Source organism: Amaranthus tricolor, chromosome 1, assembly GCF_026212465.1.
Source record: "Amaranthus tricolor cultivar Red isolate AtriRed21 chromosome 1, ASM2621246v1, whole genome shotgun sequence".
In the NCBI taxonomy this organism is placed as follows: Eukaryota; Viridiplantae; Streptophyta; class Magnoliopsida; order Caryophyllales; family Amaranthaceae; genus Amaranthus; species Amaranthus tricolor.
In genome coordinates this window covers 12,323,694-12,467,872 of record NC_080047.1, presented here as the reverse complement: position 1 = coordinate 12,467,872, position 144,179 = coordinate 12,323,694, and the positions used below count along the sequence as shown (strand labels likewise).

General features: G+C 33.5%; 12 protein-coding genes and 1 non-coding gene across 16 annotated transcripts; 8 read left to right on the top strand and 5 right to left on the bottom strand.

The window, feature by feature from the left end:
- Positions 1-8,543: 8,543 nt before the first annotated feature.
- On the top strand, positions 8,544-9,008 carry LOC130796957 (uncharacterized mitochondrial protein AtMg00810-like). The gene has a single exon (XM_057659448.1). It carries the CDS (start codon positions 8,544-8,546, stop codon positions 9,006-9,008), a length of 465 nt encoding a protein of 154 aa, XP_057515431.1.
- Positions 9,009-20,091: 11,083 nt separating this feature from the next.
- Positions 20,092-21,513, bottom strand: LOC130796877 (protein ALP1-like). The gene is made up of 3 exons (XM_057659336.1): positions 20,951-21,513; positions 20,643-20,868; positions 20,092-20,558 (listed from the first exon to the last, which is right to left on the bottom strand). Exons 1-3 carry the CDS (start codon positions 21,470-21,472, stop codon positions 20,092-20,094), a joined length of 1,215 nt encoding a protein of 404 aa, XP_057515319.1. The 5' UTR covers positions 21,473-21,513.
- A 2,667-nt stretch (positions 21,514-24,180) lies between these two features.
- LOC130820250 (UDP-D-apiose/UDP-D-xylose synthase 2) lies at positions 24,181-28,862 on the top strand. The gene is made up of 9 exons (XM_057685557.1): positions 24,181-24,729; positions 25,098-25,190; positions 25,324-25,431; positions 27,208-27,322; positions 27,430-27,563; positions 27,648-27,749; positions 27,868-27,960; positions 28,066-28,201; positions 28,296-28,862. Exons 1-9 carry the CDS (start codon positions 24,457-24,459, stop codon positions 28,409-28,411), a joined length of 1,170 nt encoding a protein of 389 aa, XP_057541540.1. The 5' UTR covers positions 24,181-24,456; the 3' UTR covers positions 28,412-28,862.
- A 3,219-nt stretch (positions 28,863-32,081) lies between these two features.
- On the bottom strand, positions 32,082-32,154 carry TRNAR-UCU (transfer RNA arginine (anticodon UCU)). The gene has a single exon. It is a non-coding gene; the product is annotated as a tRNA-Arg (tRNA).
- Positions 32,155-34,559: 2,405 nt separating this feature from the next.
- On the top strand, positions 34,560-36,004 carry LOC130827202 (uncharacterized). The gene is made up of 3 exons (XM_057692857.1): positions 34,560-34,734; positions 34,847-35,570; positions 35,645-36,004. The coding sequence occupies exons 1-2, from the start codon at positions 34,732-34,734 to the stop codon at positions 35,480-35,482; spliced, it is 639 nt and encodes a 212-aa protein (XP_057548840.1). The 5' UTR covers positions 34,560-34,731; the 3' UTR covers positions 35,483-35,570; positions 35,645-36,004.
- Positions 36,005-37,483: 1,479 nt separating this feature from the next.
- LOC130823834 (uncharacterized) lies at positions 37,484-38,183 on the bottom strand. The gene is made up of 2 exons (XM_057688633.1): positions 37,980-38,183; positions 37,484-37,887 (listed from the first exon to the last, which is right to left on the bottom strand). Exons 1-2 carry the CDS (start codon positions 38,115-38,117, stop codon positions 37,624-37,626), a joined length of 402 nt encoding a protein of 133 aa, XP_057544616.1. The 5' UTR covers positions 38,118-38,183; the 3' UTR covers positions 37,484-37,623.
- A 4,113-nt stretch (positions 38,184-42,296) lies between these two features.
- LOC130823326 (BTB/POZ domain-containing protein At3g44820-like) lies at positions 42,297-49,282 on the top strand. Of its 3 annotated transcripts, none has more exons than XM_057687948.1 (5): positions 42,297-42,782; positions 44,144-44,199; positions 46,216-47,421; positions 47,879-48,468; positions 48,555-49,282. In XM_057687948.1, the coding sequence occupies exons 1-4, from the start codon at positions 42,743-42,745 to the stop codon at positions 48,458-48,460; spliced, it is 1,884 nt and encodes a 627-aa protein (XP_057543931.1). In that variant the 5' UTR covers positions 42,297-42,742; the 3' UTR covers positions 48,461-48,468; positions 48,555-49,282. The 3 variants fall into 3 exon arrangements, with proteins under 3 accessions (XP_057543931.1, XP_057543928.1, XP_057543937.1); XM_057687945.1 differs by having other exon boundaries at positions 42,297-42,990; positions 44,130-44,199; XM_057687954.1 differs by having other exon boundaries at positions 42,299-42,990.
- Positions 49,283-50,240: 958 nt separating this feature from the next.
- On the top strand, positions 50,241-55,487 carry LOC130821800 (protein RETICULATA-RELATED 1, chloroplastic). Its single transcript, XM_057687582.1, has 7 exons — positions 50,241-50,958; positions 51,201-51,299; positions 52,164-52,384; positions 52,611-52,680; positions 53,502-53,581; positions 54,165-54,229; positions 54,645-55,487. The coding sequence occupies exons 1-7, from the start codon at positions 50,446-50,448 to the stop codon at positions 54,836-54,838; spliced, it is 1,242 nt and encodes a 413-aa protein (XP_057543565.1). The 5' UTR covers positions 50,241-50,445; the 3' UTR covers positions 54,839-55,487.
- Positions 55,488-56,907: 1,420 nt separating this feature from the next.
- On the top strand, positions 56,908-78,884 carry LOC130821722 (AP-2 complex subunit alpha-1-like). The gene is made up of 27 exons (XM_057687514.1): positions 56,908-57,347; positions 64,690-64,821; positions 66,769-66,894; positions 67,598-67,660; positions 67,741-67,838; positions 67,991-68,198; positions 68,491-68,562; positions 68,640-68,732; positions 69,031-69,132; positions 69,262-69,359; positions 69,633-69,714; positions 69,853-69,941; positions 71,735-71,840; positions 71,938-72,003; positions 72,756-72,862; positions 72,954-73,058; positions 73,135-73,255; positions 73,377-73,559; positions 73,678-73,920; positions 74,707-74,787; positions 74,967-75,131; positions 75,226-75,312; positions 75,413-75,538; positions 77,345-77,425; positions 77,507-77,578; positions 77,774-77,853; positions 77,925-78,884. Exons 1-27 carry the CDS (start codon positions 57,216-57,218, stop codon positions 78,052-78,054), a joined length of 3,048 nt encoding a protein of 1,015 aa, XP_057543497.1. The 5' UTR covers positions 56,908-57,215; the 3' UTR covers positions 78,055-78,884.
- Positions 78,885-83,352: 4,468 nt separating this feature from the next.
- LOC130821707 (DDT domain-containing protein PTM-like) lies at positions 83,353-93,083 on the bottom strand. Of its 2 annotated transcripts, none has more exons than XM_057687498.1 (10): positions 92,848-93,083; positions 91,599-92,691; positions 90,123-90,827; positions 88,475-89,633; positions 87,679-87,961; positions 87,462-87,586; positions 86,681-87,147; positions 86,553-86,581; positions 84,952-85,464; positions 83,353-84,863 (listed from the first exon to the last, which is right to left on the bottom strand). In XM_057687498.1, exons 2-10 carry the CDS (start codon positions 92,573-92,575, stop codon positions 83,914-83,916), a joined length of 5,208 nt encoding a protein of 1,735 aa, XP_057543481.1. In that variant the 5' UTR covers positions 92,576-92,691; positions 92,848-93,083; the 3' UTR covers positions 83,353-83,913. The 2 variants fall into 2 exon arrangements, with proteins under 2 accessions (XP_057543481.1, XP_057543487.1); XM_057687504.1 differs by having other exon boundaries at positions 91,599-92,615.
- Positions 93,084-103,106: 10,023 nt separating this feature from the next.
- Positions 103,107-114,675, top strand: LOC130821143 (DNA repair protein RAD5A-like). Its single transcript, XM_057686802.1, has 20 exons — positions 103,107-103,974; positions 104,093-104,226; positions 104,481-104,616; positions 104,746-104,799; positions 104,877-105,017; positions 105,089-105,240; positions 105,327-105,411; positions 105,497-105,760; positions 105,854-106,000; positions 106,080-106,235; positions 107,332-107,399; positions 108,189-108,311; positions 108,394-108,493; positions 108,577-108,689; positions 109,259-109,537; positions 109,705-109,905; positions 110,572-110,665; positions 110,766-110,837; positions 112,161-112,259; positions 113,305-114,675. Exons 1-20 carry the CDS (start codon positions 103,426-103,428, stop codon positions 113,425-113,427), a joined length of 3,090 nt encoding a protein of 1,029 aa, XP_057542785.1. The 5' UTR covers positions 103,107-103,425; the 3' UTR covers positions 113,428-114,675.
- Positions 114,676-116,499: 1,824 nt separating this feature from the next.
- Positions 116,500-121,207, top strand: LOC130813868 (GABA transporter 1-like). Its single transcript, XM_057679772.1, has 6 exons — positions 116,500-116,846; positions 117,228-117,458; positions 118,168-118,265; positions 118,388-118,574; positions 118,666-119,030; positions 119,519-121,207. Exons 1-6 carry the CDS (start codon positions 116,711-116,713, stop codon positions 119,990-119,992), a joined length of 1,491 nt encoding a protein of 496 aa, XP_057535755.1. The 5' UTR covers positions 116,500-116,710; the 3' UTR covers positions 119,993-121,207.
- Positions 121,208-121,713: 506 nt separating this feature from the next.
- Positions 121,714-131,693, bottom strand: LOC130813878 (GABA transporter 1-like). Its single transcript, XM_057679781.1, has 7 exons — positions 131,447-131,693; positions 127,721-127,951; positions 125,423-125,520; positions 123,707-123,893; positions 123,419-123,549; positions 122,994-123,227; positions 121,714-122,352 (listed from the first exon to the last, which is right to left on the bottom strand). The coding sequence occupies exons 1-7, from the start codon at positions 131,577-131,579 to the stop codon at positions 121,972-121,974; spliced, it is 1,395 nt and encodes a 464-aa protein (XP_057535764.1). The 5' UTR covers positions 131,580-131,693; the 3' UTR covers positions 121,714-121,971.
- Positions 131,694-144,179: the final 12,486 nt, after the last annotated feature.

The following is a 144,179-nucleotide window of genomic DNA, read 5'->3' as shown; positions in this document are numbered from 1 at the left end:
TTTTTTGATTGGTTTTTTGTTTGGATCGATTTTGGTCGATTATGATCAATGATAAAATACCGATAGAGTTTTTCCATCTAGGAAAACCTTACGACTCTAATACCATGTAGAAAATCATAATGCGGAAATTAGACTGATTTGGGTTTTGAATACTTGATTTGTATTAATTTATCAATGAGAGGAACACCTCTATTTATACATGAAATTAGGACTAAAAATAAGGAAATAAAATGTTAGCTTAAACCTAAATAATAGAAAACAAAATAACCTTAATATCCTAAATATTAAAAAAGATCTTAACATCTTAAAACATAATATTCTGACATAATATCTTTATTTTATTCTACTTCTTATTTTCCTACATTTTTTACTTGCTCTCATGTAAACCCTAATCCTAAGGAATGGGGGGTTTTATATAGTAACCCCATCTTACAAAGAAATTAGGTTAACAAAACACGTAAAACTGCTCAAGAAAAAAAGTAAGCATTAGACACACACATATAGCCGACTCGGCATTTCCCTTTGCCCAAGAAAGGCCAACTTAGCATTTACGATCACATATTATAATTTCGCCCTCTTATAAATCGAGGTCCTAAACAACACACTCAAAACGATCACATATTAGATCGTGTTTACACATTTAATCCACTCCATACCATTAAGATATCACTAAGACTTGATAATTTTAAATGTTTTCATCCAATTTCCAAAGATTCCAAATTACAAATTCTGACCAGAAACTTTAAGGGCCATTTCGGGCAGATTAGAAAATTCAAATGAAAAATCCGACTTCGCCATTGCGCTCGGAACGCGTCAATTTTTTTGGGTACCGAATTTCATAAATTCTAACATCCATTTACTATTTTTAATTATTTTAAACGTATAACGAGTTTTAAAAAAAAACATCGGATGCATAAACCAACAACGGAAACGACTAACGTTTTCCGAGCCGGCACCAATACCGAGACAGCAGCTACTGTCCGGAACTTTCATTACATTATTATTGTTGCTATTATTATTCATATATATTCATACACAAAAACACCATCATCAAAGCATACGAGTTATAAAAATAAAAAGAATAGGCCCATCCATAAGATCTTCAAGAGACTTAAGACTCCACAAATTATGATAATTAGATTAAATACTTAATTCTCTTAACAAATTAAAATTTTGTAGAGAATTATAAAACAAAAATCATCCTTCTTGAATCAAGACATATACATAAACACACAATCCCTCAAGCAAAAATCCAATTTTGCTAAAGGATTTATAACTTCATAGATTACTACACTACTTGATCCATACCATTAAAATTCCTACTAACAAATTGTAATTTAGTTAGAGAAATGTGAATCACAAAGGAAATTTATTTAAATATCAATATTAACTTAATTCTTTTAACAAATTACACTTTGTTAAAGAATATAAATCAAAAACATAACCCAATCCTTTTAACAAAATTGAAGTTTATTAAAGGATTATTAGAGAAAATTATATATATAAAAGAATGTATATTCAATCCGCCTAAAAATCATAGGATATCATCATACATAAAATATATTTCACCTTAGAAATCTTATGAATAAAATTTATAATAACAATTCAACTAAACTTACCCCTTGAACGAAAGATTAAATTGAACAAACCAAAAAAAAAAAAAAAATTTTTTTCCTTGAGAATGCCGAACACAAAGGAAGCAAGGAGAAATATTTTTTTCAGAAATTTAAGGCTGCTAAAACAAAAGGAATGGAGTGATTATGTGAGGCTTAAGAATTAATAATGGGCAATTTAAAAAACAAGGCATAATTGTGCTATAAATCCCACTTATGAGAGGAGTTACAAAAACTCCTCCCATTCCTCACAATGACCGGCTTCCCCCTTCCATTCCCTCCTTAAAAAATTTTGTTTTTGTTTAATTAATTAATTAATTAATTAATTGAGTAATTATTGTGTTATTGTCACAACCGAAAAAAAACGTCATGCGATAAAACTCGTTACCGTTAAAATTAAACCTACTTTATTACTTATAATTAACTAAATAAAGTAGCATAATTTAGTATCACTTATTTATTTTATTTTGTTATACTTTATTTTATTATATTATACTTATTTCTAGACCTGAAAATTACGGGGTGTTACAAAAACAGATATTTAACAACGAAAACAGTTGTAGCTAAAAAAGCAGAAAATTTGGCAACGAGCTTTTTTGTTGCTAAAAACGTTGGAAGGAATTGCAACGATACTTCTTTTGCAACAATAGTTTTCGTTTTAAAAAAACAGATACCTTTTGCAACCACCATAGTCGTTGCTAAAAGCTTTAGCTACGGCTGTACCCGCAACAATGGAATTCGTTGCAAAAAACATTTTTAGCAACGAAATCAGGTTTTTAGCAACGGCTTATTCTGTTGCTAAAAATAACTTTTCTTGTAGTATTAATATCACATTTTCCAATGACAATATATTGGAATGAGTTTTTGAAAAAAATGAGATTGTTGAAAGAGAATAAGATTGAATATTCTTATAAAAATTTCATTAACTTTTCTTATAATTCTCACCATTTAATATCGATTATCAAACGGATCATTATCGTCTTATCATGGTACTGAATCATCTTGCCACAATCGTAAGCAATTCCAACCAATATAGTCGCACTCATAAAATAAGTGCGTGCAACTATTAGGGTCCTCTCATAAATTTTAGAACTCATGTGCTAATTTTATCTTAATAACCTTTAAAATTTAAAAATAAAATAAAATAAAATACTAGTATATGATAAAATTTCTCTATTTATTAAAATATTCATATTTGAGTCTTTACTACTTGATTACTCTCGTATAAAATAGTATAAATATGTTCGAGGTAAGTGAAACAATAAATCGAATAAGTATAAAAACAGATTTTGGAGACCTATCTTATAACAGAACCCTATATTATAGACCACTTTACACATGCTAATCCACGTGATCATGGCAACTATAAATCTTAAAAATTTGTCAAACAATAATCGTGAAACCATATGGAAAACCTCCCTTATCCTCCATCGTGTGCGACATGGTTTAGAGTCATGGTTGGGAACTAATTCTTCCAAGTTCCAACTACTTACTTTGTGTGCAGAGGTTTTATGGTTTTTTATATACGATCATATTCTTCTCTATCAGGCTTTGAAAGCATGTTTTACTTTATTTTAACATTTTTTACTAAATTAAAATTAATTAGTAACTTCACTCTGTTAAAGTCTTTAGTATTAGTCACATTTCAGTTGTCCAACATAAAAAAAAATAATAAAAGAGAATATATTATTTTAAAAATTCGAGGAGTAATTTCTATTAGTACTAATTAGTTTTAGTAGTAAATCTACTTTAGGTTTGTATTTGAGTTTTTTTTTGTTGTTTAGATTGTTCAGGCTAGAAGTGTTCAACGCGCCAGGTCAAGTTAAAATTTAAATGGGTCGGGTCGGGGCGGGTCATAGCCCGACCCACTTTGACTCCTTTTTTATAAGTTAATATAATAGTGTTTTATTTCTACTTTACCATATGTTGGGTCGACCCAACTATGTTATAATGTTAGAATGAGTTATCCCACATCGACAAATTGAAAATGGTGTGCACACTTGATAAGTTATTGGAGTCCTTCTTCCCACTGCCATATGGTTTTGGGATGTTATATATCTCCATGGCTTATGAAAGGTGTGCACCTCGTATTTTCCACGATATTTGTTGGCATTCACAATAAATCCAACTAAATTTATCATGGTATCAGAGCCGATGATTCGATCAAAATTAAAAATGGTAGGTTCAAAAAGAATGGCCTCCCTACCCTAATTGATTACTCCCACATGCGAAATTGACGAGGGTTCGCATGTGAGAGAGGGTGTTGGGATGGATTATCCTACATCGACAAATTAAAAATGGTGTGCACACTTTATAAGTTATTGGAGTCTTTCCCATTGTCAAATAGTTTTGGAATCTTATATATCTCCTTGGCTTATGAAGTGTGTGCACCTCGTATCTCCCCATTAACATGCTAGCATTCATAATAAGTCCAACTTAATTTAACATATAATAATATCATATAAAATTATAAAAAAAAGTGAAAATATTTTTTCGCAATCAATTCCTATAATTATCCGAACCAGCCCAAACAAATCCTTTACATCAAGACCCGTTAATGACTCAACCCGCAAATAACCCATTAAAATGAGACTTAATCCTTGACTCATCTTATGTTCCAGACCCATTTTTTATATTCTAAGTCACTTAAAGTTTCTTGAGTGTTGACTGATGCTGGTTTTTGTTTGACTTTAGATGACAGGTATTGATTCGATAGTCATTGGACATCGCGAGGTACCCTAACTACTAGATTGATATCAACAATAAAATGTAATTTTATGTAAACTCGATTATTTGCTTAGATGGTTTGCGATTGTTGCAATGCCCCGTGCAAATTAGCATTGTACATTTGTACCCTTTTATGTTTGGTATGATCTTATATTCTAAATAAATGTCTCATTTAATAACGTATTAATAATATTTCATTTAATAATGTATTAATTTTGAGAAAAAGAGAAAGTGACCGCATGAGAAGATTACATGTAGAAAGAAAGTAAGAAAAAAATAATAATTTAATTGTAATTGTGTAAACAATAAGATCTCATGAGGAGACAAATAGGAGAACAAGTAACCAAATAAAAAATAAAATATTGTGTGTGAATTTAACAAAAGACTTTTGATTAGAATAAGAGGAGTATATATTAAAGATTTTTATGTATTTTGTATTGATATAGCTACATTATGGGATATTTAATTAATTTGAAATATAAGGATTCTGAATTTAGTTTTTACTTATTACATTGAAAATTGTAGACATAAACACTTACAAGTAGCTGCTATTTATTTATGCACCCTTGATTTAAATTTTTTAGAAAAAGAACCCATGAAAATGTTGTGGGGAAAATTCATTATCAGTTTGTACTGCATGTAAATATTCAAAGGATAAAGAAAAGTCATAATAGAAAAATAAAGTTAGTTAGATAGATAATTAAAGAAGGAATAAGATTGTTTAAGAGGTGGAATAATTTGTTAGTGTTAGAATAATATATTTTGATTGACAGATTGTATAATTAATATGATTATGTAGAATATTATGTGAATATTTAGTTTCCTAAATTATAGATTGTATCTTTGTATATAATATCATTCCAATCTAATGAGAAGGCAACCATTCAAAACCAAATCATTCCATTATGGTATCATTTGCCAAGGTTTCTTGCTCCCTACATCTTCCTCCTCCACCACCCTTGCCGCCACCTCTCCTCCTTCTTTTTATTGTTCTCTCAATGGCTTCTCCCACAAAAATTTATCCCGTAACTTTGGTTACTAACATTAAAACAAGCGTGTCTATCCAACTTGATGAAGATGGCTCCAATTTTCATACTTGGGTCACTTTATTTAAGCTTCATTGTAGAGCTCATCTTGTGGATTCTCACATTCTTCCCGATGACTCCTCTAAAGCATTAGTTTTAAAGATTCCAAATGGCAACGCCTTGATGATATTGTTCGCACTTGGATTTATGGCTCCATTAGTCCATCCCTCCTCCAATCCATCGTTCGTCCCGATGATTGTGCTTTTGATGCTTGGACTCGTGTTGAGAACAATTTTTAAAATAATAAAACCTCTCGGATTCTTCATCTTGAGTCTCATAATGACGTTTCTCTTTTAAATTTTCCCAATGTGAAATCTTATTGCAACGAACTTGAGACTATTGCTACCTCTCTTACTAATCTTGGCACTACTATGCTTGGCTCTACAAGTTCTTCATGGCTTGAATTCGGATTATAAAACTTTTCGGTCTTTGGTTCAACATATGAATCCCATTCCCTCCTTTGATACTCTTCGTTCTATGTTGGAATTAGAAGAGCGCTCCAACCATTAGGCCACTCCACTCGCTCAAGAATCGGCTCATGTTACCACAAATAAAGTTTCTTTTTCAGAGAATTCAGCCCATTATGACTCTCGCGGCCCTCCCTACCACCGTAGTAGCCATCGTCACCCTCGTCGTGGTGGCCGAACCAGCCGTGGCAGCCACCCTAGCTCCGCAAACAATTCTGGCCACTGGCAGCGCCATCATCTAAGACCCAACCTTCCTTTTGCTTCTCGGCCCAACAGAAACTCTCCTAGCCCAACTTTCTTTCCCTCTTACCCTTCACCTTGGCCTTACTGGGCTGGACAGCCTTGGGCCCTGCCTGCTGCCCCATTTCCTTCTACACCTTGGGCTCTTCCTTCTCAATGCAATGCATCTTCTTCTTCTGGTCTTCTTGGTTCGCGATCGGCACAAAGTTATCACACCGGGACTAGTGCTTCTATGAGTTATGTTCCTACGGACATTGATCATGCCATGAACACTTTCTCTTTCTCTACTCTGGATGAGCAATTTTACATGGATACCGGTGCCACATCCCACACGATTCGCTCTCAAGGTAATTTAATACCTTATTTTTCTTTAAAGCATCAATTCAATAATGCTATTGTTGTCGGTAATGGTAATTTGATTCTAGTTCTTGGTCACGGATATATTTCTTTTCCTTCCTCCCAAAAATCTCTTACCCTAAAAAATGTCTTATATGCACCTAAACTTATTAAAAACCTTATTTCTGTTCGTAAATTTACTCATGATAATATGGTTTATGTTGAATTTGATCCTTTTGGATTTTCTGTGAAGGATTTGGCCACGGGTCGCATCGTTCTGAGGTCTAATAGCACGGGTGATCTTTATCCTTTCCCATCTACTAGTCGGGGCATTACTCTTTGTTTTTCTTGTCCTTACACATCTTCCTAAAATGGCAATTTCGAACGCAAAATACGCTCCATCAACAACATCATTTGTGTCATGCTTCTCTTCCTTCGTCTTTTTGGCCTCATGCCTTAAATACAGCTACTTATCTCCTTAATATTCTCCTTTCTAAACTCCTTGGCAATGTCACTCCCACTCACTTTCTTTATCATAAGTCTCCTACCTATACTCATCTACGGGTTTTTGAGTGTTTATGTTTCCCTCTCTTTCCCTCTACTACTATCCACAAACTCCACCCTCGTTCCGCTCCATGTGTCTTTCTAGGATACCCGTCTTCTCATAAAGGTAACAAGTGCTATGATCTCTCATCCCGTAAAATCATTATATCTCGCCATGTTCTATTTGATGAGGTCACTTTTCCTTTTTCTCAATCTCCAAACTACCAATTCTTAGATGATACTTTTCCCATTCGTTTGCTCAAAACAGCTCAAACACATTCCCCCCACAGTGGGCCTGCTCCTATACCCAGCTCATCAGTCCATTCCTCCCCTGCCCAGCACCAGCAACCAACTGGGCCTGCTTCTACTCTAAGCCCATCAACAACCTTCCCTACCTCCAGCCCATCAGACACCTCCCCATGCTCACCCCAGTTCACTATTAGGCCTACTGCTCTCATAGGTCCATCAGCCTACTCCCCTTGCTCTCCCCAATTCACTTCTGGGCCTGCTCTATTTTCGGCCTAGCTACACTCCCAACCCATACTCTCCCCTCATCCTCTCCTACCCTTCCCCCTCCTACCTCTACTGGGCCTGCCTTACGCAGCCCAGTACATTGCCAGCCCAATTCCCCCTTCTTCTCCTCCCCTACTACACCTCTATCCTTACCACCAGGCATGGTTACACGCAGTAAACATGGTATTTTCAAACCCAACCCCAAATACTACTCCCAAGCCTTATCCGTTTCCTTTTCTCCATTATCCAAATCTCCTCTCCATGCCCTTCGTGACCCGAACTGGAAATTAGCTTTGTAAGAGGAATTTGATGCTTTAATTGAGAATCACACTTGGGATCTTGTCCCTCGTCCTCCTAATGCTAATATCATTCGCTCCTTATGGGTGTATCTTGTAAAGACTAAGTCCGATGGTTCTTTTGAGCGCTATAAAGCGCGTCTTGTCGGTGATGGTAAATCTCAAAGGTAAGGTATGGACTGTGATGACACTTTTAGTCTGGTGGTGAAACCTGATTCTATTCATATTGTTTTAAGCATTGCTCTTTCTCGCTATTGGTCTATTCATCAACTGGATGTTAAGAACGCTTTTCTTCATGGTCACTTGACTGAGACTGTATACATGCATCAGCCTATGGGGTTTCGTGATCCTGCTCGTCCGGATCATGTTTGTCTTCTTCGCAAATCTCTTTATGGTCTCAAACAGGCTCCCCGTGCTTGGTATCATCGGTTTGCTAATTTTGCAACTACTATTGGTTTTTCTAACAGCATCTCCGATAATTCTCTTTTTGTTTATCGTCATGGTTCTGATATTGCTTATCTTTTATTATATGTGGACGATATTATTCTTACAGGTTCTTCTGATATGCTTCGTAAGTCTCTTATGTCCAAACTTAGCTCTTAGCTTGCTATGAAGGATTTGGGTCCTCTTAATTATTTTTTGGGCATTGTTGTTAATCGTACTTTTACGGGTCTCTTTCACTCTCAATAGCGGTATGCCTTTGAGATTCTTGAAAAGGCAGACATGTCTCAACGTAAGCCCGTTTCTACTCCTGTTGCTACATCTGGTAAACTTTGTACTAATGTTGGTTCTCCTTGTGCTGATCCTACATTATATCGTAGTCTGGCTGGTGCTTTGCAGTATCTTACTTTCGCTCGACCCGATATTTCCTATGCTGTTCAGCAAGTTTGCCTATATATGCATGATCCTAGAGTTGAATATATGGCTACTATTCACCGCATTCTCCGCTATGTCAAGGGTACTCTTCACCATGATCTGCAATTGTATCGTTCTACAATTTCCACTCTTTTGTCCTATACCGATACTGATTGGGGTGGTTGCTCTGTCACCCGCCGTTCTACCTCTGGTTATTGTGTTTTTTTGGGTGATAATTTATTTTCCTGGTACGCTAAAAGGCAGCCTACTGTCTCTAAATCCAGTGCTGAGGCTGAATATCGTGGGGTTACTAATGTTGTTTCTGAAACTTGATGGATTCGTAACTTACTCCTTGAGCTTCACTTTCCTATTCCTACTGCCACTGTCGTCTATTGTGACAATGTTAGTGCCGTTTATTTGGCCGGTAACCCAATTCACCACCAGCGCACCAAACATATTGAGATCGACATTCACTTTGTTCGTGAAAAGGTTAAACGTGGTGATGTTCGGGTGCTTCATGTTCCAACTCGTTATTAGATTGTTGACATTTTCACCCAAGGGCTTCCTCAAGTCTTATTTGATGATTTTCGATCCAGTCTCAGCGTCTGTCAACCTCCCGATTTGACTGCGGGGGTGTGTTAGAATAATATATTTTGATTGATAGAATATCTTGTATAATTAATATGATTGTGTAGAATATTATGTGAATATTTAGTTTCCTAAATTGTAAATTATATCTTTGTATATAATATCATTCCAATCTAATGAGAAGGCAACTATTCAAAACCAAATCATTATATTAGTTAGAAAGTAAAAAAAAAATGGATTAAATAGAAATTAGTTCCCTTATTTTAGGGTATAAATTATCTTAGGGGAGCATGAAGGAATGTTTTTCCTCCAAATTAATAAGGTTAATTATCCTCTCTTATTATTCATCTTTTTTAGTTACTTTCATACTACTTTTTATACAATTATTTCAATTAATTCATTTGCATTATAATTACCTTTGTTTCATTAGTACTACAACCACTCTTGTGAGAGACCGTCTCTCAGAGAGACGACCTCAAAACATAAAGCCTACATTGCGTCTCTCGGAGAGACCGTCTCTCATAATAATTTGTGTTGGTACTAAGGTCTAAACTCTAAAGCGAAACATCTAGCTCAACAATTGGGCTGCTTCTTCTCAGACCAGCAAACAAGAAACGAAAATTTGAAAAAAGTAAGACAATTGAATATCTTTTTTCCCAAAATAAGCTCCGTGAAAACTTAATTTCAAAAATAAGCGTCCGTGCATCCAAACCTAGGTTTGGTAAAAGTCGCTGTTACTAACAGCGAAAGACAAAAAAAAATAAAAGAGATAAGTCGTTGTTACTAACAACGACTTAAGGAGTTGAAACAGCGACTTATGGCTGTTACAGTTTTCTAGTTTCCTTCTTCTTCATTTCACTTGACGCGTATTTGTTTTCCTCAATCACCTTCCAAAATCTCCCTCTTCTTTTCACCATTAAAATCAACTTCAATCCTTCATCTAAACTCATCAAATTTCAAGTTTGTACCACTAATTAGTTCTGTCATTTTCCTAATTCGACCAACGGTATTTTTTTTTTGTTTTTTTTCCATTTTCGGAATATTAGGGTTTGCTGAATTTTAATCATTTTTCACATTAATGTAGGTTCATAAACTTGCGATTTACTAATTCTTGTTGATCTACAGCTTATTGAGGTACGTTTTTATATAAATTTTTTATTTGGTGTTGATTTTAAAATGTATGTCATGTATAGTGGTCATTTACACTTAAACTCTACGAATATGTCGAATGTAGTTTTTATTTACCTTGATCTTCATAGTTAAAAGTTTATTCGTGAATTTGTTGTTGAATTTAAAATGTATAGTGGTCATATATTTATGAACATGATGGTGATGTTGATTTTGTATGTGTTGTTGTAGAAATGGATTCATTTCGTGTGACTGTTGTATGCTTTTGAAATGGTTCAATTCGATCAACTAGTAACAATGTTAAGTATGTTGGGGGAAGACGTAAACTGTTTGCATGCAACTCATACATGGATTTGAATGAATTTAAACATTTTATATGCTCTAAGATTGGCATTGACACTACAAGAAGTACTGTTAATTTAAGTTTTAAGTACAATCTGAGTGGAGATTTGTTAGCTTTTCTGGTTGAGGATGAGGAGGCTATAGATGTAATGTGAGAGTATTCAAGGTCTACCCCTACTCCTTCTTTAGAGTTATATGTAGAAGAGGTACCCCTAAGGAATGAAGATATCAATGTTGTGGAAACAAATGCATTCATGTGGTAGTGACGGTCACAACACTAGAACTTGCACATCAAGGTAAACAGTATCTGTATTTGTGTATATAAACATAAAGATTATCAAACAAATAAATAACATAAGTAAACAATTTGAGTACTTCTTAAGTATTTTTAGAATAAGTAACGCTTAGTTATTGTTGAATTGCAGCAGAGATGGATCCAGCAGCTCCAGGCCCTCTCGACCCTAGTGTGCTTACAATGCAAGCAGATCATAGGAGCAGTGTGCTATGGGATGTCCACGTAATTGAATTTACCCTTTTTGAATTTATATGCCTTAATACTTTAACTTTAAGCTAACACAATATTTGCGTTTAGGTGTCCGACACGGAGACCATGTACACCAGGCATCCCGATTCTGCTTCGTGGGCGATTGACGCACGGATCTTCCCGTACCTTCAACTTGCGAGGTTGTATGACTTCCACCTTATCGCGTACGGGAGAGTCGATCGGGCGCTAGTCACGGCTTTAGTCGAGCGGTGGCGCCAGGAGACCCATACTTTCCACCTACCTCTAGGTGAGGCTACCGTCACCTTACTTGACGTAGCTGTGCTTACACGGCTTCCCATCGAGGGACATGCCGTGTGCACCGATGGACGCCAACTCAAAAGTTGGCAAGACAAAGTCTATAGATTATTAGGAGTCCGACCTCCCGCAGAGGTAACCAAAGGGAGCATCTTGCGCGTTACATGGCTTGTGCAGAACTTCTCGCACCTCCCTAAAGGTGCTGATGAGGCTACCATTGAGAGATACGCTAGGGCCTATCTCTTATATCTGATTGGTGCTGTCATGTTCTCCGAAAAGACTGGCAACCGGGTACAACTAGTGTACTTGACGTTGCTTGATGCGCCATGGGAGGTCATCTCAAGGTACAGCTGGGGTTCGGCAGTCCTAGCGTATCTGTACAGGAGACTTTGTGAAGCTTCACGGAAGAACGTGAAGGAGATCGCTGGGCCCCTGATTATTCTTTAGGTAATGCTAACTTTACATGTTACCACTTTGTTTCTTTTATTAAATGTTTTTGTGTTTCTTTTACTTACTTATAATTGTAATTCATAGCTTTGGGCGTAGGAGCACATTCTCATTGGTCAACCGATGAGGAGTGTGGGACGTGGTGCATTTGCGCCACCAATTCTTCCACCCCCACATGTGCCGTATGGATCGCGGTGGTCCTTTGAAAGACGAACAAGGACTCACACAGGATCGAGCGTGGGTTTCTACCGCGATCAACTCGATTTACTACGAGCTGACCAGGTAAGAATTTCACTACAACTTGTTTTGTAACTATCACATTGCATAATTTATTAATCGAATTTTCACGTTTAGTTTCGATGGAACCCTTACCCCGCTGAGGCATACGCTGCATTGCCTCAGCACTCGGGCATATTGTCAAGGGCGTGGAGAGCATCTGTACCTCTGATCTGCTTCGACATAGTCAAAGTGCATCTCCCTGAGCGCGTACTGCGCCAATTTGGAATGGTATAGGGCATCCTGCTGCCATGTGACACAGAGGCGGAGCTCCATAACTCTCGCAAGGGTCGGGAGCCCAAGAACTGGCTGGAGATTAACGTGCGCCATGTCGCTCGTTAGGAGCACAGGCTAGAGCTGTTGGCTCAAGGTGCGCCGATCGAGGCTGTAGGCGCACCTACTTTGGCGGATTACATCCCGTGGTTCCTCTCCATCACTCGTCGATGGATGACACCACGAGGTATCATGGCGGCAGCCTAGTACGCTCCCGCAGCACCGACGATGACACACTTTGTAAGTATTCTTCAACGTTGATTATTATCCATAGAACTTACAATTTATACATTTCATTAACACTTACGTCTTACTGCAGGCACATGACATTGCATCTGTCATCAGCTCCTCCCAAGAAGAGCATGTACGGGAGATTGCCCAAGGCAGACTCCTAGGGATGCAGTATCAACACTTCATTCTGGAAGTGACTGCGCTCGACACCACTATGTACGAGTACGGGTCATCTCCTCATAATGCCGACATTCATCTTGAGGAGGTTGACTTAACGTGCCCGAACTACGGTGCCGGGTCCTCACAGGGTGCCACATCATCACAGTATCAATCACCTCCCCTACCCGAGCGTCATGCTACGGCCTCTTACTATCGTAGGAGGCGTCGTAAACCGTCACAATTAGACAGGGTACAGGAGGAGGATTAGCATTAGAATACTGTTTGTATATTTTGAACATTTGTACATACTCAATATTTGTATCATTTGGTCTTTTGTGTATAAATTGTAACATATATGTAGATGTATATATTTTTATCGTATTATCACACGTTTATTATGAATGAAATGATGTTAAGTACTCAGACTTTTCGGCGATGAATCATTCCGCCAAGAATGCAGTATGAATTAAATCAAAAATAAAAAGACAATCATATTCAAATATGGAAAATGCTCTCGAAAGTTCCTCTAAATTTCATTCATGTTCAACGAATACACATCAAATTAAATAGTTCATTTGTTAAGCTAAACCAACGTCGCTAACTAAGATTGCTTCTTAGACTTTCTCATAATCCTTTTAGTCTCTTCTTTCCTATGTGCCATATCATCGATTTGTCTCTCTAGATTAAAGACCTCATCTTTAAGCTCTTGTTTTTCCTTTTCAAGCCGTATTATTAAGTGTCTCTGCCATTTGGTACCCTCCGGTTCAATCCATCTAAAATATGTGCATCCTAATCCTTCAACCAAGTAGAAAGGGCAAGTAACAAAATCACGGCCTGGATCGAAGTCGCTCCAATCTGCATCAATCTCAACTTCGTAACCACAATCACAAAGCTCTTCAATACAATGCTCCTTTGACATCTACGGAACACATATAATATAGTAACGTAAGTAAACTTTCAAATATAATATTGACATTTATAAATTGAGAGTAAGACTATAACATAATACCTTATGTTACCTTTAAAAATTGATTCAATAGAACAAGATTGATGTAGATTGGATATAATAAAGTAGGGAAATGATGGAGTTATTTATAGAACATCATTACAATGGCTATTTTCAAGTTCGTAACGGCTATTTTTCTAATTAACAACGGCTAGTTTAATTCGTACAATAAAAAATAAAAAATTAAAAGAGATAAGTCGCTGTTATTAACAGCAACTTAAGGAGTTGGCCAGTCAACCCCTTAAGTCGCTGTTAGTAACAGCGACTTATGGCTTTTTTTTTTTTTTTTTTTTGGTTTTTCGCTGTTAATAACAGCGACTTATACCAAACCAGTGGTTTGGATGTACGGACGCTTATTCTGGGAATTAAGTTTTTAAGGAGCTTATTTTGGGAAAAAAGTTGTTTCAATTGTCTTATTTTATTCAAATCTTCTCAAGAAACAGGATTAGGCGGACTTCAGAGTTTATGTCAGCTTTAGCACACGGGTATCCGTATGCGTCGAGCCCAAATATGAAGCCAATCACGACACGTAGGCCCAAGAGTTAATTTTGGAAAAAAAAAAGAGTTTTTATAATAAAAATTTCTCTAATATTTTAGTAATTTTTTATTGAGATCGTTTTATTAGGTTGAACTAACTATTTAAAAATACTTCCTGTACCAGTGCGAATTCAGATTTCATTATTTTTTTTTTATTTTTTTACTAGTGGGTCTCTTTTGTATAGACTCGTCTCACGGTGAGATAGTCTAATACAAAAATTTGTAAAACTTATAAATTAAAGCTTCATCCAACATAATTCCAAAAATAAATGTCTTTATGCCTGAACTCGTGGAACAAAATTACGCTTTGCCACATAAGGGGCCATTTAAAAAGAGATTAAAAGGTCCACATGAGCGAGGAATTACCCGCTGTTTGTGAATTATTAATTTTTTATTCTAATGCCTCGCTGATACTAATAGCAAGTCATTTTTACCTGTTTTTAAATTTACAGTTCAAGAAGTCAGATCGGCAACTGTTAGTAATAGCAAATGGTAGTTTTGTAATATATAATATCAGAATGCTCATTTCATTCCATCAAAACGCATATTCTTTTTACACAATCACTCCTTAGCGAAACGTCTCTCAAGCTGAGATATACATCTTCAATTCCTAGTTTTGAATAATTTATATTAAATTCATATATTACATTTATTATTTGCTAAAACTAATTTTGTTAATTCAATTAAATAATTAGTTTTAATGAAAATCTTGGTGTTTAGATGTCAAACATTAATATCATTAAATATTGATAAATTAGTCATGTGTAAATACTCTAATAATACAAGTATTATTCTATTAGTCATTTGTAAATACAGCAAATTATTTAAAGTTGTAGGCAATTTGGTAGCATTTATCGATCATTTTGTGCACTCAATTTCTAGTTAAAGACAGTTAGCGCATCAAACAATTGTCTCTAAAACTGTTTTTATACTCGGATGGATCATCGATTGAATAGTCACGATAGTTACCCCCACGTATTAAGCTAAGTGTCCCCATTGGACAATGCACTGCCATTACATTAAATTATAGCTTGGTACACATGGTTAACGTGATAGGAGGCCCACATTATGATTTAAAAGATTCACCGGTTTGTTTTCTACCCTTCGGGCCGGACTGGGCCCACTTTAGGCACGTGTCGCCATGAACGGCCCAACACTATAAAATTTCCATAATAGCTAAAATTTCCTCATTTTTCTGACTTTTCTAATGCAAGATAATAATATTTTTTTCCTGATAATTGTCTTGATCTCCTCATTTTTTCACTTTGTAATTTTCTTAACCACAAAAGTACCGCATTGATGCTCATAATTTTCATGTATATTTAATATTTTAAAATGGAGATACAAAGAGATCGTTGGTGTCAGATTTTCTTGATGATAACCATAATCATCTTCTCTAATAGGTGTCTAATCTTTCATGAAGAAGAAGAGTTGTTGATGAACATATATAAAATGCCATTTAATATTTTGGGTACATTGTGATCCAAATATGAACAACCCACAATTCAAGACAAGCCATGAGGAGCATAATTGGATCAATACCAGTGATGCTACTGACCTAGACATGGCTGAACCTAGTGACTTGGTGGCTGAACCTACTGATTTGGGCGTGACAAATAAAGACCATCTTCAATCTAGACCGAACATGAGTATCAAAGCAGGGCAAAGTCAGAAGGAATCATTAAAGAACCTCACAACAACATTCAAGCAAGACAGAAGCTTGCAATATGATCAGCAGACAACAGAACGACCAACTGTCTGTCAGCATATCTTGCACAGTGTGGAGAGCCTAACCTGGTGCAAGAAGGAACGAGGAAACTTGGAAGAAGGTATCTCTATACATGGGCCAAGGAGTCTGGGTCCAAGAACAATGTTAATAGTCCTCACAGAATCCACAAATATAGTTGCAAGGTCCCATGTTCGTCAGTTTTATAATAAGGCTGATAATTAGTATAAATAGGCTGTTTTGCATTCTGTTTTAATTCTCATGTAATACACGCGCTCTAATAATTAAGCATGGAGGTAGTTATGTTTGTTAGACACCTAATAAAGCTGTTAGAGTCCTATATAAAGGGACACCCTCATTTGTATCAAACATTCAGATATATTGTTCAATAAAATTCCTTCAAGTAAATTGCATTGCAATTTCCTTTGCCTGAGTGGGTTCTTTTTGAGTCAAACAAAGGGTGCATTCGGTTTATTCCACGAGGATTAAGAGAGTGAATCTTAATCTCAGTGTGAGGAAGAGGCCAATTGGTTGTTAAAGACCAATTTGTTTCTATCCAAGGCGTAGAACCAATCAACAGAATTGCTCTTGCCACCTTTTGTTTACTCAAAACAGGAGGCGTTTTGTGTGACTTTCTGATCAAGATTGGTCTTGATCTCGATCTTGGAAGGTTTAAGTGCATTCTTGTATCAATCATCATTTGTATGCATCACATTGTCAAAAATAAACTAATTTTTAATCAATCTGCTGAAAATAAATCAATCTATTGATTTTTTTTAAAAAAAATAAACTCACTTATTGGCATAATTATTAAAATTAATTCAACTATTGTTTATCCCGAATTGTTTGATCGCAAAGAAGCTTTAAAGATGTTTATAAACAAGTTAGTATTTTATTTTTAACAAATATATCTTAATAGGTGGATTTATTTAAAAATAATCAATAAGTGAATTTATTTTTAGCGAATTAAATAAAGATTGATTTATTATTGATAATTTTCGGTAAGATTTTTCATATACTTTTGACATCAAATTCGGGCATAAAAACCCTTACAATATTTTACATCCAAGTTCAAGAGTGGTCATAAATCCGCAAACTTGTTAGTGAGTATTGACTACATATACAAGTAACTACCTTTGACATACTAAAAATTCTCTTTCTTAACCGTTTCTTTGTGGTATACTATTAATTGAACTACAATTACCGATGGTAATGAGTTCGGTACTCTATTAGACCCGCCCCTAATCCACTGCTTTTTTAAGGGTTTGGATTTTATTTTTTTTAGATCCATCAAATCCGGATTAAATCAAAATCCATAAAATAATTGACGGATATGCAGACCCGATGCGGACCCGAACCCACCCCTTATTTTCATTTATGTAATTTGTTATTTATCTAGATTGTCCGTGAGTTGATATGCCTTTGGCCCAATAAATTGGTATTTGATATTTATCTAGGTTGTTATAAAATAGACTGTGCTCCTGATGGCAATGAGAGAACCACTTAACCATATTGGTTATTAGAGGAGTGAAATGTTTATGATTGCAAAAATAATTTCATAGACTGAAACTAGTGTTTGAAATAAAATTCAAGCGTATATGGATGATGATATGGATGTTAAATTAGTATTAAATATTTGTAAAATACGCTAATAAGTCCCTTACAGAAATACGAACAATAAAATGACTTACAATAGGCTCAAATTTGACAAGTTAAAGAGACTCTTTTTAGACCCATTGAGGATCGACTTTGACCCATTAGATCCGACGGGTGTGAGTCTGGGTCTGAAAATTTTGGACCCTTAGAGCCTGGATCTGAGTCTGGATCCATTAAAAATAAATGGGTTCGAATTCGGGTCTGGTTGTACCCACTCTAGAGCAGCCCCATGACCATCCCTAACTACAAAGTAATTCTTATTTCCAATTCTCGTTATGGTATGTTACTGTTTTGAAAATCTTAAATCGACTCAAATTTATGTTTGGCAAATAAAGGAAATTCAATTTTAAATTTAAGTTAATTCCGTCATTAGTTAAAAGTAGGTAAAATTAAGAATTTGATAATGACTTCTTAGATTTTTTTCATTTTTAAATTATTCTTTCATAATATCATAATTAAAAGCCAAAATTAATTTTGAAGTAAATTATATATTTCCAAATACAATTTTATGGGGTGTTTGGTATGGGAAGAGAAAATGTAAGGGAAAGGGAATTAATAAAGAGGGGTAAGGGTAAAGGTAAGGGTTATGGTTATATGTTGTTTGGAATAACAATGTAAGGGAAACACTTGTTTACGTTTCCCTTACTTATTGTTTGGTTTGTCACATAAGTTGATATTTTTTGTAATAATCTACAAAGGAAATTTTGTCATTTTTGTACAAAAATTAACTTAAGCAAACATTAAAACAAGATTTCTTTGATAAAACTCAACATAGTTCAAGCCTAAATAAGATAAAACATAGCAATTTGCAATACTATTATGCAAGTATTCAACTAATAATCTGCAAGCACATACTACAAGTTCAACCACTAATAACAACATCTCAACTCATGTCTTTTTAGAAGACCGCTTTCATTTTTTCTTAAGAAGATCGAGCACATATTGTTTCTTGAGGTTCGAATGAGCTTGATAAAAGATGCGAAGCTTGTGTTCTTTAGCAATGAGAATTGTAGCTACTTCTAAAGCTTCAGAGGATGCCATCTAATTTCATAACCTCTTCCAAGACTTTTTTCACTTTTTCATCCATCTTCTGCTCTCTCTCCTCGGCTTTGGCCCACGCATTAGCCATTGTGCCAAGATTAACATTAATATTATCAAAAATTTTCCCGAAATTACTTGTAGCTTCATGAAGAGAAGAAACCAAATTATCAACATCACTTTGAAGATTTTTCTTTCGTTTCAATTCCTTGAGCTTGGGTTCTTTTGAAGATGTTGAATTATCATTCTCTTGTTTAATCGAGCGCTTCTTGAATTGTATAGAGTGAGTAGTTGACCGACTTCTTGAATCAGCATCATCCTCCTCATCACTAGCTATGAAAATTGACTTCTTTGTAACTTCAACATCTATGCAATTGATTGCTTCCACAAAAGACTCACTTTGATCACCCGTGGCCTTATCTTTAGCATAAATCTCCTCAAGGATGTCATAGTGAGGAAAAGGTACCCCATACAATCCTTTAGCCTTCTTATGAACCTATTCCAAAACAAAAAATAAAATATTGAAGCTATCATGTGGACTGCTACAGTCCCTGCTCACAATCCTAACAGATCTTACTCTCATGTACATTGAATAAAGTCAAATCAACAAGAAACAAAAACATACGAGTAGACCTTTTGCACAATATTCACAAAGTAATGTATAAAAGATCCCAGAACTTTACCTTTGCCCATTCATCGAACACTGCTCTCTCTACTTGCAACATCTTCTTATCAGCATCTCATCCAAATCCCGAAGTAGATAACATCTCAGCTAGTGCACTATATTTCTCTGACCAATGTTTGATTCTTGATTCAATGTGCGGAAAAGCCTTCAAACCACAACTAGGAAGCTCACCATTAATCAACTCTTCCAACCTACTCATGTAACCATTTTTAAAACCGCCCTCACCTTTCCACTTAGGATCAGTAGACAATTGGTGTAAATACTTTATAAGCATCGAATCTTCTTGACATGTCCAAAAGCGCTTATTCTTGCCCCTCCCTCTACTACTTCCCTCTTGGCTAATGGTATTCACCTCCATTTAAAGTACCTGCAATATACATATAAACTAAAGTGAAATTATTTATATTTTGTCAATGCACAATAATGAGAAAGTATCAGAAACTAGAAATGTATGAATTTTGTTCTTAAAGAATCTATTGGTACGATTGTGTGGCAGACGTAGCATTCAAACAATTAAACAATCGTTTAGTACAAACCTTGTCTAACACTTTCCCTCCAAGCATTAAACAAATCTTGAGCTAACGTATTTCTATAATTAGTCCATCGATCAGAAGTAGCTATTGTAGTAATGTATTCAACTTCATCATCAGAATCGTTATCGGAATTGTCATTACTCATATTCTCTTCTTCTACATCATCTGTGGGCATCACTTTCCTTATTAAATTATGAAGTAAACAACAAGCCATCACAATACGTCCTTGAGTTCGAATAGGGAAAAAGGAGGGGCTTCTAAGTATACTCCATCTCCCTTTAAGTAACCCAAAACATCTTTCAATTACATTTCTTGCTCGAGCATGCTTCATATTGTAATACTCTTCTGCAGTTTGTGGTTGTCTATCTGTCCATTCCTTAAGATGATATAGTTGCCCTCTATATGGAGCAAGAAAACCCTCACAGTTTGTATACCCCCCATCGACTAAATAATAGTTACCTTCAAAATTATTGAAATTAGATGATTAAAGTGAGATTTATTAACTATATAATTCTTCTTTTAATAACTACATGTTAAATTTACCTCTAGGAACCCTAAAGCCATTTGGCCTAGTGAGAGCATTGCGAAGAACACGAACATCGTGAGCAGAGCCTTCCCAACCCGGAAGAACATAGATAAATTGCATGTTGGGTGCACAAACACCCAACACATTCATAGCAATGTTACCTTTTCTTGTCCGATATTTACCACGACCTTGGGGATGTACAGTTACATTTACGTAGGTACCATCCAATGCTCCTAAACAATTCTATAAAATCAAATAAACAAAATCACTCTTATAAATACACGTAAGATTATGGGTAAAAATTTGATGATTAAGCAACTAGTACCTTAAAAGGTTTCCACCTTTCGTCTTCACATTCTTCTAATATTGGTGTGGGCTTGTAAAGCAAATGCTCATGCAACTTAAGTATAGCCCTCAGACATAAGTTGAATTGCCGACTCACGGTCTCTCCACTTCTTATGAAAAAGTGAGCAATAGATCTATTTTTTTTATGGTGAGCTAAAGTGTACAAAAACATGGCAACTATCTCATCAAGAGACATATTTTTTGTCCGAGTGAGGCCTCCAATCTCCTTAAGCATCTCACAAATAATATTAAAGGTTTGTCTATTAACGTGAAGTTCACTTTTGCAATGCACATCACTTTCTTGTATTAAGCGATGCATAATTTTTAAGCGCAATATTTTTCTATCTCTTTTACTTTGGATCAATTGAACACCCCTAACCGTAGCAATACTTGTCATATACCAAACCCAATACATCATAAGAACTACAACTACATTTGTTACTACCAATTGAAGTTGTTTTAGACGTCTTTTTCTCCGTAAGGATTGCATAATTCGATCCATTTATGAGAATTAATTAGAAGCTGTACAACAAAAATTAGACTCAAAAATCAAAATCAAACAAAAATTTTTATGGTCTAAAACAACATGTGTATTGGCTATTTCAATCATAAAATGCAGTTATAACATTTCGAAATCAAGCAATTTTATTATAAAAAAATCATTCACCAATTAAACTAAATTAGAACCAGAAAACCAATTGTACTCATTTTTCAACTATTTGCATTAGTTTGCATATAATAAAGAGTAGAGCATAGCGATCAAGTTTAAGAAAGGAAGAGGAGAAACCTGAATTGAAGAAACGAGAAAAAGCGGAAGGTAAGAAACTACGATTGGAAATAGCCTTTGTACTCCGTTGACCCAAACACTTATCGTTTTATCTCTGCATACAAAAGAATATACAGAATCAATGAAATCTGACGAAAGAGACATGATTGAAGTTGGAAGGAGTAGCAGATCCAAGTGAAAGAGACATTGCCTTTATCGATTAAATTCAGCCCTTTCAACTAAATTGAACAAAAATTAAAGAAAATCAAACACTTACATGACCTGTGAAGACTGAAGAAAGAGAAGTTACTCTGCCATAGAAGACGCAGAAATGAAAAAAAATGAAATTAGGGATTTAAATCTGAGAGTTCAGGAAGAGGAGAGGAAAAAGTGAAGGTTTTATGGTCTGGAATTAGGTATTTGAAGATACAAAATGGGCTGAAACAATGTTACCTCTCCATAATGAGCTGAAACATTTGAGGGGAATGGGTTACTTGTAGGAAATAGATTGGGTTTCTAATTTTTTATACCAAACAAATTGTAAGGGATTGGGTTAATCCATTCCATTACCAAACCCTTAAAACCCATACCAAACACTCCGTTAAAGTATTCAATAAAACGCCTTTATTCCAACACCAAATACTCGTTAAGATCAATTACAGTATATCATTCCAGGTTGTCTATTGTGGTGCTAAACAATCAATAAATTGGTATTGGTATATATACTTGTGCAAGAAATGTCCAACGGTAGCTTATTGCATACACAATGACAATGTTTATCACGACAAACCTTTGTAAACATTGAATATGGTGTATGATGATACCATTTGAGGGAGTCACACACGTCAATTAGCAGCATTTTCTTGCTATTTTGACCCCACAATATATGATTATTAGATCCATAGTATGTGTCAAAATGGTATCTCTAGTTGTTCATAACAAAAACGATGATTCTTTTTTTGTCCGATATATAATAGAATTTATTTTGACCCAATACGAAAAATAGACTAATAATTATTTAAAAATCAATATGAATACAATACTCGATTTTAAACTGACCCGAAACTAATCCGATAACTCGAATAAACACCTCTATTTTTGACAAATCAATACTGAAGATCTTTATGCAAGCTTTGGCAGAGGGTCCAATCCTCACGAATTTAGAAGAAGGAATCAAATGTTTTAATGGATAAGTTTAATTGTAGAAATTATAAATGCAATTGTCATTTTTTAGTAAGACATAATCAATCATATATTGCATATAAAATGTGATTTTATTGACTTTTTTTAAAAATCCTTAATTCATAAAATAAAGCATTCTTATTGGATATTTACTAACATATTGATTACTATCCGTGAACTAAAATAAAAATGGAAAAAATATATTCTAATTACTGAATTTTTTGCTCAAAAGCTTTATTTATTGTCCAAAAGCTTCAATATTCACAAAGCTTTAAATTCTTCACCGAATTAATAGCTTCAAATGAAAAACTGATTTTTGTCCAAAAGCTTTTGTAGATAGAAGAAGATGACAAAGAGCAAAAGTTCATCAATGGAGTTTCTATATAAAAGAGAGAGAATATATAAAGGGAGAATGAAATTGGATAGCAAAGAATAGATGTGTAAATGAAAAGATGCTCATCATAATAAAACCAAAAGGAGTCCAACTATCTAAGTGAGGATAATTTTGTAGTTTTTTAAAAGTAGTAACCTTTCGTTTGGTAATTAATATTAAATGGGGAAAATAGTAATGGAAAGTTAATGTACTTCTGATATGAATACCTCTCGACAAGATTAATGGTTATGCTTATTCTCCTTTAATAATTTTAATTTCTTTACAAAATTTATTATAATGCATTACTATTGAAAAATATGGTATTAGGTGTGGTAATGAAAAATCGTGAAAAAAAAATTTTCATGATCAAACTTTTATTATTTATGGAAATGACTTGATACATATCACAAAAACTTACATTACAAATCCTTTCTATTGCCACCAATTGATACCCTAAACTAAATGGACCGTAAATGTAATTAAGTAAAATTCATTATTTAACTTGACAAATGTTTCAATATGAATAAACAAATTGAAATTATAATGTGGCAAATTTTAGAAACAGAATGAATAGTATTTAATATTAATAGATCACGTGCCCATGTGACTGAACTAAAGTGTCTTTAAACTATTTCCTCCATTCCTAAATGATATTTATATTTGAATTTTCATATCGTTTCACTTGTTATTTTTCTAGAAGATATTTCTATTATATTTATGTTTTATATATTCTAAATTTAATATTTTATTAGTAACTAATATATTCTTAAAAATAATATTTAAAAATAAAGTTTTTAAAATTTTTTTTCTCACTAGTACGCGTAAACGAAATGGTTAGCACTACTTTAATTTTTTTCTACTTGGAGGCAAAAAACCTTGTTTAATCTCACTCATAGAAATCACTTAGAAAAACAGTGCTTATTCAACTGAAATATTACGATTGATTGGATTCTCGCTCCGACTCGCACACTGCCTTTAAATAAATCCCCACCGTCTTACTTTCCATATCCCATACTTCACTATCCCTCTAATCTCTCGAAAATCTTACCCCTTCCCTTTCCAACTTGCATAGAGGAGAGAGGACAAATCAACCTGCACCAATTATAAAACTAGAGAGAGAAACTAAGAAAATCTTGTGTTGTTTAGAGAGAGAAAGGAATCAACGATGGCGTCCTCAACGAGAGTAGATCTTGACGGAAATCAGATTAAACCTTTTACTATTTGCATGATCGGTGCTGGTGGTTTCATCGGCTCTCACCTTTGTGAGAAACTCATGTCTGAAACTCCTCACAAAGTTCTTGCTGTTGATGTTTACAATGACAAGATCAAGCATCTTCTTGAACCTTCATCTCTTCCTTGGGCTGATCGCATTCAGTTTCACCGTATCAACATCAAGCATGATTCTCGTCTCGAAGGTCTTATCAAAATGGCGGATCTGGTATTGCATTTGCTTTTTTATTTCTCAATTAGACATTATTTCGTTGATTTTTGTTCTTCAGTTTTTGGTTCTATTCTCAGATTTGTAATTTTTGTGCTGTCGGTGCTTGTTTTGTTGAAAAATTGTATGCGCTGAAGTGCTTGAATTCTCATTTCCTGTGAATTCTATTGTCGGTGTTGCTATTGTGCTTGATTTAACGTTTAAAAGTAGCGATGCATTCTTTATTTACTTCAAAATTTGATGTCGGAATTGATTAATGTTGATCATTTGACGCTTTGAAGTTGAGGTGTGCTTAATTATAAGTGAATTGTGGTGTCGGCAATAAGATTCGTGCTTGAAGAATGACGATTTGTTTTTTGCTGTATTAGACGATTAATTTGGCAGCGATCTGTACTCCTGCTGACTACAACACTCGTCCTCTTGACACAATCTACAGCAACTTCATTGATGCTTTGCCAGTGGTAAGAATTTCATTTTCCGCCACTTTTTTTTTATCAACAGCACAATGCCAAAGCCTTAATTTCAACTATTTTGATGATCATTGAACTCAAATGGAGGTGATCTATATGACGTTGATCTGTGTTGGTGATGTAGGTCAAGTACTGTTCAGAGAATAACAAGCGTCTCATTCACTTTTCCACTTGTGAAGTGTATGGAAAAACCATTGGAAGTTTCCTTCCCAAGGACAGCCCTTTGCGCCAGGTAGACCTTAGCTTTCTCATGACTCCTGTGTAGATCTGTGTTCTTACCTGTTTTATCAAACAATATGCGTTAAACTCGCTTTTTTAAGTTTTTTTTTGAAAAGTATTTTATTGTGAACACTTTTTGGTTGTAACCTTTGAGTGGTTTGACATGTTGACATATTAATATCTTTATTAGGAAGGACCTGTAGAATGAAATCAGATCTTTTACTTTTTGTGAAGAAATAGTTATCACTGAGTGCAACCATCAATCTAATGAATGTTTGCTTGGTTATAATTTGCTGTAAAAAGTATTAACTTCAGTTGATGGTTCAGATCAGTCTTGCTCTTGATGTGAATTTGAAATGGCTGTTTATAATTATGCTATTAATTAATGCTGAGAATATTTTTATATAGCTGGTAATAAAACTGATACAGGAATAGATTAGTTTTTTAACAATGCCTATGTAATTTTTTATTGTGATCTTTGATAATTTCATATGGACACAGGAAAATATTATTTTTTCTAACAATGATGATGATGTCATCTAGTTTACCATTCTTACGTAATAACAAAGAGGCAACTTTCTTGTTTCTATCAAGCACCGGCTATTGCTCTTTAACATAATCTGCTAGTTCATTTTCTAATGGGCCATTCTACTTTTGTTATGATCCAAATCGGAAGATCTATGAGGTTTAAAACAAATTAAAACAAATCGGAAGATCTATGAAACCTCTTTCCCCTTTGTTACTTTCTTTTATAGGCCTCTACTGTATTGTTGGTTATTGTAGCTCCAGGAACTGAGTTTCAGTTCAATTTTTTTCATGTAAATTGCTCTGTTTCTAGAGGCATTAAAAATCTGATTTCATTCCATTTTTATTGGGCCAGTTAATTTGTCGCATGATTGTGTTTTCAATTTGAGCACATGCGTAGTCACCTAAGGAAAATGTTTTACTTCATCCTTCTACATTGCGTTTGGAAATTATAAAGAGAGGGCGTGAATAGAAAGGGATAGAAATTAGAAGCAATTGAGTGTGTTTGGATTTGCCTTCCAAATCTAACATTATAAGTAATTGATTTATTAAATGGGAACAGAAAAGAAACCACTTCCATTCCTTTTCCACTTCTTGCTCATATACATTTAAATAAAAGTAATATTGTACCCTTAGTCTCCCTGTTTTCTCTTCCTTTCAAGTTTCTTCATCAAACATTTGAATGTGTACTTAAGGTACCTTGTCTATAACTAATGGCTGATTACTATATCTTAGGTACATTTTTTATGGGCTAAGTTATCATATTTAAGCACTTAATAGGTAGCTCATGGCATTACCTACATATATTTTGTCTTGTGGCGTCATGGGTTTAGGAATGGCCAGTAACAGCTGAACCTTTTTACCTAATAAATAAGCCTGAACACTGCATAAGCCTAAACACTGCAGTTTTTCGTTTATTGCTAATAGTGTTTGATTATGAAGAATGTGTGATGAGTGCCGAGATAATCTGTGTATTTGAATGTGTGTATGTGCATATATATATATATATATATATATATATATATATATATATAGAGGATAAGAAGACTCCCTAAAAATAAGAAGTGTTTTTTCTGGTCTATGTATAAAGAAAGAGTAATTAGCTTATAAATTAAGTACATTTTTCTGAAATTTTTTGAATAACATAGTGACAGTAACAATTTAAAGTTTTTTTTGTACCATATATTTACCTATGTTTATTTTATGTAATTTTTTTTTTTGATGGCCTGTTTTTATTTTAAATTTATCTTTGTTGATGTCTCAGGATCCTTCGTACTATGTTCTCAAAGAAGATGAGTCCCCCTGCATCTTTGGCTCCATTGAGAAGCAAAGGTGGTCCTATGCATGTGCAAAACAATTGATTGAAAGGCTCATCTATGGTACAAATCTTCTTATCCTATATTTTCCATTTGAAAGAAATCTCACAGCATGCATTCCTGATTAATCATCGCTGTTGGATATAATTTGGTTTCTATTTCTGTTACAGCGGAGGGTGCTGAAAATGGTCTTGAGTTCACAATTGTGAGACCTTTCAACTGGATAGGCCCCAGGATGGATTTCATCCCTGGTATTGATGGTCCTAGTGAAGGTGTCCCAAGAGTTTTAGCCTGCTTCAGCAATGTAAGTTCTATCAAATGTATCAATGTAACATCACTGAGCTATGGCTTTTTCATTGCTGATGTTGTGACTGTCGCTGGTTGACAGAACCTCCTGCGTCGTGAACCACTAAAGCTTGTGGATGGTGGTGAATCTCAGAGAACTTTCATTTATATCAAGGATGCCATTGAAGCTGTTCTCTTGATGATTGTATGTTCATACACGCTCTTGATCATTTGTTCTTTCTCCTTCAATTTTTTTAATTTGATGCCGTCTTTGCCCGGATTTTTTTATCACTAACATTAACATATACAATGTCTATATCCAGGAAAATCCAGCTAGGGCTAATGGTCATATCTTCAATGTCGGCAATCCCAACAATGAAGTTACTGTTCGACAGCTTGCTGAAATGATGACCAAGGTAAATTGGTTCTTCCATGTTTCTAATGATACATCTTTTGTGGCGGTCTTACTAGAGTTAAATGGCATGTATTTTAACTTCTAACTGCTTTTTGATCTTTTGTAGGTCTACTCAAAGGTGAGTGGAGAGTCGGAAATCGAAACACCCACTGTTGATGTAAGCTCTAAAGAGTTTTATGGTGAAGGATATGACGACAGTGACAAAAGAATACCAGACATGACCATTATCAACAAACAACTTGGTATGAACTCCTTGTTTCCTGGTTATGTGCTCTCAATTCTCCCATTCTCTTTTCTGAACGAATCATTAAAGATGGATGTTCCGTAAAATTCCAGGTTGGAACCCAAAGACATCTCTGTGGGACTTGCTGGAATCAACCCTCACATACCAGCATAGGACATATGCTGAAGCTGTGAAGCAATCAATCTCAAAGCCAGTTGCTTCCAGCTGAAGATAGGAGAGAATGATCGGTATTTTCCCGGGTACAAGGTTCTCATACTCAGGCTTCACTCTTTGTTTAGCTGTTGTCTTAAAATTCTTCTAGAAGAACGTTGAAGTTTGTCTAAAATGGTTTATTCGCATATACCTTAAATTTTTCCCTTATCTTTGTGTTGTTCCTACGTAAAATGTAGTCTTTGGAGGTACTCTTAATTAGTGCCATTAAAATCATGCTATAATGTACTTTCTAGTATTGGCATAAGCGGGGATCGTGATTAGAATTACTGGTTTTTTTAGTTTTATATGGGCAGGGGGTGTCTTTTGTTCCCGCTCTGAGAAAGAAATTTTAATGTAATGATATTTTGGATCTCAGTCTTCTTTGACGAATTGTAGATAGATTTTGCTTCTGGTAATTTTGCTGGATAGTTGGTATGGTTATGTTTTATATTGTCTTAATTCAAGTTTATCAAGGAGCTGCAGTGTAAGTGGTAGTTTGGAGCTGTATTAATCATTTTTTTCTCGGCCCGAGTCCTTGCGGCTTGATTCTGTTTTGCATTTGCAGCTCCATGTTGTGGATGGTTAATACTTGGTATCAAGCTTAGCTTGGTTTAGTGGTTTAATTTGCACTGTTTTACCTGGAGGTTGGGGGTTTAATTTCTATTAGGGCACTTTGGAATGGAGATTTCCCTTGCATCATTCTCAAACTTAGATTCGTACTGGGTTGTCTGATCAAATGGGCTCTCGGTGGATAAGGAGTTGTTTAGTTGACATTAGAATTTAATTATTAGATATTTTTCCTATTCATAAAATTACTAGATAAGTGTTTTTTTGTGTTTGGTTAGCACTTTGAAATTTTTAATGGACACATAAATGAACTTAGAAATTTTAATTTTCCATGTTGTAGGCTTTTTATCAAACGCAATTTATTTCAAACGTAATTAATATCATAACTCTTAAGGGCAAGTATAGAAAAGCAATTGAATACAAATTTTTTGTTAGTTTTATCATAACTTCCTAAGAGTAATGTATATATTTGATAAGGTGGGAACCATTTAAAGAAATCATGCTAAGAAATATTAATTCACAATATGAAATCCCGATGTTTAGTGCGTATTTCCACCCAAAAATATAGTGAAAAAAAGATTGTATTGACTATTGATCGTATCAAGTCTGTCAACTATCACTTTTACTATTGCAATGTATCGACCATATCACCCATTTATTCTAATCTGTCCGTTTTCGTATGTTCTTTCTAAACAGAATTTACAAATTTTAATATGTTAAATTTTGTCTATGATTTCTCATCGATCTATTTGAATAAACATATTCATGTGAAATCTTAATATATTCGTCTCAATATATATTTTTTAAATATTAATTTTCTAGAACTTTAAAAAACTCAATTAAAATATTTAACTTTTAAGTTTATATTGGAATCTAAGCAAAAATTAAGCGGGAAGAACAAATGAAAATAAAGTATATTTAGCATGTATTTTTTTAATGGGAGAAAATTTTGGGTTTCATCATCTTTTTAATATTATTTTTTCACTCTGTTTTTCACTTTTTCTTCGGTGGAATATCTCATATTTCATCCTTCTCTTTTCTCTGTTTTGGGAGAAAAAAAAGGTTGATTTCACCATCCCTTTCTCCTCTTGTGCAAGTGGTGATTAATTTGTTAACTTACATTCTCTCTCCTCCTTTCACCTTAATTTGAAATATTTTCTCTAGCGGATAATCTCTATTTTTAAGGTAATAATTAATTATCACCTTAATTTTTATCACCCCTAAAAATGCTCTTTTATTGCCATTTAAATTGCATTTTTCTCACTACATATACAAAAGTAAAAAACAAGTTGGACAGAAATGTAGAAAATCACCTTATTTGTTAATGTGATTAGGGTCTAGGGAGTATACACTAGGTGTTGAGACACTGAATATGCATTTAGTTGCTCCCTCAATTTTGCAAGGGATTATGCTCTATCAATGTGAATATTACTGAGTATGTTTTAACAGATTATCAGTAGTTCAAACTAAACAGGTACTAGCATTCTAGCTTAACACAGATAGATCAACTTTTTAAGATGTCTTATTTCGGGAATATTATCAGAAATTTTTCAAAAATTATCTACTAAATGTTCTGTTGAAGCAAGAGCCGATTCCCATTACATTGGTGATGACTTTGATCACTTGGTTGCCCATGCTCTGTTAAGAATGATGGCTCATGTGCATTGAAGTATATGCTTTAGATTACTGTATGAAGTGATCATTGCCATTGGGGATGGCATGGCATGCTTTGATGAGGGCAATGTGGTGCTTTAAGAAGGTTTGGCTTGTGCCTTGAACGAGGCAATGAACAAAGGTGGAAGTGCTCGAGCAAGGCGCAAGGCAGCGAGCAAACAAAAGCTCATTTTTGAGATGTTCATCCGAGCAAAATGCTTGCTCGTTCGAGTAGGTTGTAGCAGGGGCAGAGTTTGCGTTTCTAAAGTTGCAAGATCTTGGCTTGGGGAGCAAGGCTTCTGTCCTAGGGCTTCTAATATGTTGTAAGACTATATAAGGGGTCTTAGAACATCATTAGCGTATTGTAGAGAGCCTAATACTTAGAATCAAATAGGGTTTCAACTAGGAGAATTCATTCTACTTGTATTAGTGCATTAGAGGGAGATTGACATAAAAAGTTCAATCTTTACTTTGAGAGAGTGTTCTTAAAGGTTGTGTGATGCTTGTCATTAGTGTATGTTAATATATTAATGAAAGTAATTTTGTTTTGAAGGAGAGGTATCTTTAAATACCTCATTAATCTGTGTTATTGTGCATTGTTGTTGTACTCTATTTTTGTGCTTCTTTGTTAGTTTGTTCTTCACCTAAACCTCTCAAACCCATGCATTTCATTTTCTTTGTAAAAAAACCAAAGATGAAATGCTATGAAAATGAGGATTGAGTATGTCAGAAAAGATATTAACCGATGATCAATATATGAGACTTGCAAGTGCAACTCTCTCTCACAAGCAGAGATGTTCAAAATAGACCCGAAAATTCAATATTCACCCGATAAAACCGATGTGGACATAAAACATGATTTTAAACCGATCCAAAACATATAATCCATCTACTCGATGACCCGAATGAGCTCTACTCACAAGCATGCTCAAGCTCCTTATAGATAGAGTACTTCTGTACTCTTTTCATTATTCCTAAATAATCTGATTCTTACGAAGGTATAACTTATAAGATTATAGCTTATAGGAATAGGAGTAGGGTTCATAGGATTATTATTATGGAGTATTATTATTATCATACATAACCCCTAAATGTTGAGTCTGATTCAATAATCACAACGTCTAAGTTTCATGACAGTAACTAATGACAAGTAAAGCGTTAAAAAACACTGTTAGGTTACTTAAAGGAATATTACTTTCTCCTCCATTTTATTATACTGGTTATATTTTTTATTTTACACGATAATGAATAATAATTAAGAAATATTTAATTTATGTTTTATAATTAAAATTAAAAATCAAAGATTAAATTTGGTATGAAGTTTATTAATTTCTGAAAATTTTTTGGATAAGCAATGGCTGAAGCATTTTTTTATAATCCACCGTTAATAGATCAATAGTTACTTTATTTTGTCAACAAAACTCTAAAAGATTGGAGGTCAGCTATAAAAGCTAGCAAAATAAATGCACGCCCGGTGGGACTCGAACCCACAATCGTCTGATTAGAAGTCAGACGCCTTATCCATTAGGCCACGGGCGCTCGATGTTGATTTTGGCAGAAATAATTTATTTATTTCTTTCATTTTAAAAAAGAATATCTCTGCCTCTACGTTCGTAAAGACATTTTGATTGCAAGGTAACATTAGTTCATTATTACATATAAAATTAGATATGTCAAAAAAATTATTTATTTATTAGACTTTATATTATACTAACCTCTCAAATTAGATCTTTTAAAGTTTTTATATTACATATAAAATTAGACCTATCATAGCATTTATATATTACATATAAAAGTAGATCTGTCAAAATTGTTATATTACATTATTAAATTAAACATGTCAAATTCTAAATATTACATATCAAATATTAAGCAAAAGATGATAAAAATCATTTAAGATTGTTTTGACATGTGCAAAGACGGATATCAGCTAACTCTTAAAGCTCGAGAGACTTAAAAAAGGCGAATAACACTAAAGATAACTTGGTGGACAGGAATGGAAAATGATACGAAGGATCTAGAATTCTAGAATGGTTGAGAAATCAAAATAAATGGAGAAGAAAAATCCATATGAATGACCATTAAAATTGATATATTAGTTCATGTAGCCCACATCAATCTTTTAGAGTTAAGGCTCTGACATTTATTGTTATTGATTGAATACTTTGAATGCAAATTAGAGGTAACAAACATGGGCAAAAAATATATATAACTATAAATAATTGAAAGATTTAACGAGTATATCAACTAGGTTACGTCCTCCTTGGTGGCCTGCTTTCTTATATTGAGAGCTCAAAAACTATAAAAAAAAGAAAAAAAGAAGTACAATATAGAGGTTGAGATATAGATAGTAGTAATTAAGGAATAAGGATGCATTTGAGAATAGGGTTTCTTGTAAGCCTTTCAAACTTCCATCTTGAATTTCTGAAGATAATGATGATAATGAGAATAAATTTTAGTTAAAGTTATTTTTATAATATGTGTTATATAATTCCTATGGTAGTAGTGTTCCCACTCTAAATATGTGTTTTTTTTTTAATTTTTTATTACCACCAAATATTATATCTTCAAGTGGAATGAATAAAAATTCTCCATTATCATTCCAATCATTTGATAACAACCAAATGTACAATGGTAAATCCATAAGAAAAAGTGATATCACTAATTAAAAGAAATAATTACAATCTATAACGTTTGATTAAAACAACTTTCCACACCGAGCAACAACTTCATCATTCAAAACTTCATCAAATATCTTGTTACTTGCATAACTCGGTCTTGATAATCTTCATTATTGAGAACATCCTTTCAATTATATTGTTATTATAGACATCGACAAAATCAACACTACCAACACTTTTATTCTTTTCGACATAAAACTCCATGAAGATAAGAAAATTACCTTTTCTTATAGATGTTTCACTTTCATTAAAGCCTCAAATATGTGATCCAACATATAAAAGTAATCTAACAATATCCACGTATGCATTTAAACAAATCGTATATTCAACTTTAATTAGCTTAGATTATTATCATAAGATCTCTATATCTTTTTGCACATTAATTGTGATTCCCCAGATTTAGCTTGAAAAGGAATTGATTGGTTACTCATATCAACAAGGTGCATTTTCTTTTCATAGGAGCCCATTTGCTAAGAACTCCACAGTTAAGTGTGCTTGGTGGGGAGTAATCTTAGAATGGGTGAACTCTTGGGAAGTAATCTGTAAAAGGAATTGATAGACTACTCATATCTACGAAAAGAGTTATTGGTCTGTGGGGCCAGTCTATAGTTTCCATGAGTAGTCACCGGCGGTCTGAGGGGCTAGGATGTTACAAATAATATCAGAGCAACCTGCGACCGTGACTGATCATATGTTCAGTGCATCTAGCGGGGAAAAAGATCCTGAAAATCTAAGTGAGGGTAAGTATAATACCCCCGATTTAACTTGAAAACAGATTGATACACTACTCATATCAACAAGGTGCATCTTCTTTTCATGGAAGCCCATTTGCTAAGAACTCCACAGTTAAGCGTGCTTGGTTGGGAGTAATCTTAAGAAGGGTTAGACCATATTAACACCAAGGATTAGTACTAAATACTAATTACGAAAATAATAAGAAATAAGACCCTCCAAGATAGATAATGATGCTTCAAAGATAATTAATCCAAACTCCCAAAATAATGATGATCTCCTAAACTCCCAAAATAATTAAATCCAAACTCCAAAAATAATAAGGAAAATTTGCTCAGAATAATCCCAACTATCACCCGTTGGCCAAAAATAATCCCAACCATCCATTATTTTTTAATAATCCTAACTATCCATCGAATTTGCTCAAAACAGACACCCCCGGCACTGACCGACTACTGCAGGTTACTTGGACTAATTTTTTTTTTACTCAGCAAAACAAAATAAGAAATTACTCTTTCAATTTCACTAAACCCATTTACACTCTCATCCTTCCGCAATTGATGAGCTCTCAAATAACCTTCCCAAAACTTCATTTCAAACCCTAGAATTTTTGATTGAAGGCAAGGAATTCATCTGGAAGCTTCTGCCCAATTTCATACGCACATCGCACACTAGAAGCTACTGCCCAATTTCGCTTCAATTGATGGTAATATCGATTTTCCCTAATTATTTAGTTGCATTTAAATTTAAGTTTTTCTTGTAATTTGTTGGTTTTGGATGATATTAGTTGTTGATTTTGCCCATTTTTTTCGGTTTAGGCTGGTGTTTTTGATAAATTTACTGCAAAACTTTGGTTTGGGGGTAAATTTTTATGGAAAAACAATGGTTTAGATTATGTTGGTGGTGAAGGTTGTACCATAGAAATTGATGCTGACCTAATTTCGTGGTTTAATTTGGATGATCTAGTAGTGAGTAAGGTTGGGGTTGATTATGAACATTCTTTATTTTTTATGAACCCAAGTTGTATTCAATTTCAAGAAGGCTTGAAATGGGTTAATAGTGATGAAAATGTAATGGAAATGGCAAAGCTAGGTGTTAAATTTAGGGCAGTAACTGTTTATATACTCAAGGTAGGTGATGATGTAGAGTTGGAAAGGGACTTAACTACATGGGTACCAAAGTTAAGTATCAAAAGGTCAAGTAAAAGCAAGGTGGAATATAAAAGGCTCACCAAACACGGGGTCCAAATGATTTGTACCCTATGCAAAAGCACAACGCACAACAAGAGGAAATGCCCTTCTATAAGGTGCAAGACCAGCCTCCATAGCTCAAAAAACCAAGAGGAAGACCCAAGAAAACTGCTTCTACTCCCTTGGAAACACCAACAGAGCAGCCTTCACATCACTTGGTGTCTGCCCAACCTTCGACAATTGGTAGAGGTGGAAGAACAATAAGGACGGGTCAAAGAGTTAGAAGTGCTATAAGGGGTGCAGCTGTTCGTAGAGTGAAAGACGTGCAAGTTCATCTGCAACCACAAGCCAGGTAGTTCTTGAATATTTGCAATACTAGATAATCATTTTCTATGTTATTTTGACATGACTTTGTTTTCTTGTTAGGGTCCAAACACAAGGTCAAGGTCAACGTTGAAGATTTACACTACACAAGAATCAACCTCATCAGTATTGAAGGATAACTAATATGTTTGAACCCAAGCACTATAGTGATTGTAAAGCTAGCTAGTATGTATGAATCCATGAACTATGTAATTTTAATGATAGTAATGAAGTGTATGGGTAATGCTTATTTTGTTCATGACGATAGTGATTGTAATGAATCCATTAAGGGTAGTAATGAAATGTAAGGGTAATGCTTATTTTGTTCATGACGATAGTGATTGTAATTTTAATGTAATGACAGTTGATCTATGTAATTAATTCATGGTGAAATTGATGTTTTTGTGTACTGTACACTGATGAAATTGATGTTGTGTTGCTGTGATTCCCATAAGCACAAATCATTGCTGCTGGGCTGCTATTTATATGCACAAATCAGTGCTGCTGTTTCTTCACCAGTGCTACATTGATGAAACTGATTTGTTGGGCTGCTGTTTATGTGCACTTCCTTCACTGTATGTGCACTGATTTGTGCTTATGTGCACTGACCTCCTTCTGGGCTGCTGGGGTATTGTTTATATGCACAAATAGGGCTGAATAGAGTTTGGTCTAAACCGTAAACCAAACCGGACCAAAACGTAATTTAAATATTTGGTCTGGTCTACGATCTAAATGGTCTGGTCCGGTTTTTTTATTAAAAAAACAGTTTTCGGTCCAGTCCCGGTTTTAACATTTTCAGACTAGACCGGACCGGAAAACCGTGATAAATTCCGGACTAGTGAAAACCGTAAACCATAGACCGGAACCCGTAATTTCCATTTTATTTAAAATTTTAAATGTTACTATTATAACATTATTATTTTCTCTGCCTTAATTGAAAAAATCCCGAATAAACTTCTCTTCCTCATGGCTTACCTTCTAGATTGGTTTATGGCAATACAATTGCCTCTATACTAATTTTGCAGCAAGCCAATGTATGAAAAATCAAAAGTCTTTACTCCTTGATTTAGAAAACAACCTTAATTATGATGATCCATATGATTATCTAGACACAGTTTTCTTCACTAATCAACTTAGATACATTTGATTTGGGATACAATTCACTAGATGGAAGCATCCCTGTGGAATTGTTTTCACTACCATCAGTCAGGATCATACGCTTGGAGCAGAACAAGTTCAGTGGACAGCTGAGAGAGTTTGAAACAGTGGCTTCTTCTAATTGTGTAGAGTTATCGAAGATCAATTTGGCTCCTTCAGTTATTGACGTTCCTTGATGCAATGATGCTTATTCATGGATGAAGTCGCTATTGCTGAGTGCTGACTAGTGACTACTATGAATTTACTTTATGATCTATATTATAAAATTAGTGATGTACTTAACTATTGAAATTTGTAATGTTTCGGATTTGGTGATGTATTTTGTTTACAGATTATCGTTTATCTTAAATTCTCAATTGAAAAAATACAAAAAAATAAAAAAAACCGTAGACTAGACCAGACCAGACCGTTCTAGAACGGTCTGGTCTGGTCCGGTCTGGTGTCTTGACGGGTCTGGTCTGGTCTGGTCTGAAAAATTTCCAAACCGAAATTTCTAGTCTGGTCTGATTTTTCTGTCAAACCTTACCAGACCGGACCTTGTGCAGCCCTTTGCACAAACTGATTTGTGCTTTTTGTTGTGCTCATATATTGCTTCCCATTAGAAGCTGCTGAGAATTGTGCAAAAATATGTGCACTGATTTGTGCTTATGTGCACTGACCTCCTTCACTGTATATTCATTAGTAGTAAGAGCTGCAAATATTTGTTCATATTCATTAAATAGTAATTTGTTCAAAATAATTCAATACATTTTTGTTCATAATTACTTCCAATTACATTGCTTTCAATTACTCATTACTTCTTAATACTAGTTGCAAATTAGTACATTGCTTCCAATTTCATTGAACATACTACAACTTCTTCAACAATGAATTTTAAGAAATTTCTAAGTAAGAAGAAATACAATCACAAAACATATGAACCAAGAGAATAAAAGCATAATTTCTAAAGCCTTCACTGTGCCATTGAGCTTTGCATTTTCCACTTTAAGTGAGTTAACAACCTCTTCCATGGTCCTCTTCTTATGCTTTAATTTCTGAATTTTGTCAACTAATGCTCCAATTTCAACTTCTAATTTTTCATGCTTGTCGATCTGGTTAATTGATTTGTCAACATCATCTTCCCACATAAAAAACTTGCAATTGGTATCCTAGCACAGCCATACAAATACTAAATCAGATATGCTTTATTTTGAGTGAAAAAATGAAATTTCAAAAAATTTTCAGAATTTGGAGCACTTACAGGCCAATTAGCACTACCTCGTTTTGCAATCCTCAATTGCGCAGGAAGACCATGGTAGCATGTCAAGCTTCCACCACAAAGTGCACCCCTAGATTTGGGATTAGGGTTTGAAGACTTAGAAGAAGAAGATGAATTCATTGAGTCTTAAAGGGATGAAGCTTTTAGAGCTCCAGCATGAGTTAGGTTTTTTCATGAGAGTTTTAGGGTTTGATAATGGAGGAAGAATGAATGAAGAAGAAGAAGAAGTTTAATGAAGATGAGGGACATTTTATTATTTTGAATAGCTGACTTAAAAAAAAAAGGGTAAAAAAAAAAAATAACCAAACAATCTGCAGCAACCGGTCATTGTGGAGGGGGGTCTGTTTTGAACAAATTCGAAGGATAGTTGGGATTATTAAAAAATAATTGATAGTTGAGATTATTTTTGGCCAACGGGTGATAGTTGGGATTATTCTTAGCAAATTTTCCAAATAATAATACATTAAGTACCCAAAGTAATAACCCAATAATGCTCCATAATGATGATGATTTAGCTAAATAAAGAGTGTTCTAAGCTTCATCTTCTTGAATTTCTTGAACTAATAATAAAGGTATTAAGGTAGTAAGATTTAAATGAAGTGAAATTATAAGAAAGAATGTTAGAAAGATTTGATGATGGTGGTGTAAGTGATCTCATGGCTGGGGGGGAAGGTATTTATAATGGGTTTGGGCAACTTTGTAGTTCATTAGCTTATATGAAAAAGTATTTTAGGAGTATAGAAGAAGGTTAACTTGTGTATGTGATTTAGAGTGTGTAAGTGAATGTGTAAGAGTTAGAGTGTGTACGTGAATATGTATGAGTTTGGAGTGTAGAAGAAGGTTAGTTTGTGTAAGGAAATGGTGATAACTTGTGTAAGTGATGAACATCATGGGTTACTATAGAAAGGATTTTGGTTCATCAAAATTTTTTTTTCTAGTATGTACAAGTAAACACAATTTAAAATAATGGGTAAATTTGATAATGAAAATATGTAGTTTACTTAGAAAATTTTGCTTAAACTATACTTAAAGTTTATAATGAAAATACAACTCATTTTTATATATAAAACAATGAAATCAAAGTTATAAGGTTAAAATAATTAGTAATGTTAGTTTAAGGAAGAAAGTTAAAATGTAACGTTTTATAAAACCGGGAATATAATAATAAAATTTTACTTTTCGTACTATAAAACAATAAAATAATATTTGAGTGCTTATAAAAAGATTTTAAACAAAATAATATTTTTTTAAGTTTAACATTTGAAAGAAATTACAAAATCAAAAAAGGTTTAGGAATTAAAGATGGTTTGAAATGGATAACCAAAGGATTAGAGATTTGAATTGAAAATTCGGAATAATTAACTGGAAGATTATGATTAAGAATTTTGAGTTTGTTACAGATGTGAGTAGAATATAGGTATAATGTAAGTTGATATTAAATCTAAATTAAATTGGTATTAAGAATAATATAAGTTGGGATTAATTATAAGTCAAAATTAAATCGGCATTAATCATAATAATATTTTATGAAGTTAGATTTAATGTCTGATGAAAGTAGAAAATTATTAGTTGACAGTGAATATTATTATAAGTTTGCATTTAATCTGAGTAAGTTTCCATTAAATCTTATTTAAATTGGCATTAAGTTTTATAAAGTTTATATTATTATAAGAATGATGTATGATGGGATTAAGAATGATGTAAGTTGGGTTTAAGAAAGTATAAATTGGAATTATATATAACATAATTGCAAAAAAGTTATCAAATAGTCATAAATAAACCTCTAAACATACGTTATATAATGTGTTTGTTTGGTGTTATAGAACCAAACTCCTTGTTTTTAGTTGTTGACTGTGTTCTCTTCTCAAGATGACCTTTAATTCTCTTTCTTTTCCCCTTTGTTACTGACTTTTTAGGATCAAGCACAATATATCTGTCATTATCAACATTTGTTTGTGACTGACATTCTTGGCCTTCAAGTGTCACAAAAACATCTACATTTTTAAGGTCACTAATATGTCTTCTTACTTGTAGTGGATTAGCATAATCAATATTTAATGTAATATCATCACCATTGTTGTGGGGGATAACTTGTAGTTGATTATCATAACTATTTCCCGTGAACATAAGAATAGCACACAACCTTAATAACCATTTAAAGTACTTCAGCGAAGTTATTGCCTACATTTATAAAACTTTTGAAGTCAAGTTAAATAACATATAATGTCAATTTACAGCTAACCGATTTACAACAAACTTAATACCAACTTACATAAGACATAATGTCAACATAATATCAACGTAATGCCAATTTACAATGAACAACTTAAAGCCGATTTGGATAATATCTAATGCCAATTTGAAAACTATTTTATGCCAATTTAAATAACATCTAATGCCAACTTAAATATTATAATGACATCAACATCTAATGCCAATTTATATAGTATCTAATGCCATTTTAAATACGATATAATCCCAATTTGAAAACTACTTAATGCCAATATGAATACTATCTAATGCCAATTTGTAAACTATCTAATACCAATTTAAATAGCATCTAATAATGCTAATTTAAAACTATGTAATGTCAATTTGAAACTATCCTTAATTCCAATTTGAAACTATCCTCAATGCCAATTTAAATAGCATCTAATGCCAATTTAAAACTATTTAATACCAATTTAAAGCTATCTAATGCCAATTTAAATATCGTCTAATGCCAATTTAAAACTATCTAATGTCAAACTGAAAACTATTTAATGTCAATTTGAAAACTATCTAATGGCAAGTTGAAAACTATCTAATGCCAATTTATAACTATCTAATGACAAATTATAAACTATGTAATGCCAATTTGAAAACTATCTAATGCTAATTTACAGTGAGCAATTTCAAAACTATAATGAATAATATCTAATACCAACTTTTAAGTATTAAATATCACTATGAATATTATTTACAGTAACCAACTTGAATAATATGTTATCAAATGCAAAACTAAACTTCGTGTTTACTAGTTTTACTTCCATTGCCATGCTCGAACTGAATATGCTCATCATTTAATGGAACTATAGAAACAGATTGAGAACATCACATTTTTTTATTTTATTCTAATTTATTGAATTCGTGAAGGAAAAGAGAACCAAACATACTTATATTGTCTCTAAAAGAGGAATCCCGTTGAGACTGTGTGACCAAATCTTCGAATTCTTGCATGGACTCATTCATGTTGTTGAAGGTGAAGAAAAACGAAATGGAGGGAGAATACCCATTTGAATCTGATATTTTTACCTTTAATGTATGAGAAATTAGAAAAGTTTTGTCAATATTTACATTACCTCAGTTTCATGGCCTTGGAATATGTAAGGTTACCTTGGGGACTGATATTGATGCTGCTGTTGGCTGCCTTTTTTTATTTTTTTTATATTAATTCATAGAAGGTGATGGGCTTGAACTTGAGGGACCGTCTCGCACAGAGACGGTCTCTTAAGAGAGTTACTAAACACATAATATGTCAAGTTGAAAAGAAGGAGCATGGTATTTATTAGAAGGGACCATAGTCCATAAGCATGTTGATGTTCGAAATCCATACTTCCACACCACATTACACATTATACATTCTCATTTTACATCAATTATCATTTTAGCTCGTCTCACTCATTTTACATCATTTTTATTTTTCGATAATGACCCACCACTTGCTTTTAATCTCATCCAAAAATTTTAAGGCTATTTTAATTTTATCAACACAATTCGTTCTCTTTTTATATTTAATACTAATATCCACATTTTTCTTAAAAATCTTCCCTTTTCTCTTTGATGCAATTCTATTCGGACCCACTTTTTTCATAAAATCTTCTTTTTTCTCTTTGATGCAATTCTATACGGGCAGAGGAGTACACATTACTTCACCATCTCAGTTCTCATCTGTGTTCATTAAGGTGATCGGGTAGATTTCATATTAGTTCTATACGGGCAGAGGAGTACACATTACTTCACCATCTCAGTTTTCATATGTGTTTATTAAGGTGATCGGGTAGATTTCAGATTAGTTTTTCCGAGTTGATATAATTGGGTCTTGTGTCCGTATAGATTTTAAGGTGGAGTCAAATCAAGTTCAATTACAATGTTGGATAAATATCGGATCATCAGATCTATTTTGTACATCTGGGAATTGGAATCTAACATGGCTGGTTTATGCCGTCATAACGCTTAAAATTATCATTAGCATCATCCAATAAAGACTATGAGTAGATCTCCGGAGGGAAAAAAGACAAATTAATTTTGCTTTCAGTCTCGAAGATTGTCAAAATATGTATAATAAATAGAGTATGATAAGTTATTGTGTTTTTTGTCCGCTTTTAATCCAATATCCATGCATCATCCATTCATCCCTTTCTTTATATTCTTCTCTTATTATCGGTGTATCACCCACCATCATTTTTCTTGTCCTTAAATTTATGTGTTTTTTCTTTAAAACCTTTTCATCAATTTTCTTTCACTCCCTTAAAGACAAGAATCCATTAAAATACATCACTAAAGAAAAAGCTTCGTGGCTATGTTATGAATTTTCTATTAATTAAACCCACGTTACTTTTGCTTCTTTTAAAGTAGAAAACAGCGATTGTTCTTCCACTTTTCACTTCTGTCTTCCATTTTTTAAAATGTAAGCTTCACAATTCGCACAAAGAATTTATTTCTTCCTTGTTGTTGTTGTGGGGGGACCTCGAGTTGACTCAGTAATGGGATGTTTCATGTTTGGCGACTCAGGAATTAGTGGAGGTATAAATAGCATCAGAATTAAATAATTTGTCTGCTGTTGTTGTTGGGTTTTGGTAGCTTTTTGATTTTGAAATGTGGGCTGTTTTACCTGCTTGAATAGTAGCTGGGGTTTTACAGCTACTGAATGTTTGAAGCTTTGATTGATTTTTATGATTTTCATGGCTCCTGCTGGAAAAATTGCTGAATTTAGACTTGAAGGCACTGATTGGTACTCCCTTTCTCTTACTTTGTATTTATCTTTTGATGTGTATATGTGTTTTATTGCATTTCTGGGCTGTTCTTCATATTGATCTATATAGGTTTATGGTATTTGTTGTGAATTGAGAATTCAAGGCTAAGCAATCAAATGTAGAACAATGCAATCAATCAACATCAATCTTTACCCAGGTCGACCCAATGTGGGCTACGGCGTAGTTTGTTTATTATTGATGAAAAACTAAAGTTCTTGAAGAACTTAATAGAGGTCTACTATGGAGGTTCAAAGACTTGGAGAGGATAAGTATTTAGGGCTAGAAAATTAGGATTACAATTATGAGAGTAAAATGCCTAGAATAATAATTGAATAGGGTGTAAGTGCAATGGGAGTATTTATAGATTATACCCCAATCACACATACATAGCCTTAGGTTCAAAACAGAGTGAAGGGGGAAAAACTGATGGCCCTGACAGACGGTGTCTAACCCAGAAGCCAACTCGACTTTTCAATTGTAGAACACAAAAGCTGACTCAAGTTTGAGGCTCACTAAAAATCCAAAGCTTCAACTTTTCCTTCCTTTCCTCATTAGTCCCTTTTCGCTTTCCAAACCAAACCTTATACATAGCTAATGATTACCGGACACTTAGTTTCCATGCCCGCACATGAATTGACCATCGACTAAGGCATACTCCTTTGTCCCATTAGAAAGAATCAAAGAGAAAGTGGGAGTTTTTTTTAAAAAAAGTGGATAGGATGAAATTAAAAAAGGACTAGAACGTATGGATGAGATTATAAAAAAGTGGTGGGTCATTGTTCAAAAATAGAAATGATACAAATTAAGTGGGACGGACCAAAATGGCAAATGATGCAAATTGAGTGGGACGGAAGGAGTATACTCCTATAATAGTATTTTTGAGGTCATTATATTGGTTTGTGAAGTTTTGTGATTAAGAAAGTTAAATGTGGCTATGAGCCAAATTTCTTCTTGTGTCTTCTTGTTTGTTGAAGTTGTAGGAAAACTGTCAAAGGATTGACTATATAATGCATTTTATAGCCATATATGGTGTATGTAATGAGCTTATTGTTTAATGTTCTATGTTTTCATTATTATTCATTATTTTTTTGTGATGTAATTTTCGTGATCTTGACAGGTTTTGCAATGCAGGTTTGCCATGCGATATAACTGTTGTTGTGGAAGGAGTGAATTTTCATCTACACAAGGTAGTCACTTCTCTTATCAATGTGTCCAACTTTTGCATTAGTTTTTGGAATAATTACCTTGAATGATACAAACTTTCATTAGTTTTCCTTACAATAATACCAACTTTTGATCAACCATGAATAATATCAACTTAAGGGTGTTTGTTTAGAATAATACCAACTTTTGTTTATAGTAGGTTATTTGAAAAAAAAAAATAAAGGTAAATTAATGGTTCAATAAAAATTGGGTAGTACTATTTTAGGAAAAAACTCTTTAATAAGGTATTATTATAGGGAAATTGGGTAGTTTTTCCTTAGTTTTTTGTTGGAGTGAAGAATTTCCTTTGTGTGGGTCTGTATGTTTATAAATATAATTGTGGAGCGATGATCGATTTTTCATCATTGCGTAGTTGAATGTACATTGAGGCAAGGCGAGCCTTCTATTTGGAGGTCAGGTTGATATTTAGAAGATGTCATGAGCCTCATTGTAGTCCGTGTTACATAAACTTGGGTAATTAAATTCAGACGCCAGCATGTGTAACTAGTTTCAAGCTTGGCTATCTTTCAAGGTTTGAGTCTAAGAGAAAATTGAAAACGTCAGTCCCATGCTAGAGTGTGAGGATTCGACATGGATGCTTGAGTTGAAACAAGAGTTCGAGTAAGATAGATGATAGTTTGTATGGTGTTCCAAAGAGTTTGCATACATAAGCTTGTTATCCTAGAAGTCAAACTTAAAATAGAATTGGGCCATTATAATATGATATAAATTACAATTACTGGTGTTAATGCCTGATGCACTAGTGAACCAGTGTAGGACCTGATATAGGTCAGCATTAGTATTTAGGCTTTCTTGATGAGTGGTTTGCTTCAGTTCCTTTTTAAGTCTTGAGTTTGGTACCTACTAATCATTTTGTCTTAGTGTTTGCTAAACTTTTTGAGTTTGCTATCTTTTGGAATCATTACCCTTCATCTTATGAGACAAATGATGGAATACTATAGGGCTAGAAAAGAGACGTGCATATGGTTTTTATAAACTTGAAAAAAGCATACAACATACGACAGGGTACTAAGAGAAGTATTTGGGTGGGTAATAACAACGAAGGGTATCCTAAGAAATATATTAATAGAGTGCAAGATATGTATTTAGGAGCAAAGACGAATATTATGACATGTGAAAGGGCAACACAAGATTTCCTAATCATAATTAGCCTTCATCAAGGCTCGTCAATAAGCTCCTTTCTTTTTCGCAGCAGTCCTAGATAAGATCACTCGATCGATCCAAGGAGACATGCCTTGGTGCATGTTGTTTGCTAAAGATGTTGAGTTAGAATGATGGAGATAAAAGTTGGAGTCACAAGGGTTCAAATTAAATCAGAGTAAGTTAGAGTACATGAAATGTGACTTTAGCGCAAACAAGATAATGAAAGGCACTACAAGGCTAGAAGAGAAAGAAATCGCGCATAGTGGACGCTGCAAATATTTTGAGTCTATATTTTAGAGTTGTGGGAACGCCCAACAAGGTATGCCGAAGATGACATGAATAATAGGAATGAAAACAAACATTAAAAATTGGGATCTGTTGTACTATATGACAATAGATAGAATTGAATGAAGAAAGGTAATATGTGTAGGTAATTAGTGGAATTAATTGTAGATTAGTATTAGATATATTTATTAGTATCAAATTGGGTAGTATTCCTTGTTAACGAAAACTTCTCAAGACTTCTCATGCTAAATTGTTTTGGTTCATGTAGCCAACCTTATATTATTGGGAGTAAGGCTTTGACATTGTAGTACTAGGATAATTGATCAGATTACTTCACGTTGTATCTAACCATGTCCATGAAAGCTTTCTGTGCAACTTAATTGATCATAAAACAGTTCAGGATTGTGTGTTACTATCTGCACTTTACATGAATGCCATTGTGCATTTGTTATTTGCCTGTAAGTGCTTTATCAGTTTGTTAGACTAGTCTTTCACTTAATTTTCCGCGAGAGTTGCTGCTATAATGACGTGCATTTTAATTTTTACCTCAGTTTCCTCTTGTGTCGAGATGTGGGAAATTGGATAGAGAACTTGAAGCTTCTCAAGATATACGAAAGCAGTCTTCCACCATGTTTCTAAAAAGCTTCCCTGGGGGCCCAGACACTTTTCTCATAGCTGCCAAATTTTGCTATGGGCTTCGTATCGATTTGACTCCTAGGAACATAATCATTATATATTGTGCTGCCTACTATCTAGAGATGACAGATCAATATGGAGACGATAACTTGTTATCTAGGTGTGATGGCTTTCTTCACAAAAACATACTTCGTAGCTGGAAAGACTGTATTGTAGCCCTTCAGAATTCTAAACACATCATATCATTCGCAGAAAAACTTCAGATTATTGACAAATGCTTGAATGCGGTGTCCACTATGGTTTGTACAGATCCTAGTTTGTTTGGATGGCCCATGATGATGTATGGTAAATTACAAAGTCCCGGTGGAAGCATACTATGGAATGGAATAAACACTGGCGCAAGAATTAGAAGTGCTGAATCTGATTGGTGGTATGAAGACGTTTCATATCTTTGCATTGATCTATTTGTAAAGCTTGTAAAAACAATGCAAGCAAGAGGCATAAGACCTAAAAGTATAGCGGGTGCTATAATGCACTACACTAAGAAATTTCTACCGGGCCTTGAAAGATGGCAGGATGGACACAGTGGCAAAACTCGAACTGTTGCTAGTTTTAGCTTGACTCCTGTTACCGTTGATCAAAACGCCCTGTTGGAATCTATTGCTAAGTTACTTCCCGAAAAGAGGGGTAGATCATACTGTCGCTTCCTACTAGGAATTCTTCGTACTGCTTTAATTTTGGACGTTAGTGAAGCATGCAAGGACTCTTTGGAGAAAAGAGTCGGAATACAACTCGAATTGGCAAGTCTTGATGGCCTTTTGATTCCTACTTACAAAGATTGTGATACTTTGTATGACACGGATTGTGTTCTGAGGATTATCCAGCATTTTGTGTCGTCAGAACGAAGCGTACCAGCATTTTCTCCTTCTTCTGATATAGAAGCTTCACCATCATCTGAACCATTAAGAAAGGTGGCAAAATTGGTGGATGACTATATTGCGGAGGTTGCTTCGGATGTGAACTTGAAAGCAGACAAATTCCGCGCCCTTGCTGAGGCTCTTCCAGAAGATTCCAGATTTTTCCATGATGGTCTATATAGAGCTCTTGATGTATATTTCAAGGTTTGCTTTTGTATATTTTTGCATTTTTTTCTGGTTGGATGTAAAGGTGAGTCATATCGTAGTACAATACTCAACAGGGGAGGTTCTGAGCATGTTCAACATGTTCGACCGCACAGGCCTCAGAAAATCGGGGGTCTCAATATTAAAGTACTTAGTATATGTTAAGTGTTAAAAGATACAAAAATGTAATAAAAGTATCATAATTTTTTTAATTGCACCGGATATTCAAGAAATTTGTCAATTTTTTCTCCGCCTCTACAATACTGAAGAGTCTATAGAATATTCTTGACTCACGATCACGAGTACAAATAATTGAACCGAGCTCCACTTATAAAGAAGTGGTATACGTACTTCTGCCCTTTTGTGAATCTTCCGATTGATGCTAGGTTTGCGTACTACCTATTGTGTTGGTTTTACTTTCGCTTTGAAATCCATTAGTTATTGTTGGATAATGCAGGCGCTTTATTGGCTTTCAGACACCGAGAAAGAACAGCTGTGCAACATAATTGACTACCAAAAGCTCTCCATTGATGCATGTGCTCATGCATCCCAAAATGAAAGACTGCCCCTCAGGGTTGTTCTTCAAGTCCTGTTTTTTGAGCAGTTGCATCTGAGAACTGCTCTTGCTGGATGCCTTCATGTTGTGGAACAACCTGGTGATCGCCCAACTGATCCTAATGCGACACAGAACGCATTTGTGGGTCGAATTGTTCAGAGAGATGGATGGGTGTCGGTTGTGCGTGAAAATCGTGGACTTAAAGGAGATATGGAGAGAATGAAATCCAGGGTTCAGGAATTGGAAGAAGAATTCAGTAAAATAAAGCAGGAGATGAGAAAAGTAAGCAAATCATCTAGTTCCTTGAGCTCGCCTCGCTTGGTTTCTTGGAGAATTGGGTGCAACTTGCTTCCTCGATCCTCAAATGCTTGCAAAGATGTGGTAAAAGTTGTCCAATCCTCTTCAATATCAAGGGTATTAGTTGATCGACCTCAGTCTTCCCGAGAATTGAGGCATCGCAAGAATCTCTCGTTGTTCCAATGAAAAGGAAGGTAATACATGTTGCTTATATAGGTGAAATGAGCATTTATGCAACCTTAAAAATACTCTTTTAATGGAAGAAAATTGGTGTTTGCAGATTGGTGATACATAAAGTGAAATGGAGGATTTTTTTGTCTTCTAGAATCAGTTTTCTTGGAGTGGACAACCATTGAAACTGATGTATTGGTTCATATAGCCGATCAAAATCTTTTGGAATTAAGGCTTTAACATTGTTGTTGTTGTAGGTTTAGTTTTTGGGAGGGTTTGGTTATTAGATCAGACCGAGTCACAACTATTGGGTCTGAGTTGCATAACAAGAACGCCACATGAAGCGATAGGTCTAGAAGAAAGCGCTTTGTTCTTTTCCTTTCTTGGGTTGTGATTGGCTTCTGGACATGAATTTGCGCGGAATTATTGGCATTGATTAATGATAAGCCTTCGATTCCACGTAATTCCATTTCCAGCATTCAGCAGTAGTTCAAGACACCTTTAGCTATGAATTTTTTTCTTGCAGGGAGGTTTACGAACGAGTTCATGATAGGAGCAATGTAACTAAATCATATTTTCTTAAGTTTGGATCAAACTCGGAGAATCCCCTTACAAACAAGAGGGAAGGGAGAGTTTGTTTTTATGTATAGGTGGTGATAATCGAACTCTTATCATAAAGATGAAAGACTGGGCCAATATCTTATTAAGGGATATACATATTTTTTGACTGTGAATATATATTTGGATGTACAGTAAAGCTTTATCGGTTTATCCATGTAACTCTTTTTGATAATTGATGTTAGGCATTTCTTCCGCCCCTAGCGAGTAGGGGATTTTAGTTTGTTGCTTCATATAATATGATCTTTTTTCCTTCATGATTTCATCTTTGTCGACCATTGAAAATGATTATTAGTTCATATAATCGATTTCAATTTTTTTGAATTAAGGTTCTAATATTGTTATCGTTTGTTTCTTTCATGGATAATTATGCAAACCTTCAAATGTTGGTTGTTATCATTGATGACTGTCTTGATGCTGATGTGTTAATGTTGGAAGTATATTAGAAAATCAACTTATCAAAATAGAAAGATTTGCTATTTTTATCTCAAGGGTAAGGATATCAATCATTAGGTTAATTCATAACTGAATGGAATCAAGAATTTTGATTGTGAAAACAGTATATGTTTCAACTGAGATAAAATCTGATTCTAATCTTTGCTAATAATATTTGCGTTTTTTAAAAATAGAATAAATTATTATTAGCAATTTCAACACTAATTTCTATCATTTATATTGATTACCTGATATTTATTTTTTTTATCAATTACCAATCATACGTGGATGAAATGAAAAGTTGGATCTAATTGTATAAATAGTTAGATCTTATTATATATAAATGAGGAAAAAAATTACCAAATAAAAAGTATCAATTATAAATTTGTAATAAACTAAAATTATTTAATTAAAATACGAGGAGGTATTATAAAATACATGTAGCAGTACTACTTCGAGATGGAGTATTTTTTTTCTTTTTCAATTTTAGTTATTGCATTTTGTATAAATGATGAAATATACTTCCTTCCTTTTAAATTATTTACAACATTACAAATAAAATATTATTTATTTATCATTTTTAATTTGTGATAATAAAATTTTATTTAATTCATCTTAATAAAATTATTAATATTTAAATTTTATATATTTATTATACATAATTAAAAATATTAAAAATTAAATTAGGGTGATTACATTACTTGAAACCGATATACTATACAATATAAAGAGCAATTCCTCGCTAGTTGCTCGCCGCCTTTGGAACTTAGATTTCCTTCTCCATCTTACTTGTCAGTTGTCATTTCATGCAGAACACTTTCCCTTCTTGAAGAACATTTCAATCTTTCCCTCAAATTTCTCAGCTTTTTATCATTATCCCCCAATTCATATTCCATCTTAATTCCCTACTTCCGATTTCACCATTTTTACCAGATTTTCGGAAAGCCATGCCAGTTACTTCATTAAGTTCAAAACTTCCATCAATCTACACCTACGATACCAATTTCAATCGACAATGGAGTCTCAATTCTACAAATCTTGATTTTAAGGTTTTTTGTTGTCTTAAAACCAGAGCTACTTTTAGATTCTTTAATTGTAGGCGAAAGAATGTTAAGGTTGTTGTTAAATCATCCAAGTCGGAATCAACTGTAACGATTCCTGATGAAACTGGGGTTTTAGAAGATAGTTCTCCGGTACTCGATAATGGAGGTTCTAATAATGGTAACGGGGATTTTCCACCTGAAAATAATGGCGGAAATGGTGGAGATGGTGAAGGAGAAGGAGAAGGAGAAGGAGAAGGAGAAGATGAGGAAGAGGAGGAGTTTGGAGCTGTGATGAAATTTGAGGATGTTATCAGAGAGGCTAAGAAACATGGCGCGACACTTCCTTCGGATTTTCTTGAAGCTGCTAAAGCTTCTGGGATTAGAGAATTGATTTTGATGCGTTATTTAGAGTTGCAGGTGCTTTCTCTTTCAAATAAGTCCATACATACTCCCTCATTTTACTAACTAGTTCTCATTTGTTTGTTGATATTATTCATTTCTATATTTGATTTTAGCTCCATAATCCCTCTTGTTGTAGCAAAATCGAGAACAATAGGAAGTATACTTCTATTAATTTGCAAATGAATTGTTCTTGTGTCTGAGATTGATTTGTGTATTTTGTTATTAACTTTATTTATGATTTCTGAAATCAATGGTAGGGAGCAGCTGGGCCATTAGGATTTTTAATGAGACATTGTGCAATGCTCCGTAATCGAATGTTGGCTGATCCTGCATTCTTATTTAAAATTGGAACTGAGGTATTTTTTTTTTCCCTAGATTTTGCCATTTTGGTTGCTTGAAAATAAAGTGATACAATATTATTGATGAGGATGTTGAGGCTACAAAAATGTTGACATGTTGATAGAAGTGGGAAATTGCCAAATAATAGTTGGTAGAGACTACTGCCTCTGCTATCTAATTTTCTTTCAAAGTCATGGACACATTTTAACCTCGGGAATTTAGTTCAATTTAGTTAAAGTTTTGCCTATCATTTTCATCCTCACATGGTCACTAACCGTAGGTTGTAAACAGTTTTAATTCAAATTAAGTTCAGCTAAGTTATAAACAGTTTTGAATCAAGTTAAGTTCAGCTAAGTTGTAATTGGGAGAATCAATGTATGTTGTGGTATTCAAAACTGATGTGATTTTAAATTGGTAAATAGCACCGCATTGACATCTTAAAGGAAATATATAAGGTATTAGATATTTTAAGTTGAGTAGCCACTTAAATTGGCATATGGAATGTAATTTTGCTAAAGGAAGTCGGAAATGGAAACTTCTGTTATTCGAACTTTTATTTTAGGGTATTTACTCTTTACGTCAAAAGATCATGTTTGATCCTTGATGCTTAGATATGAATTGGGTACTTGGACACTAAATCTGATTCAAAATCATCGGTTTTTACTATGAAACAGCCAAGTCGACACTTGATCATGTATGCATGTCGGACATGGGTATACAAACCCGAGTAATATAAAATTGTTGTGTGGACGGGCTGGTCTTTTGACACATTGGTTACTTGCTAAGTAATATATCAAATACAGTGCTAGCTATTTTTGGTTTGTATTTCATTTTCTTTTTAGTTGCATTTATATGAGTTTCTTTGATTTGAAACTATGCAGATTGTAATTGATTCCTGTTGTGCTACATTCGCGGAAGTTCAGAAAAGAGGAAAGGATTTTTGGACAGAATTTGAACTTTATCTTGCTGATCTTCTTGTTGGTGTGGTTGTTAATGTGGCCTTAGTTGGCATGTTAGCACCGTATGTTCGGATTGGGAAACGATCTGCATCTGCTGGTTTTCTGGGAGGCTTCAGCCGTGCTTGTCGTGACCTTCCCAGTAGGTAAATGGAGCTTGCCTTGATACTCGGATATATAGCACTACATCCTTTTTTAGTTTTTACAACTTTCTCAAAATTAAAGTTCAAAAAAATTCACTGAGTGACTCTTTCCATTTCTGAAAATCCAAGAGATAGAGCAAATATGCATCCTGATGATGCTGAAGTTTGGATTGGAACTGTAGATGCTTATGAGTTAATACTGATATTTTACTTCATATTGGCTTTGTAGCGTCTTTGAAGCTGAAAGGCCTGGATCTAGATTTTCAGTGAAGCAGCGAATGGCATCATATCTTTACACGGTATTGGGACTGTTTGTGTTACACAATTAATTGAAGCTTTCTGGTTTCATGAATGATTGTATTTACGTGCATAAATGGAAACTATATATAATCTTGCTTTTTGGAAAGGAGATTGGGCTTGTTTGTGTCAAGTGGTTCTGGCTGAAGTTGCTGGCTAGTTTCCTGTCTAGAAGATGTTTGGTAAAAATTATTTGCTGATTGGCTGTTGTTTATTAGATCAAAAGCAGGCCAAAGGTCAAAAATCAATGAAATTGACTTAAAAGCTAGCTTTCCAGCTGACTTAATAGTTATTTAGCAAACGCTTTTTTGGCTGATTGACCAGCCAAAAAGCCAAAAGCTGAAACCAACCTAAAAACCAATAAAAGTTCTAATTTTTAAACACCCCCATTGTGTTCATTGTAGTGCCTTTGCTCATCTTCACAAGAAATCTCAGTTCATTTTGCATGACTGAAACAGTGCTACTGCAACGTCTCATTTGTTAGATTTATTGGCTGAGCCTTTTCTTCCCATTCTATGTCCAGCCGTGAATGTGTCTCTAGTGACCCTCCAGGCTGTGCTTAATTATAAGTCTTCTCCCGAGGTTCTGCGGAGATGACATTGTGCTGTCCCTGCTAGTTCTTTATGTGACCAGGGATATCAGATGTTAGTGTGTTGTGACTTCATTTTTTTTCTCAAGTATATGTTACTATCAACTTTGTTCCATATTAAAAATGTTTGGTAGCTCTACAATAGTAAATTTCACTCATAAATGCTATATTTAACTTTGTTATTGTTTGTGATAGTCTTTGCAGCTTCTATAACAGAACTTAATTGAATTACAGGGAGTACTGCAAGGGGGAGTTGGATTTGGATGTGGAATTTTGGGTCAAGGCATTGTAAATCTGATTATGACTGCCAAAAGGTGGGTTTCAAACAAAATTATTAAATTTGGGTTTCCGTATTCGTCTTATATTGCATATGGGGAAAGCTGCCTATATATATTTTATCTGATAATAATTTATAAATGTTAAGAGCGTTGAATCTTCTCCAGTTAGTGTTATTTTGGCATTTACTGCCACCCAAGCCTGTAAAGGAGGAAGATTGCGATGCTTCACTTGACAACCAGTACAAAACTTCCTTGTGTACCGCATCTTGGGATGATGACTAAGATGAAGAAAGAATTTGGAAACTCGCATCTACTTCACTCTCTCTGAATCACTGAGTTCAGGGCTTCAACTTCGCCATTTCTGAACTACAAAGTTCAAGAATCAAGACTATCTAAATGAGACTAATAGTAACTTCTCTTCATGATTTTTAGAGCTGAGATTGAGAGTTTGGCCGAGAAGTTTACCATCCATACTAATGAAGCTGTTAAATTGCTAAATTCACCTATATGACTATATACTTTGTTATCCGTCCTGTATTTAGTTCTATGTAGCACCTGTTATGTTCTGCTTTTTTCTCTTGAGATTATAATTTAACTACATTCTGTTTGTTTCTATTAGGAGCATAAGGAAGTCGGATGAGGATATACCAGTCCCACCTCTAATAAAAAGTGCTGTACTCTGGGGTATGTATGATCGGATTGTGCCATCAAACTTCTATATTGGATTTGATATCATATGGTAGCTTTTTATTTCTACCTTTCGGTCTTTTCTGAGTGCTAGAGGATTTTCCTGCATAATCTGATAATTTATGTGTGCTTTGGCATCATGATTCTTTCTCCTTATAAAGGACTTTTGAAGTTGCTTTTATTTATTGTTTTTGATGAGATTTTGTAATTAAAATACTGTGCATTGTTCTCAGGGTGCACATGTTTCTCTTCTTAAATTTTATCCTCAATTTTGAGCCCCTTACCCTCCTTTTTCTTCCAAAAAGACTAGTATCTGTACTCAAATTTCAATTGTTTTATTGGATTCGGAAAATAATTTCATGCTGGTTCTGTTGGCATTGTGGGGTAATAACTGTTTCTAATATTCCAACAGGTGCATTCCTCGCCATTTCCTCCAATACCCGTTATCAAATAATAAATGGACTTGAACGAGTGGTTGAGGCATCCCCATTGGCCAAGAATATACCACCTGTTGCGATGGCTTTCACTGTCGGTGTACGGTTTGCCAACAATGTTTATGGTGGTATGCAGTTTGTTGATTGGGCTAGATGGAGCGGTGTGCAATAGAATCTCTCTCGTCTAGTACAATCCGTCGACCATACCTCTTGCCCAGGAGAAATCTTTTCCCCTGGCCAAACAACCTAATTGAAAACCCAGGCATCAATTCCTCTTCACATGTAAGCTAATCTTTGGTAAAAAAAATACTCTTGTTGCGATTACATTGTAGCACGAGGGCTTGTAATGCCCCCTGGCCAAACTTCCAATGCTCGGCCTGGGTCTAAGATGTATGTTCTTTTTTATTTATCACCGAATCCTCTGCCTGTTAGAACTTGCATTGTCCCTTAGAAACAGCGCTATCTTCAATGATTCCCCCCTTAGCTTTCATGTATTGGGCTACCTATATATGCATCCATCCAGTTTCTGGGAGCAATTTCCGATTTGGCATTACGGACCCTAGTTTGATGTAGACCTTAGACTTGTAGTATAGATGATATCTGCTCAAGTGAATAACTTAGCTATGAATATGGAAGAATTAGTTCTTGAAAGCTTGCAGTAGTAGTCCTTGTTTTATTTTGTTCCTAAGACAGTTTCAGCATGGTGCAAAACTGCAAACTCTAAAAGATGCTCGAGTCGACATTGGTGCTCAACTCGATTGACTGCATGCAGAATGTTTCATTTGTTTTATTTTTGGGCGTAGTTTTTTGATGATTGTAAATTCCAATTTGACATTAAGAATTTAGCTTGAAGTTTTGCTTCTTTGCTTTTCTCTTCCTCTTTATCCTACAACAAATTGGAATAAATATTTTTGTGCCAACTTTCTACATTTCAACTAGAGTCTACATGGATAATATGTTGGAAGGTTGATATATGTACTTGTTTGTTTCTCTAAATTAGGATCACTTTTTATTTTAGATTTTAGTTTGATTTTGTATTATTTTCTTTTTTTATAATGGTTTCACTCTCCTTTTAATTTCATTTTCAAATTTATTTTCTCTTTATCTTTACTATTATTTATGTTATTCACTTGTTTATATTTCCGTCGTTCCTATTTCATGTTCTGAAGTTTTAAATACAATCTTAGAAGGAGTTTTAACTTAAGACTCCTAAAAACTAGGGATAAAGTTATTCCACAACCAAATCTTCATCTTTCGATTTTAGACACCATTGACAAGTTCATAACTTCATATATTATCATATCACCTTTTTGGTACAACTAAGTTTTTAGTTTTTGCAACAAAAAAAGTAAATATAAAAAAGAGAAAATTGTAAAAATATAAATTTACTAATGTTATTCTTAATTGCTTGATAACAAAAAAGCTTTGAAGATGCACTAAAGTAGGTTTTCAATGTCTTAATCTTTGTCAAAGCACATTCAAAAAAACAAATATTTCGCAAACTATAATCTTCAAGTTAAGACGTTTTAAAAACTATAACCTTAAATTTTATATTTTGGGAATAGCCTTCAAGTTATAAAAGTTGACATCTATACAGCTAAGTCATCAAAAATTTGATGACTTATGCCCAAAAAACTATCTAATTTTCAGGAGAGTTACTAAATAGCTTAGTATACAATTTTGACACAACTCGATCAGACAATCTAATTCGAATGTTCCGTGAATTAATTGGTTAAAATGACTTATTGTTATAAATAAGCTATCTTGAATAGATTGTGTATGGTAGCGAGTTCATAATCATCTAATTAAACCAATTAATAAAATCAACTTGTCAAATACATTATTTCAATCAGCAACCAATTACCATATGCTTTCAACACAACATATAATGGAGTACTTCATACTTTCTCTGTTCCAATATAGTCGCAACATTGAAAATACAAGTATTATTCACTTATCTCCCTTAATTGTGATTTGTTTGTAATCTATAAGTTAAAACATAGTCAAATAAAATCTTGTTTGATTCGTCTAGATTATTAATATTAAAATTTTATAATTTTTTATTATATAATTATAGATATTAAAAATTAAATTAATATATTAAACTCCGTGAAAAAATATAGATTTTATGTATTACATAGTAAGTAATTTGAAATTTTAAAAGTAGAATCAAGTCTAATTTTCAAAATTAGTAGCAAAATGACGCGAAAACAATGATGCTGGAATTTAAATGACAGCTAGTAGAAAATTAAAAAAATAGGAGAAACCAAAGAAAAGTCGCGACCTGCTGTAATTCTCCCTCTTCGACGGCCCTTCCTTTGCCAAATACTCCTTTTCTACCTCTCTTTCTCTCTCTCTCTCTAGATCACAGTCCTCCATTGTCGACCTCTACAAAATCCTCCATTATTCTGCACTTCAAACCTCCAATTTTCTTCCTTTTTTCTCTCTCCTCCATACACTCTACTACGATCCTTATAGAGGAGAGAGAAATCCTTTATTTTTCTCAGATTAGTTTCTCTACTCTCTCTCCTCTTTGGATCTGACTAGCTATGGCGCTTTCCGGCATGAGAGGTCTTTCTGTTTTCATAAGCGACATTCGGAATTGTCAGAATAAAGAACAAGAACGTTTGAGGATCGATAAGGAACTCGGTAATATTCGTAACAAATTCAAAAATGATAAGGTTAGGGTTTTTTTAAACTCTATCATCTATTTTCTTCAATTTAGTTTGTGCTTTTCTTTATTTAAGATGCTTAATTCAGTGAGTTTGAAGTGTAATGCTTTTTAATTGGCATTTGGATTGAATTACTGTTAGTTGAGATCATTTTAGAAAATTTTGTTGTAATTTTTTGGTTGGTGATTGGTAGTGGAGTTGTATAGTTTTTTGATCTTGATTGTTCGTTCAAGTGTTCTATTGATGTCACTGCGGATGAATTTTTTTGATACATTTTTTAATTTGTAGCGCTGATTTACTTAAATTTAGTTACTTGATGAAATTTTTTGGTGAAATTCCGCTAGTTTTTGACCTACATCGGACTGAATTAGGTGGATATAAAATGAGGGTTAGGGAGTTAGAACTAGCTGTGTAAAGTCTGAAACCAGCATCAACACTCTTGGTTGTATTTAGGAGACAACAAATGTGAATTCAGTTCTCGAGCAGCTTTCCATTGAAATGTTGAAAGAAAATTGAGTGTTTAGCTACTATCTTGATATACATCTAGTTATGTAATATTGAAGTTTTCAAGCTAACGATGTTAGGGGCTTTTATCTGGTCCGTTTTACTGTTTAAAGTACAACAATAGAGAGAATTTATGGGTTCACTTAGATTTTTTGGTTAATTTGTAGATTTGAGGTGGAATGTGTGATGTGGAAAGATATTCTCGTGACCAGGAAAATTAGTAAATGAGGGTCCAATGATGGTTTTAAGAATAAATTTTGAGAAATTATATATTATTTCCAATTCTATTTATCACTCAAAAGTTTTAGTTAAGGTTCTTTCGTCATATTTTGTTCCTGCAACTCCCCTTACATTTCTTGTGTGAAGGATTTTGTTTGTGCCGTAGAGATTTACCAAATACATCTCTTTACTTTAACGGTCAAATTTATTTTTGTTACATCATTATGAGTTTTTTGCTTATGTATGAGTAGAGGTGTAAAACTTGCCTCTAGAACTCTGTTAGAATAATCTAATATCTTCATAACTGCAACTTTTGTTCTCACAAAGAGTGTTTCAACTCTATCGCGGTGTAACTTGGTTAAATAATTTTCTCACGTATAATTCTATTCTATTATTTTGAAAGGATTAAGGGATTTTTCAAACAATCTTCTGAACCGTATTCTTTCCCAACGAATTTATTGTAAACTTTCTAAAAGCTTTCATTATGCTTCTTTACTAGAAAAGACAATCTAATAAACCTATTCTCAATATTACATCCCAAAGCCTCCAATTTGAGATTTTTTTCTTTTTTATTACCATTAGGATGGGTAATATTTGAAAATTACACTGAAAAATATGCCTTTGAATTTACCTATTCTCAATATGCCTTTTTTATGGAACTAGACACGTTGAATTTACATTCACCCTAAGGTGCAAATCTTAGTTAATTGTGTTAGATGTGAAATTTGTATTGAGAAATAGGTCTTGAACCTTGATTGGCATCTATGGAATGACTTATAATATGTTCGACAAATGACTTTTTGATTGACTTTTGGCTTTTTATTGACATCTATGGAATGGTTTTTAGTATTTGCTAAATGAATTAAAGCATGCTCAAAAGCCGACTTTTATGATAAAACCAAATAGCTACTATGAGTAGCTTTTTATTGGCTTATGACATTTAAACCTTTCTTTCCTCTAAGAAACAACCAACAACCACAATCTCCAAAAGGGAATAACTAAAAAGTTGGCTAATTAACTTGCATAAAAGTTGATGCTAGCAGTTTATCAAACAAGTGGGCACCCAACGTAATTGCGAACACCTTCTTAATCCCCTTATTGTTGATTTGTGATGGGGATGGAAAACATATGCTCCTACATTTTTAGGGATTTGCTTTTAGATAGCTGAAACCTCTTATTTGTGCGATTTGTGCATGGGAAGAGATATAGTGGAAGTCACAGTATCTCGAATTGCGAGATCATGGGCCGTTTTCCGATTGAGAACGATCAACTTAGAATGCGAGATGATATCAAATCAAATCATCTTGGATCACTTACCAAATAGTTGTGAACTTTGGTTGTGAAAACATCCGCCTCTCCATGAAAATTTGATATTTTTGATCCTTAAAAGAATAGACAACTTGTGGAAGACAAAAAAAATAAAGAAACAAAGCGAAAAGGAGAAATTAGAAGAAAATGATGTGAGAAGTGAAGAAAAAACTTACCTTCTTCATGAAGATCTGCCTCTATGTCTCCATGCCTTCATCTGATTTTTATCAAAGAAACTGTTTGACTTGGCTATTGTGGTGATTGTTCCAACCCTTTCAAAAAAGTGCATACAAGAGTTCGGGTGGTGTGTTAACCTTCGGAAACATGGTGATATTTTGCACATTAGAGATACTCACTAAATACGTTCTTAAGCCATGGACTCATTCTAGACACACCAAGAATCTAAATCACATCTTACAATCTTCCTTGTTTCTTTATTTTGTTTTGTACCATTTGTTGGGTACTCCTAAATCCGATTATCCATATACTTTTGTCTCAATATACACAAATCTCTGCTTGAATGTAGTTATCCCTCTATGTATTACAGTGTATGGTGACGTCTCCATGGAGAAGGTAAGTTTTTTCCTTCTCTTTTTTTCTTCATTTTCTTTATTATTTCTTTCTTTCTCTTTGTTTCCTCCTGATTTTATTATCTTTTCTCGGTTTCCTTCTCTTTTATTTGAGAGGCATATGTTTTTTGGGTCAAAGTATTTGACAATTTATAATATCTAATTTGCTAATGTCTCGTATTCATCTCGGGATCATGGATGCTATAGCCCATGCACATGCAAACATGTGGCATTGTTTTGTTCTATGTGTTGTACTATGGCCCATGCACATGCATACATGTAGCATTGTTTTGTTCTATGTAGAAAGCTAACATAGCCTCGTCCAAGTCCTCAACCGATAATGTCAAGTCATTATACCAAGCTTTGAGATGTCAAACTATAATCTCAAGTCCGCATAACAACTCTCAGTCATCGTACCAGCTACCGAGTCGAGCCATCAACAACATATCGTGCAGTTGGTTCCGGTTTGCTGTCTTTTTCAATGATCAATAAGTACGAGTTGCATGTACAACTTTTTCGATGCCTCATATTTATAATTTGAGTGCTAATAAAATCTGAGAGCATTATGGCACTACTTGATCTGGTTTTGTTAGGCTATTAAGCTTGAATCAAACTGAAAATTGAACATTTACAAATGCTTTTTTGCTAGCCTTTGTATGCGAAACATATGTCATGTTTTGAAAGGCAGACATATTTCTATATTTTATGTATTCCTCAAAATAGAGGTGGTTGATTTGGTACATATTACTTTTTAGGTGGTGCAGTTACTGATGCCCCTTCAATACCAATGGTAACGAGTGAACAAAAAAGAAATGGAAGTAATTAAAATTTCATACGGTTTGACATTATCTCCCTTGGAGGGATCCTCAAACTTGTGTGTAGCTGCCAAAGAACCATAACAAACTAGTTTCTTGGTATTGTTGGGATTAAGGTTTTTTTTGTCATTGTTGTTGAAATCCAAGTAATGTTTATAAAACCATTACACTAACATAAGCACTTGAGCTTACCCCGCTTGTTTCCTGATTTAACCAGAGTTGCTATCTCCTTAGTTCGCAATTATGTATCTGGAAAAGGCTTTTATCTTAATTATGCTATTTTTTTGGTAGGACTTAATACTTACATTGAAATAGGTCGTAAAATTCTTCTGTGCTTATTTACATGAAGTTGTGAATGGTGTTTGCAATCAATTTCAACATTATGATATCCCAACTTACCTAGCAGGAGCCAGTAAGTGGGAATAATGCTATGTATTGGTTGTCAAGCTTATTTTATGAACAAAAGAGATAGAGCTAAGTTATTCACCATGAGAAACCTTTGACTGGATCAAATAGAGCTTACCACAGATGGCTATTGGGCTTCCTTCATCCAAAGACACTCGTACAGCTTCATCTTTGGTTTATTAGCTCTTCAAATTTTGCATTTACAGGAAATTTAGGGAAGTTATTGGGAGTTTCTATGCACTTAATAGAGTATTTTTTTGAAGTAAAATAATCAACATTCATAAGCTCTTATTGGTGGACAACATATAGTCGGTGCTTACCCTTACTTGACCTTCGCATGTAGTGCACATAACCATGGTTTTTCATGTTAGATTATGCAGTTGAAAGAAGGAATATTCCATTTGATACCACCATATTACGGTGAAAACTTTTTCATAATTGATAAAATAGCATTAAGGTTTAAATTTATTCATACCTTAGTTGAAAATGACCAAAATACTTGTACTATTTAGTTTTTGAAAATTAAAATAATGAAAAGAAAAAAGAAAAAGCAGAAAAAGCCCTGAACACTACCCAGCCCACCTTACATCCTAACCCTAACCAATCGACCACCATGATGACCTTTCCACCAAATAACCACACCCACTCCCCAACAACCCACAACCCCACCCCAAACCTCTTAAACTCGAATCCTAAACTATGTAATCACACTGTCAAACTCATTTCCCAATCTGTTGAATTGAAGCATATGAAATATGCTCGCTATCTGTTTATTCGATCTAGTTTTTATCCAGATTTTGTAATTTTCAATGTGATGTTCAAGGGGTATAGCCATAATGGGGATCACAAAGAAGTGATTTCTTTATTCAGGAATTTGATGGAATTCCATATCAGGCTATATTCAAAATGAAGATATGGAAGCTGCTCAAATGCTCTTTGACACAATGCCACATATGCATACAATGGCATGGAATACTACATTAAATGGGTATGTGAATATTGGACATATTGAGGCTTGCAAAAATTTGTTTGAAGTGAAGAAAAATATTTTTCCTAGAATGGAGTACTCATGGACTAATAGTTGCATATGTCAAATCTATGTTAATTGGACTCGGGTACTGATGTGTACGTGTCCAAGTGTTGGATACGTCTAAATATTCAATTTTACGCCTAAAACGAAGTGTCTAAGTGCCATACCAATGTTTAAGGATCAAGGATCGGACACAGGTACGTGAAACAAAATGAAGAGTCCGAATAACATAGTGTCAATATATATGAGGATGTAGGAAAATGGGAAGATGTAGTTAAGCTAAATTTTCTATGAGGGCTACTTGCTTAATAGTGTGATAGAAATTCAAGATAAAGTAGTCGAATTCTTAGCATTTGATCCGAGGAAATATATGTATGTTGGTTGTGGTGGTCAGGTTGGTACTTGGTAGGGCTTGGGTGGTTAGGTTGGGGGTTGTGGTAGGGTTTTCTTTTTTGCAATTTGTTTAAAATTAAAAAGTAGAGGTATTTTGGTCATTTTCTATTGGAGTGTGAATGAAATTAAACCTTGGTGTTCTTGTGAATTTTGAAAAAAAGTTGTGCTTTCTCCATACTTTGGTGCTAGCAAATGGTATATCCCTAAAAGAATGTTTGTAAAAGGGGTGTAAAACCTGTAATCTAAATGGGGCTTCGTATTTTGAATATCTGGAATCTGGATTGAGATTACATTTAAAGGCTAAGTAGTCACTGGTCCTTTGTAATTTTGATTCCCAAGTGAGAATAGACATTTGTTTCTTGGGAAGTGGAAGCTCATTTCTGTTTTCTTTTTTCCTTTTTAATCTGAAAATCATTCGATGTTGATGAAACTCTCATCACCTCAAATGCTTGGTAGTAGCTTGCTAGTAGAAAAAGATCCCATAGCTTCCTATGACCAGTCGTGTGCACTATATGTGCTATTTGAGCATGATCAAAGAAGATATTGTTGTTTCTGTTTGATCTTCCCCCTCTGATTTTTGTGATCAGATGTTGCTAGGTTTATGACCAGAATGGTAATCTAATAGTCATTTTCTGAGTCAATTTGGAGTTGAATATCTTTTACTTAGATAAATCTTTCTTAGGGCTTTTAAACTTAAGTTTGTGAGCTTAAGCTTTGAACCTTGAAGCAAATATACTCCCTCCGTTCCTATATGTTGTTCCCATTTTCTATTTTAGGCAGTTCTATATGTCGTTTCATTAAAGAATCTTTCTATTTATATCACTTTTTTGGACATAATTAGCCTTAGTCACCCTAATTTTAATTTTTTTTAATTCCCGTATCCCCACGTATTTTCCACTAACTTTATTTTAACATTTTTATAATGCTTCTTCATATGTTTCCTGCCAACTGAATTTTAACATTTCTTAATGTTTGTGGTCCCCTTATTTTTTCCACTAACTTTGTTATATATATTTTTTAATGTTTATGGTCCTCACTTTTTCTTCATTAACTTTACTATTCAATACAATAATGTCTTCACTATCTAAAAGATTTAAATTTTTTTAATTTTTGTGAACATTCCTTATGGGAACGTCAAATAGGAATTGAGGGAGTATGTTTTGTGGTTTTGGTTTAAGCTTTTTGGCTTTTGTTGGTCTATACTTGTTGGATTAACCTTTGAATCACTTTTTGTGTTTATGTCTATGTTTCATTGTTACTTTGTGTTTGTGATGAGTTATTGGTTGTGGGAGATTCTTTGTTTTACAACTTATTTGGATAACAATTTAGGGGGGGGGGGGAGGATGAGAGAAGAGGGGACAAAAAGAAAATACAAAATGTTGTCGGAGGAATTGATGGAAGAGCCCAAAGTTTCATTGTTTGGGTAACAAGTGACTCCGACTTAGGTGGGGTTACAGGGGTCAGATGTACATGACAATACCTTTGTAATAATAAAGATGTTTTTCATGATTGACCCTTGCTTGTTGATATCATTTTTGATTTTACATTGATAAGAAGCGCATGTAATATAATATTTTTTATCTTTATGGAAAAGACACCCTCCATTTCACTTACTCTTATCTCCCTCAAAATCCCTCAATCGTTCGTGTTCATATACATTTTAATCTTATCTATTTGGAGGGACTCTACTCTAGAAATAACTCTAACAACAGATAATAATATTAAATGACTTACGGCTGGCCTGTGATACAAGTGTAAGCCTAGCCAGATTTGTTTAAGATGATTCCCTCTTTATCCTCTTAGTGTGCCTTGAGCCTTTTTATTAATTGGGAAGTCCATACTTTCGTACTCAAGCAAAGAAAAATGCGGAGAGTTTATTGGTACGGAGGATTCTCTTTCATCACTTCACTTTGTTGGTGTTTATTTGGCTTAAATCTTCATTGACCTCTCCGACCTTTCTTTTGTGCCATATGTTCTCTTCTAAGTTCTCACCATAGCTTGTTCTTCATTTTGAATTCTATTCTGTGTTTATTATCTCTTACGTTTGATCTGCCCTTATTCGTGAAAGTAACGTCATGAGTGTCTAAACTGCATTATTCTGTTGACAGGGTTTATCTCCATATGAGAAAAAGAAATACGTTTGGAAAATGCTATACATATTTATGCTTGGTTATGATGTTGATTTTGGTCATATGGAAACTGTTTCTTTGATATCTGCACCAAAGTATCCAGAGAAGCAGGTAATTTTCTCATCTGTGTCTGCATAATCTTCTGTTCATATGTCGGGCATGTCACAATGCAATAAGGCATCAGTCAGTTATTACTGTGTAGCTATCTAATCTACATGCATACCTGATAAGACTTTTAGTTTTGTAAGATGGTGTTCAGGAAGTGGCTGAATTTAGTCAGAGGATGCATAATCAAAACACATAACTGGATTGTTTAAGTTGATAGCTTTAATTGTACATTTACTGTTACCTATGTTGGATCCCTGACTCTCTGTAACCAGATTGTAGAATGGATCCACAATCTGCAACCCAAAGTTTTGATTCTGGATCACAGAACAAACGTCAGTCATGTACTCATGTCACTGCAGATCACTTAACTGAATATTAGAGGTACCAACCAGTGGTGTCTAATTTTCTGTGGTACCAAAGACGAATTCAGATCCATGATTCTGTAGCTGGAAGTTTTTCAATTGTTGGGTGTTTTTATGGTTCTTTTTTTCAATTCATGATTGGTTTCATTAGTTTGACAGAAGTTATAAATATTTTTTCTCTAGGATATTTAGGAAACAAAAATAAAAATTGTACTCTTCCATCTTGGAAAGTGTGTAAAGGAGATGTTTTGAGTACAATTGTCTAGAATTGCAATTTGCGTGGAAAAGGATAAAAGTTGATTAAAATGATAAGAATTTAACCTCCTCAGCTGTTAATTTAGTCAAAAAGTGCTCTTCATCCAGCCACTTTTTCTGAAGTATCCATTCATATTCCAAAAATAAAACATATTAGGCTTAATAGTAAACATAAAGAGCTTAAAAACAAACAAAAGACAACATGTGTGACATCACGTAGTTAAAACTCTGTTCCTTTGGATGCTTCTCCTTTCCAAATCCTGAACAAAGAAAGGAAAAAGAAAGAATGGGAAGTCAGAATATTAGCGACTTTAGCTACTATATTTTTTTGGTGCCCCTGGTCTTTAGATTAAAATACCCCTGTTTAATCTTATCGATTTAATAAATTTACTTTGTAATTAATATACCTAGGGTTTAACCGTTATTCTGCAGATCTGAAAAAGTTAAGTTGACGTGCAATGACAGCCAGTCTTTGGGTGCGCTCAATCCAGCGTTTAAGACTGCAAATCCAATTGTTTTGAGTTAAAATTGTGTTTCGAGAAGTGCGAATTGAATCGTAATTTAATTATTGGTCAACCGCTGAATTTGGAAACACTAGCACTATCCACTTTTTGTCTTCCTATGTCATGTAAACCTTAGCCTATTGGGTGGTATAATAATTCAAGCACTGAATTGTTGTTTCTTGCTATATTGAAGAGAGAGAGAGAGAGAGAGAGAAAGAGAGGAGATTGAAAAAAAAATGTGTTGATATTAAGGGCAGGATGGCTTTGAGTAGTTTGACTTTTTTCACACAAAACAACTCTGTATGTGATAGCTTGATAGCTGTTTCCATCCGTTTCTTTTTTTCTTTTATTATATTTCCCTCCTTTTATTTTTTTTTAATTTAAAATTCTTCTTTTGAAGCAAGAAACTTTGTAATAACTAGTTCTAGGCCGTGTGAATTGGGGATCCATGTGCTCACCAACAAAAGACTTAATATTATTCTTGTTTGACCATCTCTTGTTTCTTAGAGAAAAATTTCTCTAGCAATTCCTCCAATTTCCACTAATTTCATGGTAGTATTCATTTCTCAATCATTCTCGATTCACGATGGATAGCATTTCGAGTTCTCATTCCTGTTTCCGCTTGGCAGATCGTACTGTCCACATTCTGGGTAATGATGTTCTGGATTCGGTAGCGTATATTCTTATTCTTGGATTCCCATTTTAAAAAAATTGTTTTTTGTCCTACATTGTGAACACATCCCTTGCTAACTTTATAGAATATGAACCCTTGTGTTGATAACTGTTCAGGTTCATGATGGCTATCTTGGTGGTTTATTTTAATATTGCAGGTTGGTTATATTGTGACGGCTTGTTTACTCAACGAGAATCATGATTTCTTACGGCTAGCAATAAATACCGTGCGCAATGATATTATTGGACGTAATGAAACTTTCCAATGCCTTGCCCTGACATTGGTATTTTGCTTACCTTGTTCTCTATCAGATGATCTCTTTGTTTTTGTGTTTTTACATATATAATTTTACTCTAGTTGGGCTGTTGGGGTTCCATTTTGGAATTTTGCACAAACGGTGTTTGCTTTTTGTTTAAATTAGGTTTATTTATGGGGTATTATGCCCTTTACTTTGTCTGCATTGACAATAGATTTACAATCTGCAGTTTCACTTCACGCTTCAAATAATACTTTTCAGTGACTAATGACGAACATTTGGTGATAATGGGCTGTAAAAATATTCGATTATCCTCTTTAAAGTACACATGTTATGTTTTGTCTTGTATACTGGACAGTGCTATAGCAACAATGTTATTATTCAGTAATTTTTCCTGAATTTCAGGTTCGAATATGGCCTCCAACAGTTCTTTTTGTATAATTAAGTTAACAAATTCATAGTATTCTTAAATTGTCCAAGTACACGAAAGTCAGTGACTTATTTACTAGAATTTGTAGTTGCGAGTATTGACAAAATTCTGATCTGGCTTTTTTCAAAATTGTGATTATGTTATTTGGTTCTTATCCGGATTTTGGGTCAATAAATAGGTTGGGCATCTACTATATTTAGAAAATCTGCATTTTGTATTATATATTGAAAATGATTCAGAAAGCTGGGCTGGATAATTAGTTGCTTGCTCTTTGTCTGAATTTCTTTTTTTGTGAGGCAGGTTGGTAATATTGGTGGAAGGGAGTTTGCAGAATCGTTAGCGCCTGATGTACAGAAGCTACTGGTAACATTCATTATCAATTTCTGCATATGAAGATTACTGGTGTTTCAAATTCTCAATTTTGGCTTTTGCTTTCTCTTAAGATGTCAAGCAGTTGCAGGCCTTTGGTGAGAAAGAAAGCTGCTCTATGCCTTCTTCGTTTGTATAGGAAAAATCCAGATGTTGTGAATGTAGATGGCTGGTATGTCCCTCCCTGCCCTCAGTCCCCCTTTGTTCTAGTGGTGTGGGTTTGTTTAAAGTATCCAGATCCAATGGGAATGGAGAGATAAAGGGAGACCGAGAGGTTTATAGTTTCCTTACCTGTGGTTGACGTTTCTGTCATTTTATAATCAGGTCAGACCGAATGACACAGCTTTTAGATGAACGTGATTTGGGTGTTCTAACATCTGCTATGAGCCTGCTGGTTGCTTTAGTATCCAATAACCATGATGCATACTGGAGTTGTGTTCCTAAATGTGTGAAAATTCTGGAAAGACTGGCTAGAAATCAGGATGTTCCTCAAGAGTACACATATTATGGCATTCCATCACCGTGGCTTCAGGTGTGTCTCCTACTTTTCTTGATCCAACAACCATTATCACTCTTAAAATTGTGATTGATACAGGCTGAATTGATTGAAGCATATCCAAAGAAAAATGCAACGGTTTCCCACATTTGTTTGTCTTGGTTCATTTAGCTGTTGTGTGTTATCCCAAAAGTAGCTCTCTTTAATTCTATTGATTTGTGTGAATGTAAATATTTTTGGGGGGGGGGGGGGGGGGGGGGGGTTGAAGCAGTTGTGAAAACTCTTTCTTACCCACACCAAAGTATTTTAATCTGTTAACCTAATGCAGGTTAAGGCTATGAGGGCCCTTCAATATTTTCCTACTATTGAGGATCCCAATACCCGGAGATCATTGTTTGAGGTTAGTTTCTTCTGTAAGATTCGTTTGTACTACTATAATTGATCTGATTTTTAATCATCTTTCATCCCCTTATGTAGGTTTTGCAACGCATATTAATGGGAACAGATGTTGTTAAAAACGTAAACAAGAACAATGCTTCGCATGCTGTTCTTTTTGAAGCTCTTGCCCTTGTAAGTATTTTTTTCTACATACTTGGTATTTCATTGGCAAAGTTATGGGAGGGTACTGCCCATAGTGGAAAAGTTCGGATTCAATTGCAAACTGAGCATGAAACCACTTTTGTGGTCGATGTGGACGGTTTTGCTGTTTTCGTGGCCTATATATTATAGCCACGGTAGCCTCAAAACCCTTTACAAGTCGCAATGCAGTGATGCAGCCAATATTGCACTATATTGCTGCTATATTTTTGAGGTTCATGAGTGTTTATATAGTCCTTATTGTTTGTCTGCAAATTTGTCTTGATCGCAGGTTATGCATCTTGATGCTGAAAAGGAAATGATGTCTCAATGTGTTGCTCTGCTCGGGAAGTTTATTGCCGTTCGTGAGCCAAACATACGATACCTTGGTTTGGTAATTCTATGTTTCTTTTGAACTCTCATTTGTGTCTGCTTAATTTATATATGTGAGGTGGCTCCTGTCAAGCTCTAAATCAACTTGCAGTTGTCTAATTGTGTCTCATTTGAAATTGCTTTGCTGCAGGAAAATATGACTCGGATGTTGATGGTCACTGATGTGCAGGACATCATAAAAAGGCATCAAGCTCAGATAATCACCTCACTTAAGGATCCTGATATCAGGTTGAGCTTTATCGTATTCTCTTTCCACCTTCATCTGACCTTGATGCTTGTCGGTCATCTTAGACACGAATTTTCCTCTGTACACCTTTTTTGCAAGGGGGCAGGGTTGTGTGAAGATTTATCACTCAATTGTTATAAGATTCTGCTATTAATCCATGAACTGATTGGATACCATTATGAGAACAAGTTTTCTGTTTCACTTTGAAACAGCAAGTAATTCCTTGCTTTTATGTTCTTTATGTCTGAGTTACTGATGATAGTATGTCCTGTCAGTATTCGGAGGCGTGCTCTTGATTTGCTTTATGGAATGTGTGATGTTTCAAATGCAAAGGATATTGTTGAGGAATTATTACAGGTTCTACATTTTAATAGCTGAATTTTATTATAGACTGCTGTATGTTGGTTCATTAAACATGCATTAATCTTGAAGATAGTTCCAGAAGTTTGCTACTGCTAACAATCATTATGAAGCTTTTCACAACTCATTTTGCAGTATCTTAGTACAGCGGAATTTGCAATGCGAGAAGAATTGTCCCTTAAAGCTGCCATACTTGCAGAGAAGTTTGCGCCTGATTTGTCATGGTAAGGTCTCGGTATTGTGGCACTGTTTGAACGGAAAACTGAAAAGAAAACTGTGGAGTTCGATGATTTTCAATAAATCTAAAGTGTTTTCCACCTTGGGATCAGTCGTAACATTTGTTTGGATGGATGGATTTAGAAGGAAAGTAAGGGAAAGGGAGGATGAGGACCATTTTCATTTTTCATTGTTTGTTTAATGATTGAGTTTGGGCTGAGTAAAGGGAGGGCGCCATAAATTCAAGCACAATGATTTGTCTCATTGTTTTTTCTTTGCTGATCATTTTCCATGAATTGTTATAAATCTAAAGTTTCTTTCCACCTTTGGTTCAGTTTAAAGTTTATTTGGACAGGTGCATTTAGACGAAAGGTAAGGGAAGGGAGAGGAGGATCATTTCTATATGCCTTCATTGATCAACAATTGAGCTGGGGCTAAGGAAGGGAGGGAATATAAACCATAAGAGAAGCCTCTGGACTTCTAAAACTACTGCAGATCATTAATGTGGCAGTTCATATACCTTTTCTGCTTGCTGTCTAGTGCTATTATTGAAGTTTCTATTCTCATTTGTTTGCTGATCATTCTGTTAGTTCTTATTTTTTCATTCAATGGAAAACACAATGGAGGCTTCTACTACTGCAATTATACTTAAACATCATACGTTCCATATTTTTACTGCCTAGGAAGTAGGAACCCGTTGAAGCCTTAAGGCAATAATTGTTGGAGATGTTCAAATTTGACTTGACCTAATTAGTAACTCCTAAATAAATTTACATCAAGTTAAATCGTATTTATCAATTATATGCATACAAAAAACCGAAATCTACCAACCTGAATTATCATACCCAAAATCCGACCTCGAACTAAAACCTTTAGGAACTGTAAATATTTGCCTTGTTTTCTCTGGTGTATTGAACAGTTTCCATGCTGGAAAGATTTTATTTGTCAATGGAGGAAAGAAAGCCCATTTCTCTTATCTTTATCCTCCCTTTCCTTATCCCAACCTTTTATTATCCGAAGGAAAATGATTCTCCTTTTTCTCTTCTCCAAATTCTTCTGTCCTCCACCTTGGCTTAAGGTTTTTCATCCCTCTTCCTATCTCTTACCTTTGCCCTCCAACTCCCTCCCTTTGCTCTCTTTCCTTATTAATTAATATTTAAATGAAGTGCAAGTCTTAGCTACTTGGCCAAGGAATGTCATTGGCAGAATGTTAGTCTAGAAATAAAGACCACCAATTTAGTGCTTCTTTTTGCTTTTGTGCTTTACATACCTTTGTGGGTTACAGGTTCTTGGAGTGGTCCATGAAAAATCATGTTCGTTGTATCATCTAAAAAAAATAATCCAGTGGTAATTCCTATTGAATTGGACTCAAGCTGCCGATTCAGGGGACTTTCTGTCATCGAATCACCATAAAGTACAAACTACTAGGATAAAGCCTGATTATGTCTTCCCAACACTTGGAAATGAATTTGAATTATATATAGACGTTGCCACAATGGTTTGTCATTCTAATTGCGCTTGGGCTAGTTTTTGCTAACATTGGGGGCCGTAATGAGTAATGATCATACCCAACAGTAGATAAATTTCTAGTAGTTGAAGACTTTGGTTTGTCATGCTTTTTGCACCTGGGCTAGTTTTTTAAGCAGTGGGGGTCAATAAATACCATACTCCTAGCACTATGACATGGGTTGTGGTGTAATGCGAGATTTATATATGTAGTGTATAAGTTTCTGATCTCTTTTCTCAGTCACAACTATGTTCGGAATGAGAAACCCACTTTTTAGTTTCCTATTGTATGCAGGTATGTGGATGTTATCCTTCAATTGATTGATAAAGCAGGTGATTTTGTTAGTGATGACATATGGTTTCGTGTGGTACAATTTGTTACAAACAATGAAGACTTGCAAGTGAGCATTGCACTTTATTTTCTTGGATATTAGCTTTTATGTTGGGTATTGTTTTTAGTGGTAGTGGAGCTGATATTTATATATAAAACATTTACAGCCTTATGCTGCAGTGAAGGCCAGAGAGTATCTTGACAAACCTGCTATACACGAGACGATGGTTAAGGTATGTTTTTACTGCCAACCACTTCCCCTTAGATCAAGAACTAAAGAGAAAAGGAGAAATTTTTCTTGTTGCTTGAAGATAATGTTTTAATCAGCTAGCATGTTTGGAATAAGAATACGCTGTGGGGTCACTTAGTTCTTAATTCTGAATTGACAAGATTAGGGATTTGGGCTGTACACCTGCTTGAATATTGGAATTTTGAACTATCTATCTGTACTTGCTATACAAGACAGCACAAGATCCAAAAGTAAATCTTTCAATAACATATTGATTTTACACTCTTTTCTTTATATAGCTCACTAAGTCAAATTTTACTCCACCTTATTTGCCCTTTATGGGCCAGTGCCCAGTGATCAATAATTCTCATTCTAATCCTTTTGAGTACTTGCTATACATTAACTGCTGCACTGCTGAAAATTTGGGGTGCTGAAAAATCATTTTCTGAACACCCTTGATGTTTGGTACATTCAGCTACTTTTTTTCCTTCTCTATCCACACATGGAACACTTTTTTCCCCTCATACATCTCACCTATTAATGATATTGAACTCTCCAAAATCAGCTGTTCCAAGGTATAGTTGGCATTGCTTTAGTTTCCTATATAAAGAAGATATTCATGAGTGATACAGATGGCATCTATTTTTCCTTTCCTCTTGATGCATTCCTTTGTACTGCACAAACAACTTATGCAAGAAATACAGGAGAGTTTGGCCACACTTACATATTAATCTGTTATGTTGCTTCTTGTGTCAGGTTAGTGCTTATATACTTGGAGAGTTTGGCCACCTGTTGGCTAGAAGACCTGGTTGCAGCCCCAAGGAACTTTTTGGCCTTATCCATGAGAAGCTTCCGACAGTATCGTAAGGAAACCTAAACGCATTTCTTCAATTTACTTTTCTGTCATAACTATGCCCCTTGTTTCGGATAATTAATACAGAATGTGTTTTTCAGAACTTCTACTATTCCTATATTGCTATCAACATATGCTAAGATTTTGATGCATGCTGAACCTCAAGATGCGGAATTGCAGAATTTAATTTGGTCAGTGTTCCACAAGTAAGTTCCTCAATACTTGCTTATTCATTCATTTATGTATCATCTGCAAGCTTTTTAATTTGCGACTTTTTTCCAGATATGAGAGTTGCATTGATGCAGAGATACAACAACGTGCTGTAGAGTATTTAGCTTTGAGTAACAAAGGTGCTGCTTTGGTGGATATATTGGCCGAAATGCCAAAGTTCCCTGAGCGACAGGTACTTTTTTGGATTCCATTTAACCTTGTATAGCATCTTTGAGGCTGATTTCATCGATTAGACTTCCTGTTACTGTGAGAGGGCTCCGATCTAGTAGCTGATGTTGATCTGTGTAATATAGTCTGCTCTAATAAAAAAAGCGGAAGATGCTGAAGTTGATACTGCTGAGCAAAGTGCTATCAAGTTACGAACGCAACAGCAGACTTCAAATGCCCTTGTTGTTACTGACCAACTGCCAACCAATGGAACTCCTTCAGTTGGACCTCTTACCCTTGTGAAAATGCCTAGCATGAGCACTAATGCGGTTAGATGATTTTCCACTGTGATTTGCTTTGCTCTTTTTTTTTTCTAAATCTCCAAATATATCTTCACATTTAGTCTTTTCTGATCTTATACTATTACTTGCACTAACTATCTTATAGGACCATCAAGGTACACAAAGAGAATTACCTCAATCAAATGGAACTATGAGTGAAATGGATACGCAACAGGCTGCTCCATCTTCAGATCTTCTTGGAGATCTTTTGGGTCCTCTTGCTATTGAGGGTCCTCCTGGTGTGGCCGTGCAATCAGAGCAAGGATTGGTACCAGGAGCTGAAGGTGCTTCAACTGCGATGGATGCTTTGGCACTTGCACCAGTAGACGAGCAAACTAATGCTGTGCAGGTACTAATTATTGCGTTTAAATTACTTATATTATGAAGCAAGACTCGTTATTCTTTTGTTCTCAGCTAGCTTCAGGCTTTACTTATGTCAGGTTATTATCCTTGAGCATGAAACTTCTTGTGATTCACCTTCATAGTCTAGACTTTTTTTTCGTTTTGCAACTGTGGGTTTGTATATGGGCTATATTGCAATGACTTTTTACTGTTTTAGAAGACCCGTTAGTTCAATTTTAAACCAGACTCCATCATCATCTTAAGCCACATCTTATATAAAAAAATGAACGAAAAAAATTATCGAGATACAAACATCACGTTCTCACTAGTCACAAATCTAGCTGTGCTTAAGATCATAATTTTTCAATATATACAGGCAGAAGTACCTATATATGCAAACGTAAAGCAAAAAGAAAATTCAATGAAAATTCTTAGAATCAAGAACATGTTTCATAATGCTGTTTAGTTTGTATTCCCACACCTGTTTTCATAGCTTTGTATTTGTACTAGAACTGATGTTTTCTGTGCATTTCTGTCAATTACCGTTGATTTATGTATCATTCAATTCTGCTTTTAAATATTGACAAACATTCTGCTTTTTTATGCTGGTTTTTTCTGTCACGTGGTTGTCATTGCTCACAGCTGATACTGGAAGTCGTGTTATGTTTAGTAACAATCAAAAGTGGAAAATAGTGGTAAACATGTGCATTGTTTTTAAAAGGGGTTATTGACCTGCCTGTTATAAATCTTAAACATTGACTGGGATTGGCTGATTCAATTTGTGTTCTTGCAGCCCATAGGAAATATTGCGGAACGTTTTCAAAATTTGTGTCTCAAGGATAGTGGTGTGCTATATGAGGATCCTAACATTCAGGTTTGAGATGTGTTGTAAAGTATACTTTAGTTCCTGCATGCACCTATTTCTCTATTTTTGTATTTCAATTTGTAAATGCAAATTTATGTTTTTGAAAGACGGAATAGCAAAGAATTGATATAAATCTGGCATTTAAGATTCAAGTCTATGCTGATGCTGATCCGCATTATTCTTTATAGATTGGAATCAAAGCGGAATGGCGAGCCCATCATGGGCGCATGGTCCTTTTCTTAGGAAACAAGAACACTGCACCACTTGATTCAGTTCAAGCTCTAATCTTACCTCCTGCCTATCTGAAAATGGAACTTTCACTGGTACCTGAGACAATACCTCCACGGGCACAGGTGAGTGTTTAAATTTTAACTTAATGCTTGTAGCTCTTGTCTGTGATAATTAGAAACAAGTATTGAGCTATAATGGTTCTGCTGTACTGCCTAGGTGCAATGTCCACTTGAACTTGTAAATCTGCGTCCAAGTAGAGATGTTGCTGTGCTTGACTTCTCATATAAGTTTGCAACCTCCATGGTACATATTCTATAAGATTATGTCTATCTCACTTGCTCTTAACTATGTGATACATAGTGAAGTTCTGAATTTGTAAATGTGTATTTTCTCTGAGTTACAGGTGAATGTAAAGCTTCGTCTTCCTGCTGTCCTGAACAAATTTTTGCAGCCCATATCTGTGACTGCAGAAGAATTTTTCCCTCAATGGCGATCACTTTCAGGACCACCTTTGAAGCTCCAGGAAGTGGTGTGTATTCAAACAGAACATTTTTCTTTGCTGCTATCTTTTCCCCTGCTTCATGCCTTTATCTGTGTAAAGTGGAGTGAAACTTTTTAGAAGGATGGTGTATTTTAAGCATATTCTTGTAGCTTCCACTAACTTATCTTGTGTTGAGGCTGACATTCATGATTTATATGCTTCAATACCATATATTTATTCCTATGGTTGTGAAAGAGGTTGCCAAAAGGAAGGCTTTAGGCTTCTCTTCGTCCACCCCATTGATTTTGCTCCATATACCCGCAAGAGTTTTTATTTTTGGGGTTTAACTCAAAGGGACTTAGGTTGTAATCACTAATCAATACTTCTTCCATTCCCAAATACTTTTCCCACAAAGAATTTTCGGAGAAATCAAGGAAAAGAGGATATTGTATAATCTTGTTTGTATGAGTAATAATAAGATAGAAAATGAAGATATTTTTTATAGAATTATAAAGTTAATGGAAAAAATATGGAGACCATAAGATAAAAAAATGTTTATTGAGTAAGTAAAAAACATGTGAGGATCAAAAGTATTAAAAAATATTAATGAAGTTTGTGGGAGATATGTGGGGCCCATAAGCATCAAGAAATGTTAAAATAAGGATGACCTAGGATAATCTGGTCCAACTATTTTAATATACATAGTAAAAATTCCAAGTGGGCTGAACTTTTGATACCGCCTATAGTAAGTGGGAAGAGGAAATAATAGTGAACATGAGTCACCCATATTATACTCCATGCATCAGTTTTTACTTGATTGCTTAAAACGCTTCATTTACACGCTCTATTGATAGAACATTTTCTGTGTGAACTGTGATGATATAGTTGTGTTACATCAAGAATTTTTTTAATAAAGGAATTGTATGTCTTGCTATCTTGTTTTTATAACTGATGGTATCTTCCAGTATAAAACCTCTAAAAATTTGCTTGCTACCAATGTATTCCACATGAGACAGCAGTTGATTTAAAGAACAACTGTATAGCCTAGAAGATATGAGCTCTGTAACCCTACTTGACTAACATTTTTGTTCAGCATAGGGCATTAGGCCCAGTGACCTTTTCTTCTTCCTACCATGAAATTGAATCTCAGCTCTCCATTTTCAACCATGTTGACATCATCTTATTGAATGCCCTTTGTGAGCTTGTTTTGCCGTGCATTTTATTTTTTTCGGTTCATTATGCCTTTTTTTCTAATGGTAATAGGCATTGGAATTAGGCCTTTGTCATTACACGCTGATAAATGTCCGGATGTTAGCAGAAAGGCAGAAAGGAAATAGAATACGGTACGGGGAATCAAAACATCAAACGTTAATTTAGAGTTCAGGAACAAAGGGTTCATATGATGGGGTCCTTTATCTATAGAATATTTAAATCCATGTAGATTGAAACATTTTTTCATTAGAGCATTAATCTGGAGTTTGGGAAACAAAGTTTCCAAAACATTAATCTAGAGTTTTGGAGACTAAGTTTCTGAAACTGAATTCGTTGAGAAGTTTCAGTTTCTGCTAACGAGGGAATGTACATATCTTAATTATAAATCTATTTTTCTTGTACATAAATGACAAAGTTGCTGAAAAGGAATGTGGTTCTATTGAAGTTTTGCATTCTTTCGATTCATTGAGGGCATTTGATTGTTATATTGCTTTGGGCCCATAATAACCTAGTAAAATGCTCGGTAAATGTTTTCAATCCTATACTTCTGACTTGCTGATGTGCATAAATTTATTCTGTGGCTTTAAAGTTTTGACGCATGTGCTTGTTATCTTGTTAATCGTTTTGAATAATATTCTGCAGGTTAGAGGTGTTAGACCTATGCCATTATTAGAGATGGCAAATCTGTTCAATATGTATCACTTGATGGTTTGTCCTGCACTTGTAAGTTCGTAAACCCTTTCCAGATTTTCTTTTCTTCCATAGTGCATCTTGAATTATGATAAACTTTTTTTGTGTTCTCAGGATCCAAATCCTAATAATTTAGTGGCATGTGCAACGTTTTGTTCAGAAGGCACTAGGGCCATGCTATGCTTGGTATGCTATTCAACTAATACTTATCTATGCTTCGTTGACTCCTCTACGCACATTTGCAACCCTCTTCTTCCCACTTAGAGTTTGTTTACCATATATATAAAATGCAGAGCATAATTTTGTTTTCTAATATATAGGCTCCTTACTGCTCTCTAACTTGAAATTCTGTTCAAATGACACATTTTTCATGGTATGCAGATAAGAATAGAAACAGATCCAGCAGACAGAAGTCAGCTACGAATGACAATTGCAACTGGAGATCCTGCTCTGACTTTTGAGTATGTTTTCTAGCAAGCATTTATTTTATGTAGGTTTAAACTGTCAGAAACTTACTGTTCTTATTTCACAGGCTGAAAGAATTTGTCAAAGAACTACTCGTTCCCCTCCCAGCAACACCAGCTCCTCCAGCACCTGCTCAGTCTACTAGCCCCATATCAGCATTGACAGATCCTGGAGCTATGCTTGCTGGTTTGCTGTGAAATGGATGTAGTTTATATGTTTAGTTGATCTCTTTGTTAATATACTTGTACAATTGATTTACAGCTAAGCCCATTTCTACTTATCGAGCAAAGAGATGATGCTTAACTCACGCCTGGGCTGGCTGAAGTAAGAATGAGGTAACTTGTGATAAGCTGCATCCTTGGCTATAGAAGGGGTGAGTGGGGCATGCAGGATAGGTATATTCTTTCACAATTTCGAGGTTCATTGCGAGATTTCTTTCGGCTTAGTATTCTCCCTCTTGATTTTGTTTTCTTATTTCTCTGCTTAGGATGAATTTATTGGTGTTGGTTCTTGTAATATTTGTAGTGATAGCCTGTAAAAGTGCATTGCATTCTCTATTTTTCTTATCCCTTAATTTTTCGGGTGAAAAGGGTTTTGTAAGTGGGAAAAGAGTGAATTAGAATGAATATTTTTCATTAAACGTTGTCGAGCATAAAGTTGTATCCAGTAAAATACAACATTGTTGGTATTATATTGTTTGGTATTGTAGATGAACCTTATAAGGATGAGTTCATTAACCAATTCTATGGTGCAAAAAATGAAGCCTTTTCGACAACCATCTTTGTTGTAACCCCAATGGTCTAAACAAAAACGACATAATACAGATGGCAAAATCAAAAGGAATGAACATAATTTGTGGGGTTGAAGGAACTATGAGATGCGTTAATATAACTAAGTCTATTTGGGTTTAATATAACCAAGTCTATTTTTCTAATTTATTACTTCAAGGCTTTTATTGATCGATTAAGACTATATAGACTTAATATTTTAAGTTTATAATTTGTCATAGTAAATTGTAATTGACCATTTTAGGGTTATGAAATATATATATATATATATATATATACACACACGGATATTCAACTTTGTCTTTTTAATTTATTCTTATTATTATATATTAGTATTTTTGATAATGTAGCATATTTCTAATTATTTTTCATGATAAAAGAAAAGAATTAAAATATTTTTGTTGAAAGACATTATTCCCTCCATCCCTTAGAATTTGCTGCAAACTAACTAAAACAGCTCACATAAAATGGTTCGAAGGGCAAATTCTAAGAGACGAAGCAGCAATTTGGATTTCTATTATTTACTGAATTTTGTTGTCAAAGAATACCCAATAATCTGGTCGTTAATGAAAATAGGCTTATAAGAAAAATCTTACTTGAAAACACGCTTCTTGAATGTTGCCACCATTTTAATTCTATTGTAAAAAAAATTTTCAATGAATTCTATTGTAAAAATTTTTTTCAATGAAATTACAAAAATACTCCCACCCTCCTAATTCCCACAACACTATAAAGCACTCAGCTCTCTAAAACTCACAAAAATTTAAATTTAAACTTTCTTCATTTCAAAGCATAGGAACAAGAAATTAACCATGTTAACACCAAATTTAATTTAATTTCTAACTGAATCTTCGTGAATTTGAACTTAGAAAATACAGAATTAGGGTTAGTCACACAAAAATATGCGATTTGGCCTAGGTTAAGTCCCGCAGAATGTGCGGGGCTTGTTGCACAAAATGTGCAACTATGTATTTTTTTTAATCTTTTTTTTAATGTTTATGAATTAATTATTTTTTAAATTATGATTTAGTAATTTTTTACATTAATTAATAAGTGTATTTTTTATTAGTTATTCAATTTTATATGTTAATTAATAATTAGTTACTTATGTTGTAATGTTATTATTAAATTATGTAGTAATATGACTCGTAATTATAGTAGAGGCAAGGGTTTCTTTAGAGTTCTATTGTCTGGCAACAGCTCTAGACCTATACTTCTTAGAGGGGACCTTCATAAAAAGGGTGTTACTATATCTGCTTGTCGTACCAAGCAAGAGCATGCGATCAAACAAAGTTAGGTCTAATGGTCAAATACCTTAGAACTAGTACGTACATATATAGATGATCCTATGAACACACATAGGTACTCGGTGCATAGTGATGAGAAGAGAGACATACTGAATACTAGGATCTGTGGGGCAGCTTGTAGATTGGACAGTTGCTAAAGAATAGAGAGTCATGTTTGTGTGCACACAGGATAGGCCTAGTACTTCTAGAGGTCCTAATAACCCACCAGAGATCGCATTGAAAGTTTTAGTTCTCCGGGTTAGGAGACGTAGGCAGGTAGTCAATAGGGATTGTATGATTACTACACCCTAGTTTAATGGACCTACGGATATTAGGTTGCTTCCTAACTATAGAGGGAAGTGAACGTACACCTTCACTTTTAAAGTGTTTTTCTTCTAAGAAGATGATGGAGTCCATCATTAGACTTCGAGATAGGTCTAATGAATTGTACAGGAAGTTGTCTGGTACTTCTTTGGGCCAACTATCGCGTATTATGCATTTGTACATTAATAGTTCTTGGAATTCTGCTTTTGTTAAGAAATGACAACCAGATACCAACACCTTTCACATGCCCTTGGGAGAGATGGCCATTATGTTGCATATTGTTAGTTCGATGTCCGAAGAATCTTCAGATGAGGCATGGGCACTAGCTCTCGGAGGCCTATTTGAGAAGCCAATAAGCGAGACAGAGATGTTTACAAGTTAGAGCATCAACGTTAGTGATTTTCTCAGCTTGTGCAACAGGACTCGGTCATTACAGGTGTAGTCTATAGCTTACTACATAGCTATTGTTGGGTCGACATTATTGGTCGACAACAAGTAGACTAGTATGAGGCGTCACCCCTACTTTAAGGATCTCGTCTACCATGATTATGTACCTTTTATCATCAGCATTTGAGTTGCGCACATTATCATTGGTGTCTTCGTCCTTAATTTGTCATAGAATATTTCAAAAAGAATGCATGTCATCTAAATATATATCACCTTGTGCATTTTCAGATATATACATATAACAAGTGCAGTGTAATCTATGAAAACTCTAACGGACATAATTTCTTTTGTCAAACACAATCTCTGAGATCTAACTTATGATTTTTCTCAATGAGAAATAGCGACAAAGCATGAATGGATACTTTGTGATACAACGGTCGCATTCAGTGGAACCGTAGCGCCGGTGGAATGGTACTCATAGATTCCTCCAATGTTTGTCTTATATTGGATTGTTGATTTATCATTTGTGCATGTGCCCTCATAAATAGGGATCAAAAGAGCTACTACTGCAATTAGTAGTCTAATTACCCATATGTGCACAATCATTCTTCCAAATACGCATAACTTCTCTAAATGTTTGATCGAAGTTTTCGTTATGTACAGGATGACCTTTTTAATTCTCTTAGACCAGGCAAAAACAATGACTTTCCAATGCTGATAAATTCATCAACTGAGGAACAATCAACCAAAGGATCCACTAAATATGCCTAAATAACTCTCCTTGCTGATTTTATTTACCACCACATAATTTGTTAGCCATGTTCTCCACATCATTTCATATGTGACATACACATAACAAATGTCGAACATCTACATTTGTATAAAAAATGCATTAGTTTAACATATATTAAATAAAGTAATAAATATTTGATATAAACTGAAAAATATCTAGATATACATCACGAATTACTGAAGATAATCCCTCATCCCGATCAGTCATGATTATATTAAAAGTTTGAACACCCTTAAGTAAATCTTTTAATCTTTCCAACCCCTAAGTGTACGAAACTACTGCTCCATCCTTCATCAAGTAGAACACTACCAAGAAGTTGTGAATTGTTAGGGTCATGCCAACAATCTCACACAATAATCACTTTTTGTTGTTGGTTTCATATGTTGTACGATCAAGAAAACATATGCTCATGTAAGAAGAAACTAAATGGATGTAGGATTTGTAATCAATAAAGAAGTCAATTTTCCATCACCATCCATATCCGTTCAAACCACATTAGTTGTGTTATAGCTAAATTTAGATAGAGTTGTATAAAAGACCTATCATCTATATCTTCACATCTAATAGATTATCTGAGGTTATATATTTGATTCATTCTAGCATAAACTCCAAGATGATTATGCCTAATCGATAACATGATAAAAGTAGGTTGCATCGCAGTCGCACTAAGCTCTCTTATATGATCTAGAATGTTAATTAACAACCTACTTGCTTTTACACGATCATCTTCGTACACTGTAAATGGATGGTTGCATCTTACTTTATCACCAAAACACACTTTCGTCATCTACGGTCTTTCTCTAGGTTACGAAATATCTAAAACTAACAACCACATGCCTTACTTTTGGATCCCAGTCGAGCAACTGACCTCTAAATCTACCATATCGATGGCAGCATAGATATTGACTAACTATAGAATGAAGCTCTTTTTGTTCATAAGACACACAAGTAAAATAAAGACTGATATCAATACCTATCTCGTCCACCCAAACATACAATTCATCAACTAATTTGAATCATCTATCCAGAATAAATCTAATTGAATAACTTACATTGTCACCACCAAAATTTTTGAAGTTTTTTAGCTTATATTATTAAAAGAATTATTAAAAAGTAACTAGATTTTATAAAAATTAAAAAAATTTAGAAATCGCATATTTTGTGCAATTTGTAATTTTTTTCCTTTTAATTTACGAAATTCAACTAAAAATTTGAAATCAATGCTTACCTTGACATTTTCAAAGTTGAATTCAGCATCCATATTATATCAGTATTGAATTTTAGTTAATAGCGTGTTTTATAGATAGAAGTTAAAGTGGTAGAAGAATGAAAAGATTAAGAACAATTCAAGAAATTCAATACTTCCTCTAGTTTTTAATACTTAGTTACACTTCTGTTTTTCACGCTATACAATGTACGATTTTAATCTTTGATATCTTTAATCTCGTATGACAAAATTCTAAAAAGTTAATATTATGAGAATACACATTAAAACGAATCAAACAATATCTCACTTGTCTATATTCTACATTATACATGGAAAAATATATACTAAATAAGATCAATTTATGAACGATAGTTGCTATAGGATCTATAGCAACTTATTAATTTAAAAATAAAAACCGGCAACACAATGAAAAGAGTGATGACAACTATCACTACCCCTTGAAAATATTAATAAGTGTAAGTTTTACAATAGAAAATGTTCGAGAATTAAATTTCATCAACCAAAAGTTCATTGAATTTTACAACTTTTAAAAGAATCATTTAACCACATCCGCAAAGGAAAATGCATATTTTCGTTTGTTCCCCCTTCCCTTCCCTTCCCTTCCCTTCCCTTCCCTTCCCTCCCAAATTCTTTGCACCTCCCCTTACCTCCCATTCCCTTCCAACGAAACAAAAACTATAAACGCTTGATTTATAAGGAATTTGATATCTATCAGTTAGCAAAGATCCTTGCAATTTTTCAAGATTTACACAAGCAGCTCGAGCAAGATAAGCACACCAAAAATAGCTCATCTTTATGGGTATAAAATTAACACTAGGCTTCATCCACACTATAGAAGAGCCAAAAATCTACGCTAATAATCTCTGTTCCTCACCTCCTGCTTATCTAGGATAGTTCAAATTTCCTCAGTAGTTATTACAACTGAAGCCTCTTTCATTCGCAATCAATTGATGTTTTGAGTTGTGAGCAGTACAAAGTATTTGATGAAAGCTCAACTGGCTGTGGATCTCTTCAGTACCATAAATGTGCTCCAATCAATCACCATTAGCACCGAGCAGAGATTTTCGATGGTACAATTGGCTTCCAGCGCAAAAAATACAGTCTGTTTAACTGTGCCCTAAAATGACCCTAGAACAGGATCAAAAGACTGCATCTCAGAGACTGTTGAAAATACAATCCGTTCAATTTACTGATGTCCTAAAAATGACTCTAGAACAGGATCAAAAGACTGCATCTCGGAGATACTGTCATCAACGCCATTCCCTGCACTTGCCACATCTCCAACTGTCACTCCGAGACTCAGCGTCTTCAGGGGAGCATTGGCTGTGAAAATGTAAACCACAAATATGGCAAGCAAGATCAGGAATGGGTGTTGTCTGCAAACAGATATTACAACTAACGTCTGTTGCAGCATTACAACCAACATCTGTCGCTGATGTTGTTGGTATTAAATCATCAAAAGCCCCTATTTCACAATGCTCGGGAAATCCATTCTGAGAATATTCACACTGCAGATTTTCCCAGGCATCTTGGCTCACATCAACTCCTCCAAACTGATTACCATCATCGGCATCAAGCAACTCTGTAAATGAGAAGTAGGTCTGTGGCTCATAATCAGTATTGTCATAGTTAAAGTTATCATAGTCCAATGTCGCTCCATCTTCAAACCCACCATTAGGAACATCCCACTCAGAATGAATGTCAGCAACGTTTTTTGTCTCCACCTCTGTAGGTATTTGTCCAACAGAATAATCACTCCAAAGAAGCCCATCATCATCTCTTTCATTCTTTATATGCCTTCTAATTGGAAGTTTTTGAGGGCCTGGAACATAAGGGGTGTTCCATTCAGAATGCACGTCTGTGCTTGGTTCAGGTATTTCTTCAACATTTGAAACAGACAAAAGAGGATCATCCACTTGAATATATACATCATCCTCCGTCAGAGACATTGGAGTTGAAGGTAATGATTCAGCCTGCTCTGAAATGGCTTCAGAAACAGATTCGGCTACCACAGTCTCTTCCCTCGGACCTCTAATGAGCAGCTTCTTTATCTCTGGCTTCTTTACATCTGGCTTCTTTGTTAATTTTTCTGCATAGGGGCACACTGGTGTTTTTATTCTGCGACAACGGCAACACTTATATCCCATCAAATTTGACAGTTTTGACTCGTCAAGTTCAACAGCATCAGCATGGTGCCAATCTGCAAAAGCCCCAAACTCCATAAATGTAACCAATATCATAAAATTATATAGTTAAAAAAGACTACAAATGACATTAATCATGCTTACTTCGACAAGTTTCGCAGCGGATGTACATCAAATGAGGATTATATGGCTTTTGACACAATTGACAATCAGGCTTTGGTAAATTCGTACCATGTGAAGTGCTCCTGAATATGACATTTTTAGATCGAAATTCAAAGCCATCATCAGTAGCCTTCTTCTTCCAAATAAGACCCCAATGGCACGGTCGTTTCCGGTTCTTAGTCAGACTAGAATCAGATGGGGTTGTTTTCTTGTCTGATCGGTTTTCTAAAGTTCCAACAGAGGGAACTGTTTTGCCATTACTTTTAGGTCTTGTATGTTGTTGAGTAGTAGCTTTCAACCTTGCACTTTTGGCAAGTGAAGCAGGATTCTGATAGTCTTGTCCCTGCACTGCCAATGGACTTGTCGGCGATTCAACAGTGCTGTTGTTTTGAGCAAGAGTATCAGCAGAAGAGCACAGCTTGCAAGTGGTTACGAATTCAACATCATCACTAGTTAGAACAGTCAAACTAACTGTACATGCCTTGTGACAAAAACCTGAACAAAAGATATCAAAGTCAAAACCCATTTGCATTCCCAATAAAGAAAAAACACAAACACTACTTGATCTATAAATCTATCCAAAAGCTATAATCAAATGTCTCATTTTCTTATCTGATATGCCAAGAGTATCAACACAAAAACCGACAGAAACCAGTGAAATCAAAACACACCTCCAAAACACAAACCAAATAAACATTCACAGTTAGCCTGTAAACATTTCAAGCAACAAGCACATGCTTCGCACTAACCAAAAGTCCATTCATCCAGTTAAAAAGGAAACACACAAAAATTCATTTGACCTATAAATCTATACAAAAGCAAATCATGTCTCAGCCTCAAATTTTACCTAACTGGCAACTGCTACACCTAGTGCATCAACATCAGAAGTTACAAAAGCAAGAACTCAAATAAGCTCTAAAAAAAACAAAGCCAAATAAACCATCAATTAGCCTGTAAACATTTCAAGCATATGTTTCTGCTCTAGCGGTTAAACTTATAGTGTACTCAACCAATTAACTGCTCAAACAGTGTTGTATAGTTTGTCTTTTAGAAACTGCATCTTGTTCACGTAGCTCAGTCCTTGCATCTTTTATTTCTAGCACCAGCATTTTGATGTATTAATATATTTTCTGTATGGACTACAGGACAAATGCACAATGCCGGATGGGTTTTCTTACAGCACCAAATTTTAGCAAATTTTGAAGTATTATTGACCAGTCTTTTTGGGGATCTGAGTTGGGAGGAAATTTTGATTTATGAACAGTTCAAAGCACTATTTTTCAGGGGTTAGGATCAGGTGATCCGTAAGCTCAGTTGGACAAGCATTTAACCGCGGGAAGGGGGGGGTATGCGCGTTCAAGATTTTAAGCATTGGTTATCTGTAAAGCTGAAATCTACTCAGGATAACTGAAATATAAATCTAAAAATATCTTATAAAAGATTGGATTGAGAATTTGAGGATAACTGAAATCTAAATACAATTGAGACATGCGTTATCTGTAAAGCTGAATACTACTCAGGAAACATGAGGAAAAGACACATTTGAAGATCTAAAACAACAAAATAGCTTAGCAGAATTTTACCTTCACAAGCACTGCACACAACAGAAACCCTGAATCCACAACAGAGAAGAAATCAGTATTACTGAAACCCAGTAAAAAAGGACTTTGGAAAATTTTAAAGAAAGAAAGAAAGAAAGAAGAAAGGGTACCCAAGTAAAACATCTCTGTGGCACGACGCACATAAGCAAATTTGCATGCCATCTCTCTTATTGGTAAGATAAAGAAATATTGCCCTCTTACGAGAAGCTTTCAACTGTCTCTTTTGATGTTTGGAATAACAATCAGGTTTCTTAGAAGATGGCAAATAACTTTTCTCTGTATTTTCCTCATACTCTTTAATCAGATACAAGGGAATACGAGTTTCAAGAAACCAATACTTTTCTTTCCCTTCTTGTGTTTCTTCTTTCTCTACAACACTTTTCATCAGGCGAGTAGAAAGGTGCTTTTGATGTCCAAAAGTTACTCCATACATAATCTTACCATCTACATCTTTCTTGCCAAAAATCCGAGCATTTTTGAAAGCATGAGCTTCTGTTTCAGAGCCTTTGCCATCCTGTACAGTTTGCTCGGGGCAGAGAAGATCATTCCATTTAATATAGCAGTCCAGATATCTAACCTGTAGACACAAATCGTTTAACCTTAAAGCTGCTAAACTACAACACAAGTTTACGCATAAAGTAATACTAAATCATACTCTCAAGAAATGAGTCACAAGCTATTTTGAAAGGGTCAGATAATTGCTGTCATGTAACCTACAAAAGTAAGGACTGCGCATGGATCTCACATATAATAGATTCAGAATTGAAAACAGAAAAGGCACCATCCACTTTTAAATCATCAAAAATAAACTTTACCCAAGTATTCTATCTACTTTCAAACCAACGGAATATTTTTAGGGAAAAGAGCAGTAAACATAAACTGATGAGTGACCTGCAGGGCAAGCGCAGAAACATTCATAGCCATCTGAGTAGCTGCTCTCCATATGAACTGCCTGCTTCTCTTGGGTACATCGGAACCTTCAGCATAACATATCCCAAAAATCCTTCTTGTGCCGCCTAGAAAGTAATACAATTTTTAAATTGACTTAACCTCCCTGATTGTGCTTCAAAAAAACATACAAAATAGACTTCAAAAGGCGAAATAGTACCTTGTCGAGCTGCTTTTTTAAGGAATGAACAAGGTAATATTCCTCTCTGGAATACAAGCTTTGACAGCTTTCCAATCTTCCAATTTAAATCACTTAAACTCTCTTTAGATTCCTCGGATATTATTTCAGATGTAGACAGATGCTTCTTACGTCTCCCTACACCTCTTTTCTGAGTTGACCCGGTTGCAAAAGCAGTCTGAGGTACAGAAGATTCATCTGTCCAATTATCAACTAGATTGGTCCATTCTGATGAAAATGCAATTGTAGAGAGATTTTCCTCAAGCTGCACAGTTACAAAATATTATGCAAGGTTTTATGAGTAAAATTGATGGTTGATACATGTAGATGAAACATAAAAGTTCCTACTAAGGAAAAGATATAATATCTCATCTATGGTGGATGGAAAAGAATTAACATGAATATTATAAAATGTAAAAATCTCCAGCATACTTCTAATTTGCCTTTCCTCTATATAAGCAAAAGCAAGAAGGGATTTAGGCATCAAGCTCCAAAAGGATACACCAGAAGCAAAAAATTAAACCAGTTACAATCTTTGTATGTAAAGGCGGTAAGACGAGAATTGATGCCTCAACATCCATCAACTTAATGATTACAAGAAATCCATTTTGAGGTCCTCACATATTCTCTGCTGCTGACAGATAATAAATAAAAGAAATGTATACACTGAAAGATAATTTCGGCATGATTCCATTAAATAATAATTGTAGAGGCCTTGGAATTTTACTAAAAATTGTAAAGTTATAGACCATAAAACGGACACAGAAAGCAAACTTACTTCAAGCAAAAGAGACTTCATCTCACTGCACGTAGAAGCATGCTCTACTTTTTTACGCCATTGTTTTTGATAGCTTGCACTCTGGAACGGTCCAACTACCAACCCACGTAAACATTCTTCCATATACAACACATACGCTGCTATACCATATAGGCCACCCTCTGCATTTTTCACAAATTTCAATCCAGAACAAAATTTCATCGCTGCTCTTGTAGCATTCAGTGCAGCTTGATTCAGTAAGCAAGCCTTCTTGCTCGTGACAGGGGCTTTACAATGTAAACACCAACTACAGCGCTCTCTGGGTATTTCTACTAATTTTTTTTCAGTACTAGGCCAAAAAAAGCGGGATGCTGCAGAAGAGAAAGCTTTTATCTGCAGCGCAACATTAGCAGCCATAACTTTCCTGGGATCAGATGCATGAACCTCAGATAATCGCTTTTCATCAGAAGAAAGCATGGAAAAATTAGCAGCAGCAGATGCTGCAAACTCCCCATGCACATAATGATTTATGTATGCATGAGATTTAAAAACAGATCCCATGTATAAGCAAGTATCATTCTGTTGCGGGACAGTTCTAAACCAAGCTTCAATGCCAGACAGAAACGCAGCATTGTTCTGTGCTAGATCATTGCATGAAAAACCTCCTGTTGTACTAGAACCATCAGCCAACCCTCGCAGGGGTGAGCACGAAAGCGCAGCATGCTCCGACATCTTGCAGAGGATAGTTGTTGAAACCTCATTCATTGTGATCTCATTAATTATTGGCGAAGAAAGATCATTTTGCATTGGAGCGCCTAGCAAAGCACCATCAGAACCTGGTGTAACGAAACACTTTTCCACACCTCCAGATGCATGGTTTAAGATGCTTTCCCCTACACCACGAACATAGTCTTCATGTTCAACCTTGTTTAAAAACTGATTTTCATACTCAGCACAAGACAATGCACGCCCGTCATCTTTCTTTCCCAGATCCATGGTTTGAAATATATGAGGTGGTAAACTAAACTGTGGCAATTCCCAATACTTTAAAACTGCCTGACAGATGGCAGCATAAGATACTGCATGGTGCACAGACGAACAAAGGGCTGTTACAACTTGTGGAATATCATTGCTGCTGTAATATTTGACAAAAGACGATGACTTTACAGAAAGCTTCAGCCTGAAATTGAGATATTTTGCAAATGTATGAGGGAAAGTATTCTTTTATCTTCGAGCATGGAAAAGAGTGTACATGAATGCAGAATCAGATAATTCAACGAGCAAAGAAAGCAAAGGCAGAAAAGTTAGCCTATATTGTTCAGCTGCAAATCAAAATAATATTGGACAATGCCACAGAACGAAAACACCTATGTCCTAATTCAGATTAAAACGTGTAAAGCTAGCTGCTAATGATTTCTCTTGACTACAGTCAAGTCCATATATTTCATTGAAAAAGACTAGCTCACATGTTGTCTTTCTCTCTTTCCGCAGATATTATTTTCTGTACAGCTCATGTCACAAATGAAAGACAGTCATGCCTACCTACTGCTTATATATTTGTTCCAGTGTATCAAAATTGATTAGCACATAATTTTATTTTTTTTAAGTTTCAGATTTTTGAGGAAATCAGATAGAAGGAATGATGAGTATTAAAGAGGTAAAGACTTACACCAATAAGTGATTGCAAGTACCCAAAAACAACAGCCCATATGGATCGACACCGAAAACTTCAGCTCCTTTCAACAATGTTTCCTTAGTAATGAGTGGATCGAATCGGCTGATTTTACATTCATGACAATACCATTCTCCTTCAGGAATTGATAGCTTGTTCACGCCTATGCATCTTGAGTGATAAGCTGATGGACAACCATCACAGCAAAGCAACATCCCTTCCATTCCACAAAGCCTGCATTCGTCCCCATTGACATCCTCATCATTGTTATCAGACTTGGCGTCATGAATATTGCCCTTTGCAATCGAACAATTTGATCCAAATGAAATATTTTCTCCTGCCTCCAGCTTCGCGTTATCTCTGTCCTTTCCGATAGATGTTTTAACAGATCTGGGATACACCTTCCTAGGCCAGTTCTCAAGAGGGTTTGATGAAAATGTAACCCCATCAAAATCTACCCCAACTTCGGACCCTTCCCGAACATCAATCTCTGCTCTTATTTCTGCACTATCTAAAGCATCATCACATAAAATCTGTAGAACAGACAACTTCGTCCCAATAGTCAAGGTACAGTAATCCTTCTCCAAAACATCGATGTAAAATCCCTTCCATTCTTTTTGGTTAAAATGTCCCATTGTCATCAAATAGTGTACCAGAAACACTGGCCAGGTCAATATATCTAGCAAACACCAGTCAATACATCTGGCGACAAAAAAATTAATATGATGAGACATATTGCGCCGCGCCTATAAAAGAATAACTAGGATTCCAGTACATATGTTGTAAAAAGATTGTTAAAATCGTGATTCAGATAATAAAATCGTACAATTACCATACAAATACACACTAGCGATTTAAATAGTGACTAAAATCGAAATAGGTTAGAATCGCAAGTAGAATTGTATAGAATCGCAACTAGAAGCGTACGATTCTACACATTCTAAAATACTCCACAAAAATGCTAATTTTTTTATTTTTAATGATTAAATTGAGACACTTGACTACTATTGATCCTGAAAATTATTGAGATTTTTCATTTGGTGTTACAAAATGATTAGGACTTTAAAATTGTTACAATGTAATATAGCTTTGATAAACCTATTACATGATCCATATCAATATACTTGGTTTGCTTAATTTACCCAGGATCATTGTTACTTGCTTGGTGTGTTTGATTCATTAAAATATTGATTATAAGATTGTATACCTTATTATGTTTGTCAATTAATAAAAATAAGAGTAAAATGTGCAAGAAGTATAATGTATTTTTTGAATTTTAAAAAAAATCTAAAATATTAAATGAATTTTAAGTGTTCTTTTACGTAAAAATGACTAAACAATATAGATAAGCAATTACATCTTATTTTTACAGAATTGTCGAATAATTACAATTCCAACAGCCTTGTCGAATAAAAAAGACAACATTGGTATAAACCAAAAAATAAATAGAATATATGAAGCAAAAAAATTTACCTCAAACATTTAGATGCGAGCTCAGATCCATCGGAAGCTTGAGCCTCAAGATGTCGTCTCAAAGCCCGCAAGAGAGCAACATGAATGGCATCCAATAATGTACTCGGAACATTGCAATTGAGACAACCAACAAGATCATCCAATGAGAAAGGGCTCAAAAACAAGCAAAAACTAAATGAACGAAGAAACCCATATACTGAAAACAAATGTGATACATATTCCTCAGGCACACCAATAGTCCCCGAAGATGGAGGCAATTCTGGAGGGGGCTGGGTAGGGATCTCAATCTCTGACCTAGTATCCCAACCCTCACCATAAGCAAATGAATCACTCGAGGAATCCGAAATGTCATCTTCAACTTCCTCATCAAAATGCTCACTCCACGCTAGAACCTCATCTTGCGAATTTTCATTGCCCTTTTTCTCCGCGTTATCAATCAACTCCACCACATCCCCTTTGCCAGCTTGCTCAACTACCTTGACAGCAACCCTATTTTTCAGTTCATTTTTCAAAGCAACATCAGTTTTTTTAGCTACATTTTCATCTAATGTCCTCCTCCTTTCCAACAAATCACCCACAAACTTTTGATGTTCATCGGCAATCAAATGTTGGCGCAACTCATCACTATCTAAGTCCTCAAAATCTCCATCCTCATAATCAACCCTATACAAACCAGAATCATACGAAACAATTTTCCCTAAGAAAACACCACTCCCTTCAAACTCCTTCAACACATAACGACCCACCACCGCCTCTCCTCGTACATCGACTGCCCTCCTCTTCGGAGGACGCCCTCGTTTACGAGAATTTCCAGAATTCTTCAAATTTCCCACATTAATGTCGTTATTAGAACCCACCACATTGTATGCACCTCCATTTTCATTACCATTAACCTTTAAATTTTCCCCGTTTTGTAAATGTTCCTCTCTAATTCGCTTTCTAGGTCGACCCCTCGTTTTAACAACCGGAGTTTCCATTTACCAGAAAATTCAATGGAAAAATTTACCCTAAAAATTCCTAGGGTTTCGAACAAATTAAGCACAAAATCAATTCTTTTATGAAATCAACACAACCAAAACGGATCCAACAGATCCTGAAACATTAAATCATTACTACGTCAAAATCCATTGTTTCGAATAAACCAAAATTAAAGACGATAAAAGGAAAAATTAACCAAAAAAAAAAGGAAAATAAACCGTAAAACAGTTGTGCAAACGTAAAAATCGAGAGAGAAAGAGGGAGAACAAACCTTAATGTTGTTGACTAGATTTCAAAAACCGCCATTAAAGGATTCACTGGAAAACACGGGGATGATAGAGATTGAAAGATAGATAGGATGAGAGAGAAAGTGTGTGAAGTATAAAGGAGTTTCCTTTGTGTTCAATTTTTAGCCCTAATTTTTTTCTATTTTTTATTTAAAAATTGAGTCTCTGCATTTGGAGTTTGGACTACACTTTTCCAACTCGGAGCATGAAACTCGGAAGCTCACTCCCAACCGACTCAACTCAGAATGAGTTTGTTACTTAGTTTTAAATAAGGTAGAATACTAACTACACAAGGGATTCAATAGGGATAAAGTTTATTTCATATTCTTGGATTGGAAATGTTGTGAAGCTAATAGTACAATTTTTTAATACTTGGTTTTTAAATTAATTTATGAAAATTTGAATGATAATGTTATGGTCCTGTTAATAATCGTTGAATTAATTTGGATTATTTTTAAAATATGAGAGTAAAAAAATATAGTTTTCTAGTAGAATATAATTGTAATACCCCAAATTTAGCTTGAAAAAAGATTGATAGACTACTCATATCAGCAAGGTGCATCTTCTTTTAATGGGAGCCCATTTGCTAAGAACTTCATAGTTAAGCGTGCTTGGTGGGAAGCAATCTTAGGATGTGTGACCTCCTGGGAAGTTTTCTCGGGGGCGCACGAGTGAGGCCAAAGTGCGCTGGAAAGACTTGTGTTGGTTTGTGGGGCCAGTCTACAGTCTCCATGAGTAGTCATCAGCGGTCCGAGGGGTTGAGGTGTTACAATATTGATCGAAGAGTTGTAGGTTAGCTATGGTGAATGGCATTTTAAAGTTGATCATAATTGTCAAATAAAGAAAAACAATGAATGAGGAGTAGGTAAAGATTTGTTGTGTCCTAAAATTGTGTTTGATCAAGTGATTGTGATTTTTGGAATTAATATATTATGTAAAATGGTGTTTTCCTTAAGCTTTTAGTCTTTAATGAAAGTGGTTTACAAGGCTTATCAAACGTTCTAATAAAGTATAAACAAAAGAATATTGTGGTTTAGTATGAAATACTTTAACGATCATATGTGACTTATCACTAGTGGAAAATACCTCTTTTGCTGCGGTTTTTTTGCCATTATTTGATGCGGTTTTGGCCCCCAGCAATAGTGATAGCAGCAAATGTCCTACTTTATCTATATATAGTTTGAAATTAATGTCTATAACTCATTTGGAAATTGAAATTTACCGTAACATATTGTCAACTTTATGCATCTAAGACTTCAAATTATTCTTTCGACAACTATAAAAAAATTAATCTATAATAGTTAGAAATTCAAAAATCATTATACGCAACTCTTCTTAAAAATATTATAGTGATCGCTGATAGTTTGAATCAAATAAAATAAATGAAGAATCATATATAAACTACAACAATAAAAAAATGAGTTTTCTAATAGTTTTCTAATAATCAAATAAAATAAATGAAGAAGAATCTTATTTGCTGGTATTTATTGTGCTATCAATGTCCTGCTAGTCTTAAACGAGTATGATTAGTAGGGATGGCAATTCAGTCCGAATCCAACCCTAATCCAACTCGATCCGAGGAAAATAATTCGATTCGAGTCCGAGGAAAAGGTTATCTGACTCAAACTCCGACTTCACGATCTGAATCCGAGTTAGAGACGGACCGGAATTGGACCTTATTAAAAATCCGACACTCCGACCCGACTCCGACCCGACTCTGACCCTGAAGGAAATCCGACTTTGAATTTGACTTTTAACCCAATATTTTGTTTCCTTTTAAAACTCTAGACGTGACTAATTCAAGCTCTCTGTCATACTAATTGTAATTTTCGATTTTGAAAAACTACTTGGTATTTTTATTTAGATCAATCAATCAAAATACGACAAATCAGATTAAGAGAAACGCCAAATCAAAATGCGAGAAAATTTTGTTAAATTGTAATATTAGGAATATTTCTCATGTTAAACTTGAATTCAAAGTACATATTTTTTTCTTAAATTGTATTTGAAAAATATATTTTGTTAACTTCGTATGCTTTGAATCATTATTACAATATCACAACGATAAAGTTTGATGATAATCCGACTCCGTTGGAGGTCCGAGAGTGCGAGTCGGGGCAAACTTGGAGTTTGCATAATCCAACTCCGAGTGAAGGTGGACTGAAAAAAAAAATTCGACTAAAATCCAGAGCAAAGTCGAAGTATGTATAATTCGAGCCGAGTCCGATCCATTGCCATCCCTAATAATTAGCCTACCCAAACTTTAACGTTTTTAAAATTGTTGTCCAAGCTCACCTACACGCAAGTTTTGTTTGTGCCATTACTCACTCTCTAGTCTTAAATGGACATGCTTAGTCCGCCGAAACTTTGAACCCTTTAAAAATTCTAACCAAACTTTAAACCTTTGTAAAATTCTAATCAAACTCGCTTATTTTACAATTGGGTGGGTGGAGCATGGCGACCAAGCCACTTGTGAACAACTCTAGTATGGAATCTAGAAAGTCAGCAAATTTGGCCCTTTTAAAATGTTTAACAGCGGAAAATTGAACGCCTAACACTTCAAAGGTTTTATTATAATTTGAGAATCCTTAAGACCTCTAACAAAGATAATAAAGTTCATAGATAACACAATATAAAGAAACATCATGAACAAATTTGTTGAGTTCTAGGTCTTGAAACCTCACACACCAACGTAACCTGCAAATCATCTTATCAATCGTCATCCAAAGATAAAACAATATCATTGTAGGCCGACCATAGAGAGAGAAATGGACAAACAGTGCACACAAGGGAAACTCCTTCTTATGTCAATGTTCATCCTATTTTTGTCACCATAAGTGAAGTGTGCATACCCTCACGGTGGCCCTATAAAAGCCCTCACCATAGAAACTAAAATAAACGATCATCCCTTTGGATGTTCATTCTCAACCTATCCACATCTTTATAAATCCATCCTAACCACATTATTTTAGACTAATGTCATCCTTGAGAGAAACCCTTTGATAGGCCAACCAATTTTCGTGAATTTTTTTGAGTTATAGTCTGCTATTGTTTACGTCAATATTCTACAATTATAACTTGAAAATTTATTTAATCGAACACAACAAAAAGACTATTTTCAAAATTTTAAAATAAATAAGATTCTGCAGAAAAAATTTTCGTTTGGTTAATTTTGACAGGTCTAAAAATCGACTTGATCAACCAATTTGATATATCTACTTATAAGTTATATGCATTCCTTATAGTTATATGAATAAGACGTGATGATTCAAGGAGAGGAAAAGCATAATCATGTTGGAACAATTAGGTAATAAAAACAATTTAGGGTTTAGGATTAGAAGCAAAACACACATAAGAGTAGGATCCGATGGTAAAAATAAGGTGAAGGAAAAAAAAAAAGAAAAATAGTGTGGGAGAAAGCAAAATTTAAAAACTAAACGTGCCTCGAATTGTCCGAGTTGGTATTCCTTGGCCCTTAAGTAATTTATGTGACGCATGTACTTGGAATACACGCCTAAAATCAGTTGCAAAAACCATAACAAGTAGTTCTATATGGCGGGAGTCGGCATCTTTCAAATCTACCCCCCAAATAAATTTTGAAAGTTCATTCAGCACATTATTTTTTGTTTTAAATTTAATTGCGTGCATTTATTATTTGTATATTATTTTTTTTGTTTTAATTTAATTGTTATATTTTAATTAAATTAAAAATATTTCATATATTTTGACTGTTTATTATGTATACTGATTAGTTCGTTTCAAATCTACCCTTATTTAATTATGCTAATAATATTAAATTTATTTCCTTATCACATTACTTAAACACTTTTAAAACTAAGCTAATTTATAAAATTAAAATATAAAAAGATTTTTTTGCTAAAACTATTATTTGATTAAATCAAATTCTCAACTTTATTGTCACTATAATATAAATATACACTATACGGTACACGTAGAATTGAGTAATGAATTGGTTTTAAATATTTAATTCTAGCTAAAAACTACACACATTGTGCAATTCTGTTCAACAATATGCTGACACTGTGAGCGGCCCTAGTAGCATTCACATTCTCAACGGTTCATTAAATGGACTTGTTGATAATGTGAACGTTTCTTTCCTACTTTAGAACGCGAGCAGTAACCCTTTTCTTCATTTTCAAACTCTTTAAATTCTCCTCAATTTCTTCTCAACAAAACCACTTGTCAATTTTAACAACATGATTCAAGCTTCCTCTTTCTTTATATTTGATTAAATTACTAGAAGTCTTTTGTTGAATAATTTAGAGTATAAAAGATATAAAAGTCTTAAGTATACGATGTTATTAAGGTATAGAAGTTATAAATATAATTATAAGTTCTAATTATACTAAAGTTTAATTCCATAAAAATTATTGGCAAATACTATGAAAATAGTAGGGCCAAGGAGATTATAAAATATTAATTTTATAATTAAAGATAAAAGCCTAAAAACCCGTGTTGAAAAGGAATAAGAAAATAGAGCTTTATTTTGAAGTTACGGCAGTTTATTAAGGTTGTAATATTTAGTGGGATTGTCATTGGCACATTTATTGGGTTGAAGCTAATTTTTAGCTAAACTAATTCCAACTTGCTATTTTCTTGGAGCTTTTAATTTGCTTCAATCATTAAAAGCTACCATTATACCATTAAAAGCTAATTTTATTTCCTTAAAAATAGGAAAGTGAGAAAATCATGGAATCATGGTTAGTTAATTATACCATTATATATATATATATATATATATATATATATATATATATATATATATATATATATATATATATATATATATATATATATATATATATATTCAATATCTCTAACGTGGGATATGCAACAATTAATAAGTGCAATTTCTTAATTATTTTAAGTGATTGCAATATTATTTCTCTCAACCTCTCCAAGTTAAATTCTCTACAAGTTATTAAATGTGAAGGAATTTGATCTCTTCTCCTCATTCTATTTCTAAGATTGCTCAATATAATCTCTAATACTTCACAAAGATTAATTATATAGTGCTTATAATTAATTGCAAAACGTTATATCTCAAAAGTGCATTCCAGGTTTGAAGCCTAAGCACCAAGTAGGTGGAATAAACGTTTTTAGGAAAACTAGATAGTGCCTCGATTTGGTATCATGTTTCCGTAGACAGTATTGTCTTAAAGTATCTTCGATTTAAGGTTATTATTTATTTTAAGTTAATTAAATTCGTTATAATTTTAAATTCTAGAAATTTGTATTAGGTTGTAAAGACTTATAATCTCATAGTGGTGCTTGTAATCTCTTCAAATTTTATTCACACAAAACATTTATCAATCTAAAAGCGTTACTTTAGATTTAACGATCTAAAAGCGTTACTTTAGATTTAACAATCTAAAAGTGTTACTTTAGATTTAACAGTTCTCCCTCTTATTTCTCTATTTTAGAAATATAAAGTTATTTCTCTATTTTTTCTTTTTTTATATATAATTTCATGATTTATACTAAAAACTCTACATTTATATTTTATCATCACTTTATGGTTTTATTGTTGGCTCGTTAGTTATATTTATTTTGATGTTTGTTTGAGTTGTAGTATTTTAGTATTGAGCATTGTGGACATTTCTTGAGCATGGTTGCATTGTACTACTTTTTGTTTTAATCATCATTATTTTGTTAATGTTATTGTCTTGATCATCACTATTGTTATTATTGGCCATTGTTGCTCTTGTACGTTGTTGTTACACAGAATTATAGTATTATTTTCACTTATCTCTGTTAAAGTATATAACATATCCTGGGGCTTTAACCATCAGCTTAAGCTTTTGGTTAAATTGATTCCTTGATATGGTATCAGAGCCAACGTGAGAATATACTCTAACAATCTCACATGAGTTCATATTTTACCCTCTTTCTCGAAAAACTCTTGCATGGAATTTGTGAATATGAAAATTGTTTGCATCAAATTTAAAAGAATATGTTAGTGGGTTACTAAAGTGAAAAGAACTGAATATGTTTTATTTTGTGGAGTGATGTTTAAGGACTATGTGCTAATAGACTATAAAGCACATATTAAGACAATAAATTTAACTTGCACCAAGTCTATGTTAGACTTTGTCTTCTTCCCCATATTCCCTTACCATTCTTTAGCATACCCAAAATGAAAAATGATTAAAGTCAATTTAGAGAAGTATACTCCTTCGTTCCAATGAATTAAACTTATTTGCTTTACACAAATTCTTGTGAACGACGGTTTTTTTTAGAGAACATTTTTAATTAGATTGGCCTAAAAAGAAAAATATATAATAAATTTTTCGATAGACATTAAAAATATTGTGATTAGACATTTAGAATATTATAAGTACTTACTCGGTGGGCATTAAAGATATTGTAAGTAAGGCATTGAGTATATTGTAAACAGGCATTAAGGATCGATATGGTAAGTAGGCTAGTAGGTTAAGTTTCTCGCTAATCATTAAGAATATTAAAAGTAGGCATCTTTAAGTACTTTTTCCTGTGGGCATTAAGGATAATATAAGTAGGGGTATTCACCTATCCAAACTCGGACCGGACCGGTCGAAACCGGTTGAATCGGAATTTTGAATATGCTAAGACCGGAGACCGAACCGATTTCATCCGGTCCGGTCCCGGTCTAATTCGATTTCCTCCCGGTCCGATCCGGGTTTAGACTGGTTAGACCGGAAGTAAATTTTGATGCCAAAAATAAATTAAAAAATGAAAGATTTTATAATAATTTAGCATATTATTTATTGAAATATTATTTTGTGTTAGAAATAAAAAATATAAAGCTCTTTAAATAAGTATATACATAAAAATCATAATTATTATTACCCTTCAAATTACTTTTATGTACATCTGGTCTAATTTGGATTTTTTCGGGTTTAGACCAGAAACCTGGAATGATGAATAAGTAAGACTCGGAGCTCGGACCGGATGCAACTGGTCCGGTCCGGTTTAGGTCCGATCTCAACTAGTCCGGTATCATTTTGCACACCCCAAATGTAAGTAAGCATTAAGGATACAATAAGTGGACATTGAGATTTAATGTTCCGGGCTTGAGAGACGGTCTCTCAGGAGATCGACTGTTTGCTTTTTACACCAAAATTAATAAATTATATACTCTAATATAATTAATTAAAATAATTGAATATTAAAAGTAAGAGAGAATATCAAATATAAAGGTGGTGTAGTCATGTAAAAACAACTAATCATAAAGGATAGTCCTCAAGCCTAGTCCATTCCAACACTTAATAATAGAAAAAAAGTTTGATGTCAAAGGTAGTTGTGCATGTTTCAAAAAGAAACTATCCATATTCCAATGCACAACAGATTGTAATTCTCCTAGAAAATATGCGTTGCAATTAATGTGATATTCATTTTATCTTCTCTTCTCAATAAAAAACAATTAATAATTCCAAATTGCTTTCATTTACAATTACTTACAATACCGAAACACCATGAATTAATTCATGCAGGAATTTGAGCATTTTATATCACATAATCAAGATAATGAACATACAAAGGATGATACATGTATGCTTAATGCATAATTATGAAATCCTTAATACATACTTACATCATGTTTAATACTTATGTACAGTATGCTTAATGCATATACAATATCCTTAATGCACTTTGGCCCCTCGGACAGCCGATGACTAAACTGGCCCCACAGAAACCAACACAAGTCTTTTCAGTGCACTTTGACATTATTCACACATCCTAAGATTACTCCCCATTAAGCACGCTTAACTGTGCAGTTCTTAGCAAATGGACTCCCATGAAAAAAAGATGCACCTTATTGATATGAGTAGTCTATCAATCCTTTTTAAAGTTTAATCGGAAGTATCACAAGACTACTACACCTCCAAGAACAATAAGCTCCTCAAATTTAACTGTTAGAATAATTTCTCACTAAAATTATGATTCCGCCATTAGGTTCTTATCATCGCATTGACTCATATTTATCAATAACAACATTTTCTTACGAAACTTTTTAATCTCTATATCCATTAATTTAACACTAATCCACACGACCTATCAAATTGAGTATAACAAGCATACTCTTATTCTTTTTACATTTCAAGAACATCCAGTTTTCATGATCTTTCTATATCCAACATCCTATCAATATTCTAACCTTTGTAAATTCATGCTAGTAAATAATTCCAACAAATTTGTTTTAATATTCCAACAATTTTACCATTTACATCATAATTCAAATTACATTTAGTTTTAGAATTCTTTCCCAAAACTCTTCAATCACAATCTTCTTTAATCAGATATCAAAAATGGCGAGATGACAAGGTAATTCTTGGGTGTTTTTGATTTGTTCGAATTTGAAAGAAGGGCATGGAGTTGCTTGCCTTGGTCTTTCGAAAATAACGGGGAAGAAGCTGTAGCTTTGTTGAATGGCAAGTAAATGAAAGGGTTTTTTTTTTTTTACTCTTTTTAATTATATTTATTTTTAAAACTTACTTGACTTATGGAAGGGTTTACTGCATTTGTTTGTAAGCCCAAACACCTATTCTCAATCTCATTCGAATTTCACTCAAATATTATTTTATTTATTTATTTATTAATTTTTTACTCTTACTATTTATTTTAAATTCCTGAATTAATTTCTCGAATGTTACACATTGTTCTTAATGCCTACTTATATTATCCTTAATGCATATTTATATCATCCTTAATGCCTACTTTCCTCATACTTAATGCCTACTTACTATATCCTTAATGCCTACTTATAATATCCTTAATACATACTTACAATATCCTTAATGCCTACTTACAGTATCCTTAGTTCCTATTTACATTATCCTTAATGTCTACTTACAATATTCTTAAGGCCTGTTTACAATATCCTTAATGTCTACTTACAATATCTTTAGCTTAATGTCTACTTACATTACCCTTAGTACCTACGTACAATATACATAATACATACTTGCAATGTACTTAATGTTAACTTATCGTATGCTTAATGTATATTTCCACAACCCTATATACCAACGTATCATGCAAAAAAAAAAAAAAAAAAAAAAGATACACCAAAAAATCAAATAAGCACTTATGTTTTGTTTCCAATTTGACACAACATAACTTCGTCTTCTTGTATTGGGATTAATAATCCTTTTATCAAGCTTGCTTTCTTCTTATAAATTTTCATAAATGTAACAAAAAATAACATATTATTCACACGAAAAAAATTATGTATTTTTCACACTAAAATACATATTATTAAACAAATGATAGCAAGAATAATCGTAAGTCTGTCAATAACACCATAAAAAACGGAAAAAATGAATCAACATGAAAATAGATGAAGCTTATTTATTTATGAACATGGAAAAATAGAGAAGATGAAAAGATTAATCAAACTTGTTGATTCAACAAGTAATGGTTTAAATTTTGAGAAAGTTTGAGAAGATAAAGTTTGAGAAAGGAGAGTATAGGAAGAAACAAGATGAAAGAGGTTAATAAATGAAAAATAAAACTGACATAAATATTGCGTGGATGATGAGAATAAAGTTTTTAAAATTAACAGTTTCAATTTTTATTTACACTAAATTATTTTTTTTTTATGAAAAAAGGACCAGCCCATGAAAGAGAATGTCTTCATGAGAGTTTGTGGTTGTCAAACTTCAACGCGTCTCTTATGTGGTCGTCTCAATATCAGGACGCCTCATATGAAACAGTCCACTACAACCACATACTTCTTAAAATTGGTCACATACTTATTACAATTGGTCACATACTTGATAAAATTTGATTACATACTTCTTAAACTCAAACTTAATCACATACTTCTTAAACTCAATCACATATATATTGTTATAAGTCTTGGTATTGATCACATACTTTTTAAACTCAATCACGTATTGCTTAAAACTCAATCACATAGAATTTACAACTAAACACATAATACTTTGCAGTGATCATTTTCGTTAAATACCTTGAATGTATAAATAATCACATGTACATTAACAATGATCACATACTACTTTACAGTGATCAATTTGGTTTAATTTCTTAAATGTATAAGCAATTTAATAAACATTAACATTAACACACACATATATATATATATATATATTAAATTAATCAGATACTTCTAAAAATTGGTCATATATTTATAACAATTGGTCACATACAATGTGATTATATACTTTGGACTCTTTTATTGGACTCGACTTATTAATAGGACTGTCTTAAACAAAAATTTGTGAATAAAATTGTGATGAATCAACCGTAAACGAAGTCGATAGACAACCACCAATATCGTTAGACAGAGATGGCGGGAATTAACAAGCTTGCACAGTGCATTTAGTTTCCCCAGTAGGCGCCTTTTTCTCAATTCACTTTCTTCTTCAAAAACCCTAATAAATCCCGCCAAATTCCCACATTTACATTGAAATTCTTCCTTTTCGACCACATCAAAAACCCTAATGCACCCAAAATTCTAAAACCACCTTATAATTCTGCAATTGTTTCTACAATTTTCAAAAGAGAAGGAAATTAGGTTTTTCATCGGAGGATACGAAATGAACAGCAAAATCACAGATGACGTGATAGAGACAATTCGTTCATTCGTAGGACACGATTACTCTCAAATGGACATAATCAGAGCTCTTCACATGGCGAATAACGATGCAACTGGTGCAGTTAACATAATTCTCGATACCCCCAATTTTATTTCACAAAGTCGGCAAAACCCTAGAATCAATTCGAGAGAAAGGGTCAAAGTTCCTGCCTCTAATTTGATCATGATGGAGGAGAATAACGAGAATTCAAAACCAAATGGGGGATTAAATTGCAAGGATTTGGCGATAGTAAGTATGCAGGAGAAAGAAAATGGGAGTATCCAATCGAAAATCGGGGGCGAAGAATGGTTGTTTGTTGGATATGGTGAGATTTCTGCTATGTCAACTAGTAAAGGGAGGAAGATCAAGATTGGTGAGGAAGTAGATTTTGCATTTCCTTTGAAGAATAAGTTAACTTCACCTTCTACAGCAGGAAAGGTTTTTGGTAGAGGTAAACAAGTGGGATCTTGTTCTGAGATTGTAAGATTCTCGACCAAGAGCGGTGGAGAGGTAGCTGTACTTAATTTTTAAATATTAATATGAATAATTAATAAATTCATCCGACAAAGATTACTGGTTTTTCCCTATTTGACAAAAATAATGAAAATAAGTTTGGTTTGTTTTGCAGATTGGTCGAATACCAAATGAGTGGGCAAGGTGTTTGTTACCTTTGGTGAAAGATAAGAAGATTAGAATTGAGGGATTTTGTAAATATGCTCCTGAGAATTTGAGTATTATGGATACCATTGCTTTAAACGTGAGGTGAGTAGTGATTAAAACTTGAAAACAAAGCCTCTATGATTTTTGTGGTTATCTAGTTATGAATGTTGCTGATCCGAAGCTTTTTGGATTAATACTTTGACATTGTTGTTGAATTTAATTATGAATATTGTTATGCTGAGTGTTATAAGGGGATGATTTCTGTTGGAAAAAAAGAAGCACTTTAAGAGTGTTGGGTTTAAGAATTTTATGTGTTTTAGTATCTAAAATGTGTGTACTTTTTGGTTTGTATCCAGTGTCTACCTCAACAGTTCAATGTTTCAAAAGAATCATCAAAATTCGCTAAAAGCAGCTGGAAATTCCAGTGAGGAATCAGTTTTTCATCCCTTGCCAACGTTATTTAGGTTGCTTGGGATTGCTCCATTTAGAAAGGTATTATATTTGCATGGTTTTGTCCCTAAATATTTACATATTTTTGTTCAAGTGTCTACCTTTTAATGCCAATTGCTGTTTAGTTCTTGTGATCTATGCTAATGGTTGGCCTTTTTCTTGCAATGATAGGCTGAGTTCACTCCGGATAATTTGTACACAAGGAAACAACCTTTAGAATCTAAGGTACAGTTAATGACGGCTTTTTGATAAACTCTTTGTAGTATGATGTGAGGTGTTTAATTTGAAGTTTGCATCACCAGAATCTTCTGCATGCCTCAACGGTGCATGCCAAGAATACAAAGAGTTTGACATCAAATGGAAATAAACCTGAAGATGAGGTAGAAGTATCAGATGCTGATGTTGATAGAATTGTTGGAGTTGGAGATAGCTCTAAGCTGGAGGTATCACACTTAACTCTTTTGAATCTTAGTTGTATTCATAGTTCACTGAATTTTCAAGTATAATGTTACAGGAAATGGCTCCTCCAAGCACTCTTCTCTGTGAACTTCGTCCTTATCAGAAACAGGCACTTCACTTCATGGTCCATTTGGAGAGGGGGCAGACCACTGATGAGGCAGCTACTACCCTTCATCCATGTTGGGAAGCATATAAACTGGCTGACAAGTATGTTTTGCTGGATTGTTTTGTAAGGGGAAAAATATAGGAGTTGTCAGTTTTCGGTGAATGAGTTAGAATGTTGTATTTTGTAGGAGGGATCTCATTGTGTACTTGAATTCATTTTCGGGTGAAGCAACAACAGAATTTCCAAGTACTCTACAAATGGCTAGAGGAGGAGTATGTCTCTTAATCTATTGTTGGACAAGCACTAATCTGCTTTATCACTTAAATTATCTATCTTAATACTGGTTTGTACCTTAAGATTTTGGCAGATGCTATGGGGCTTGGAAAGACAGTGATGACCATATCTCTTCTCCTTACCAACTTGGAGAGACTAGGATCACCTTGTAGCCAGTCAATGAACCTTTCTTCTGGTGAAAATAAGGATCTTAATTCAGCATTAGAAGCATCTCCTGATCCTCCAAAAAAGCTTGCAAAGCTCGACAAGCTGTTAAGACAAGAGATCAGTCTTGCAAATGGTGGAAATCTCATTGTCTGTCCAATGACACTTCTTAGCCAGTGGAAGGTATGTGGTGATTGAAGCATATCTATCTATCTTATTAATCAAAAGCTCTTTACATTTTCTGAGCTTCTGGATGAACTCTTTTTTCTATGGCAGGCTGAGATAGAAACTCATGCTCAGCCTGGGTCCCTCTCTGTTTATGTTCATTATGGACCAGGTAGATCGAAGGACGCTAAACTCTTGGCTCAACATGATGTAGTCCTCACTACCTATGGAGTGCTATCTTCAGATTTTTCATATGAGGTAGGATAGAGTTTGTTATGATAATTTTTTGCTCGCCACTAAACTTTAACATGTTTTGCTCAACCTTCGTCTTTCACAGAATTCAGAAGGCTGTGGAGCACTTTATTCTCTACGGTGGTTAAGAGTGGTGCTTGATGAGGCACATACAATTAAGTCAACTAAAAGCCAAATTTCTGTGGCTGCTGCTGCTTTAATAGCCGACTATAGATGGTGTCTCACTGGAACTCCAATTCAGGTGATTCCTCTATCTTTCATTTTGAATGCTTGTTACTTGACCAATTTCTTTATTTATTCATTTTTTTTGTGCAAGGCTTGCATGTCTGATGTGTATGTATGATGTGTACTCCTGCCTTTGTCCCTTTATACTCGTCATATTTGGCTTAGCACAAATATCAAGAGTAGTGTAGTGAATAAAAATATTTGGTGGTGGATAGTGCGTGTGAGAGGAAAAATAAAAAAGAGTGTTCAATTCTGCTAAAGATTTACACCTTTTTGTTTTTGTATTATAATGAATTATAGTAAATAAATTTGTTAAATCACGTGCACTTATTTACAACCTATGGGAAGTTGCAAATGATGTTTGCTATTAAGGTTCAGTTAGAAATCTCTTTGTGGTGCATACCGGATCCCCCAATTTCATTGTAGGTGGAAGCCTAGGTAAGGGCCATTTGATGGCATTGTGGTTGTGTCAAAGCAATGTAAGGTGAAAGGAAAAAGCTAGCTTACTCTTAAAATAGAACCGCGATTGATTTTCTTTTGAGTTTCGTCAACCCAAAGCCAAAAGTTAAGAGATTGAACAGTAAAAATAAAATAAAGGCTAGACATAGTTTTCTACCGTCCAAATATGTTTCCAAGAATAACTAGAAAATATTGGACAAAAGTGTTGTTTTAGTGCTAGTATCAAAGATCTTGCTTCATAAAATGATGACGTTCAGCCTTTTGACTTAAAGGAAGCAACAAACAAAGAACTTAGTTTTCCTATGGTGCTTTGCTTGCAAATTTCAAGGAAATCTTCCTCTGTCATACATGGCTGTATAGTGTATAATTTTCTGTAGCAAAAAAGATTGACATCCACCTGAAGTAATTTGATCTAATTATGAGAAGTATATTATTTTTCCAAGTATATAGGATTGTGGCTGTATAGTATATTATTACATGGTTGTGTCAAGTGTATACTGTATAGTGTATATTATTTTCTGTTATGACCATTCAAACTGGTATATTGGTTCAGGTAGGCAATTCTAATCTTTTGGGATTAAAGCTCTGGCTAATTGGCATTGTTGTTGATGTTGTTGTATAGGATTGCTTACATTTTTATCTTTGGTTTTCAGAACAGGCTTGAGGATTTATATAGTCTTCTTCGGTTTTTAAAGGTGGAGCCTTGGGGAAACTGGGCATGGTAATCTTCTGCTTGGTCTCTTCTGTACTCTTGGCTTATGTTTGTTGGTTTTTACATGGGCTATTTTGGCTTTAGTTTGGACACCTAATGCTTAGTTGTTGTTGGGAAGGCTCCATGGGAAGTGTAGTTATGTTTACATGTTTGTAGTTTTGTTTTGCATTCATGCTATCCATATTCATTGAAGTTGCTAACTGCTTTATTGTGACATTTAATTGTAAATCCTTACACACTTGAAGCTGGCTTTCTTGGTGAATTTCCTTTCAAATGTCCTCGTTACCCCTGTTTTCTTCCTATTCCTTTGATCTGTTCTCCAGATTTCATGGATGAATGCAATAATTCAAGTGTTGTCTACTATGCTTCTAAACAGCCTTGTAAATTTGCAGTCATATATAATACTGTTTGTGATACTGTAAAGTGGAATGCGGTTGTTTTTGTCAATTATTCATGTGTTTTAAGTGCTGTTAATTTTAAATTTGGTAGACATACACTATGTTTGGATAAAAGGAAATAGAGGGAAAGGAAGGAGAGGTAAATGGAGGGATAACATTTCCTTCATTTATATCAATAGGGGAAAGGAGGGAAATGGAGGGAAAGGAATTGTAAGGAATAACTTATTCACATTTTAAACAAAACAAATCCTTCCAATATTGGAAAGATTTGAAAAAAACAGACCAATCTTCCCTCCCCACCCTTCCACATTTTTTATTCAAACACAGTGTTAATATGTACGCAAGTTGCTGTTTATTAATGGGAATGACTTTTAAGGCATCTAAACCATTTCTGCTACAGGTGGAATAAACTCGTTCAAAAGCCCTATGAGGAGGGTGATGAAAGAGGATTGAAACTAGTCCATGCCATTCTGAGACCAATAATGTTACGGAGAACAAAGCACTCTGTCGATAGGGATGGAAGGTGAGCAAGCTAGACTCTGTTTAAACTATTATTGTAGTACCTTTTCCCTGTTTTTATTAAATCCTTCATTTTCTTATTACAGGCCTATTTTAGTTCTGCCTCCAGCCAATATCCAGGTAGTATATTGCGAGCTGACTGAAGCTGAAAAGGACTTCTACGAGGCTTTGTTCAAGAGATCTAAGGTATTTTAATGAGCTTCACTTCTTTTTGTAATGTATGTGTTTTTGCTTTAGTTTGGTTTATCTCATATTCATGTATAATACAGGTGAAGTTTGACCAATTTGTGGAGCAAGGACGGGTTTTGCATAATTATGCTTCTATATTGGAATTATTGTTACGACTGCGTCAATGCTGTGACCATCCATTTCTTGTCATGAGGTGCGAATTGTTTATGATATATGTTTTTCCTTCTTAAAGTTCTTGGTGATTCATTGCATTTTCTGCTTCTATATTGGAATAATTGTTATAACAATGTTGATGCTGTGATCATCCATTTCTAGTCATGAAGCGTGAATTATTTATGATGTCTGTTTTTCCTGTAGAAAGATTTCTTGGTGGTTCACTGTATTTCCTGCTTCCTACATCGATTTGGCTGCCCTGTTGGTGCTTATCAGCTCTTTTTGTTTCAGTTTCACTTGAAGAGTTAGGATATTTTGTATCTCGACTTGATAGCATTGGAGTCTCTTCACTTTCCTCTTTTCCTGGGCATATAATTAGAAGTGTTTATGGTTCTTTTCAAGAAAAAAGTGTTAAAAGCCTGATGTCATAAATATGTTTCTTTTTTTAACTTCTTCCAATTGCAATTAAGCTTTAGAGTTTTTATTGTTTAAGTATTCTGTTTTATGTTGCATACTCAACTTTCTCATGTAACATGTTGCTTAATCACTCTTTACTTTCTTTACTTTTGTTTTTGTGGATGACTTTTGATGTATGTTGAATGATTGCAGTCGAGGTGATACTCAAGATTATGCTGATTTGGATAAGCTCGCAAAACGTTTCCTTAAAGGTGGCAATGGTGCTGCTGAAGGTGAAGAGAAAGTTTTGCCATCAAGAGCTTATATTCAGGAGGTTGTTGAAGAGATAAAAAAGGGAGAGCAGGGAGAGTGTCCAATATGTCTTGAAGCCTTTGAAGATGCAGTTTTGACTCCCTGTGCTCATCGTTTATGCCGAGAGTGCCTTTTGGCTAGTTGGCGGAATGCTGCTTCTGGTTTATGTCCAGTCTGCAGGTATAACAAAGTATTATCTCTGGTCATCAGATTTTCAGGGCTGTCTTTCTTGATGTTTAATTTTTTGAGTTTGATAATATGCTGCCTTTCTGCTCTTCTGGCCTTTAAAATGATTTTGTTATGACTTTCTCATTGCTCTGGAGTCTTATAAGCTTTGCTATCTTCAGGAAATTGGTGAGCAAGCAAGATCTCATTACGGCTCCTACAGATAGTAGGTTTCAGATAGATGTTGAGAAAAACTGGGTTGAATCTACGAAAGTTTCAACATTGTTGTCTGAATTGGAAAGCCTGCAATCATCAGGATCCAAAAGCATTGTCTTTAGCCAGTGGACTGCCTTTCTAGATCTGTTGGAGATTCCTTTTACGCGGTACTTTTTTGCTGTTGGGAAACTTGCTATCATGGATGTCTTATTCCTATAAATGATCCTGTTTTTATCTTGTGCATACATTTCTTGCAAGAGCCTACACAGAAGTACCCCATAAATTTGGCTTATTCTGTCTTATTTAATGATTTTTATGTATGAAGACATTTCTGTCTGTTAAGAGTATTTATGGAAAGAGCATTCTTAAATGTCCCTGTGGAGCTATATCCCTCTGGTTGCTGGGCATTGATGATTTCGTGGAAAACGAATTGAGCTTCAAATTTTTTAAGGCTGCTTGCATTGTAGCATCGATATCTGTGCAGCTCGTGCATTTGTAGCTAAATTTAAGTGTTTTTCAGATTTTGGCTGATAGAAATATGCTATATTCCTTTTTAATTTTTCAAATGCAGCCTAGAGAAAGTTACTTTAAGTGTACAAATAATTTACAGCCCAGAGAAATGTTTAGGGATTGTACTCTATTGGGATTGAAGATTCTCTTTGTAGTCTTGATTTGTGGACTTAGGAAGCTGTGTCTGTGTGTGCTTCTGATGTTATGTTGAGAGTCTGACGGTACTAGCTCAAGTGAAAGAGTGCAATAGCTTTTTTTTTTATCCAAATAAATTTGAAGGTAATTTGTGTTTAGGATTTACTTAATGGTCATTTTTTATGCAGGAGTAATATATGTTTTCTTCGCCTTGATGGAACTCTGAATCAGCAGCAACGTGAGAAAGTATTAAAAAAGTTCTCTGAAGATAGTAATGTCATGGTTTGTTTAATCGACTTTGCCTTGCATTTTCTTGACGATGCTTTATCACTCTAGATAAAAATATTGCTTATGTTTATGTCAAACTTGCCCATGGAAATAGGTTTTACTCATGTCGCTAAAGGCTGGTGGAGTGGGAATAAACCTAACAGCTGCTTCCAATGCTTTTGTCCTGGTAGGTGCTGATTTTGTATCTATTTGTGTTTTTCTTTTGAGATCCCCAATACAATTAGGACTTATTTTCCCATGTTAAAATTGGTTCAGTAATTTTTTTGTCAGAACTTGTACGTCCATTTGTGGCACTTTATTTTTAGGCTGTATGTATAGGTATTCAAATTTGATTGAGAATATGTGTTGACATTAGTTGCTGCCTGCTAATAGTATGGCACATTAGTGTGCTTTTGATGACCTTGGGAAATTGCTTATATTAGCCTTTCTGGTAAATGATTCTATTATTTCTTTGTTCTTGGAGGTAGTATTTTGAACTTTGTAGTTGTTTGTTGAGATCCTTTTTTATAGAGATGACCTCTCATGTTCATTTGTTTGGACCTTTTGGTTCTTGTGGTTGACCCCATATTGTTGGGATTAAGGCTTTGCATTGTTGTTTCTAGCTAGTATATTTGCTTTCAAGAATGTCATATGATACACAGGAAAGACTGTAGAAGCTAATGAGTTTGTATTTTATAAAGGACACATATAGCTATTGATGATCCAGATGTGCTTCCATGGTTGTTTCATAAGCTGCGACTCTTATAACTTATTGGACATGTTATATGCATAAAGTTTTTTGAATTTTACACAATGAATTAACTAACGTGCTTAGTACTTTTTGAGTTTTGAAATGTTGAAATTGTTACTTGTAGGCTTGTAGCCCCTTGTTTGTTTACGACAGTACGACTCTAGATTCTTGTCAAGGTCATTGGTAGATACTGCAGTGGATTTTCGTAATTGCATTGTTGGTACAGAAATCATAATTGGTGGAGTTAAGCTTAGTTTCAATTGTGATAGTAATAAAAAAGCATCATTTATCACGTTTGAGATTAAATTAATACAAAAACAAGGCTGATCGCATACGCCAACAATAAGGTTTTCAAAAATGCAGAACGCTTTGTAAAGGTGTAAAACCCCCAGCAGTTTGGGTCATTTATCTCGCGTTTTCGGCCAACATTTGATGTTATGATAACCACATCACTTCTGTCCCTGCGTCACCATGTCTGTTGCCCAGTTGCGACTGTTACTGTATTTTTGCACTATGCTCATGCATCTCTTGGAGCAGTACTCAGTCATGAGGACGTTATGCAATCATTAACTACAAAATCTGTTGGCCCTATACATCTGCCCTACAATTTTTTGTGAAAAGTATGGAGTATGGACACTGGCTGTATTGAAACTTTTATATCTACTGGACTAGCCTTGCCAGTTGTTATCTCTATCCTCAGACCTCAATTAATCATGTTACATCTGTTCTGCGTTTTCAATGTTAGTGTTCCTTATGTAGGATCCATGGTGGAATCCGGCGGTAGAAGAACAAGCAGTCATGCGCATTCATCGGATTGGCCAAACTAAGGCTGTAACAATTAAAAGATTCATCATCAAGGTAACTTTTCCTCCTTTACTGATTGGACTTATGTATTGAAATTCTATAGCTAGATATCGTTTGTCTCACTAGGATTTGTTACCATTTCCTATAGAGTTCTAATATCTTGGCTTTGCATTGTGGTTGACTGGGTCAAAGTGGAGCATTTTAGTACTTGCAATCTTCATTTATGGCTTAGTATACATTTGCATTTCATGGCAAAGGTGTAATAGAAAACCTGTTAGTTTGAGGCAAAACTGCTCACACGTGACTTTTTCTAACCCAACACAGAAAAGACTCTTTAGAACTGTTTTTGTCTTTTATTAGTGTTGATTGTTGGTTAGTGAGGACAAAACAAAATTAAGTCTTGGTTTCTGGGAACTAGAAAGTTGTTTAGGAGAAATTAAGCTACACAAGCCTCATTTGTGTTTTGTAGACTTCATTGGGGCTGCTGTATGAAGCTCTACTCGTGGGCAAAACAAATTTGAGTGCTTTCTTTGAAGCTGCAATAACCACAAAGTATTCCTTCAGTCCCCATGAAATTGTTACACTTGCAAATGGCAGAAAAAGTAAGAAAGTGGTGGGAACATTAAAATTATGTGGATAATATTAAAAGGGAGTGAGAATGATTGAAAAGTGTGGATGAATTAAAGGAAGTGACGGGCACATTTTCATAAAACGAAATGCTGCCAAGTTAAACGGACATACGAAAACATAAAGTATAGCAGTTTCAGTTGGACAGGAGTATCTTATCTGGAGATTGCAACTCCATGTAGTTAAGTGGCAGACCACCTATAGTTAACAAATGGCGTACTATCATGACTATTCAATTTACTTTTTTGGCCATTCTTAATAGAGCCATATATATCTCTTTGATTAGAATTATAAGGGTAATGTTGTGTATATTTGACCCCCTCAAACTCTATCTAGGCGGGAGCCACTTTGATATTTAGGTAATGATATGTGTCTCTAACATCCTCTTTAGATCATACTGTATAGTTGAACTGTCACTTGACACCCAGTTTCTGGGTTGATACTGAATGACGATAAAAATATAACATGACAGGGTACAGTTGAGGAGAGAATGGAGGCAGTGCAGGCAAGAAAACAAAGGATGATTGCTGGTGCTTTAACAGATCAAGAAGTCCGTAGTGCACGCTTAGAGGAGTTGAAGATGCTTTTCACATAGAAGTCATAACTAAGATCATGCACCTTAGTACGGGTTTAATGTTCAATAGATTTATTTTTGGCAATCGTACATGGAAGCGATGAATCATGTTGAACAACTCCTAAGGCCCTAACCTTGACAATCCTTGATCCTTCTTGGGGAGACAGGAATTTGAGTGATCAGTTTTATCAACATCAGCAAGTGAGGAAATTTTGTGCAGTTAGATTGCTTGCTTTAGGGGCTGGATGTCAATTTTCTGAATGGTGGGGCAATTTTATGCTCTGCTTATTTGTATGGAGAGATTTAGAAGATAAGTATATGAGGTGGGTAGGTTGCGCATATTCATCTGTAATTTTGGTAGATATAATGATGTATATAAATATACCTTAAAATCGAATTAATTTGGTCATGTTTGTCCGGTATTTTTAATTATTGGTACTCAATGCTACTAGTAAAATATTTTTAGTTTGTTTGGATAGAAAGAAAGAAAATAGAAGGATGCATTTTTCTTTAATTGGGTAATAAATGAGGGAGAGTTATAGAGGAGAGGAAATAGAAGAAATGAGTTCATTCAATCATATTTAGTCATAAATCTCTAATTATTATTATAGAGACTTTTAAGAAAATCTTGTTACTCACCTTTCTCTTTCTCTTTCCCTCCTTTCATTTCTTTCTTTCATAATTTTTGAAGGTGATTTTGATCAATTTGTTGATGATTTCAAGGCATACAATGTTGATGAGGATGATGGGAATGCAATGGGGAAGGAAGGAGTGACATGACATTGGTGCTTCAAGGAAGCTAGTTGCAACTAGGTGCCTTGAACTAGGCGTTGAATGCCTTGAATAAGGTAGCGTGCGGTATCAAACATCAGAAGCGTTTGATGGCGTGTGCTCAAACGAGCACATGCAGTCAGACCTTGATTTTGTAGGCTATATATAGGGCCTAAAATCAATATTAGAATGAGAGGGAGGCTATTTATAGAGAGAAATAGATTTAGGAGAGCTTTAAGTGTCTTATTGTATTTAGCATGTGTAAACTGCATTAAAGAAGATAACTTAAAACTTGATACTATGACATCAAGCACTATGAGTGTTGTTTCATTAGTGAATTGTTAAATCTTTACTGAAATATACTTTCACTTGATGGAAGGTGTTTTAGATACCATTTATGTTTTGTGTGCTTAGTTCATTAAAGCATTAATCTTTTCTTATGTGTGTCGATATTCTATTTTTCCTTCTTTTTCTACACTTCTATCATTGGTAGGCCCAATATCTTGTCCTTTCAAAAGGAAAAAGGGGAGGAAAGAGAGATTATTTCCTTCTCTTCCTTTTGGATCTTAATGGATGAATATTCATCCTCTCATTTCCCTTTATGTTTTAACCAAGAAGTTGTTAAACTTTTACATAGTACATATTGTAGTCTTGTCTGTCGACTTTGGTTCAACAAATCTTGTGAAAAACCGTCTCAGACGAGCTCAAAACAAAGAGCTCATGTTCTCATAATTTGTACTCTCTCCAATTCACTAGTAATGTCTCATAATTTAATCCTTAATAGTGAATTGTAAGGAGTATTAGTTGTATTATTGAACTTATATATAAAATGCTTTTCACGATCATATCGCCTTGTACCATAATTTGTGTTTTAACTTTTATTAGAAGAGGCTTAGGTTTTGGAGCGAAAAAGTTATAAGGAAGTATAAAAAAAGACCTAGAACTCTACTAAAGGTTTAATGTTTACATGGTCAAGTTAATGGTGGAAATAATGGGGCCCTAAAACTCTAAAAGCCAAAGACATTTCAATAAAGGGGTGCTTTAAAAGTACCAAGTGGACTACTAACGTGAATAATGGTGACTGAGTATGATAAGCGACACTTAACGCGACAAGTTGAGTATTTGCTTAACAACAACTGCATTTAACCAAGATTGGAACCTCCCTCTATACTCTATTAAGTCACAATCACAACTTGTTTAAATTATTACATTAGATCTTATCTCTACTTTTATCCTAAAATTAGAACATCGCTAGTTAGCATTAAAAGTTATATTTATGGAATAACTACTAATCATTATTCGATATATTTATTTTCTATGTTTTTTTATGTATAGGAAAAAAAATAGTTAAATGATTTTTATTTAATTTGTTTTGATATATATTTTCAATTTCTCATAATATCAATCAGAGTTAAAATACTAAGATTTAGAATACAGTTAGCTAGCGTGAAAATAAAAAAAAAATATAAAAGTAGTTACTAATTTCAACCATAGGAAGTAGTATCCAAAGAATTCTTAATAACTTTTCATTGAATATTAGTCCATGTCATTTAATTTATTCATTTTAATAAAAGTATAAATATTAATTTTTTCATTAGTTGTCAATGGAGTATTAATTTTACTCACTCAAGATACTATGTTTTGAAGTTTTAACAATAAGTTTAAACTTTTTACAAAGTTATTTCTTAATATAGTACTCCTATTAATCAAACCTTATTATTGGTCACGATTTTAAATCTCATAAACCCTTATCTATAAGTTGAATAATTAACACCAACTAAGAGGTGGACTATTGTTTAATCTAAATGTCTAGTCCAAAGAACTCACGAATAAAGAAGAGTAAAGATGTAATATATCTTGAACTTTAACCACAAATTAAACTTTTAACTGATTTGATTTCCCCACAGACCAATGACCTTAAACTTATTATTTTATCGGAATTAAAATTAATGGATGCAAGAAGAAAAGTAAAACATTGAAAATGTGGGACTAAATGATCGGAAGTAATAGTACTTCCTCCGTTCCAATATAGTCGCAACGTTGGATATACAAGCACTATTCACTTATCTTCCTTAATTTGTGATTAGTTTGTAATCTATAAGTTGAAACATAGTGAAGTGACATTTTGTTTGATTCGTCTCGATGCAAAGATTATTAATATCAAAATTTCATAATTTTTTATTATACATAATTATAGATATTAAAATTGAATTAATACATTGGACCGTGTGAAAAAGCAAGTATTTTGGAACGTAGGTATTATACTATATGCTCATGTATGGGAGGTAGTTGCGCACTTGTTGCTTGGAACTTGGAAGGCTGCTCAGTTGTTGAGTGTTGACTACTTGACTAATTCATCCAAATTCTCCAAACTAGCTAGGACCCTTTATAAGCTACTTATCTTTTCTATTTTTCCTTAATTCATTGGATAAATAATTCGAATAACAGAAGAGAATAAAGTGAATCTCTGCTTCATTTCCTTGAAAGATTGAAATATCAGATAATTGTTGCTTGTTCTTTCTTGTTACCAAAAATGGGTTGTGAGAGTACTCCTGAACAAACAACATCTCCAACATTAGATTCTATAGCAGTTCCTCTACTCTGCAAACATGTTAATTCTGATTCTGATTTTGACTCTGATTCTTCTGATTTTGTTCTTCAATCCCATGGTAATTTTTCTTTAATTGATTTATTTGCATCATAAAATTGTTGGAACATAGTCCATATGTAATCCCACATCAAATTATTAGAAGGAGACTGAGTAACATATAAGCTTAATGGGCTACTCCTTCGGTAACCAGATGGAAACTCATCGGATTTGTATTCATTCAACTCTCCTCTTATGCGGGTTTTATTGTGTGCAAGCCCAATAACAAATTTATGAAAGTACATCCTAATTAGTCTTTCTCAAGCCGAGGGTCTTTTAGGCCGCAACCTATCTATCACTTGTGATAAGGCTAATCCCTTCCCTGAATGATCATAGTTTCTATGAGCGGAATATAGCAGTATGATAATAATGATCTAAGTGATTAATTTTGTGAAATGAACAGGAACATGGCTACACTGTGGATACCACTTAACAACATCAATAGTAGCACCTCCACTTCTGAACCTTCCATTTGCAATTGGGTTGTTGGGATGGAGCACTGGAATGTTGTATCTTATGATTGGAGCACTTGTTACTTTTTACTCTTACAATTTGTTATCTTTGGTTTTGGAACATTATGCTTCTAAAGGTATCAGATTTCTGCGGTTTCAAGACATGGCTGATCATATTATTGGTAAGACTAATTAATGCTCCTGTGTTGTTTACTTACTTTTTCTACTAAATTTTATATTGTTGTTCCAAAATAATAGTTCTAAGCTACAATTTAATTACTTTTGTATTTCAACTTTATTGTCCTCAAGGGGCGCTTATATTCAAGGTGCCCGATCGCCTAGGGCCTCCAGAAAACAGAACTATATATGAATAAATTTCGTATAGTTCATCAGTCAAGCATACTTTAGTTGGTGACGTGCCTTCATGTGATATATATTATTAGTTAGGGGTTTAAAACCTACACCATTAAACTTTGGTCCATATTTTTCAATTATTGGCTGACAAAGAGGCTCAATTGTTTAAAGAGAGCCCATATACTATTTGCTCCGCCCCTGTAGTCCTCTCTTGTTTCATTAGTCTATGATAGATTATATAACATATCTGGAGACCCCAATCAAAAGCTTAATCTTTTGATTGATAGAGCATATAACATATAATGAAACCTAACTACAACCTTATTAAGCTTTTGGTTGTGGGCGCCAATCATGAGGAGATAGTGTGATTCGTCTACACTTAAGCCCAATTGGCTCTCGTGTGAGGGGCACAATTCAATATATAAAATATTTTAGGACCTTAACCAGAAGCTTAAGTTTTTGGCTGAGATGACCTGATGTCTGCATATCTTGATTCATATTTGCTATGGATTTTAACCAAAAAGTATCATATTACAGGAAAAGCATGGGGTAGATTTTTTGTGGGTCCTATACAACTTGCAGTCTGTTATGGTGCTGTGATTAGCTTGATCATTCTTGGTGGGCAGTGCATGAAGGTAAATCATAGCTGCAGTTTCTTCTAACTCCCAAGTTTTTTGGTCTTAATCTTGATGATACCGTCAAGGAACCAACTCAACCAAAAACTTAAGCTGAGGATACTAATTTTATTTATCTGCAGACAATGTACTCTCTAGCATGGCCAAACGGGGAAATGGAACTTCATCAATTCGTGTTAATATATGGAGGCGCAGTACTAATGGTGGCGCAAATTCCATCGTTTCACTCATTAAGACATATAAACCTCGTTTCTCTTGCTTTAAGCCTCGCTTATAGCGCCTTTGCTACAGCCGGTTCCATCTATATAGGTACCTTGATTACCCTAATCACCCACAAATTGATTGTTCTAGTATCTAGTCGTTCATCATTTGATATATATCATCATTTCTTGATTCTCAGGGAGTTCATCGGTTGAACCAAAGGACTATTCAATAGTTGGAACTTCCGAAAACAAGCTATTTGGATCTTTCACGGCAATTACAATGATTGCCGCGTCCTTTGGGAATGGAATCATCCCAGAAATTCAGGCAACCTTATCTGCACCAGTAAAAGGAAAGATGTTCAAGGGGTTAAGTCTTTGTTATGCTGTTGTTATAGTTACTTTCTTCAGTGTTGCAGCTTCCGGGTATTGGGCCTTTGGTAATGGTGCAAGCAGTTTCATACTCGATAGCTTTGTCGATAGTAAAGGAAATGCTTTGGTGCCCAAATGGTTTCTTTTAGCCACACTTGGCTTCATCATCCTCCAATTATCTGCTGTTTCTGGGGTAAATTTCTCAACTCTTCATAAACTTCTCTTATATTCACAACATGATCCAATTTGATCGTAGATTGCAATTTACGACTATTAGTGTTATTGATCGAGTAAATAACATACATTTGGCTTCAACCACCAGTTTTAGTTTTTAGTTGAGTTGGTTTTGTTAGATTATATAAAATATCCAGGGCCTCAACCATTAGCTTAAGATTTTGGTTGAGTTAGTTCCTTAACATGGTATCAGAAGCCAACGTGACAAGAGGTCACAGGTTCGAATTTCAACTGCTAGCTCCTCTTATAAGTGGAATATTTAGCATACTTTTAGCCCAAAGGGCTCTCGTGTGAGGGTGTTAGAATATATAACATATTCTAGGGAGTTAACCATTAACTTAAGCTTTTGGTTGAGTTGGTTCTTCAACAGGTTCCTTGACATTTATTAAATACTATGTGTTCACACATCTTCAATTGTTGCTAAGATTTGCGTTGCTTTGAACACAGGTTTACTTGCAACCAGCAAACTTACTTATGGAACAGCTATTTGTTAATCCAAAGTACGCACCATTTTGCCTCCGCAATGTAGTATCCCGAGTAATCTCAAGGTCTGTCTCCGTGATGATAGCAACTACAATAGCGGTTTTGCTTCCATTCTTCGGGGATTTCAATGCTTTAATCGGAGCATTTGGGTTCATACCTCTCGATTTTATCCTGCCTCTCGTATTCTTCAACTTAACCTTTAGACCATCCAAGAGAAGTTACATTTATTGGTTGAATTTCATCATTGCCTCCGTATTCTCACTGGTTATGATAATTGGTGTCTTCGCATCTGTTAGACAAATCGTTCTTGATGCGAATGAATCTCACTCACTTGATCGTCTTTCTAGTTCTTGGAGGTTTCGGTTGATGGAAGAGACTACTCGGATGTCATTTTCGAGTTACTTAAGAAACACTGTGAATTCTTTTTCTTCTCTATGATCTTATCTAAGTAAGCATGGAATGATGGAAATGCAGTGATCCTAGTCCAAGAGCAAGCATATACAAAAAATGTAAATTTTTTTGAAGTGTATATTATCAGTAAGAATCAATTTATTTCATTGATTAAACAGAATGCGGAAAAAGATGTTAGCTACATCTTCATTTAGAGCGCCTATCATAGGATTTTATATACAGTGATGTGTATTCCTTGTTACTTATTAATGGATAGAAATTCTTGACTTTACTTGCGTGACTAATGAGTAAATAAGTACGAGAGAAAATATGAGTTTATGTTCATATTTACGGGCACAACGGGTGCTATGACGGTGAACTCAGGGCGACACTGCGTCACTGTCTTACGCTTTTTGCTTTTACCACTGTTAACCTCCGGAGATACATGTTGTTGATGAATGATGATATTATTTGTTGGATCAATGCAGATGAGTGTGATGCGATTAGGAGAGGAAATGTGGGTTCATGTCCATATAATGTGAAGTATGTGATCCAATATTCTTGTGAATTTGTATATTGACGTATGGAGTTGAAAGAGTTCTATAGCTAATATAGGATCTTTGTAGGGATGCTATGAGTGTGTTAAGCTTGCACGGGCCAACAAGTTACAATGCTCGAGTAAGCATGGCTTTGGAAGAGCTTTTGACTGCAATTAAGGCCGACCCTAAGCAAGTGCAAGTTGTGTCTACACTTAGACCTCTTAATAATTTTAGTTTTCAACTAGTGCTAAGGTTTGAACTTTTTTATACGTATACAATAGTTTAGGAGCCCATAAATAAACTTTTCCCCCGGGCCCCTAAAAATTAAACCTAGGGCCGGCCCTGATTGTAAGGGTCAAGGTTCTCGAGCAAGCACTTTCATGTTGCTTGGGACATCATGATGCTTGGGCGAATCGCAGATTTGCAAGTTTTTGCGGCTTAGTTTGCATTGTTATTGCTAGGGCGGGCAACTGTTTGCTCGCCTAAACAAGCAATTTTTTTTTATTTTTCATGATTTTAAATTCTAATTTTTTTTCTCCTATGTATATACCATAAATTTTTTTATTCTATCACACAGAGAGACAATTATGAGTGTTTGAGTCACAAAAACTAGTGTTTTCTAATAGGTTAATTGTTCTTTGAAATCCTTGGTGTTAGATTTCAATCTTATTGTGATCAAGAACCTTCCAACACATCAATAATATGGATTTCCAATTTTTGGGGGATATTTATACTAGTCTATACACACATTATTATTTATAGGATTTCTAAATCTTGTCTTATTTTGTTACTTCTTTGCAATTTCTCAAGTTTTTTTACTTCTTAACTTAATGTGGTCAATTTCTCAAAAATATAGGATTAAGTTAACCTCTTTGAATTAGGTAAAGAAAGGACTCGATCGCACACTAGTGTGTTATGAGGAAGAAACTACTCGATTTGTCTAACTTCTTAAATCCAAAGAAGTCGATGTATTAGGCATACATGATTCACATGCAATGTAGAGGGTACAGGAGAAGGTAAATGTAGTTAGATTGATTGTGCTTTGAGTCGTGGTGCATGATTATGTTTGATGGTTGTTGATTTGATTGAAATTCAAGAGCATCAATAAAGCAATATACTCGAACGGGCAAGTCAAATGCTCAAACGAGCAATCAAGTCCAAGTTGATGCTCAATAAGGATAGTAAAATGATTTATAGAGTTGCATAAGAAGATTATAACGAGATCAACCATGCTAGAAACATAAGACTAACATAATCATATATCCTTAAAAAACACATAAAGTATACTTTTGATATGGTTTTTACAATTTGACAAAAAAAGCTTGTGGGAAGGAATCATTAAAATATATATCCTCCTCAATAACCTCAATCTCATTAACATCTCAACTTTTAGCCCATTTCACCCAATTAGCATGATGTATCTTATGTGTGGCCATTTTACCATCACATATAGAAGAGATTTTAAGAAAAAAAAAAAAGAGGACTAATTCATACATTAGCAAACAATCTATAAGATTTGGCATCAAGAATGATCTGCCTAACAGCAGAAACAGAGCCAATGATTCCTAAAATGGAGAAAACAAGAGCAATAGTGGAGTTTAACCAAAAAGTAAAGGTACGCTTGGAAGGCTTGAAAGTAACATTGAATAATACGACTGGAAGAACGAAGTCAAGTGGAAGGAACCCAAATGCTCCAATCACTGCATTTATATCTCCAAAAAATGGAAGCATTGCTGATAATGTTGTTGCTATGGCCACTGATAGAGAGCGTGATATCACCCTTGGGATCACGTTTCGTGCTGAGAATTGCTCACTTTTTGGATCTGCTAATACTCCTTCTAACACTTCATTTGTTGGTTGCAAATATATCTGCCAATACGTAAAACAAATATTTATTATTTCATTGTAGTTAGAAATAATGATGCAAAATGAGTGCGTGGAATAATCTAATATCATAAGTATATATATATATACATATATATATATATACATATATATATATATATATTCTTTATTTTCATTTAAAGGAAAAAGAGCTTGCAATTGAAATAACTCACTCAATTAGAACACCTTTTATACGGTACGATTGGATTAAATAAATTCTTATGGAATAAAAATTTGATTTGCTTGTGAACTTTTAGGTACTGTCTTATTCAGTGTTTGATCAATTACACTTTTACCCGTAAATGCAATGTAGGCATGCACATTAGGTTTGACAATAATAATATCCCCTAACATGTCAAAGTTGGTTGTCGCCTCACCAGTAGTACTAGGAGATGTAAGGATTGACACATATATAGAATAACTTCTTATTTGATAATCATAAAAAACAAATGATATTTTGCATTAGTAGTAGTTAATTTACCAACGGATTAACTAAGTTTTTTCCGAGAAATAACAATCAAATTAAGAAATCAAAGCTATTTGCTTATAAAATTAAGAAATTGAGTATGAAATTGTAGTATAAATTTGTTGGGGATGGATGAAGATTTAGAGAGCAGTGAATTTACCACACCAACGGCAGCAATTTGGAGAAAGACAAAGGCGTTGGTCATAAAAACAAACCACTTAGGAAGCAAAGCGTGTCCAGCAACAACAAAGTTGCTTAATATTTGTCCTTCAGCCTGATTTCCAAAAGCCCAGTAACCAGACACTGCTACGCTGAAGAATGTTACCAACACTACACTGTAACACACACATAGTCCTTTGAACATCTTCCCTTTTACTGGAGGTGCTAGTGTTGCCTAATCAAAATATATTATTATTATTATTATTTTTTTTACAATATTAACTTACGTCAAATTCGAAGCTACATAATATAATATAATATAATATATACTCCTCCCGTTTCACTTTGTTTGAATTTAACTGTAACCTGACAAACTGAGACGGAGGAGGGAGTAGAATTCAGAAGAAGAATGAAGATTTTAATTACCTGAATTTCTGGAATAATTCCATTTCCAAATGTTGTTGCAATAATTGCTATTGCATTGAATATACCGAATACACGGTCTTCTGAGTTGCCGGCAAGTGAATAGTCTTTCTCTGGTCCTTTTGATGTATGACCTAAATCAAGTTAGGAGGTGTTTAAGAATTACCTCTAATTAAAACTGGGATCGATTTCAATTTATTTGCTTGTAACAAATAAATAGAAATGATCGAAGGGGATTGAGTAAAAATAATAAATAAAAAGGGAACGAAAACGAAGATAAAGATGATTTACCAATGTAGATAGAGGCAGCAGTGGCAGCCGCACTATAAGCCAAACAAAGAAGGAGAGAAATGAGGTTAATATGGCGGAGTGAGTGAAAGGAAGGCATTTGAGCCAGGATTAACATTAGCCCTCCAAACATCATGATGAACTCATACAGCTTTATTCCTCCATTAGGGTTGAACAATATGTAGATTGCCTGGTAATAATAAGTATTTGCATTCTTATTATCTTAGCACACAAATTAATATTATGATGATCACGTGATTTTATGGCAACATTTTGCAAGTGATAGTAACATTTTTTCAAGCAATATTTATATCACAAATATTTACAATTCATCACTTATAATAAGTATTTTAAATTAAAATAATATATTCTAAAATTAATACTCTACTATATATCTCCATCTTTTATTAGTTGCTAGCTAGCTAGGATTTAATTACTTGTTCGACTTTTGTGCTAATTCTTAATGAGTTTGATCAAATAAAGAAGTAAATATATGTTCGTTTTACTTTGGATTTAATATATTTTTTCGCTAAGTCACTTTGTCTAATCAGTCACTATGATTAACTCAATATATCACTATTATTAGATCACTCCTTACTATAATGAAATTCTATTAATTTGATTTGTATCAACGTTTTGCTTCATTTGTTGCATTTAATTGGGATTAATTGAGATTGATTATTATATACTCTCCCTACGTTTCTTTTTGTTCTTCCTATTTACTTTTGCACAGTTTTCAATGCAAATTTTAAACTTCAATATCTCTAAATACATATAATAAAAAATTATAAAAAATACTCCTATATAATAAAAAAGTATACATTAAGACAATTCTAACAAGATCTCACATGAATATATTTTATTTTCTAAATATGTCTCAAAAACATTAAATTAATTTCTTTTTCCTTAAAGTGAAATATTCCAAATAGAAAAAATATTAGAAAATAGAGGAAATATATGCTTTAATTTTAATTTAAGACAAAATTTGCCTTAAGCGTTTAGGCGGGGAAAGTGCATGAGATCACCATGATGTCATTTCTGATTTCTCTTTTAATATATTAATTAACTAATAGTTTATTGATTTCTAAATTTCAATAAAGACAAAATTTTGTCTTTAGCGTTTAGGGGCAAAATTGCATGAGATCCATGACACCATTTTTTTTTTGGAATTTAGAAATGAGTAAGAAAACTTGTTTTTGGATAGTTTAAAAACAATAAAATAAGGATAATCGTGTTAATTATTGTATGTTTTAATTTTTAAATGTAGTAAAGCTAGATTGAATGGGTTAATTTAGATAGACTATAAATTTAAAAGATAAAAATCAACAAAAGGAAATTCATTGCATATAATAACATATTACTGGCTTTAATTATCAAACTAAATTTTTGGTTGAGTTGATTTTTTAATATGATATCATTGCAACATGATAAAAGAATCACGAGTTCAAATCTCATTTACCATCATTTTAAATGGAATATTTAACACTATATATGAGGAGAACATAATATTGGACATAGAATTAGAATATCCATCACCTTCTCTCGCTCACACCTTACTTACGAGCGAAATATTAAATATAATTATGATGATAATGAGGAGAACATGTATAACATCAAGACCTGTTGGTTCACTAACACTAATACACCAATCTTATTTTATTTTTTTAATGTTACTTTATGCAAAAGGTAAAAATAAATGTAATCCTTGTTTGCACTAACCTTGATGCACTGACCTCCCAAAAGACAAGAGCCAACAACAGCACCATAGCAAACAGCAAATTGAACTGGTCCTATCACATACTTTCCCCATCTTGGTCCTGTCAAATCAAAATCGTTAATTCTATCTCCATTAGCTCATATATTTTCTATTAACCTAGCTAAAAGCTTAAATATATATTTTCTCCGTTTTATTATATTAGTCATATTTTAGTTTATATACGATTTATGTGTTATTTTTTATCATTTATATCTTGAGTTATCCATAATAAAAAATCATAAAAAATTAATATTATGAAAATTCACAATTCGACGATTCCAATAAGATCTCACTTGACTTTATTTTTTTCTCATATATTAAATATAATATATAAATAAGCTTAAATAATAAACAATACCAATAAAAACACAGCCTAACAAGTATATTTGAAGAGATGTACTTGGTATATAATATAATAATTTCAAATATTCCCATATCAAAAAGTTTGATGCTTTGAATTTGGTTGTTCACTTACTACTCCTATCAGTTAGATTTTATTTATTTTGATATTTATTTTTTTAAAAAATAAGTTTCGTTTTAAAGAGCTACTAGACAATCACTAATATATTTATCATGTACTTATGCATGGAATATTAAATGTAACTAGTAACTACTCAAATATATCACTTCACAACTACTAACTACACAAATAGTATTGATTTGATTTATCTCTTTAACCAAATGATACTTTTAAGATGGATTTAGTTTGTATGTTTTTTTGGTTTTATAGAAAGTTACAAATTAAATGATGCAATCCAAACAAAATTGATTTCTGATATTAGACACTTGTCACCAATGATGTAAATCTATATTAATCCGGTCGGTCTGCCACCCTAAAAATAGAATTTAATGTCTGATAAAAAAAATATTTCACTCATTTCCCAATTTAATTTAGTTTGAGCTTTTTGTTATTAATAATTTCTAATCAATCACCGTAATTTGTAAATCACCATAAAAAATAAAAAGAATAATAATAAAATGAAAAATCAAAATAGATTAAAATAACAAAAAAAATTGCACCCTATTAAATCCTGTCATATAAATGTGATTTGTTATCTTCATAAATAGCTGTTATTTACTAAAACCTTCTATTTTGCTATACATCCGTCACTCAAAATTATATATATTTATTTTATTTTGTCTTACTTTCCTACAATAAATTTATGAAGTAATTTACGTTTGTCGTAACTCATAGAGTATATATATCATATGGATTCAACTATGAGTGGTTAATTATACTTGACAGGGATTCCAGCCAACATAAGGTATTACAACTTAAAATTTCAATCACTTAATATATCTACTTTTGATTGGGATACTTAGCATTTGTATGAAAAATCTACGACTTATATTGCCACTACAATAAATTTTTGTTTGTGCCACATTAGATTTAGTGGTATTAAAAAAATGTCACTGATTTATATTTTTAGTGTAATAATAATTGGTTTTTGATTTAAATTCTACTATAAATTGATTTAGCAAAATTTTATTTAGTTTTTAGTGACATATGTAATTGTTACTATAGTTTATAGTGACATTCACAAATGTCACTAGATCCTATATCGCAAAAAACTTTTGTGTGATTTTTAATTATGCTGCTAAAGAATATAATAAACGTCACTAAATCCTCTCTATATATTATCAGAAATTTAAAGTAGCGACATTTAAATTAAATGTCGTTAAATATATCTCACTAAAAGTAAATTATGTTATAGTGCGTATCAACAATTATATAAAGTATATTTAGACATAAACTTAAATTTTATGTTGTAGTGCGCATCAACAATTATATAAAGTATATTTAGACATAAACTTAAATTTTAAGTTGAATTAGTGTCTTTGAATGAAGTCTATATACTCCCTCCGCTCCTATTTGTTTGTCCACTTTACTTTTTTACATATTTAACGTAAATTTTGAGCTTCAATATCTAACAAGATCCCACATACATATATTTTGTCTTGAATATATGCTTCAAAAATCAAATTAAAATTTTTCTCTTATAAAATGAAAAAATTTAAAATGAACAAATAAAAAGAAACGAATAGAGTAGAATACTTTGATGAACTCAACAAGAAGTTGATAAATGAATAAATAATTATTATAAATATATAGTAGGTTGGGGGTTGGTGAGAAGGCATAGCTTTAAGTAGAAGTGTAATAGAAAAATAGGGGGGTCCATGAGCATTGATTAATAAAAAAGAAAGTTTGACAAAAAAGTGAGAAAAAAGGATGAAATCTTAAAAATGATAGATTTACATACCTAATACATCCTGTGAAATATCTCTGAAACGAAGATGTCGACGACCCAATTGGGCATGATGTTCTAACACTAGAGATAATAAATTATAAGAATAAAATGTGACCAATGCTCCAACAATTAACATTATTATTCCTCCAGCCCATCCAAGAAATTTGAATGCGTATGGTAAGCTTAGCAGTGCTGGTGCTACTATTGATGTTGTCAAGTGGTATCCACAATGCACCCATGATCCTATCCATAAAAGAAATCAAAACAGAACTTAAGGTGACCATGAGCAAAAAATTTAGACAATAATTTTTCAAAGGGCAAAAACTCATCATAAAAGAAAATATTCAAAAAATTAGGGGTTCATGTTCCTCGATCGGCCTAGCACCCTTAGCTTCGCCTACGGGTTGAAACCTCAAAGTATTCTTTTTGAAATATATGGGCGTAGATGAGATTTAAAATTTCAAACTCATAATATTTTGTCATGTTAACTCTGATTTTATATCACATAACCAACTCAATTAATTTTTTAAATTGATAGTAAAAATCTGAAAATCTGTTATAATTCTACTTTTAATGTAGAGGTAGAGAGAGGGTTATTAATAAATTAGTTCATTTGATTTGATTCAATTTGAAAATTAAATGAAAATGATATAATAATAATGAATGAATTAGGCACATAAAAAAATTCAAAATTAAATCAAAACTTAAATATCAAAACTAAAACGCAATTGAATATTCAAAAACTCCATATTGAGCTCGAATATAAATCAAAGGCATAAATATCTTCATTTTATTCACATTAACTCTACAGTTTTTATAGCATTCAGTAATTATGATTCAATTGATTTAGAAAGACACCTCTAACATAAATATTATTTCTATGTGACGTTTCTTTCACAAAAATAATTAACAATAAATAATAAATAATAAATAAAAATGGCATGTGATGTTAGGCATTAGATTAGTTATCCTGTTTCCTGCTGCATTTAACAACCAAAGTTTGTATTAAGACCAAGAAAAAATAGTTTTTAAAGTTGTACAAATCATTCATTCTCAAATACCCGCGGTTACAAATTGCTACAATTCAGATTTTTTATTAATCATTCCTTTTATTAATTGTGTTTGATTTTTAATCTATAAGTTAAAACATAATCAAGTGAAATCTTACTAAATTCGTCTAAAAAAATTTATAGATTATTAATATCCACTTTTTATATTTTTTTATTATGCATAATTAAAATATTAAGAGTCAAATTAATATATTAGAGTACATAAAAAGTCAAACGTAGTAATAAATTATAAACTATTGATTTTTTAATAAATTAAAAGAATATTAAAATGTTAAGAAAATATTTTGAAAACTAAAAAATTTTCATTTTTAAATATTTTTAATTGATAGTTAATAATTTGAAACTCAATATAAGTATTTCACTAATTTACTAAAAGTGTTGACTGTCAAAGCCAAATATTATATTAAATAACTCAAATGCTACGAAAACGATGTGTACATCAACTATAACTCATTTGACAAACGTAATATCAGTTATCTAAGATTAATTTTGGTTTATTATACAAGTCTTATGATATTATTTTATGTAATATACTAGATTTGCGACACGCACAATTTTATTGAAATTTTTTAATATTTGTATAAATTAAGATTTTATAATCATTTACTCTAATAAATAAAATTGAAATAATTTTATAAAAAATTGAAAAAAAAGAAATAAAATACATGGTTTTTCTAATACATTAAATAATATAAGTATATAACCTAAAAAGTAAAAAATTAATCAAGTCATAATTATAAATTAGTAAAGTCAAAAGATATAAATATTAATCATAATAACAATGACATCATCATTGAGTTTTATTGGGAAAACTTTTGTTGAGATTGTGACACGTAAGCAATTTAAAAAGTGATAATGTCATCCGTGTTTTGTTTTAGTAATAGTTATAGATTTTAAAATAATATTATTAGTCACCACAAATAACTTTTTAATACTTTTATTTAGATCAGTTAGATTTGTTGGCTAGATGGGTTTTGAGTCGATTGAATTTATTATATTAATTATTTTATCAAAAATAGCTAAAAAAAAAACCATGAAATTTCATTCTTAAAGTTAACTTAATAACTTTTCTTATTATATTGAGCAAAAAAACTTTTCAAAAATCATAAATAATAAAGTAGTAGATTATGACTCAAAAATATTGAGATAAAACACAAAAATTCATGATAAATCGAGTCGAATAGGTTAGATCGAATTAAAATTTCTTCATCATCGTATCCTGTGTATTTCGCTCATAGGAACTATGATCAGAATCTAAGGAGGGATGAAAGACGATAATCCATAGCCATTAAGGAAGATGCAGCCAAAGAGTATATCAACTTCGGGAATTAAAATTTTACAATTATAATTCCATTGAAAAAAACCTTAATTTCCTGAAGATTTACCTTATTTAGGAAGAAAATGATAATATGATGGAACTCCAACAAAAATAATTAACAACCAGATACAAGCAATGAAGCAAAGAACGTAAGCAACCCAAACTGCAACTAGCTAGACTACAATCAGCAATATTTTAGTCAATTCAAAACTTTCCTAGAGTCTTCTTTGGAAGAGTAAATAATTTATTTTTTAATTATTAGAGAATCGATGCATAATTATTAATAAACGAGATCACTAATAACAAACTCTATTTTTTTTATACCAACTTGTTCACACTGCATTTTCAATGCTCACAATTAACGATGAAATATTTATATTTTATAGGAAAATAAAAAATGTGTAAATTAAAATGTAAGTTAATGTGTAGACAAAAATTGAAAAAAAATGTGTCATATCCATTAAAAAAAAATCCATTCAAAAAAAGGCAAAATTAATTTAATACAACTTATATAGAAAAAAGAGCTAATTTTCTTGGTAAGATTAGATCAATAACAAGCTTTATTTTCACATATAATTAACGAAACGTAATTCCTAAATGCGGAAGTATTTTTGAGCACCTACTACTAAAACACAGCTTTTGACAAACACCATAATTATTGAAGCTTGGCAAATAAATGTATGAAGAATTTTTATATTTTAATAATTAATAATTAATCAAATATGCTTTTGATAGACAGTTAATAAATAATAAATATATATAATCTTTATATTTTAAATATAAATTTTTTCTCTATATCTCATCAAAATTGCAAACATTAAAATATTCCAAATAAAACTTTTTTAAAGATACATGTAAATAATAAAACATGCATATTTATGATTTTAGTTAAATAATTAATCTAACTAAAAACTATTCTATCCGTGAGCTAACAACTACTACGTACTAAAAGATATAAGCAATAATAAACATCATAACTTCATGAGCTTCCACATACAATTTAGTAAAAAATCCTAGAGATGGATGAACATGGCTCGATAGATCATAGAATCAACAATAAGAAGGTACATATATACTTTCTCCGTTGTTTTTTACCTGCACCATAATTGACTTTGATTCTATTCATCAAGCAAATTAAGTTTTATGTTGTCGGTAATCTATAAATTAAAACATAGTCATATGAGATATTGTTTGAATCGTCTTGGTCCAATGTTTTTAATTTTTAGTTATCGACTTTTTTTAATATACATGATTAGAAAAATTAAGGATTAAAGTCGTCAACCTAGATATGTGAAAAAGTTTGAAAGTAAAAAGATTGATATATTAAGAAAAAGAAAAAAGAAGAAAAACCTTTGGATTGAAGAACAAAAAGAGCACCAGCATCGAGCTGTTCCCCTTCCTTTCTATTTTGGGAAGATTGGCGTATGATTGTATTTTGCTGTTCTTCAGGAACCACTGCTGGTGTTTGGAAATATGTTCCCATATTCTTTCTCTTCTCACCCTTTTCCTTTCTTTTTTCTACTTAAATTACTATATATATATAGACCTTATACCAAATACTATAGCAGGTCGGCTTGCTGTTTTTGACTGAAGAAAGATATTATAAAATGTTAAACAGCTATTCTCTATGTTTATATGCTACACCTTTTTAACTCTCTGATACTTCTTCCCTTCTATTATACTCGTTATATTTCAGCTTTTAGGTATTCTAATGCATAATTTTATTTATTTATACGTTGAATTATATAAATCTAAAAATTAAAAAAAATTAATATTATGAAAGTATGTGATTAGACGATTTAAAAAAAAATTCCACTTGACTATATTTTAACTTACACATTAGTCGCAATATATAAAATAAATTTGAACGATAAATAGTACACAAAATCGAAATATAGCGAGTGTTTCAGAACGAAGGAAGTACTAGCTAGTATATTTCTAGTTATAAAATAACTTATAAATTATTTTATTTATCTTTATATTATTTATTTTCTTATGCTTTATTTACGCTTACACTTTTATTATTGTTTAAGAATAACCATGATATTTATCATCAAGTACTCCTTCTATTTTAAAATGTTCTTTCTATTTATTGTTTTTTGCAGATTCCAATGCAAACTTTCAAATCAAATAATTTTAATTCTAAGATTTAAAAATTTCAAAAAGTTGATATTTAGAAATTATATATTGAGATGAATCTAACAAGATCTCACATAAATATGTTTTTTCTTATAGATCGATGAGGTATCATAATAGACAAAGTTTAATCTTAAAATTCGTAAATTTTATTTGAAAAGAACATATAAAAACAGATGAAGTATTGATTGTTTAATACTTGCTCTAAGTCCAAATGGTGCTATACATTGAACCGTTTGAAAAATGACATCAATAGTATGGGGATCGGAAGTAAAATTAAGATGATAAGTCAACAATATTACATAATGGACTTGTCATTTCCATCTGATTTTGCTTCTTAATTTTGATGTGTGAATATAAATACGTAACTCCTGCGTGTTCTTTGGAAAGCATTCAAATCATAAAATAGGACAAAGTATTATTCCGTGGATATCTTAGAGACATGTCTCTTTGAAAGATGGTCTTTTAGATTCTGTCTATTAAAAATAGTGTCTATACGTAATGCCTACTTAATGTATTATTAATGTCTATTTACATTATTTTTAATGTCTACTTATATTATTCTTATTATATTTTTAATATATGCGTATTTACAATATCCTTAATGCTTACTTACAATATCTTTAATGCCTACATATATTTATCCTTAATACATATATACATCATCCTTAATGCATATTTACAATATCCGAACTTTAACAAGTGTGGCAAAATAATAGAGACATACAAAATATATTATAATTATCATTATAAGTGTAGCTTCTTAATCGATAGAAAAATTAATCATAAATTGCAAATTTTTTAAGTCTCTACTTCATTAACCAAAATTTAGATTTTTGGCCTATTCTAGCTTTGGGCCTTGATGCACACCGAGTAAAGCTTGTAATACTTAAAACATCTTAAATGCCTACTAACAATAACTGTAATATTCACCGAATAATTTACTTTATATTTTTCTTTATGGGCTGGTCTAATTAGAGATGATTTCTCACAAGAATTTGTAAATGTTAATAAATGAGAGAAATGATAATTATGAAAAAAATAAGTTTGTAATTAAATTTTAAAAAGAGTCAATTCATCACTAAAAAAGAATTAAACGAGATAATTTAAAATAAGGAGTAAAATAAACATAACTTTAGGACGTATTTATTTATATAAAATAAAAATAAAAAAATAAAAATGGATGGACTTGTACTCTTCAGTCTTCATCTGCCTTCAACCCGCCTTCCAAACTCCAAAGGCTTACATGTTCAATTATGGTTTCCTTCATACGCCAACCCCTTCGCCACTTGAATATACTTCATCCACATTTTATTTTATTTTTTAATCAAGTTTGATGGGTTTTTGGTCCAAAATTACCTTTTTTTTTTTAATTCTTTATTGTTTTTACTCTAGGTTTTATTTTATAATTATAATTAGAGAAATTTACAAAGAAACACCTTTTAAAACCCCTTTTTTGTAAAGAAACACCTTTTATAATTTTTTTTTGTAAAACAACACCTTTTAAGAGACTTTTTTTTTTAAAATAAACACCTTAATTTAATTTCTGGTGAGTTTTGTGTAATTTCCGACGTTGAGTATGCCTGTTGACCTCCAAAAAGTTAAAAAGATTAATTTTTTTTATATTTTTATATTTTTATTATTATTATTTTTTATTATTATTATTATTATTATTATTATTATTATTTATTTTTTTTAAAATTTTTTTTATTATTATAGTTATTATTTTTTTTAATTTTAATTTTAATTTTATTATTATTATTATTATTATTATTATTTTAAAAAAATTAACAATAAAATAAAAATAATAATTAAAAAAATTATTTTTTTTAAATTTTAAAAAAAATATTTTTTTAATTTTTGTTTTTATTATTATTATTATTATTATTATTTTTATTATTATTATTATTATTATTATTATTTTAAAATTTTTTTTAAATAATAATAAAAAAATAATATTAATATTAATAATAAAAATAAAAATAAAAACAAAAAAAAAATTTTAAAAAAATTAATAATAATAATAATAATAATAATAATAATAATAATAATAATAATAATAATAATAATAATAATAATAATAATAATAATAAGTAAAAAAAATATAAAATAACAATAATAATAATTAAAAAAAAAATAATAATAATATAAATGAAAAAAAAAAATTAAAAAAAAATCACTATAATAATAAAAATTGTTTTAAAACATAATAATAATAATAATAATAATAATAATAATAATAATAATAATAATAATAATAATAAAATAAATAATAATAATAATAATAATAATAATAATAATAATAATAATAATAATAAAATAATATAAAAAAATTAATCTTTTTAAAAATATTTGGAGGTCAACAGGCATAGTCAACGCCGGAAATTACACAAAAGTCACCGGAAATTAAATTAAGGTGTCTATTTTAAAAAAAAGTCTCTTAAAAGGTGTTTTTTTACAAAAAAAATTATAAAAGGTGTTTCTTTACAAAAAAAGGGTTTTAAAAGGTGTTTCTTTGCAAATTTCCCTTATAATTATGTTGATCAATGAATCTAAATATAGTATGGCGTGTTGGAAAATAAGATCTATGACAAAACTTTTTAGTTAGAGAAGAATCTTAGACAGTTTTGTATTTTGTGTTTTGAAAAATAAGATCTATAGAAAATCACCGCTATAAAAAATAAATTTTTGGTAAACAAAGGGTACAAAATATTATTGGTACTTTTCTAAAGTTATCCACTCAACCACGCTCTATGTGTATCCACAATGTGAAGAGTGCTCAAACTTAGATGGAAATAAGAAAATGTTTTGCACAATAGTTTAGAATTAGAGGTGTTTATGGGTGAATTTCAGCTGGTAGTATGTTGAACATGCTTATAAAAATTTGCCTATGGACTTGAATTTCAAATGCTCGTCGGCCATTGTGGACTAATTTTTTTTGCCGCTATCTGACGATTTTCTTAGCGAGCATGACTCGTGAATAAACAGACATGACCAATATAAAAAAATTTAATGTACAATCTTTAAAAAAATACAATTTACCTTCTAAAATACTTTAAATACAAAAATATTCTCAAAAGATGAGACACTTGACAATATAGAAGAAATACATAAATTAGTGAAGTTAAAACTATATCCACACTTTTGGATCATCAAAGTAATCAGAGAATTCACCCAGAATATGGACTCCTCCAATATATTTTAAAATAAAAATTATAAAAATTGTATATTTATAAAATAAGCGGTCGGACGGATTTACCCGCAGGTATTATTTTGTAACGTTACCTGCTCGTTTAACATAGAGGACGGGTATTACCCGTTCAAATATTAAAATTTTTAAAAATATTGTTCGAATTCGCCCGTTTTTGAGCCGGATCATTGAATGGATTATACATAGCGGATTGCCCACCTATAAACACCTCTATTTAGAATGAACTTTTATAGGCCACTCTCAATAGTTAGAGATGCCATAAAACCCCTTAAAAATATGATTCAAGGCAATTATCAATAAGATGCTTAACTAATAAAACTCCCCACTTAATAAATCATAAATTAAACAAGGGATTATAGAGCATCAAATCCCCCTAATAATAGAGTAATCGCAAAATTTTTAATGGATACGATCTTACGGTGATACCATCTCTACTGTGGTAGCTCAATTTACAGTTTCAATCATAAACTGATCACTTACAACCTTAAATTGATCATTACAATCGTAAAGTAATCAATTATAACCTTAAAGTGATCAAACATGAAATGAAAGCTTTTAAGAGGTTCAACAATGAAAAAAAAATGAGAATTATCAAACAAACCAATGGAATGGACACAATGTGTTTTATGAGGTATCTTGGATACGTTCCCCTCAAATGTAGTTTTATTATAATTGATTCAACAATACAAGTATAATAAACCTCCCTTATTTTGAGAACAAACTCTCAAGATCATAATACTTGAACAAAGCAAGAATACTCTCAAGTTTCTAACAATTGAACTAGCCCTCTCCCAAGTTTGTGTGTTCGTGGTGAGTTTGTTCTATGAATGATGTACCCTGTTGGAATATGAAGAGATGATCAAAAGCAACAAGAGGGGGGGTGAATTGTTGTGTATTGAGTTGTACTACGTTTTTGCTCTAACTTGCGGAATTTTACAAACAAAATAAAACTTAAACTTAAGAAGCAAGAAATAAAAAGGAGACAAAGATTTTACGTGGAAAACCTTCTTGGCCTAATAAGAAGGAAAAACCACGACCCCCCGGGATTTCAAAATTCTCACTATGTTTAGGCAATCAATTATAATTACACAAAACAATGTTTGCTTCACTTGAAGCTTCTCTACTCTAGGCCTAATTCTCTTTCTCTACTTTCTCCTTCTCTTTCTCTTCTCACGTTTCTCTTCTCTATTCCCTTAGACTTCCCACAAGTCTAATTACAACAAAACACACATTAACCCTTACAAGGCCATTTCTCAAGAGGATAAAAATTAAAATAATTACTTAAGAAAAATATAATAAATTAATTGGCATTGAAAAACTGAAAATATTTTTCTTAAGATGATCTCCCTTTAATGGACACTCTTTTTTTTTCTCTTGGATTACATTTTGGTTCGAGCAAAGTCCCTTGTATTTATAGTGGGAACAGACAGCAGTTACCATAAGCATAACGTCCACTATCTCAAACATACCTCCACTACCCCACGTTCTCAAAACAAAAGGTGGTGGAATTAAGAAAGTGTCCGGCTGTTATTTGCTCAAAGAAAAATCAGTTTCCTTAATGCTAAAAATAGCATAGGAGTTAAAAACATAAGATCCTAAAAAATAGGAGATCTAAATCTAATTAAGAAAAAGTCTTGGGCTATTTTTAGAAAACCTAAAAATAGATTAGCCAATTAACTTACTAATTAATTAAGCAATTAAATTAATTCTAAACCATTACATCAACTTAAAAACAGAAAATAATTAATTCGCAATTTTCCAGTCGATGTTATTCTCCAGACCTGCTACGTAGGAACAACGTACTGTCTCCAGCTTCAACTTCAGTCAGAATGTTCATTTTAGGAACAGTAGACTGTACGTCTACTTTGAACATTATAACACTTATCTAACATCTTGGACATATTAAGACATGTACATCTTCCACGAACCAAGTCATAGGCTTCATCAACGATTCAAACTAAATCGGATATATACCTACAAAACAATCTCTAAAAATATGTTTGTTTATTAAAAAGTGAAGTCATCATCAAAACCTTAAGAGGCCAACAAATTCCCCCTTTTTGATGAGGACAAACTTTATAAACAAACTTAAGTAAAATAGAGTAAAACAAAATTCTTAGAGTATACTAGAGATTAAAGCAACTCTAAATATCTTAGCAAATCAACTCTTTAAAATATAATTTACCAAGCATTCACAATAAAACAATTTACTCCATAATATCAAATATGTTTAAAAATTTTCAAAATTTAATTAATCTAAAACTTAAATGAAATAAACTGAAATTAATTAAACTGACATAATTAAACTAACATAATAAAACTAACACAAATTATTAAGTATTTTCAACCAAAAACAACTTGAAAACAAATTTACAAAAACAAGTAAATATCCATCAACTTGAAAACACAGATAATCATTAGGCTAGCATAAACTTAGCACATTATCATCAATAACATTATCATCAATAAGAAACAATATAAATCAACCAAGATATGTTACTGTGTATTCACTGCTCTTCTTAAGTTTGTGCATAATCTTCCCCCTTTTGCCATCAATCAAAAAGAATTAGGGGTTATCAAACCTTAGCACAAACCATATAGATTTGTCAGTGATGAAAGCAAGAAACAATAATAAGAGTAAGTGCCATGAATAAAAATCATACCTGCATATAGTTAATTGTCACAGACCATTAATAAAAGCAAAGAAAGAAAAGTAGCAATTGTTCAACATTACAACAACAATGTACCTCAGATGGTACAAAGTAAAAGGTGAAATTGTTTGTGAAATGTAACAGCCAATCAAATCTTAAAAACATAGGGAGAGGGTTCAAGGGGCAGTCTCTTCTTCGTCTACATATTCGGTCTGCACTTCTACTGTATCCAACTTTGCACCAAGACGATGCTCCATCATGGTCAGTTGATCAACAATTGAAGCGAGTGAGACACGAACTTCATCTTGAAAAGCACTGAATTGAGACTGTAGATCATTAAGCTTGGAGAGAACAGAATGTGAAGATGCTGTAGGAATAGGATCAGCACAACCAATACCAGGAGATGATGGAAATGGTGGTGGTGTAAAGTGAATAGGTGATGGAGGTGGTGATGAAGTTTGATTTGGTGGTGGAGTGGTTGGCTTGGGTGAGAGAGGTTCGTTTGAAGTAGGCTCAGGAATGGTTTCAGAAGTGATATCATCAACCGTTACAGCCTTTTGTTTTGAAGCAAGCCTCCTACTCTTCCTTTGAATAGCTTTACCCTTTCTTCTTAATGCAATCACAACCTCTTCATCACTGGAATCATGACAGAGATCATGAGGCACTTCTTCTCCTAAAGCTTCTTCCTCTCCTTGTTCCCCCTCAGTTCTTTTCCCCTCCTCCTATTCCCCTTCTTTAGTGGGAACAGGCCCTTGTTCTTCCTCCTCTTCTTCTTCTTCTTTTTCTTTTTCTTTTTCTTCTTCTTTTTCTTTCTTTATTTTTACTTCCTTTTCAATTTCTTCTTCTTCTTCATCTATTTCCTCCTCATCAGAACCTATAACAACTACTTCTTCTGATTCATTTACTAACACCCCTTCATCATTTATTTTCAGATGCAAATTTTTCAAACATCTTGCACCAATTTTCATATTGGGTCCCATTGGGAACTCCAGCCCATCCAATGGTACACCAAACTTACGAAAAATCCATGTCAACAGCCCCCCATAACCAACAACATTCTTTTTCTCAATACAGTCAGATAAATGCGATATCATCAAAGATGGAAAATTTATTTTTATTTGATTGTCCATGCAATAAATCAAAGTTGCATCACGTAGACTCACCTCACTCCTCTTAGAGTTTCGGGGCAAGATGAATCTTCGTGCTACATTATAGAGTAATTTATGCATTGGAGACAAGACATTGTGACTGATTTTACCCCTTTTCTGTTCAACCCCTAAAGACTTAAAAATCGTTTTTTCATTTATTCCAGAAAAAACTATCTTAGTACCAACACTATATGTATCAAACCCAACATTCGGAATTTTGAACCATTCTGCCAACAAAGCGCTGTTAAACTCTAATTTCATGTTCTTAACCATACTAGAACATTTTCCACTGTCATTGGAGAAGTTTGAAATAAACTCTCGCATAATATTTGGGAAGATGGGATTACAACTAAACTCAGTCATCAAAACCTCCCATTCTTGAAATTTTAAAATAGTATGAAGTTGAGGAAAGTGTGTAGAGTCATACCAGTACTTATCTACCCCAAATCCGACAGACATTTTTTTTGCAATCTCTTCAGCACTGTTAGGATCAACTTGCTTCAAACGCTTGACCGCTTTGGAGGATGATTCACTTTTTGGTGAGAATATTTTGCGTTTTGTTCCAACATTTTCAGTGGTTTCTTGGTATGGTGATGGTGCATCTTTCAGTAATGGGGATGGATGAATAATTTTTAAAGGTTTTGGCTGGGTGTTTTGGTGAGATGTAGAGGCTTTCTTTCCTGATTTTGAAGTTTTCTTGCTTGATTTTGGTGTTTTCATGTTTGAATTTTGAAAGGTTGAGGAAGAAGAAGGACGGTTTCTTGTGACGGTTTTTGAAGAAGGAAGATGATGGTTTAAGTGATTTGATGTGATAAAGGGTTTTTAAAGAGGGTTGACGGTTACCTCACGTCCTTTCTCATCAATGCCATTCATCATGGCTTTTGATATGGAAAGATTGTTTGGGATTAAAACCGTTTCCCATTATTTTTAATTTAAGTTGGCCGTACATTTTTAAAAAAAAAATGTGAAATATGAATAAATTATGAAATATGAATATTAAAATAAAATATGAAAATAAAATAGAAAAAGGATGAATTATGGAAAAGAAAAAAAATATAAAGAAAATAACGAACATATTGCTGTGGTCTGATCAAACTAACAACATGCAAACAAGAAGATATTCATAGTACAAACTTCATTACGTGTTTACCTGATCCATGCAATAATTGATTTTCAATCAAAATTTTGAGGTTGATTCCTAACCCTCTTTTTTTTTTTATGATGCTTCATTGGAAATTTTATGCAACCAACTTTAGTGGAGCTTGATCATACCAAGTTCCAATCTCATCTTTTCATATTGTTCTCTTGGAAGTGGTTTGGTCAGAATGTCTGCAACTTGTTCATTAGTATTTACATGCTTTAATATAATATTTTTGTTTTCTACATTATCCGTAAGAAAATGATGTCTAATATGTATGTGTTTAGCTCGTGAGTGATGCACTGGATCTTTAGATATACATATGGCACTGGTATTATCACAATAAATAGGAACACATTCAAATTTAATACCAAAATCTCTTAGTTGCTGTTTTATCCAAAGCATTTGGGAACAGCAAGCTGCTGCTGCCACGTATTCAGCTTCGGCTGTGGATAATGCAACCGTGTTTTGTTTCTTGGAACTCCATGAAACTAAACAAGAGCCAAGAAATTGTACCATACCTGACGTGCTTTTTCTATTAACTAGATCACCTGCATAATCTGCATCACTAAAACCTTTTAAATCATAAACATCACTTTTAGGATAAAATAGGGACAAGTCGTCTGTTCCCTTCAAATATCTCAAAATTCGTTTGACTGCCGTGAGATGTGATTCTTTAGGATTTGATTGAAATCTAGCACATAAACCAACACTAAATGAAATATCGGGTCTACTTGCAGTTAGATATAATAAGGAACCTATCATGCCTCGATACATTGTTTGATCTACGTTAGTTCCTTTTAGGTCTTCATCTAATCTAACATTTGTAGCCATTGGTGTATGGTTGGTTTTAGCGTTGTTTAGTCCATATTTCTTTAGAAGTTCTTTTATGTATTTTTGTTGATGAATAAAAATACCATTTTCAGTTTGTTTAATTTGTAAACCAAGGAAGAAATTTAGTTCTCCCATCATGCTCATTTCAAATTCTGTGCCCATTAGGTTAGCAAATTCCTTACATAATAAATCATTAGTAGCACCAAAAATAATATCATCAACATAAATTTGAATAACCAAAATATGAGAACCTTTATTCTTAAAGAACAAGGTTTTGTCGATTTTTCCTCTAACAAAGTTATTTTGTATCAAAAACTTTGACAGTCTTTCATACCATTGCCTAGGAGCTTGCTTTAAGCCATATAAAGCTTTATCAAGCTTATAGACATGATCAGGACAGGAGGTATTCTCAAAACCTGGAGGTTGTTCAACAAACACTTCTTCATCAAGAAATCCATTTAAGAAAGCACATTTCACATCCATTTGATATAGTTTAAAATTCATAAATGCAGCAAAAGAAATTAAAATTCTAATGGCCTCTAACCTTGCTACCGGAGCAAATGTCTCGGTATAATCAATACCTTCTTGTTGATTGTACCCTTTGACCACGAGTCTTGCTTTGTTTCTTACAATTATTCCATGCTCATCTAGCTTATTCCGAAATACCCATTTCAAACCAATTACCTTCTTGCCTTTTGGTTTGGGTTCTAAGTGCCACACTTTATTTCTTTCAAATTCATTTAATTCATCTTGCATGGCTACTATCCATTCGGAATCCTTTAGAGCTTCTTCGTGATTTTTGGGTTCAAGTGATGATAGGAACGCAAAGTGTGCACAAAAGTTTCTCAGTTGAGATCTGGTTTGTGTTCCCTTATTCATATCACTTATAATCAGATCAAGAGGATGATAACTTTGGTATTTCCAAGGTTTAGGCACAAATTCTCTGGAGGGAACAGTAGCATGTTCTGATTCAGCATCTTGATTTGCATTTTGTTCAGCTACTGGATCATCTTGGTCATCTGCGGGAACAGCTGGATTGGGAACAGTCCGCTGGTCCTGTTGTGCTGGCAGTTCCTGGATTTGGTCAGTTTCTCTTGCCTCTTCTTATATTGGCTGTTCACCTGCTGTTCCTAGATCTTGCATTTTAACTCCTTCATCATCATCTTCTAAATTTGCAAGACCTATTTTAATATTATTTGTTTCCTGTTCACTTGTTGAAAAGTTAGTTTCATCAAAAATTATGTGAATAGATTCCTCTACGCACATTGTTCTTTTATTGTAAACTCTGTAAGCTTTGCTATGTGATGAATAACCGAGGAATACTGCTTCATCACTTCTTTCATCAAACTTACCTATATTTCGTTTACCATTCACATGAACAAAACATTTGCATCCAAACACACGAAAATAGGAAATATTTGGTTTAACACCTTTGAGTAATTCATAGGGTGTCTTAGAAGTGATTGGTCTTATTAACACACGATTCAAAATATAGCATGCAGTATTGACGGCCTCGGCCCAAAAATTCCTAGGTAGACCACTAGCAATCAACATGGTCCTAGCCATTTCTTCTAAGGTTCTATTCTTCCTTTCCACCACTCCATTTTGTTGTGGTGTTCTAGGAGCGGAAAAATTATGATTTATACCATGTTCATTACAATAATTCATGAAGTTTAAGTTTTCAAATTCTTTGCCATGATCAGATCTAATGTGAACAATTAAATTATTGGTAGATTTTTGTATTTTATTAGCAAAAGATACAAACTCATCGAAGGCTTCATCTTTGCTTACTAAAAATAAGGTCCAAGTAAATCTACTAAAATCATCAACTATGACAAACACATATCTTTTGCCACTACGGCTTTGTGTTCTCATAGGTCCACATAGATCCATATGAATTAATTCTAATGGTCTAGAGGTAGTCACCAGAAACTTTGATTTAAAGGATGACCGCACTTGTTTTCCTTTAGCACAAGGATCACAAATTTCATTTTTGAGGAATTTTATTGCAGGTAATCCTCTTACTAGGTCTTTTGATCTTAAAGAGTTAATCAATGAATAGCTAGCATGACCTAGTCTCTTGTGCCAAAGAAGTGGGTCTTCTTCTATAACGCTTAAACACGTTAGACTGTTTCTGGGAACAGTGTCCAGGTCCACCACATAGGTGTTCCCTTTTCTGATTCCCTCTAGTACAAGGTCTCCTGTGTTGTTCCTAGAAATTATGCATCGTTCAGAAGTAAACTTAACAGAGTTACCTTTGTCACAAAATTGAGAAATACTTAAAAGATTGTGTTTTAGATTCTCGACTAAAAATACATTGTCAATGGCATGGGAGCTTGACCTTCCAACTTTTCCTTTGGCGATTATTTCACCCTTCATATTATCACCGAAGGTTACAGCTCCCCCATCATACGCTTCAAGTGAGAGAAATCTTGATTTATCACCCGTCATGTGCTTGGAACACCCACTGTCGAGATACCATGAGTTGTTCCCCCTCACTTGAACCTGCAAAGCAAACTAATGGTTAAGTTTAGGAACCCAGTCAGCCTTGGGTTCCCTGTCGATTATATTTGAATCATGTTTCTCAATCCATATGCATTCGACATAAGTTTTATTTGCTTTAGTGTGCTGTTCCCTTTTTACACATTGATATTTTAGGTGTCCAATTTTACCACAAAAGGAACAGATTTTACTACTAGGGAGATCTACATATACCTTTTTCCTTTTTTCATTCTTAACATAACCTAGACCTTCTTTACTCTTGGTTTTAGCATTTAGAATCCATTTGGGAATTTCATTGATTTTCCCTTTTCCTCTTAAGTTAATTTGATCTTTTAGAAACTTATTTTCTTTTTCATATGATTCTAATTTCAATTTTATTTCTTGAAATTCCGTGCTAAACACATGAGTGGTTTTATCATTTTCAACCAATTTTAATCCTAGCAATTTGTTTTGATTTAATTCA

Coding starts and splice junctions, on each gene's coding strand:
- LOC130821707 (XM_057687498.1), bottom strand. CDS start 92,575: ATGGAAACTCCGGTTGTTAAAACGAGGGGTCGACCTAGAAAGCGAATT. Junction 86,582..86,680: donor CACAGAGATGTTTTACTTGG/GTACCCTTTCTT, acceptor TTGTGGATTCAG/GGTTTCTGTTGTGTGCAGTG. Junction 85,465..86,552: donor TGTGTGCAGTGCTTGTGAAG/GTAAAATTCTGC, acceptor TCTTTTGTTCAG/GTTTTTGTCACAAGGCATGT.
- LOC130796957 (XM_057659448.1), top strand. CDS start 8,544: ATGTCTCAACGTAAGCCCGTTTCTACTCCTGTTGCTACATCTGGTAAA.
- LOC130820250 (XM_057685557.1), top strand. CDS start 24,457: ATGGCGTCCTCAACGAGAGTAGATCTTGACGGAAATCAGATTAAACCT. Junction 25,432..27,207: donor AGGACAGCCCTTTGCGCCAG/GTAGACCTTAGC, acceptor TTGATGTCTCAG/GATCCTTCGTACTATGTTCT. Junction 27,323..27,429: donor GATTGAAAGGCTCATCTATG/GTACAAATCTTC, acceptor TTTCTGTTACAG/CGGAGGGTGCTGAAAATGGT.
- LOC130823834 (XM_057688633.1), bottom strand. CDS start 38,117: ATGAATTCATCTTCTTCTTCTAAGTCTTCAAACCCTAATCCCAAATCT. Junction 37,888..37,979: donor GAGGTAGTGCTAATTGGCCT/GTAAGTGCTCCA, acceptor TGGCTGTGCTAG/GATACCAATTGCAAGTTTTT.
- LOC130821143 (XM_057686802.1), top strand. CDS start 103,426: ATGAACAGCAAAATCACAGATGACGTGATAGAGACAATTCGTTCATTC. Junction 105,412..105,496: donor TACAAATGGCTAGAGGAGGA/GTATGTCTCTTA, acceptor TTGTACCTTAAG/ATTTTGGCAGATGCTATGGG. Junction 109,906..110,571: donor TTGGAGATTCCTTTTACGCG/GTACTTTTTTGC, acceptor TTTTTTATGCAG/GAGTAATATATGTTTTCTTC.
- LOC130813878 (XM_057679781.1), bottom strand. CDS start 131,579: ATGGGAACATATTTCCAAACACCAGCAGTGGTTCCTGAAGAACAGCAA. Junction 123,894..125,422: donor TGGGAGGTCAGTGCATCAAG/GTTAGTGCAAAC, acceptor TATTATTACCAG/GCAATCTACATATTGTTCAA. Junction 123,550..123,706: donor TGCTGCCTCTATCTACATTG/GTAAATCATCTT, acceptor AACTTGATTTAG/GTCATACATCAAAAGGACCA.
- LOC130821800 (XM_057687582.1), top strand. CDS start 50,446: ATGCCAGTTACTTCATTAAGTTCAAAACTTCCATCAATCTACACCTAC. Junction 51,300..52,163: donor TATTTAAAATTGGAACTGAG/GTATTTTTTTTT, acceptor GAAACTATGCAG/ATTGTAATTGATTCCTGTTG. Junction 52,385..52,610: donor TGTCGTGACCTTCCCAGTAG/GTAAATGGAGCT, acceptor TTGGCTTTGTAG/CGTCTTTGAAGCTGAAAGGC.
- LOC130821722 (XM_057687514.1), top strand. CDS start 57,216: ATGGCGCTTTCCGGCATGAGAGGTCTTTCTGTTTTCATAAGCGACATT. Junction 69,133..69,261: donor ACATACGATACCTTGGTTTG/GTAATTCTATGT, acceptor GCTTTGCTGCAG/GAAAATATGACTCGGATGTT. Junction 75,539..77,344: donor CTTTGAAGCTCCAGGAAGTG/GTGTGTATTCAA, acceptor AATATTCTGCAG/GTTAGAGGTGTTAGACCTAT.
- LOC130813868 (XM_057679772.1), top strand. CDS start 116,711: ATGGGTTGTGAGAGTACTCCTGAACAAACAACATCTCCAACATTAGAT. Junction 118,266..118,387: donor TTGGTGGGCAGTGCATGAAG/GTAAATCATAGC, acceptor ATTTATCTGCAG/ACAATGTACTCTCTAGCATG. Junction 119,031..119,518: donor AATTATCTGCTGTTTCTGGG/GTAAATTTCTCA, acceptor CTTTGAACACAG/GTTTACTTGCAACCAGCAAA.
- LOC130796877 (XM_057659336.1), bottom strand. CDS start 21,472: ATGGATCGAATTATGCAATCCTTACGGAGAAAAAGACGTCTAAAACAA. Junction 20,869..20,950: donor AAAGGTGGAAACCTTTTAAG/GTACTAGTTGCT, acceptor TTGATTTTATAG/AATTGTTTAGGAGCATTGGA. Junction 20,559..20,642: donor TGGCTTTAGGGTTCCTAGAG/GTAAATTTAACA, acceptor ATAATTTTGAAG/GTAACTATTATTTAGTCGAT.
- LOC130823326 (XM_057687945.1), top strand. CDS start 42,932: ATGATTTTCATGGCTCCTGCTGGAAAAATTGCTGAATTTAGACTTGAA. Junction 42,991..44,129: donor AGACTTGAAGGCACTGATTG/GTACTCCCTTTC, acceptor TGATCTTGACAG/GTTTTGCAATGCAGGTTTGC. Junction 44,200..46,215: donor TGAATTTTCATCTACACAAG/GTAGTCACTTCT, acceptor TTTTTACCTCAG/TTTCCTCTTGTGTCGAGATG.